Here is a 121,896-nt window from a genome sequence, read left to right as displayed (position 1 = left end):
GGGGCCATCAAGGGGTCCTGCCCCAGGCTGCTCACCTCCTCTGCTCTCAGTACCCTGTTCTTTCTTAAGCACAGGTTCCAAGGGCGAGACTCAAAAACAGCGTGTCCTTTACCCTGTAGGTTCTGGGAACCCCATTGGCCTGTGGTCCCGTGGAGTCAGGAAATGACAGGGCAACCTGGTAGACACGTGTCATAGGAAGATCAGTCACAGATGACAGCCAAGTTGCCATTGTGGCCTGTGGACTTCACATAGTGTGGCCAGCATGACCCTCCCATGCCCTGTTCTGGCTGCTTCTGGAAGGTGCTGTCAGGTCTGGCCTTGGGGGTCTTGGTACATGCTTTCCTTCCTGTCTAGGCTGCCTTCTAGGAGGTCATCCTCCTGCCTTTACAGTCCATGGACTTCCTGCCTTCACAAACCATGGACCTCGTCTATGTTATTGACGCTCTCAATCCCTCTGTGGTTAGAGGTGCTTGCCTACATACTCTGTATGCAATTGGCTTCTGTGTGTATCACCAGGCCCAGGTTGGTCTAGAGTTGTCTGGGGAGCTGGCTGAGGGCTAGAGGAAGAAGGGTGTTGGCCTTGTGGTGCTGTCTCTTTAAGGGTATCGACATCACAAGGCTGTGGAACCAGGCAGCGTGGAACTCCGTGGTCTTAGGTTGTTTCTGTGGGGTCGGTGGGCTCTGTATTTCCATCTCCATGGGGCCACAGGCCCACATGTGAGCACTTTAGGACACTATGGCAGAGGGTAGTGAGCTGATGAACAGGCTCATGAGTGAGAACGCGGACCTAAAGAAGCAGGTGCGCCTCCTGAAGGAGAACCAGATGCTGAAGAGGCTGCTCAATGAGAGTTGCCAGGACAGCTGTGGCCGAGGGAGCCGGGACTTGCTCTTTCCTAAGGCCCCTACCTACCCTGAGGCCTGCTCCCCCGGGAATGGAGGTGAGGTGCAGGCCTTGCCTGGACAGAGCAGCTCCCCCTACGAAGAGAGGCCCGCTAATGGGGCAACTTCCAACTTCTTAGGCCAAGTAGCCTGTTGTGCAGAATATCCTAGGGAAAGCCTTTCTCTCAGAGACTCAGTCCACACCTGAATGGTGGAGTGGGCATGTCAGCTGGTGGATATGCCAGCTGGTAATGTCTCGAAGTACTGCCACCTGGATTAAGACAGGCAGGGTGTGATCACAGGACTCCAGGCCTGCTGAAGTCATTTCCTTTCTGTTGGACTTGGCTGGGCAGTTTTATCCTGCTCTCTGTGTCTTTCTCTGCTTTGTCGCAGCTGGTCCCATATTCTTGTCTTGTAGTGGGGCAGGCGTGCCTATTGATCGAGCTGAGCTGGGCCTCAGCCATTCATTTGCACTGGGTTGAAAGAGTCACTTGATGGAACCTGGCTCCAGGAGGGAGGTGCAGCTCCCACCCCAGAGGGAGATCACGCTATCAATTCTTGGATGTGAGTGGGTGGCAAAGACTGTGGGGCTACCACCATCTGTTCACCACATAGTATCAGCGCAAACATGTGGATCTTTTTTACAGAGAGAGGGGGAAAAGCATGTGTGGGGCTGGTGATCAATTTCTGCAAAAAGAAGTTGGTTGTGTTTTAAAAGGTTTGGTTAAAGAAATTCTCCTTTCATACACAGTAGTGAGGTTTAGGGTGTGTTTGGCAGATGTGACCTGGGACTTGGTTGGAATGGTGGGCAGTGGACAGAGGCCCCTCCCATCACTGATGTCTGAGAACTCTAGTGATCCAGTAGGCTCAGCTTCCTGAAGGAAGTGATTGCCATTTATACCACCTGGCCAGAGCAGGGTGTGTGTGTGTGTGCTAGAGATATGCTCCAACCCACCTCGTCCTTAAGGATACAAACAGCCTGATGGCAAACTGTGGAGCTGGCCAGGCTGTAGCCCACTCCTAGGAGGTGTCTTGAGGTTAGCTATGAACGTGTCGAAAGGGAGACTTTGAGGACATATGTTTGGTCTAGTGACTTCTTAGAGTCCACTTTGGATGTCTGCCTCTGTCCTCTGAGCCCAGCCATTACTGAAAAGGCATCTTGAAGCCCACTGGGGTCTGGCAGGCACGAAACCTAGAGGATTAGAGGAGTCCTTCACCACATCCCCCTCACTGAGTCCCAAGAGGGAACTTGGATATACAGGGGATCCTCACAGGGAGCTAGAGTAGGGGATGGAGACAGTGTTGCTGCCAAGTGTCCAGGAAAACAGACCATTTGTTGGAGGGACTGTGCTCATGCAGCTGGGTCACGTGTGACATCCTGCAGCAAATGTGTGAAATTTGCGACACTGTGTTGTAGTGGCTGTGGAGATACTAGCCCCTCACTAGTGTCTCATTTTGCTGACCACCATCCGAGACTGACAAACTTCATGCTACCTGATGGGGTCCCAAAGGTGTGGAGAGAGGGATCTAGTTTTGTACTTTCACACGTGAAACACAGTTTTCCAAAACTATGTGTTGAAGAGACCCTTTTCTAAGAATTTGTAGTTTTGCTTGTTGGCCCGCTTTTGGTTTTCTGCTTTTTACTGAGCCATATTTATATCAATTTCCAAGAGACGCTCTCCTGTCAACATTTCTAGTTGGACAGCTGTACATAAGGCTTGTTGGTGCTTTGAAGAGTGTCTGGGTCTGTAAGACCAATGGGTCTTACAGGGGCAGGCAGGAGGTGTAGCATCTTGCCGGCAAGTTGTTGTTGTTTTAACTTTTTTTTCTTAGAAAATGCTTTAGGGGCAAAGTAGTTGGTTCCCGCATGTGTACATTTTAAGATAAAGCTTTTGATAGGCTCTTAAAAACACTTCCTCAAGTACACTTGCTTGCTTGCTTGCTAAGAGAACAAGCCCTGGGTAGATAAGAACTTCCCAAGCCAAAGAACAGATTGATGAGACCTGTGGCAAACAAGGGCAGTCAAAATGCACACACCTGAGCTCAGGAGGGACGGTAGAAGGACTCACTGAGCAAGGAGGCACATCCAGAGAGGCTGACCACAGCTTGGCTATTTGTTATTTGTTTTTTTTCAAGTACTAAGCTTTGAACCCAGAGCCTAGCCCAGCTAAGCAAGTGTCCTACCACGAGCCACCACCCAAACCACACCTTTGCCTTTATGATGAAAAGTCACATGGGCAAGGAAACAGAGGAGCCAGGTGCTTGACAAGTGGCTGGATATGGATAAATGTGAACATTTTATGTTGCAGAAAGACTTACAGGATGATACCATTTGTGATGAGTTTAAAAAAGCACGTTTTTAGGCATCACTCCAGTGAATGTGGTTGTGAGCACATCAAGGCCCACGTGCTTACTGTCGAGTTAACAGACAGGGGCTCCCTCCATCACCAGAAGTGCTAGGAAGAGGGGCCAGAGCTCTGGGTCGGGAGCGATAGCTTTCATCCACATCTCTCTGTGCTTCCAAGCCTGTCTGAGTACCTCCAGTCTGACTTGCTGCCCTTTTCTTCTCCACCCCAGGTCCAGATTTTGGAAGGTTTGCCAGTGTCCCTGATACAGCCTCTCAGCTACAGACATCGTCCCTAGAGGACCTGCTATGCTCACACGCCCCACTCTCCAGTGAGGACGAGGCCTCCCCAGGTTGTGCATCCACCTCCCAGGTGCCTTTCAAGGCCTTCCTCAATCCACCAGAACTACAGACACGACTGGTCGACCGGAAGCTGTCCCCACTCCTGAGCCCCTTGCAGGATTCCCTGGCGGACAAAACCCTGCTCGAGACCAGGGAAATGGTGCGGCCTAAGAAGGTGTGCTTCTCGGAGAGTAACCTGCCCACTGGGGATAGGAGCAGGCGGACCTATTACCTCAATGGTATGGTACACACAGGCGGCCCTGGGTGGGGAAACCCATGTGTAGGAGACTTGGTTGTGGCTACCTTCTCCAGTGGTGAAGGGTAGGGAGGAGGGCCAGGGAGGGCCAGAGTCCAAGGTTATTTCTGTCCTGGCCTTTTGGAAAAAAATGGAGTCTCTCGTCTTCATATTTAGTTGCAAAATCTGTTCATGTGATTCTGGATATAAATCTTTTTTGGGTTTATGTTTCTTAGATATCGCCTCCCAGTCTGCATGCTTTCCACTGTTTACTGTTTCTTGGGAGAAGGATGAAACAATTGAACATAGTCAAATTGCACTTCCTGGTATTTTTTTTATTTTTATTTTTTTGTAGTTTGTACTTTCTGTGTCTGATTTATGAAGTATTTGTTAAACCCAAGGTTATAGATTCTCTTTATTCTTTTGGATGTTTTATATTATAGCTTTAGGTTTTGGATTTAGGTCTCTCACTAGTTAAAAGGTTTTTGTTTTTGTTTTTTGGGTTTTTTTTTTAAGGTTGTCTGTGGTATGAGGTTTGCATGTAGAAGCTACACCTAACACCAACACTTGAAAAGATGGCTCTTCCCCACAGAACTCCCCTAGCATCTTGTCAAAATCTGATCCTCTTCCTGCATGTGAGTCTGTTTTTGGACTCTTATGTGGCTTAGTACATCCATTTGTGTAGATTCCCTTAGACTAGATGTTTATGGCTTTGTATAAAACCATTAATCAAGTTGTCCTGGCTATTCTAGCTCCTTCATGGCTCTGTATTCACTTTACAATCAGATTGACCATTTTTACAAAAGAAAGTCTGATGCCATCTTGACTGGAATGATCTTGGATCTCTAGGCCAATTACATTGATTTTTTGACAAATGGCACCTTTGAGAAATTGACATATTTTAGTTTTTATTTCTTTATTTTAGTAAGTTTTTAAATTAAAATGTACTTGTATGACTTTTCCTTTCTCTTTCTTCTCTCCAACCCTTCCCAAGTACCCCTTCTCTCAAATTCATGATGGCTTCTTTTTAAGTTATTGCTACATATGTGTATGTGTGCCTGTGTGTATTCCTAAATATATAAGCACAACCTGCTCATTCTGTATAATTTTACTTGTATCTATATGATTTCAGGGTTGGCCACTTGAATTTTTAAATGAACACTGTATATTTATATTTGTTGAGGTATGTAAATGCTATTTATTTATTTGTTTATTTTTGAGACAATATGTATTTGAGAGAAGGGGTACTTGGGAAGGGTTGGAGAGAATATGTAGCTTCAGCTGTCCTGGACCTCACTATATACACCAGCTGACCTTACAGAGATCTACCTACCTCTGTATCCCAAGTGCTGGGATTAAGGGCGTGCACCTTCGTGTTCTGGCCACAAATTTTACTAACAACATTTTATATTTCTTACACATGAAAATATCTCTATATATTCCTATATACAGTCACTATATACCTGTGTGTTGATCTCTGTGATAGTTAACTCATGTGTCATAGGTCAGCCTCTCTGGGCTAGGGCACCTAGTCATTTAGTCATCCATTATTCCTTGTATGCTAGTAAAGATTTTTTTAATGAGATTAATATTTAAATTGGTAGCCTGGAAAAAAACGAATCTCCATCCTCAATGTGGGTAGTCTTTGAATAAGTTGAAGGTCTGAAAACATCCCCCCGAGAATTCTGCTTTCAGGTCTGGACTGTAAATATTGGTTCTTTCTGGTCTCTATGACACTAGCCTTTGGACGAGAATTTTGTCTACATCATCAGTTCTTCTGGCTTTGTGATTTGCCAACTGCAGCTCTCAAGATCTGTGGGATTTCATAATCATTCAAATCCCTTATAACACACACACACACACACACACACACACACACACACACACACACACACACTCCTGATGGTTCTATTGCTCTGGACAACACTGATGAATACAGTTTGTGCTCTAAAAGCTTACCAAACTAGTAACTGTTTTGATAGATTCCTTCTGGTGTTTTGTTTTGTTTTGTTTTGTTTTGTTTTGTTTTGTTTTTTTGCAGTACAGCTCTGAACCCAGGGCCCCCAGCCTGCTAGGCAAGCATCCTATTTACTGCTGAACTATATATCTCTGCCCAATTATGTCATTTGTGAAAGAAGACAAGCTCACTGTTCTATTTCTATCTTATGTCTTTAATTTCTTTTTCTTATCCTATTACACCGGCTAGGTCTCTAAACCAGTGTGGAGTGGGATTGATGACAGTGACATCTTTGTTCTTTTTCTAGTTAGGGGAAACTTTCATGTGTTAACTGTGAAGCTTGACACTAGTTAAGGTTTTTGTAAATGCCTCTTACCAGGCTGAAAAAATTCCCTTTGGTTTCTAGTTTGCTGATTTATCACAGACAGAAATTAAAATTTTGTTAAATAATTTTTCTTTTCTTTTCTTGGTTTTTTGAGACAGGGTTTCTCTGTGTAGCTTTGCGCCTTTCCTGGAACTCACTCTGTAGACCAAGCTGGCCTTAAACTCACAGAGATCCATCTGCCTCTGCCTCCCGAGTGCTGGGATTAAAGGCGTGCGCCGCCGCCGCCGCCGCCGCCGCCGCCGCCGCCGCCGCCGCCGCCGCCGCCGCCGCTGCCGCCGCCACCACCACCACTTGGCTCTGTTAAATACTTTTTCAACTTCTATTGAGATGGATATTTTTGTGATATGTTAAGAAGATACTTTAACTTTTCATCACTGTGATGAAACACTAGAAACAAGCTACTTAGGAAGTAAAGGGAGGTTTGTTTTGGTTCATGGATTGGGAGACTCAAGTTTAAGAAGATCAAGTCGTCTCCTGGATTGTGATTCTGGTGAGGGAGGCACAGGCAAGAAGTAGAGAGAAGAGGTAGAGGGCTTAAGTCCCACCGGGCCGTGTGAGGGCACACTCTCAGTGAGCTAAGGACCTACCACCAGCTCCACTTCTTGAAGGGCCCATAGTACTGCTACCCTGAAGCCAAACTTTACATATGGACCTTTGGAGATCCCATTCATATCAACCTATGGCAAATCATACTGACTAATTTTTTAATGTTAAACTAACCTTGCATTCCTAAGATAAACCTCACTTGATGATGATATATTTTACTTTTTCACCTAGTTGAATTCTGCTTGCTAAAATTTTTGTTAAGAATGTGTGCTATTCATGTGAGATGCCATTCTTCAGTTTTCTTGTAATGCATTTTCTGATTTGGTGTAAATTGTTGGCCCTAAAGAATGAGATAGACAGTGTGACAGTCTTCTTATTTAGCTGGAGGAATTTATGTCATGTTTGTCTTCTTTCTTTCTTTTCTTTTTTTCCCCTTGGTTTTTTCAAGACAGGGTTTCTCTATATAGTCTTGGCTGTCCTGGAACTCACTCTGTAGACCAGGCTGGCCTCCAACTCAGAGACCCACCTGCCTCTGCCTCTGGAGTACTAGGATTAAAGGCGTGTATCACCATTGCCCAGCTCTCATTTATTTCTTACATGTTTATCGGAATTCACCACTAAAACCAACTTGGCCTTGAAATTTGCAAGAATCTTTTTAAAAAAGTTTTGTTTAATTTTGTTTTATGTGTATTCATGTTTTGCCTGCATGTATCTGTGTGTACCATGTACATGTACAGTGCCTGTGCAGCCAGAAGAGGGAACAGGATGCCCTGGATCTAGAGTTAAGGATCACAACCAAACTACCCCGTGGGTGCTGGGAACCGAACCCACGTCCCTCTGCAAGAGGAACAAGTGCGAAGAATGGCTGTGCCACCTCTCCAGCTCCTGTAAGAATGCATTGTGACTACAAATCCCATTGTTGAACAAGTATATTCCATAGGTATCTGGTTTTGCATGAGATTTGGTAGCTTGTATATTTCTAATAGAGTGTTCTGTTTCATCTAGGTTGCCATTTTTTTTGTGTGTATAAAGCTACTCCTAATATTTTCCTATTATCTCCCTAAGTGTCATTAGAATGGTGCCATTTCTAATTTTTGATCCTAGCTATTTTTGTATTTTATTCTTCCCTGATAACTCTACCTAGAGATACGTCAATTGTATTGACTTTTTTTCTTCGACGTACAGGCGGATCTTGGAAATTCTAGGTTGGTCTAGGAATGAGTCCTAGAACTTCTTGGGCGGAATGTTTCATCTGCCTAATTAATGCTTGGGGGCGGGGTGCAGAGGAGAGAGAGACCCCACAGGAGAAATGCAGGGGCTGGGAACATGGCTCCGCTGGTAAAGTGCCCGCTGTGTGAGAATGAAGTCCTGAGTTTGCGCTTCTGTCATCTACATAAAGACTGAGCACTGGAGGTGGAGACAGGCAAATCTCGGAAGCTTGCTGGCTGGCCATTTTAGCCAATTGGCGAGCTTCACGTTCAGTGAGAGACCCTGCTTCAAAAAATAAGGAAGAGAGTGATAGATGAGACTGGCGTCCAACTCATCTGACCTCCACATGCATACACATATGTGAACATGTATCTGCAGGTGCACATGCATACAAACACACACACACACACACACACACACACACACACACACACACACACACAGAGAGAGAGAGAGAGAGAGAGAGAGAGAGAGAGAGAGAGAGAGGAGATATGCATTAATATGGAAGGGTATGTATGCACTCTGCCTCTCCATGTGCCCATCCACCCTACGTATGTATGTTTGTATGTTTACTTGTTTGAGACAGGTTTTCATTGGATAGCCTCAAATTTACATTAGTCCTCCTGCCTCTACTTCTTAAATGTTGACATTACATGTACCGCCCGACTGGACCTGGGTACTTTTTTGTCTTGTCAGTTTTAATTCCTGGATTAAAAAAAAATATGTTCTTGGACAATTTTACAATATATTAATGTATTTTGATAATATCCACATCTTTTTTTAACCCCTTCCCACTCCCTCTGGATCCTGTCTTTTCCCTAATAGGGTCTCCTCTTACTTCTGTGTCTTTTCTTTGGCTGACCCACTGAGTTTAATGATGGTTGCTTGCATGAAGATGAGTAGGGTTAGTTACTGGAGCACGGGTAACTTACAAGTGGCTACACCACCGAGAAAAGATAATTCCCCTTCTCCAGCTGCCAACAACTGTCAACAGCTCCTCAGCTAGGGCCCCTTCCCCATCCATTTTAGAATGTTGATGTTCTCAGTATTATGCAGGTCTTGGGCAAGCAGCAAGGTTAGCTGTTGTGAATTCTCGAGTGCATGGCCATATCTTGTTCAGAAGACAGCATTTCATGGCACTCTTACATCCTCTGGTTTATAGATTCTTTCCTCCTTTTCCTTGGCAATGTTCCCTGAGCTTTGGGGCTGGGGAGTGATAAAGATATGCATTTAGGGTTGAGCATGCAACAGTTAACTTTTTCTCAGCACTTTGACCAGTTATGAGTCTCTTCATTAAGTACTGCCCATTGCAGAGGGAAGCTTCTCTACCAACATGGAAAGCAGCACTAGTCCCTGGGTATAAACATAAATGTTTAGTAGGAAGTTTGACAACACATCCACTTAGGGACGCAGCGATAGTCAGTTCCTTTCTAGGGCTGATGACTTCTCCAGTCATGGGCTGTTGACCAGGCTTACAGCACCAGGCATGAATTCCCACCTGTGGAGCGGGCCTCAAATCCAATTAGAAAGTGGTTGGTTACTCCTATAGAAATCACACCACTGTTGCATCAGTGGACACAGCCTGCTTGTCAAGTCAAGTTGGCAATGTAGAATTGTCACTGCCGGGTAAGAGAGTTGATGAGTTTTCTTCCCCGGCAACCTGCATGTCACCTTCTAGCGCTGTAAAAGCTAGCCAGCAGGGAGGAAGTTTCCAGCTCAGTCCCCAATTCCTGGTTGGTTTGTTTTTTTTAAACTTCTGTAACTGTACAAAGTGACTAAGAAAGAAACACACTGAAAGGCACACAACTTTAAATAACTAAAAACAGTTGCATTCGTGGATTAGAAGACTTAATATTGTTTAGTAGCCAATATCAGTAATAACCAATAGATCATTGCAACTCTTATCAATTCTAGTTTCTTTATGAAAAGATAAGCAGAACCTTATACTTATATTGCAATATAAGGGATCCAGGAAAGGTAAAACAACTTTTAAAAAACGAATAAAGTAGAGGATTCACACTTTCTAATTTCAACTTTACTATAAAGCTACAGTAATCAAGACTTATTGTAAGGACAGACATACCTACCAATGGGAAAGAATGGTGAGCCCAGTGACAAGGTCATGCATTTCAAGTTTGATGATATAACATTGATAAGACATTTCAGTGGAGAAAGGATGGTCTTCAACACATGGGAGTGTACATGCAAAATGTGAAGCTTGGCTGTACCTCACATCATATGCAAAAACCAGCTCAAAGCATATGAAAATACCTAAGAGATCTAAGAATTCTAAAACCCACAAAACTTAGACACAGTCTTCTTTACCTTAGATTTGACAATGTATTTTTAGGTATGCCACCAAAAACTTATGCAACCATGAAAAATATATAAATTGAACTCTTTTTCTGAATGAAAATCTCTTGTGCTTTAAGGAACATGAAAAAAATGAAAAGTCACTGTAGAAAATATTAGTAAATAATGTATTGGTATGGATATAGTTCTGGAATACATAAGATCCCTTGCAGGATGAGGTGGCTCACTTTTATAATCCCAAGTCATAGGCTGGAGGATTGTCTTGAGTTCCAAGGTAACCTGGGCTACATAGTGATTTCTAGGCCAGTCTGGGCTACAGAGTAAGACCTTGTCTACAAAAATACCCTAAAAACCAAAATGAAACCCCCTTGCATTCAATAGTAAGAAGCCAAATAATCCAGTTAAAAATGGGCAAGGCTATAGGTGTGGTGGCACACTCCTGTACTGTTATCACTTAGGATGGTGGTTCTCAACCTTTCTAATGCTGTGACCCTTTAATACAGTTCCTCATGTCATGGTGACCCCCAACCATGAAATTATCTCATTACTATTTCATAACTTTAATTTTGCTATTGTTATGAATCGTAGTATAAATATCTGATATTCAGGGTATCTGATATATGACCTTTGTAAAAGGGCAGTTCAACCCCAAAGGGGTTGTGACCCACAGGTTGAGAACCACTGGCTTAGGAAATGGAGACATAAGAATCTCTAGCTTTAGCTCAGCTCGGGCTGCACAGCAAGACTCTGTTTTTAAAAAAATGTACAAAGGACTTGGGCTGATAATTCTCCAAAGAAGGTCTCTAACTGGCCAATATGCATCATTAGCCGTGCTCACAATGAGAGCCACAAGGAGATCCGAATTCTGTCCCCATCTGCAGTAACACCAATGGGCAACAATGATATAAGATGCAAAGGGGTAGGGGGAGAGGTTCTTTGAGCGCTGATGGAAATGCAAAACAGGGCTGTCACCAAGGTCCTCAAGAGGTCATAAACCCTAAGACCCAGGAATCCCATTCCCAGGTATTTACTCAGAGAACTGGAACATCTGTTCACATTGACACTTTCACACAAGTGTCCATAGCAGCTTCAGTCACAATAGCCCAAAGGGAAACAACATAAACACCCATCAACTGAGAAGCAGGTGAATAAGATGTAGCTTATTTATATGATGGGATATTATCCAATCACCAAAAGGAATACAAAGCACTGGGGGGCTACAACAATGGACCGTGAAAACATCATGCCAAGTGGATGATGTCGGACACGAAAGGATGCCCACTGTGTCGCGCCAGCTGTGTGACACACCCGTCTTAGACAAATCCATAAGTCTGAGTGGTACTTGCAGGGGCTGGAGAAGGAAAAGTGATTGTTAATGGTACAGGGGTGGTTTGCTTTGGGAGGTCGTGTAAACTTCTGAAAGAGGTAGTGGCGATGGCTGTATGGCTCTCTGGGTGATAGTGACCACAGAATTGGTGGCTTTAAAGAGGTAAGGCTTATAGTATGTGAATTGCGTTCTGATAAAGGATTTTTAATCTGCTAGGGAACCATGTGACCCCAGCCTCGGTTGTACTGGATTCTGAGGTTCCCTCAAAGGATTCTCACATGGATCAATCAACTATTCCAGAGTTAAGAAATAAAAACAGGGTGTGCTGTTGGCCTGGCTCCTTGCTGGTCTGCCATGCTTGGAAGGAAGGACATTCTCTATCATGAGTGTCACTCTGTTCCTCTGACTAGGCCGAGCCAGGGTCACAGAGAATGGCAAAGTTCACTCTCTTTACTGCCCTATGTACCCTCTGGCTGTTTTCATAACTAGAACAGGTTGGGGAGAATATCGTTCTGCAGGTACCATGAACCCAAAGTTGTTGACTCCTGCTGCCTGGGAGTCTGTGCAGGAGGCCAGGCTGTGTGTGCATCCTTGGTCTCTCTGCAGTGACAGTGTTTCATACGTAGGAAAACACATAGAGTATCTGATTTGGGGAGAGGCTGGTCTTGCAAGGGAGGTACTAGCTGAACCTACTTCCAAGTACCCTGCAATATAGGGCAGTGGGCGGGCTTCTCATCTCCCCTGTCCCCTATTCCGTGAGCCCAGGGTGGGGTTCCCGTTTTCCCTGTCTAGCTAAGCTTCTTCTTGGTTGTTTGATTTAACCAGAGTAACTGGTATTCACAGGAGTACATGCTTTTCAGCACAGTGTTGTCCAGGTCAATCTGTATCACAGACCCTGGCTTAGGGCCTGAGACCTGATGGAAAACTGCTTGGCCAAGGTCATAGGCAGAGCTAGCTCTGGGCCTGTCCCTTCATTCCGTCATGGCTGTAAGGATGACAGCACATCATTCTGGGTCTCAGGCTGATGTGGACATACAAATAATGCTCAAGGTCACAAGGCCCCAGCAGCAGGGTCCAGGGCCCACTTCTCTGCATGGTTATCAGAGTCTTGAGTATGGAGGTAGAGGTACTGCAGTGTGCACAGGGCCTGGGCTTCCTCAGCCATGCATTCATGTACTGTTGCAGCCTTTGGGTCAGACCCCCAGGACCTCACCAAACTGACATCCTGTCAGGGTCCGTATCACAGGTCTTGTCTGGAAGGTGCCTGGGTGTGAGCATGCTGTCCTGTGTCTTCTGTCGGGATGGATGTGCGCAGCTCAGGAGAGCAGCATATGGGATGTGGGGTGGGACGTTCCCTAGGGGAAGTTACCTGTTCTGCCATCTTGTGCTCTGTAATGTAGGGGTTGGACTGAGAGGGCTTACCCCCTCAGAGAGACAGGTCAACATGTGCCCTGTAGATAACCAGAGTGTTTTCCCCGTGAACAACAGGTCTTTGCTCTCAAATTCAGAAAAGGTTCATTTTTCAAAGAGCATAAAGTTTTGAAAGGATGTTGATATATACTGCATTATTTAATAATGATTTCTATGACACAGGCTGCTGTAGGCAGAGGGGTTATTTGGGGGCTGTTTTTTTTTTTTGAGGGGCGATGCCAGGGTGAGGAAGGATTCAAGTGTCCCGAGAAGAGAATCTTCTATCAGCACATTATCCTCTCCACAGACATGGGCAAGGTCAGGTTGATACTGAACTTTAGACATCAGCCAGTCTTTGAGGGCAGTGCTGGGGACCGGAAGGAGCTGGCCTTTTCCAGAGCCAGGTTGTGACGCTCCTGCAGTCCCCAGAGAAGGCTGAGTGGGTGGGGTGGCAGTATCTGAGAACAACAGTAGAGAGCCCCACTCCACCTGGGTAGACCTGGGTGCTATCCTCCCCAGGGGCCCCACTGTCTTCTTCGGGTTCATGTGCCTCTTGGCATCTCTGACAGAGAATGGAACAGTGTGCCCAGGTCCCAGGGAAAGCATGCTGAGAGGAGAGAGAGAGAGAGAGAGAGAGAGAGACCCCTCTCCAGCTCCAAACATCTTAGCTTTTTAAAGACTTTTATTTACTCTGGCCATGGGGGAACAAAGGTACCTTGGTACCTTGAAATGGTCAGGATGGCACCTATCTCATCCAGAAATCCAGAGTTTTGCGGGTGCGGAGAAGGATGGTCGCATCGTCGGGGAGATCGCGTTCCAGCTTGACCGGCGTATCCTGGCCTATGTGTTTCCGGGGGTGACTCGCCTCTACGGCTTCACAGTATCCAACATCCCTGAGAAGATCAAGCAGGTACACTGTCTTTGTTGCCCCAGGCCAGGGCTGGTACTGGGAGTACATCCTAGTGCTGGCAGGTTCTAGAAGACCCCTGACTCTTCTTGGGTCCAAGTGAAGACCCCGAAGGGCTCATCTTTCTGAAGTGCTGAAAGGGGCCCAGGGCCTCCATTTCCCCGCTAAGCCTCCAAGTCTGCCCTGCCCCACCTACCTCCACTAGGGTCAGAGGCTTTTCTGACCCAGTGCCTTGTCTCCACTCCTCTGTGTCTTCAGACATCTATCAAGTCCCTGGACGGCTCCGTGGATGAGAAGAAGCTGCGTGAGCTGACACATCGCTATCTGACCCTGACGGCGCGCCTGGAGAAGCTGGGCTACAGCCGCGAAGTGCACCCGGTGTTCAGCGAGTTTCTCATCAATACCTACGGCATCCTGAAGCAGCGTCCGGACCTGCGGGCCAACCCACTGCACAGCAGCCCCGCTGCGCTGCGCAAGCTGGTCATTGACATTGTGCCGCCCAAGTTCCTGGGCGACTCCCTGCTGCTGCTGAACTGCCTGTGTGAACTCTCCAAGGAAGACAGCAAGCCGCTCTTCGCCTGGTGAGCCGCTCGCCTCACCCTTCCTGCAATAAACGTGTTTGTTCCAAACCCGGGGGCCACCCGCGTCCTCCCGCATGGAAAGCTGTCTGCCCAGCTACAGTGGGGAGAAGCCTCCTCCACGCCTGCGCTTGCCCTGGGCACCCAGCTACTCGGGCCGCTCACAGTTGCCGGGCACCCGTTGCCTTATTAAAAGCTTATTTATTTGTTTGCCTTACCTTTGGCTCTTTGAGGGCGTGGTGAGATGTCTTGGTCTCTGCTGGCCTGCAAGAGCTGTGGATCAGTGTTGATGAATAGAACCCCGGACTTGGCTCATGCCAGGACCCTTAACTCAAGGACTGTGGCCCCCCTGCCTTCCCTCAGAGGTAGCACAGCATCCTTGAAGGCTTCAGTCTCTCCCTTGAAAGGACCAGCAAGTCCTCTTCTATTTTGGGTTTCCCCCCAAAATGCAGAACTGGAGGCGAAATGGTCGTGGAACCTGCAGAGCCTATCAGAATGGAAGGCTCTGCAATCGAAGTTAGGGACTTTGGTCTATGACAACAGCGTGTGTTAAGTCTGTGTTTGGCCTGTGTGACTGAGCACAGACTGGACCTAGGATAAGCTCCGTGATACAGGAATTAAGAAAGGAGCAGCAGCACAGGGAAGGAATCCCTGAGTGCTGGTGGGGTTTACTTAGTACTTAGTACTTGGGACTGAGGAGGCCTACGATGTTCTTGGCCGGAGTGGCAAGGCTGCTGTGACTTCACATCAGTTCCCACCCCACGGGTACCCCCCACGTGCACATACACGGCCCTACAGTCAGCAGAGACAGTCCTGCAGCAAACAGACGGACCCCCAGTGAATCAGTGGTGCTGGGGCTAAGGATCCAGACACAAAGCCCTGGAGTGGTTGGTGTGCCTCTTGGCAGGTTGGAGAGCAGAGCTGGCTCAGACAGTGCAGGCAGCCACCCCCAGCTGCTCCCCCTGCTCGCCTCTGCGTTTTGAGGGTAGGGCTTCTGTCTTGCTCACTAAATTGTTGGAGCCAGAACACTGAGTGACACCCTCGAGGGACCCCCCCCCCCACTCTGCTCGGTATATGTGTTCAGTTCTGAGATGCCTGTCGGTTGAAGGGAGTGCTGGGTCTTGGTGAAGGAAGAGGTCAAACCTGATACCAGGGGAGGGTCTAGCCACCTGGAGCTGCCTAGGCCCTTGGCTCTGGCTCAGTGGTGGTGTCACCAGCTTGCCCCTTTTGGAGTTAACCTTTAGGGTGATTAAAGCAAGGCGGTGAGCGTGACCACATCCAAAAAGACTGCGCCAGGAGCCGTCAGAGCACAGGCCTGTAGCCATGTCTGCTGTCTTAGCCAGACAGGCCCCAGCCACTTCCCCTCGAAGTCAGCAACTGGATGCTTCCGGCAAACCTGAGGTAAGGAGTAAAGGTGAGTATACCTGGGCTTGTTTCATTTGATACAGCAGGCTTGGCAGACATGGAGAGAGAGTTGCGTGTGCCGCGCACAATCCCAATAGGAAGTATATCCTGCTGTTGTGTGCAGGGCTAGGGAGGGGATGGTCAGGATGCTTCCAAGGAATGAGGGCCCGTGGTGGCCTCTTTGAGAAGGAATGGGTGAGGCAGGGCAGGTGAGTAGGAACAAGTATGGGGGTATAGAGTTCAACTTCCTTAGGCTAGGATAGAGGAGGGTGTCTGAACTGACCAAGTGCCTTGCCCTGTGGGGTTTGGGGGTCAGGGACCCTTGGCTTGGGGAGAGTTTTATGAAGAAGTGGGCTTTGAGCTGCTGTCTTATATAACTAAGTCATGCTTATACACTTATATACATGCTATAATTAGCTCACAGTGGAAAGATTGATATTTCCAAATAGTAAGGAACCCGAGATGTCATGGTTTTATAAAAGAGTAAATAGAAAATAGGAGCAAGGGCTCAAAAGTAACCCTGGGAAGTGGGAGGACTGAGTAGCAGGACTCTGGGCTTCAGGCTTGGAAGAATTGGGCTCTTGGACTTGACTATGAGTCTTTGTGTTAGTCAGCTTCCCATCACTGTGCTAAGACACCTGAGAAAGTCACTTTAGTGAGGGGAGATTTCTTTAGCTCACATTTCAGAGGTTTCGGGCCATGCTTGGCCGGCTCCCTTGTTTCCGGGTCTGTGATGGAGCAAAATATCAGGGCAGCGGGTGCATGGTGGAACAGAGCTGCTCACTTCAGTGTCTGAGAAGCAAAGAGAGAGCACGGATATGGGACAAGTTACACCCTCCTCAGGGGCAAACTCCCAGGAATCTACCTCTTCCAGCCAGGCCCCCACCTCCTACAGTTTCTACCACTCCCAGTAGTCCATTCAATATGAACTCGTCAATGACTTAATCCGTCTAAGAGATCAGAGACCTCATGATCCAATCATGCCCCCAAAGCTCTTTCTTTCTCTTAACACTGCTGTTGTCAGGACCAAGCTTTCAACAAGGAAACTTTTGGAGGACATTCCAAACCCAAACCCAGAGGATCATGGTGTCCCCAAGCTCTTGAGCTCACCTCTGAGTGGTCCCAGGCTGTTGTGTGTCTGCAACATGGTGTACATGGTGGGCCCAGCCTTGGGAGGGCACCAAAAGATTAGGGCTCAGTACCTCAACAGAGCCTCTCCCAGATTGCAGTATCTGGTGTGCTGTTTAGAAGGCTTGAAGATGTTCCTGTGGGAGAGGAGATGGGACAGCGGTGAAGGTGTGTGTGTGTGTGTGTGTGTGTGTGTGTTTGTGTGTGTGTTTCAGGCAAGTTTTAACAGTGGTATAATTTGACTGAATCCCCTGGAGATGGATACAGGTTGGGACTGGTTTCCTGTGGCCAGAGCCCACATTGGAAGGGTGGAGTCCTGCTCTACCTGCCCAGGGCCAATGCCTGCATGAATGACTTGGGATACTTCTGCATGGGCAATTGGTCAGCATCTGTGTCTGGGCCCAGCACCTCACTTCTGGTTGTTCCAGCTTTGGGGTCCCTTCAGTAGTTTTTCAGTCTCTCCATATGGCCACAGGGGAGGTGGAGTCTCCAAGTCCAAATGCATCACTTCATCCAGGCCCAGCAATGCTGTGAGGTGATGTAACAGCACTCTGCTACCCTCAAAGGCTTTGTGGAGCATGCGGGCATCTTTGTGAGATTTATGGGTACAAAAGACATCTAGGACGGGGATGTTCATGTGTGTCCAGGACTGTAATAAGATCTGTGGACCCCATATAGGAGGGATATATCAGCCTCTACCTATAATTAAGAATTGTAAAGAAGGAATCTGGGAGTTGGAGCCATGAGCCAGATCTTACCAAAGTTGGGGCTGTAAACTTTAAGAAGTTTTGACTCCAGAATCAGTGGTGAGGAAAACCTGTGTTTTCTTCACCTGCCTGCCCCTGGGAACACATACCACATAGCAAATCATAAGCAACAGCATCACCCACTATTCTCACACCAATTTACCAGGTGTAACACTCACACCTACACCTGCCCCAACAGCCACATGTACACGCAACATCAACATGCACACATGTATGCTCATATCTGTACATATACCAACACACACACACACACACACACCATTTATACATGCTCATACCAACATTCACTCATATCTGTACACACACACACACACACACACACACACACACACACACAATCTATACATGCTCATACCAACATTCACTCATATACAAATACTTGAATATATAGATACACAACACCTGCGTAAATGCAACATTAACATCTGTACAGGAACACTCATCCCAGTACCCACACATTCATGCTTGCACATTAACACTGCACACATACTAACACAACATATACATTGTGCTGATTAGTTTTTATTATTGACCTGATGCAACCTAGAGTCTCCTGGGAACAGAGAACCTCAATTGAGTGATTATCCAGGTCCGACTGGTGTGGGAGCCCGTTTTCAGGTTCCTTGTGGCTTTACCCAGCAGGTCCTCAGAGAGGATGATTAGGACCACGGGCCTGAGTGCAGGAGTCTGAGATGGTCTGCACTTGGCTGTGCTGGGGGGAGGTCTTTTGCTCCACCTCCTTGGTGTTTCTATAAATACCCTGGGACAGAGACAATCAGGGCCTGTTGGAAAAGGTTCCAGGCCCTCTCGGGGCTATCCTTTATTTTCTGTCTGTTTATCTCCACAATATAAATCCTTCTATCTAATATTTCCTGCTGCTTGCACTCAAGAAAACTTTGGGGGAACTGTGGGGTTGGTGGGTAAACGCCCCACAGACTGGTCTATGGCCGTGTCTGTGGGGAATTATTTTTTAGATTTATTTTAGTGTATGGATATTTTGCCTGCATGTACGTTTGTGGACCATATGTGTGCCTGGTGCCCACGCAGGTCAGAAGAGGGAGTCAGATCCCCTGGAACTGGAGTTACAGATGGTTGTGAGCTGCCATGTGGGTGCTGGGAACTGAACCCCCCTGGTCCTCTGCAAGAACGACAAGTACTCTTAACTACTGAACCATTTCTCTAGCTCCAGGAATTGGCTTGTTTTTGTTTGTTTGTTTTTGTTTTTCAAGACAGGGTTTCTTTGTGTAGCCATGGCTGTCCTGGAACTCATTCTGTAGCCCAGGCTGGCCTCAAACTCACAGAGATCTGCCTGCCTCTGCCTCCTGAGCGCTGGGATTAAAGGTGTGCACCACCAGCTGGCTGACTTGGTTCTTGATCGCTGTAGGAGGGCACAGCCTGCTATGGGCAGGACTATTCCTTGGGCAGGTGGTCCTGGGCTTAGGAGTGAGCCAGGAACCAGCAAGCACTGTTCTCCATGGCTTCTGCTTCATCGCTGGCTTGAGTTCCTTCCTTGACTTCCCTCAATGATGGACTGGGACCTGGAAGTGTAGGCTGAAAGAAACCCCCAAGTTACTTTTGGTTTTAGAGTGTTTCATCAGAGCAGTAGAAAAGCTAACTAGGATACATACGCACCATGGTTTGTTCACATCAGTACCTACATACAGTACCAGTATCCATCTTTCCTGCATCATGGTTGACACACACGTTAACATCCACCCACTTGCAAACACCAACATCCACATACATGCCGTCATCCACGTAGAGCATGTATTCTAAAATCTACCTGCATAGGCACACTAACACCCATGTGCACACTCGCACCAACTCCTACATATTCCCATATGTCCTTATATACACCCCCCCACACCCATATCCACTCAATTCACCCATGTGTACACCGATTGTGCAATTCCCATGGCTACACACGTTCTTGCTCTCACCCTGATACTCTCTCCCGCCTCTCTGAGCTAAGATGACTTCTGCGGGGGACCAGGCTTTACACTAGGCCTCACACAAGGCCTCCTCCACCCCATCCCCGAGGACCAGGTCCTCTTTGAAAAGAAAAGATACCAATCCAGAAGTCCCATGGGGCCTCCTCTGGAAAGGCCACATTCTGAGAGCAAAACTGCGTCATCTGGGCAGTCAACAGGCAGCCCTGGACCAAGCTGGGCCTTGAGCCCAAGTTGGCCTGATGCCCTAGCTTGAACTTTGCCCCTCTAGGCCTCCAAGAGTCCTCAGCATGTGCCCCTCTGACCCTGATCATGTGCTTTTTGCAAAGCTCATCCTGGAGAGCACATACTCAATTTGGGAGTTACCCCTACACTCTCTGGCTCCCTTCACACTGTCCCTGGTTAATAAGAAACTAGCTGTGAGGCGGTATAAAAACCCCGGGGCCATCAGCTGCCACCCCACCTCCCTCCACTGCCTCTTGAGAAGAGCGTCTGGACTCAGGTGCTGACCATGTCCCAGCTGGTGGAATGCGTCCCCAATTTCTCAGAGGGGAACAACCAGGAGGTGAGGCTCCATCAGGGCTGGCAGAATATGTGGGTGCTCTAGTCTCAAAGAAGGGAATGAGTTTGGTGTGGGCGGAGGTTGCCTTCCCAGGACGGGCAGAGCCATAGCCTATTGGCTCCCTCAAAGCCATCTCTGTCAGCTCTGGAACATTCCATGGATGTGGGGGACTCTGGAGAACTGGCAGCTGGCCTGGGGATTTTGGAGTGTTCCTGGTAGAAGTTGTGAGTCCCTTGACTTCAGTGTTCCTAACTAAAAATGAAGCACCTTGAATATAGATGCAGAGTAGAGAGCTATTTGAGGTCACAGGAAAGGTCATCCCCACATGTATTAACTCCTTCCTCACCCATAAAGCCTTGTGAGGCATGCACTATTATCAGGCCCCCCTTATGGGGAAACTGAGGCAAGAAGGGTCCTCAGGATGGGGTTTGAGCTCTGAGCCCAGCTCCTGACCTGGAAGGTTGTGCGCTGATCAGGCCCCACCCCCATTAGCTAATGGTTCCTACCCTGCTGTTCCCACTGGAAGGCTGTCACTCTGTCCACCCCTTCTGAATGTCTAGGTGTTGGGAGCAGGCCCATTATTTATTTTTCTGGGCCAACTTGAGCCTGGGGTGGCCATGGCCACTGCCACAGTGGCCTTCCTTGTTGTGCCATGTGGGTTCTTAGGCTGAAGTTTAGCTTTTTGGGGGGATCCCCCCAAACCTCCTTCTTGAGATCACACTTGGGTGTGAGACTACAGCTTCTCCAAATAGGGACTGAGGCATGGTGTTGGGCTCTATCTCCAGGTAATTGATGCCATTTCTCAAGCCATCTCCCAGACCCCAGGCTGCGTGCTACTGGATGTTGATGCTGGACCCTCCACCAACCGCACTGTCTACACTTTCGTGGGGCAGCCAGAGTGTGTGGTCGAGGGAGCCCTCAACGCGGCCCGCACAGCCTCACAACTCATCGACATGAGCAAGCACAAGGGTGAGGCAGCTCAGGACTTGAATTGGGTCAGGCCTCCCATGCCTCAGTTTCCGGGCTGAGCTTATGTCATGGTGCCCTAGGAGGAGCCCAGGGCATGGACATGGGGTGTAAGTTCAACAGGGCTGTGGGCAGGCTTCCCCAGGGTCAGGGCCACATGGTAGGCCCTAGTGTGGCTTTGGTGCCTATCCCCAGGAGTGGATTGAGAGAAAGGCAGGGAGATGGCCCTAGGACACAGGCTATGGTGATCAGCAACCTCCTGGAGTGGGCACCTCTCTTTTGGGGTTCAGTGATTCTATGATAATCTACAGGGGTTCACTCATCCCAAGGTCTTGACTAGACTGAGGCCTTGGGGAGACAGAAGAGGACACCTCACTAGGAAGCAAACTTGTCAACTGCCTCAAAACCAAACACAATGGCAGGGGTGGGCAGGGTCAAAGGTTGGTGGACACACAGAACTGGGCAGAAGGCCAAGGCCTCTGTCCGTTCTCGGGGAGAGGTTTTCAGAGGTCATGGTAAGGAATAGATAACAGGATTGCCAAGGTTAGGAGAGGCTGGGCACTGTATTCTGGATGTGGTGTGGATTCTCTCCTGCCAGGGCAGGCAGGGCTGACCCATAACCAGATACTTTCAGCCTGGCAAGGTCTTACTGAAGGCCTTGGTTTTATGGGTTTTTATTTTTTAGGAAAAAAGTATTATAAATGGCCAGCTTATGCAATCCCTACCCATTACCCAAGTCTATAAAGTCCTTCTCTTGCCAGCCATAGCAACAAAAATACTCCTCATGTTCTGTGGCATCCCTACTAGTCCAGCCTGGGAAGAATTGCTGCTGCCAACCACTTTCCATGGTCAGTGTGTAAGGCTGTAAGGGTGATGGCCTGCCCCTCTTCCTGCAGGAGAGCACCCACGAATGGGCGCTCTAGATGTTTGTCCCTTCATCCCCGTGAGGGGCGTCAGCATGGATGAGTGTGTGCTCTGTGCTAAGGTCTTTGGCCAGCGGCTGGCAGAGGAGCTGAATGTACCAGGTGAGTGTCCTGGGAGGATAGGCTTTGGGGCATCTCTGGATTCCAGACTCTGACACATGCTCTGGTTCTCTGCTCTTGACACCTTTTAAGGATGCAAATCTTGCCTAGCATGGAGGCACATACCTTTAATCCCAGTGCTCAGGAGGCAGAGACAGGCAGATCTCTATGAGTTCAAGGCCAGCTTGCTCTACATAGAGAGTTTTAGGACAGCCTGGACTACATAGACCCTATCTCAAAACAACAACAACAACAAAACAAACAAACAAAAAACAAAAACAAAAACCACCCAAACAAAAAGAATGCAGATCACTACCAAAAAAGAAAGAGTACTGTGAGAAACCCACCAGCCTCAGCTTCTTAGACAATGAAACAAATGCAAGCAGAAATCACAGCCACAGCAGAGTGCAGCTGCCTGTCCCATCCTGCTTACTGGGCAGTGGACATTTGTAGGCAGACTTTTCTGTGTCCCGCCAGTCAGCTCTGTCCTACTAGCTGCTCCCAAATAACCACACAGAGACTTCTTATTAATTATAAATGCTCGGCTGATAGCTTAGGCTTATTACTATTTAGCTTTTTCAACTTAAATTAACTCATATTTCTTATCTATGCTCTAGCATGTGGCGGTACCTTTTTTTTAGCATGGCATGTTCATCTCCTGCTTCCTCCATGTTTCACTGGCAACTCCTCATCACTCTGCCCTTCTTCCTAGCACCCTCTCAGTTTGGCTTTCCCACCTAACCTCTTCGTGCTTAACTATTTTCAGTCATCCTTTCACCTTAAACCAGTCAGAAGGCACCTTGACAAAGACACATCTTCACAGTGTACAAAAAGATCATTCCAGAACAGCCATTGTTTAGCCACGTGGTAAAGCAGTTTAGTTTGCTGAGCCTGGAGACTAAAAAGCCTATGCCTTGTAAGTAGAATTTGGGGCTGGGGAGATGGCTCACTGGTTTAAGCACTTGCCTGTCAAGCATGAGGACCAGAGTTCAGATTTCCAGGAACCTCCATAAATGCAGATGGCCGTGGTGAGCCACCTGTAATTCCAGCTTTGTAAAGCAGAGACAGAACAAGCTAGTTTGCAAGACTTGCCATGCCAGGGAGTTCTGGGTCTGACTGAGAGACCCACCTCCATGAACGAAGTTAAAGAGTGATTAAGGATGATTCCTGATATCAACCCTAAACCTCCCCATGCATATGCACACATGTAATGAGCCCATGCAAAGGCATAAACACGCATACACAAATGCATACCATACACACATGAAAAATGCGGGGAAAAAGATTTCATTGGGGGAAACTAACTAGATCAAGAAAATGATATGAGACAAACTAGAAACAGGATGCACAATATAGTGTTGGGGGGATACACCAGGATAGACAGTCCATAAAGCAGCACAGGGTGGGACCCAGCCAGGACCTGTTGCTGCCATAAACACAAGCTGACATCTGAGGCTAAGGCCCGTGTGCACAGCAAGTTCTGTTTTTGTTTTTTTTCTCTTATGAAGACAGGTTCACCACACAGTAAAAATACATTTTTTTCTTTAAGTTTTTCGAGATGGGGTTTCTCTGTGTAGTCCTGGCTGTCCTGGATCTCACTCTGTAGACCAGGCTGGCCTCAAACTCACAGAGATCTGCCTGGCTCTGTCTCCCAAGGCCTGGGATTAAAGGTGTGTGCCTTTAATTTGCCTCTATTGCCACCTGGCTGTAAACATACATTTTAAAAAAGAGTATTCCATCAGCGTCCCCCACATATCCTACCCTGACTCCTATAAACATGTCCTCGTCGATGGCACTGGTTTGGGGTGGGTGGAAGGCATATGCTAATGCCATCTGCATCGCAATACCCACTCCAAGAGTATGGAGAAGGCGGGGCTCCCCAGAGAGAGTAAACCAAGGAAGATCTACCCCCAGCTGCAGTTGGAGGAGCTACCCTGCCTGGGCCCCTGTGGGAGTGAGGATACTGGATTCTACCCAGACAAGCCCCTGACCAGCTGGGTTCCTTTGCAGTATACCTCTATGGTGAGGCAGCGCAGACACCCAGTCGCCAGACCCTGCCGGCGATCCGGGCTGGAGAGTATGAGGCCCTGCCTGAGAAGGTGCCGCCCCGTAGGTGGCTGGGTGTCCGAGGGTGGCCTCCCGGCCATTTTTTTTTTCCCCTGGGGAGAATGGGATGGTCTGGGCCCCTCCACCTCATCTCACGTGAATGTTCCTGCAGCTCAAGCAGGCCGAGTGGGCGCCTGACTTCGGCCCCAGCTCCTTTGTCCCCAGTTGGGGCGCCACCGTCACAGGTGCCCGGAAGTTCCTCATTGCCTTCAACATCAACCTGCTCAGCACCAAGGAACAGGCCCATCGGATTGCTCTCAACCTGCGGGAGCAGGGCCGCGGGAAAGACCAGGTGGGTAGCTTCTGGCTGGCTGTCCCGTGCCCCAGGGATCTTCCTTGGAACCCCCAGAGGAGACTGTTCACCTTGGTGTCACAGCCCTGTGGGGTCTCAGGGTGAATCCAGTGTTTGAAACTGAGGGTCCCCTTCAAAAATCATATGTGTTTTGCCTGCATGTGTGCCAGAAGAGGGTGCTGGGTCCCTTGGGACTGAAGTTACATATAATGATGAACTATCATGTGGGTGCTGGGAATTGAACCCAGGTCCTCTGGAAAAGCAACAAGCACTCTTAACCACCAAGCCATCTCTCTGGCAACCCCAGTTGCCTTTATTTTATTTATTTATTTATTTATTTATTTATTTATTTATTTATTTATTTATTTATTTAATTTATTCTTTTCCACAGAAGCAGACAGGGTCAGGTTTCTGTGTAGACAGCTGCCTAGCAGTCCCAGATGTCTTCACATCCTTCCAGATGCTCTAAATATGTACCCCCGCCTCCCCCCCCCCACAATGCCTCTGGAACTCTTCAGGTGTTCTGAGGAAGCTTCCTCGCCAGGTCTGCATAGAAGCTGTCGGCTAGCTTCCTTAGAGTCCATCTCAGAGACAGGTGACAGACATACATGGTGACCGGAAGTCATCTTCCCATCTGTCCCAACCTCACATCTTACCAGGCAGTGAGGCCCCAGGAGCCTAGCTTCCTGCAGAATCAGCTGTCTGTAGGCACAACACAGAGAGAGCCCTTCCAAAGTGAGGTCACAGCTCCTGCCTCACTCAGGTCATCAAAGAGAGGATCAGAGTGACTGAGGTGGCCAAGCGGGTGGGAGACGGATGACAAGGGGAGCTGGGACTTCCCCTGGCTTCCCACATCAGTGTCCCTAGGTCTCTAGAACATGGTATGGCCAGAGACTGGCACCAAACCTGGACTTCAGGGCCTCAGTTTTCATGTGGTAGGTGAGGTTTTGCCTGTCTCTCTAGCCAGACCAAGGAAGATAGAAAGAGCAAGGAGAGCCACAGTGACAATCTCGCTATCAGGGGCCACCTTGCCTGACTCCTCTGGCTAGGGAACACAAGTATAGGAGGGTCTCAGAGCCAGGCATTATGAAGTCTGGGCAGGGGCCAGCCAGAGACCAGATTCTTAGCCCAGGCTGGGGAATGCATCTCTTTGTAGCCAGGACGTCTGAAAAAGGTTCAGGGCATCGGCTGGTACCTGGACGAGAAGAACCTGGCTCAGGTCTCCACAAACCTCCTGGACTTTGAGGTCACAGCTCTGCACACAGTCTATGAGGAGGCCTGCAGAGATGCTCAGGTGGGTAGGGCAGGCGGCCACAGCCTCCTCACGCTCGGAGACCCCCAGACGCTGACCTCGCCTCTGTCTCACAGGAGCTGAATCTCCCAGTGGTGGGCTCGCAGCTGGTGGGCCTGGTGCCTCTGAAGGCCTTACTGGATGCCGCAGCCTTCTACTGTGAGAAGGAGAAGCTGTTTGTTCTGGAGGAGGAGCACCGGATACGGCTGGTGGGCTGCGCTCATTTTGGGAGATGTCAAGGGAGGCGTGGAGGCTGTAGGCCTTCGGCTGCTCCAGAAGCAAGCTGATCTTTCCAGAAGGGCCCACCCAAAATCCAAAACCTTCTTCCTTCAAGTCCTTTGTTTTATTGACTGGAGTGTGTGTGCATGTGCATGTGCATGTGCATGTGCGTGCGTGCGTGCGTGCGTGCGACAGAAGACAATTTCAGGTGCCACATTTTCTTTCTTTTCTTCTTCTTCTTCTTCTTCTTCTTCTTCTTCTTCTTCTTCTTCTTCTTCTCCTTCCTCTTCCTCTTCTTCTTCTTCTCCTGGTTGCTCTGTGTTAACAGCCCTGGCTGTCCTGGAACTCACTCTGTAGACCAGGCTGGCCTCGAACTAACAGAGATTCACCTGCCTCTGAGCGTGTGCCACCACCACCACCACAGGGCTCAGGTGTCACATTTTTGAGGTGCTTCCATTTTTTTTTTTTTTGAACCAGGGTCTCTCACTGACCTGGAACTCACCAGTGAGGCAGGCTGGTCGTCCTGTCTCCACTTCCTCAGCAAATTACAAGTAGTGTGCTTGCCACCATGCCAGGATTTTCAATTAATTAGTTTTGACATGGGTCCAGGGTTTTTAATTAATTCATTGGTTTTGACATGGGTCCTGAGGCTCTAACTCAAGGCTTTGTGCTTGCCTGGCAAGCACTTTACTAACCTAGCTCTGTGGCCAGCTCTTGACTTGTAGTTAGAAGATTTTCTATTTTCATCATCGTTTAGAACATTAGGAAGTTTTCCTGTGTGACATGTACTACACAAACTGTATGTTCTCTGCCTTCTTAACTCCTGGGCTGTCCGGCTCTGTGAAGAACTGTGTCTGCTGCCAGCCCCCTCCATCAGGTCCCTTACACCCCTGTAACCCACTGTTTATGGATTTGGGTACACATGTCCCTGGCTATACCTCCCCTGGTTCCATCTACACATGACTCTCTTCTAAAGCAGTCCTGCTTGTCCACGGCACCTTTGCTCAATTGCTCCAGGCCCCAGGATCTGCTCTGGAGGTGGCTGCATCTCCAGAGGAATTCTTTTCTTTTCCCACCCTCTCATGGGAAGTATTCCTCAGTGCTTGCTGATTCTGTGACCTAACTCTTAGGCGGCATCCTTTACCCATCTCCGTAACCACCTTTGGAGTGCACCTGCCTTGTGTCCTTCAAGTGTGTGGGTCCCTTTCTGCTTTTAGAAAGGGAGACCTGTTGTTACCGCTGCATAGCTTCATAACGGGTCAAATGGTTTTTTTGTTAAGATGAATTCTAGTCTTACATGGGACTCTTTTAACTGTATCCTGGATTTGGGTGAATCTCAGTTTTCTTGACATTTATGTTCAGGTGAATCAAGGTTGCCCCTGATTGTAAGACTCCATCCTTTAGATTCTGAATTAGAATCCAATCCCAAGAAGAGGGTTTAGTTGCCCCCTGCCCCCATGGCCATCGAGGCTCCGTTGTGAGGGAAGAGGTTGGCAACCTTTTCTTTGTCGTGTTTTCGCTGGGAGCGTGGAGTGTTTCGCGTGTGTCTCAACCTGTCGGGAAGCGAACTGGTAGGGTTCCTGGGAAGGGAGTGTGAGCAAAACTTGTCAAGGTGAAAGCTGAGCTCAGCTTGGCTAAGGTGAGATGTCCACTCTCCAGGTGGTGAACCGGCTGGGCCTGGATTCCCTGGCACCCTTCGACCCAAAGGAGAGGATCATCGAGTGAGGCCTCACATCCCTGGCCCGACTCTGCCCACTTCCTGCTCCTCCTTTCCTTGCTTTACCCCTCCCCCCCCCCACTTCCACTTCCTCCTCATCTTCACATCTCTGGTCCCCAAATCAAGCCTGGTGCCTGATCCTCCAACTTCTTTGCAAGCTTCGGCCCCGCCCCCTCCCGGCCTGCCTCCTGGCTTGCGGGCTTCCCTTCTCTCCAGGCTCTCAGTTTGGGACTAGGATTAAGGGGGTGTGTCTCCCCTTCTTTAAGCCCCTCCCACTGGTAGGTACCTGGTTCCGGCTAGTGGACCTGAAAAGGGCCTGATGGACAAGTCGCTGCTCAATTTTGTTCGGGAGGTGGGCGCCCGCTCTGCTGCCCCTGGCGGCGGCTCTGTAGCAGCAGCTGTCGCAGCCTTGGTGAGCACCTGAGGTGACCCCCTGAGGGCGGAGCCATGGATGGCAAGACCCAGGCGCGGGGCGTGGCATAGTGGGGGATTCTGGAGGATGGGACTCAGGGGTCAGGGATTCCCTAGTGGGGGACCCTGCAGGATGAGATTCGTCAGTTCATCTCCCTGCACTTGGGGTTCCCTGCTGGGCTCTGGCCTGGGGTAGCCAGGACCCCGGGTGGCCCCCACAGCTTGCTCCTTACCAGGGTGCAGCCCTGGCCTCCATGGTGGGCCAGATGACCTACGGGCGGCGCCAGTTTGATCACCTGGACTCCACCATGCGGCGCCTGATCCCACCCTTCCATGCGGCCTCCGCCCAGCTGATCCCATTGGTGGATGCTGATGCCCAGGCTTTTGCTGCCTGTTTGGTAAGAGTGCAGAATTGCCAGGCCTAGGCTTGCTAGCCATAGCAGCCTGCAAATTTGGAGCCAGGGGCAGAGCACTGGGAAGGTGGCATGATTTGCCAAAATTCTAGGAACCCTTACTTTCAGCAACCCTGAGGGTCTAGGCGTGGAGAGCATGGACCTTGCCCCAGAGAAGGGAATTAGGAGGGCAGGACTCCAGAATGGGGAACCCTGGAGTTGGGGATCCTGGAGGGATACTGCCTGGCAACACTGAACGTAATAGTAGACACTTATCACAGATTGGCCAGCCAAGATCTTGGCTTCCAGGTCAGAGATGTGTGAGAGCTGGACCCCAGATTCTACAGACCTGCAGGAAGGAAGCCTATTGCCTGTAGGTCATCTAGCCTACCATGGAGGCCAGCCCTGTGCTCTGGTGAGGGGCAAACTGCAGGGGCAGCCCCCTGTCCTGACCCCTCCAGCAGGCCAGAACTCCAAGGAAGTCATAGAAACCTTAACAGAACAGATGTGGAGATTAGGGGCTTCGACTGGAAAGCCCTCCTCAGCCACAAGATAGCAGGAACCACGAGGAGTGTTTGGAGGTGGAAAATCATCTTGAAAAGTAATTAGAGGTTGTGGGCAGATGGGAGGACATGGCAAGAGTGCAGGGCCAGCCTCTGAAAAGATGAAAGAAATGGTTAGAGAGGTGGAGGTAGAGACAGAGAGGTAAGAGCAGAGTGACAGAGACGAAGAGTGATGAGACACGTGAACACACACAGGCAGAGAAAGACACACAGACAGACAGACACACAGCCCCAGGCAGAGATATAAAGACAGAGAGAGATGAGAGGCATTTAAAGGGAAATGTTAGTTTAGATATAAATGTTAGAAATTCAGAGGCAACCCTAACATGAGAGATTAGAAGTAACAAATAAGATGAAGGCTCAAAAAAAAAAACAAAAAAACCCAACTGTGAGAGAAAGTCAGATAAATGAAAATTAACTGAGGGCAGCAGAGAAAACGGACAATAAGCATCAAAAGCACACAAGGAGATCTAAAATAAATGAACTGAAGTTTGTGTAAGCGTGGGGTTGATTAATGTCCTTCACGTGCAGCAAGAAGATGAATGGGAATAAATGAACAAACAAACAAACAAGGAAAGAGCCACTAAGTACTTAGGAAATTTCTAGAAGCAAAATGCTAGATGCGTACTTTTCTCATTGAGACAATAAAAAACAATAAAACAACAAAAATAATAAAACAAAAAACCATAAAAACAATAAAAAAATGAAAGCATGATAAAACGTGCACTAAATTAGGAAACAGAACTGATGAGGTGGGCTGTAGCAGGGAGGTCACAGCAAAGACAAGAGGCTAAACCGAGGGCCACGTTCCCCATGCAGGAGGAGAGGCACCTGTTACGACACAGTGACATTGAGTGTCTGCTCAGCCTCTGCTGTCCCTCATGGCTGATAGAAGGGCCACTGACAAGGACTTTCGGGCAGCCATCTGGGTGGATATACCCACCAACAGTGTGTGCACCCCCTAGCCAGCTTCCCCCCATCCTGTCTCATCCTGCAAGACTGAAGGGTGCTGTGGGAGACTGGGACTTGCATCGCTTATCACACACAGAGTCCCTTCCTGTGAAATCACAAACCTCTGCTGGAGCCGTTCAGGGAAAGGGCCCGGTCTACAGACAGCCAGGGACAAGGGATGTGGCACCATGGCAGAGAAGGCCTTAGAGCTCCCAGCACCACCGCCACTCTTGTGTGTTTAGACTGGGCATGGTGAAGTGGTTTGCATTATTCTAAGTTGGAGTTGGCACTAGGAGAGCCTGGTACTGTGCGGAGGAGGATGGGAAGAATTCAGGGCCTTAAAAGGCTCTTGGTGTCCTTTTCTAGAAGCAAGGTCCCCAGAGAATGCCACTTACATGTCTTCTCCAGGTGGCCATGGGGGCCTATGATACCCAGACCCAGGTGCCAAGGCTTGTAGACCACAGACACCAATAGAAACATCGTCTCCAAAGAAGGTGTCCTGACCTGTGGCCTGTAGCATACGATGCACTTAGGTGGGAAATGCCCATGCTGGAGGCCATGGATAAACGCTGCCCATGCTGCCATGTCCCAGGACACGGTCCTCCTCACTGCCATTGCAGCATGGCCAGGGGACACATGAGCCAGCCCCTCATGGCCCCTCACCATGTGTGTTTTGGTCTTTTTTTTTTTTCCTCTATAGGAGGCAATAAAGCTGCCCAAGAACACACCTGAAGAGAGGGACAGGTGAGCACGGTATTGGCCAGGTGACCCTGCTGGACCCTCTGGGCCATGGGTTTCAGTGTCTGGGGAGTTGGCACAGGTGCATCCTGGGCAGTGAGCCATGATCTTTTTGTCCCTCCTGTGTCTGTGTGCTCAGCCTATGGGAAGGGACTGTGCTGGTTGGGATCCGACTGCACTCTGCCCCCAACTCACATTTCGCCGCCTGGGTTCTAGGCGTGCATGTGCTTTGCAGGAGGGGCTGAGACAGGCCGTTTCTGTGCCCCTGAAACTGGCAGAGACTGTGTCCCAGCTATGGCCGGTGCTGAAGGAGCTGGCCCTATGTGGGAACCTGGCCTGCTTGTCTGACCTGCAGGTATGAGGGTGCCAGGGAGTCACAGCAGCTCAGGGTGGTATCTTGACATTCTTGTTCAGTGTTGTACCACAGTCAACAGCACCATGGGTGTCTTCAGAGCCTCCAGTTACAGATATACCACCCTATATATGGGGAAATACCTGAGGCAGCCTGTGGAAGTAGACATCATTCATCTGCGTCCTGTGTGGGGGATGGGTCAAAACAGAGTCATGGCCTATGGCCCCTACAACTAAGCCAGGAACCCTACAGTATGCAGTGCATTTCAGCGTATGGTCCAGAGGCCCCAGAGAAGTGATCCTCTATACTGGGAGTGGCCCTAGTTTGCAGGCAGATAGCTGATGAGGGCAGGTTCAGAGGGGCTGACGGCCTCTAGGACATACCCATACCTGTATAGCCTCCTCAGGCCTCCAGGAGCCACGTCTTCAAATTAGGAGTGGATTCCTTTTCCAGGTTCAGGTCTCAGACCAAAATGACCCTGGTAGCCTGATCTCTGCAGGTAGGGCCAGGCTTAATGGTATGAAGAATGCAGGTAGCCGGGCCATGGTGGCACACGCCTTTAATCCCAGCATGCAGGAGGCAAAGACAGGCGGATCTCTGTGAGTCTGAGGTCAGCCTGGGCTATAGCTGAGTTCCAGGAAAGGCACCAAAACTACATAGAGAAACCCTGTCTCAAAAAACAAGCAAGCAAGCAAGCAAACAAGCAAACAAACAAAAAAGAGTACAGGTCCCTTGCCTGTCAGCCCATAGGATGGATCAGCTTGCTCAGTCATGACAAGAGGGTTGAGATTTTCAAGAGGCACAGTGGTACTGTGGGTCCAGAACCAGCCCCTTTCACTGGCGTCTCTGCAGGTGGCAGCCAAGGCCTTGGAGACGGGTGTGTTTGGTGCATACTTCAATGTGCTCATCAACTTGAAGGACATGACTGATGATGCATTTAAACAGAAGGTAGGCAGGGGGAAGACTTGATGCCAGGCCCCACCCAGGGACCTGCCATGTCTACTGTGGGCAGAGATGATTCTTGCTGCCATCTGAAGGAACAGGCCCTTGCTATCTCTCCAGGAGCCATGGGTACAGAGAGGCCAGGTGTCTGTAGGCACACTTTGACATTCCCCCTCCCATGGGTCCAGACCTGGCTAGGAGATGAAAAGTTGCTAAATAGCACTGCTGTATCCTTACCATCTTCCTGGCTCTCACAGTAGAACTGAAGGCTTAGCCACTCCAGGCTGGGGACCCCCAAGCACCAACACGCCAGAGACTGGGAAAACAATGGCTATAAGAAATGTCAGGCGGTGGTGGCGCACACCTTTAATCCCAGCACTCGGGAGGCAGAGGCAGGCGGATCTCTGTGAGTTCGAGGCCAGCCTGGTCTACAAAGTGAGTTCCAGGAAAGGCACAAAGCTACACAGAGAAACCCTGTCTTGAAAAACCAAGAAAAAAAAAAAAAACCAAACCTCAGCATTCCTGACAACTGCATGGCAATTTTATTGCATTATTGAGGTAAAAATCAAGAACATACAAATTGCTATCTTAAAATATAGAATTCAGTACTTCACATTCACAGTGTTGTATAGCCATCGCTCTAGCAAGTTCCAGGACATTTTTGTTGCTTTGAAGGATCCCTCTGTCAATCGGCACACACACTGTCACTGTTCCCTACCCTAGCTCTGGCAAGCCATTCTTAAGCATCTGTCTCTTAGATGTTTGTGACAATTTTGAAAAGACCTTTTTAAGGGCTCGGTTCTTACATAGAATGCTAGCAATTGGGCATCTTTGGGGGTCGAGCCCCTCCCTGATCAACTTTAGACAGCATGAACCATGTGAGCTCTGCCCCTGGGTCTTATGGACACGGTTCTACCCTCAGCAGTCTGGTGAGAAGTAGCAGAAATGGGATGGGAGTCTGGGGAGGGTCAGTGGCCCCTGTCCACACTGAGAAATCCAGGAGTGGTTGTTCAAGATGACCCTAGTCACTGTGAGGTGGGTATACCATGGGGAGGTGGCAGGAGGAGCCTGGGATTTTTCTGTTAGGAGCAGCAGGTCACAGCAAGCGTGGAGGTGGTAGAGTGACGTATCCCTCTGTCTGTCAGATACGCCATCGAATCTCCAGCCTTCTGCAGGAAGCCAAGACGCAGGCTGCACTGGTGCTGGATAGCCTAGAAGCAAGGAAGGAGTGAAGAGGACCCCACCCCCACCCTGCACCCTCTTCCTGCCCACGCCATGGGTGGTCCAACTTCCACCTGCCCACGCCATGGGTGGTCCAACTTCCAGTGATCCTTACCTATCTTAAGTGACCCTTGCTTTGGGGGAAGACTCAGGCGTGACATCAGCAGGGTCTGGATGGAGCTCTACACACAGCTGTCTATGTAGGATCAGAAGAGGCAACAGATGTGGTTGGGGTAGGGGGTAGGGCCTGATTGGGGGCAGTCTCCTGCAGGCATGCAGCCGGACACCCTCTGTTAACCTGTGGCTTCTAGTAAATCCTGAACACAAACCTGCCTGGTGTGCTTTGGTTTGGGGGCAAGGCCAAGGGCTAAGCCTGGGATTGGGAGAACAGCTGGGGGTGTGCCCCTTGGACTGTGGGTAATGAAGTGAGAGTCCCAGCCCCAGGTCTCCCAGAGCTCTAGGATGCTCTGAGCACTGGATTCATTGCCTTGTCTTAGTTAGGATTGCCATGGCTGTGACAAAACACCACGCTCAAAAAGCAAGTTGGGGAGGAAAGGGTTTATTTGGCTCACACTTCCATACTGCTGCTGTTCAAACAATATGGAACTCAAACAGGGCAGGAACCTGGAGGCAGGAGCTGATGCAGAAGCCATGGGAGGGTGATATTTACTGGCTTGCTTCCCTTGGCTTGCTCAGACTCCTTTTTTATAGAACTCAGGACCACCAGCCCAGAGACAGCACCACCCACAATGGGCTGGGCCCTCCCCCACGACCACTAATTAAGAAAATGCCCCACAGCTGGTTCTTATGGAAGCCTTTTCTCAACTGAGGCTCCCTCCTCTCAGATGACTCCAGTGTGTGTCACGTTGACATGAGAGCAGCCAGCACAGCCATGCTGCAAGGAACAGAGACCATAGTGCTCAAAGCCCTCACACTGGGGAATGTCTGGCTCCTGAGGACTGTAAGGACATTCTCTCCCTTCACTAGAAGGTCTACTCCTAGCTCCCCCGACGCCTTCACGGGGCTCACCCCATCCTCCATCCTCAGATGTTCTGTTCTTCGCTTCTTGTCTCTATTCTCTATTACTAATAAAAAACCACCCCAATGACTTTCAGATGCTCCATTCCATGAAAAAAATCTCCCAAGTATGGTTGTACTTATTAACACAGGATATAAAAAGAAAACAGCTTGTGGTATGTTCTTCCCAAGTGAGGCAGAAAATCTAAATGCCTTTTAGGGTAGATTTGCTATCTGAAAATTTCAGTCATTTGTCAACCAGGGGAAGCAACGTGAACGGAGATTTCAAATGTGTTACAGGCAAAGGGGTGGAATCCTTCAATGCAGGAAGTTCCTACAAATTAGAACGAACCTAACAAGGTGCTTAGGAGGGCCAGCCCAGGTCCGGGGAGGGGCCCTGGCCAATTCGTGTGTAACAAATGCCTGTGCTCGTGCCAGAGACAGAACAAGGAGGACTCTGGGGTGTTGCCCCTTGCTGGCCCGGAAGAGCATTTGCTTAAGCATCTCTCAGGGTTGATTCTGTTTATCCTTTACAACAGCAACCTGGGTCCCAGAGGACTGGTGTGTGTGTGTGTGTGTGTGTGTGTGTGTGTGTGTGTCTGTCTGTCTGTCTGTCTGTCTGTCTGTCCCTGAACTCACACCTATGTACCACCAGTAGGATGGAGCCTGCATAACCCTAGCTTTGGAAGAGCTAGGCTGAAAAAGCTGGTGTGGCACCAGTGCAGGGGAATTACTCCCTTCCGAGGCTCAGGGTTCCATAGGACTTCAGTGGTGAAGGTCATTGGCTCAGAGCTCTGTCAGCATGCGGGAGCATGCAAGGGCTGTGGTTGCAGGTGGGGTGGGAGCATGGAGGTGGTAGGTATACTGCTCTGTCCCATGGGATCTTTCATAGCTGTCTGAGCTGCTAGTCTCAAATGTGAGTCCCACCCAGGACTGGGGCTGTCTTGGAGAGGAGGCAGACGTGTAAGGATTCTGTATTCTTTCCCTGATACCCAAGGGCATTGAGAACAGAGGTTAGTACCCAATCCCATCCAGTTCCCTAGCCCATGCTTCATACTGAGGAGACACACAAAAGTGGCCCAGACGACTTATTTCTCCAGCGTACAGCTTCCTTTGGCCCTTCTGCAGACAGAGAGGAGATTCTGCTAGGCCACCTGGACTTAGGTCCCTAACCCTAGCCACATCCCCAGCACTGTCACCCAGAAATGGAGTAGTAACCCAGAGAGGCTGCAGGGCAGCAGAGAAGGTTGGATTGAAACTCTTCCGTCCAGTATGTGTATCACAGGGGTGTGAAGGAGGAGTAGTTGGGTGTGTTATCATTTTCTTGAAGAGGTATCGTTCTTAGTGTGTACAACCAAGAGTCACCTGGGAAGTCTTAGCTGAAGAATGCTGAGATCTGATTGACCTGTGGCCATATCTGTGAGGAAATGCCTTCATTGTTGGTTGATGTGAGAAGATCCTGACCACTGTGGGCGGTACCACCCCTATGCAGGTGGTCCTGGGTTGTATAAGGAAGCTGGCTGAGCATGAGCCAGAGGGAGTGAGCCAGTAAACATCATTCCTCTATGGGTTCTGCTTGAGCTCCTGCTCCAACCTCCCTCAATGATGGATTGTAACATTGAAATGTAAGCTAAAATCCTTCTTTTCTTCCCAAATTGCTTTTTGGTGGTGGCTCATCATAGGAAAGAAAACTAGAACACTAGCTATGATGAGCCCAAAGCAGGGTAGGAGATGGGCTGTTCCCACCATGGTGGAGAGAAGCCTAGCATGGTACAGCCTAGTATTACAGGATTCTGAGAACATCTGAACATGCTCCTGTATGCATTTTGGGTATGACTGTGTGTATGCATGTGTGTGTGTGGGGGGGGTAGGGACTGGCTACTACCTATTCTGTTGCTGTGCAGATTCTTGGACACGTAGACGTCTAAAGGCACATAAGCAAAGGGACATTGGAAGGACCACGACAGTGAGACAATTGTGGTTTGGTCATATTTGTGAGGGGCTTTCTTGGGGGGAATATCAGAGAGGAGATGTTGGTGAGGGGAAGGTAGTGGTGGGGAAGGTGGTGGGGAGAAGATGAGGAGAGGGTCCTGATGTGGGGTAAGTAGTGAGAGGATTCTGATGAGGGGAAGGGGGTGAGGGGAACTTAGTAAGAAGACAGTGCTGAGGGAAGATAGTGGGGAGGATGGGCATGATTGGAAGGCAGTGAGGAGATGGTGTTGAAGGAGGGTAATTGTAAGCGGAAGGCGGCGAAAGGAAATTGGTAGAAGGGGGGTAAGAAAATGTTGATGTGGGGAAATGTGAGGAGGGGGCAGTGGTAGGGGATGCTAACGCACAGAAAGTAGATAGCTTTTGTCCAGAGGGAGTGGTATCACAGGGCTTGTGAAGGTGTGTTTTTGGTGAGGATGTTGTGGGTGCTATAGCGAGGGGATCTGGTGACAGGGACGGTTGTGAGAGGTCATTAGTGGAGCACAATGGTGAGGGAACTTTGGTTTGGAGCTGTTTGTAGCAGATATTATTGAGGTTATAGGGGTATGAGTGTTGGTAGGATATTGGTGTAGTGATGTTTAGTAGGTTGGAGATGGGATGTTGATGAGTGCATGGCTGTCATGGAGTGTTTACAGGAGAATATTGGTAAGGAGATGTAAGTGAGGGGACACTGCAGTGGGAATGTTGGTAAGGGTGTGATGTTATGTGGGTAAAGGGATCATTGCAAGGGGACTGTGGTATGGGCGCATTGGGTAGGGGATGTTGGTGAGGCGGCTCTGGTGCATTCACGAGTGTGGGATGGCTGTTGAAAGGACACCAGTAGCCGGGCGGTGGTGGCACACGCCTTTAATCCCAGCACTCGGGAGGCAGAGGCAGGCGAATCTCTGTGAGTTCTAGACCAGCCTGGTCTACAAAGTGAGATCCAGGAAAGGTGCAAAGCTACACAGAGAAACCCCATCTCGAAAAACCAAAAAAAAAAAAAAAAAAAAAAAAGGAAGGAAGAAAGGAAGGAAGAAAGGACACCAGTGAATGGAATCTGTGATGGTCTCAAAGAAAATGGGAGTGGGTGCCAAAGGAGTGGCACTATTAGGAGGTGTGGCTTTGTTGGAGTAGGTGTGGCCTTGTTGGAGGAAGTGTATGGCTGTGGAGGCGGGCTTTGAGGTCTCATATATGCTCAAGCCACGCCCAGTGTCTTAGTTCACTTCCTATTACCTGCCATTCAAGATGGAGGACTCTCAGCTCCAGCCATGCCTGCCCGCATGCCACCATGTCACACCAGGATGATAATGGACTAAACCTCTAAAACTGTAAGTCACCACCTCAATTAAATGTTTTCCTTTAACACAAGAGTTGTTGTGGTCATGGTGTCTCTTCACAGCAATAGAAGCCCTAACTAAGACAGAACCCTTTCCCATATCACTGATGTGTAGAAGTCCCTTCTGTGAGACTGGTTTTCATACCACCCTGGGTCTGAAGCTGCAGAAACTGGTGTCACAGCGAAGGGCGTCCATTTCCTCTGAGAGGTCCCAGTTATAGTCCTGTGGTCTATACTCTGGGGAGTGGAGGGTACCCTCCATGTCATCCCACATTCCCAGCTTGTGGAATGTCTAATTCAATGTAATACTTTTGGGTTAACTCTCTGATTGGGGGGACTTAGGGGAGCAGGTGGGCTTATTGCTAGTACTTTGTGTGTGTGTGTGTGTGTGTGTGTGTGTGTGTGTGTGTGTGTGTTTTGTAGGGAGACAGAGTTAGGGTTAGGGCCTTTCTGCTGCAGGCTGTGTGGCCAGATGGAGGGGTGGAATGTCAATGAGTAGATCATGATGTCAGAGTTACAGCAGGGATGCTTATCCTTAAACACATGGGTTGACTTCCAAAGCCCCGTCCTTCAGAGTATGGCCCGACATGGAAAGAAGGTCTTTGCAAATGTCACTCATTGCAAAGAGGTTTGTTTTACTGGACTATGGAGGGCCTCAGCCCAACAAGATTAGTATTCTTTTTAAAAGGGCAACCTGGAGTAGAGCAGACAGCCAGGAGACAGCAGCAATTCTTCAGTGGTTGTAGGCTGTGGAGCAGCTGCCTGAGAAGGACATTGCCAAGTTTCGCAGTACCAAAACTGAGATCCATTTCTTGCAAAGAGTAAGTTATTAGGAATCACTACAATGTAGCCAAGAACACTAGTAAGAGCCATGTGATTGCAGCCTATAAACAATTTTCTAAAGTAAGCGTTTTAAGTATACACAAAGCGTTAGTGTTCAGCAAATGAAAAATAAGGTGCTTGATGAAGATAAACCAAAAGAAAAAGGAAGGGTCCATCAGATGCATAAAATATCTGAAAAAGGGAGATAAAACCGACCGTCCCCCAGAGGGAAATGTTCACTGCTCATATACAGGAACGCGGCAGGATATGGCGCTTTTGATACCAATGTCCAAACAAGTTCAAAGACACCAAGTCCCTGTCCTTAGGTTGGAGCAGGCAAACTTATCAGAGGACACGAGACGTCAGCATGGCTGTGAGCAGGGAAAAAGCTGCAACGTGAGCCAGATGGGCTTTGGAGAGAGGGAGAGGATGGCTTGATGCCAAGATTCCACCAGTGCAACCTCCTCTGAAGTGGAATTAGTGACTGCTGATGGACACAGCAGGGCTTCAGCTCTACAGTACCAGAAGTAGTGGTAAAATTAGCCCCGAGACCTCATAACTAATTAGAGCTTGTTGTTGTTATGAGGGAAGAGCCCGTGGAAAACCCAAGGAGTCAATACCGGTTTACTTGCTCCAACTTTCGGGAAAGAAATCCTTCTAAGTCCCCGGAGCTGGAAGCACTTCCCTACATCTGTGTAAAATACTGCAAAGATTAAAAACCGTCTTTCCTACCCCCTCATGTTGTAAACTAAGAGGCACAGTAAAAATTTGTCCAGGTTTGAAAAGAAATGGAAAAGGGGGGAATTTGGACAGACGAACACAGGAAGAACGTCTCACGAGGACTGCTGTGATTCTGCCAGCTTGGAGTCAGGCCTGAGGCCTAGGACGGATCCTCTGTGGTACGGGCAGAGGGCCCCAGCCCTACCCACTTCACACCTGGACTTCCAGCCTCCATGTCTGTGAAGCCATGAGCTTTCCCCCCATCTAGTTCTTTTATCTTTCTCCTTTCTTCCTGTGCTAGGTTTGAACCCAGGGCCTCGTGGACACCAGGTAAGTCCCCCTCCCTGAAGCATACCATAACCCAAGACAGTACATTCTAGGCCACTCGGGTCCCATGCCTAGGTATGTAGGTGTGACATAGCACAGCACCCAGCTGTCTTGGACAACCCACAGTTCTCTGTGGAGCCTCCAGGAGTGTTAGTGTGGAAGGCCCCAGGGTATGAGCAAGCCGAAATCACCCACACTGAAGCAAGACTGATGGTCATTTGTCTTGTCTACCCACAATCCACTAATTATATATGAGTATCTCATTCAAGCTGTGGGGTAGTCTGGGAGTACCTTGCCCTGACAATTTTAGCCGAGCACTCACTGGCTAGGGTGGAGTCCATGTTGGGGCCATGCTGAATATTCATTAGCGACAGTGTAGACAGTCGGCACCTTTTGGAAGTCCCTGCCCCTGAGGATAGGGCAACTGAGGCTGGGAGTGATAGATTCTGGTGGGCATGTAGTCAGCCTAAGTGTCCTCTTAATGTTAGGAGGAGGCCCAGTGTGGTTCAGTTGGGCACAGACACTGGGGAATCTGGCAGCAGCAGGGGGGTTCAAAACCTTTATTGGGCCATTGGGTGTGTGACCTGGGACTCTCAGGTCTGAGCTGATATAGGAAATAATGGTCAGAGAAGGACAGGGCCCTGGGCAAGACTGGTGCAGGCCAGCAGACAGCCTTCGGAAGGGACTGTGGGATGCACGGAGAGAGGGAAGTGGAGGGGCAGAGGCCGTGGGAAACAGGCAGTGGGAAGGCTCCGGGGTCCTCCAATGCTTGAGGGCAAGGTATAGGTAGGATGGAGAAGAGGAGATCACCAAGGGAGCTGAAGATGGCAAGGGGTCTTGGGTCCAGAGTCCTCCTTTCCGGACCTTGGGAGAAGGGCTTTGACTCTCCAGGAAGACCCAAGTGTACAGTCCAGCAGGGACTGGCGGGGCTAGGGTCCAATTAGCACCACGGAGGGGAGATGGATGAGGGCTGAGTGGGCATGGTGGGCATGTGCTAACAGATCCAGCGGATGAACCTGTCGAAGAAGCTGGGCTGGGCCAGACTGTCAAAGTCTTTCTCCCGGAAGATGGCCGCCCTGTCACCCAGGCTGATCTTGGTAAGCACCTCCATGTCCACATCACTGCCCACGGCGACCACGGTGGGCACCACATTCTGCTTGCGCATGGAGTGCACCGACTCCTCCAGGCTTTCGTTGCCCGTGACACCATCCGTGAGGAAGACAAAGGAGAGCTCGGCGTGACGCCGCGCCCCGCCCCGTGCCCCCCGCACCACATTGTTGATGGCATGCACGATGCCTGCACCCACGTGAGAAAAGGAATTGAGGTAGGCAGTTCTCTCCAGCGCCTCATGGATGGTGGTCAAGTTGTAGGTCAGCGGGAAGGCCACCTGCTGCTGGTTCTGGCTGCCATACTGCAGCAGGGCCATGCGCGCATTGAGTGGGTCGTCATCCCTTCGCGCCAGAGTCAGGCGCCGTGACACCTCCTCCACGAAGCGCCGTGCCTTGTGGAAGTTCTGCTCGCCCAACCGCTCCGAGCCATCCAGCAGGAAGACAATGTCCACGGGCCTCTGTGTGCACTGGGCCACGTAGAGCTCTGCAGGGAAGACGTAAGGTGGGCCCAGGCATGCAGGGGTGGCCAGCTCGAGACTCGCCCCATCTCTGCATACACCCTGCCCCCTGGATCCCAGATCATGGGACTTTGGGGCTTCACCCACAGCCACCAATGGAGGCCTCAGTAGAGCAGTCCCAGGTGATGTCCTTGACTCAGGTTCCTTTGGGAGTATGTCTAGGGTTCCCTGGGACTGTCCCTTCAATGGCCCCATACTAGTGGACCAGAGATCTGCCTAGAGGCCAGAAGATCCATCTTTTGTCGCCAGGCATGGTCTCAGCCTCAACCAGCCACCTCTGGGACCCTCAATAGCCCCAAAGTCCTCACTCAGTCTAAGATATAGCTACTCACATAAAGGTCGTTCTTTGGTGGGGGCAAGACAGGGCCTCTGGATCTGACGCCCTCTCCCAGGGGTCACTTACTTCTGAGTCACCTGGTCTGTCTGAGCCATAGGATATGGCTAAAAGAATCCAGGTGGGCCCTTGGTGGTCTCACTGCCACCAAGAGATGCCTTCCTCAGAGGGTGGATGGTCACCAGCCCTGACACACCATGGAAGCCAAAGCCACACTTCACACCACCACACAGGTATCAGAGACCACAGGCTAGGGCCTGGGTACCTATTCACCAGACATCCATCTAGGCTTTCCTTAGATGAAGATGAGTTCAGCTCGCCCATGTGTGCTGTCATGGCCCAATTATTTGGGACGCCGGGGAATCATATTAAGAACAGCCTGACTCCAGTCATGTATGACCAAGAATGCCGAGGCAGGACCCAGCTGCCAGAGTGCTTACCCCCATCCCACCCAACCCCAGTTGTATGTGAGGGCCCATCCCAGTGTATACTAGCCCAACTTGGCATTTGACCACAGCAATGCATTAAGTTACAGGTTTCGTCTTTTTATAAAATGTTTAACCTGGCTCACTCCCTCTGAGGCTGAGCCCTGGGCCAGGGAGTGCCTGTGGATAGGCAGGGTCTTTCTTACAGAGCTTACTAGCTACATACCTTACTTATTGTCCACCATTCCTGGAATCTTCTCAGAATGTCTAGAAAGTTTTTTTTTTTTTTGCGGGGGAGGGGGGAGCAACTGGACTTCCTAGCTCCTCATAATTGACAGGCACCCTCACAATTATTACCACAAACCCAGAGGCAGACATACAGTAGGGGTTGTTGGCTTGGGCACATTTCCTTAACATCAACATCTACAGGGCCTGGGGGAGACCGGGAAAGGCTGGTGAAGATCCATATGTAATTGGGAGTTTGGGGTCTCAGGGAGGTCTCTGTGCTTCATTTCTGTGGGGGTCCCTTCTTCTACTTGTGACCTCACAGCAGGGAGCGGGTGTCACCTTCCCAGGAGGATAGGTCTTACCCTGGGCTAGCGAGGCATAGATAGAAGAAAGGACATCAGTCCAGCCTGATGAGGTGCCTTGAGACCAGTGAGAAAATCCCAGGTTCACGAGCTTGCCTTGATGGCTCGTGACTTTGCAGTGGGTCCCTTGCTATTCCCCACACTGGGGAGAGGATGCCTTTACGGTTCTCAGTCACGTGACCGAGGGTATCAAAAGCCCTGCCTGTTGGCTACTCTCATGATGCCTTCGTGTATCCAGAGACCTGGCTGAGCATACAGGTGTTTGGGGCTCACTGACAGACAGCTCTGGCACTTGGATCTCCTGCTGTGACAGTAGCTGAGGGGTATTAAGGCCATTGTCACATCCGTGTGGTTTCTGCGGGTTATAAACACATACCTGACACCAAACATGAAGCCCAAACAGAAGCAGGAAAGGGGGGGACCTCCTCAAGCATTCAGATAGCACCCCACCCCAATCTGTGTTCTGAAACACAGGACTCAGCTGAAAGATTCCCAGAGGCCTGCATCTCAAGAACCTCAATATAATGCCCTCTGTACAGTCCTTTGCCAGATGTGAGCTTCTGGGGTTTAAGGTGGGCCTTCAATCCAATCACTGATGTCCTTGTAAAAAAGAGGAGGGGGGAAAGAGGAGGGGACACAGACACAAAGTGAAAAGGCTCTGGGAAGGTAGAAGTGATACTGGGGTAGTGTGCCCACAAGCCAAGGATGGCAGCTCTACCAGAGGCTGGAGGAAGTAGGAGGGACCCTCTAGAGAGTATAACACTAAAGACATAAGATTCTGGACTTTGTCCTCAGGACTAGGAGGGCAGGTCCCTGCTGCCTAAGTTTGTGGTGGTAGCCCTGGGAAGCTAGAAGCGAGGGGTTATCTCTGGCTAGAACCCGAGGCTTTAGCAGAGTGCGAGTGCAGACTCTGGGTCCCCTGTGATATCCCTGTGCACCAGTTTAAAGGTGTCAATAAACAGCTGCATCCAGTCCTGCCGCTCGACCCCCGTGGAGAACTTGGCCCTCTCCGCGGTGTAGACCATCACAGCCACCAGTTGGGAGTAGGCAGCTGGGTTCTGTGTGAACTCCGTGGCGTTTAGCAACTGCTGGATCAGGGGGATGGTCTTGGGGAAGGTGGGGTCCGGACCCTCTTCCGTGCGGAGGAAGGTGACCGGGGGCTTGGTGCCAGGCCATGGTTCATCTGCAAGGGAGTGTCCAGAGAAGACTTTAGGGCTCCAGTGGGTGTGGCTGGCCTCCAGGCCTCCTTAGGCCTCTGACCACAGACAGTAGTTGGGACCAAAGAGACGGAGCCAGGGGGACAAGTAGGAGGTGGAGCAGGTGGTGGTGTCTGGTCTGGGCGGGAGGCCTGCTGGGGTGGAGAAGCTGAGAGCAAGCAACACAGCCAAGGAGGCAGCCTAGCAGCAGCTTTGGGGTATCCACAGAGCTCCAGGGAAGCCCAGCATGGAGCATTAGTGCCCAAGGCCAACCGAGAGATGTGCACAAATGCCGGAAACGCCCCCAGTTCAGTGCTACATCCCTACGTCCCCGGGAAGAGGCAGCTCCAGAGAGTGCCCACAGACAAAACCACACCGCTAACATCTGTCCCGCACATGATCTGCTATCCCAGGACCTGTCCTCGAGGGGCTGAGATAGTGGTACAGACACCAAGGAAGAGCGAGATCCTCTCTTCCTCTTTCCCTTCCTCCCTCGTCACCTCCTCTCTCTTCCCCTCCTTTCTCCCCTCCCTTTCTTCTTCTCTCTTTTTGTGTCCCAGTCTGTTTCTTTCTTTCCTCCCTTCTCTTCATGCCCCTATTCCTCTTCTCTGTTCCTTTGTTTCTTTATCCCCTTCCTCTCTCCTTCTTTGTATCTTTCTCTCTCTGCCCCTTTACCCCCCCCCCACCCTCCTCCCTCTTTACCCCCCCCCCCACTCCTCCCTCTTTCTGGCTTCCAGTGCCTGCTGGAGTGGAAGGGTATGACTCAATGGGTGTCATGGTCAGAGTCACTCCCTTTTCTCTGGTAACCACGGAGGCATGAGGAAACCCAGATGTGTCCAGCCCAGGACCAGAAGGACCTTGGGCCTCCCTGGGGACACTTCCTTCTCTAGAGGCTCCCGTCTCTTTTCTCCACAGTCAGTGCTCAGGTCTCGCTGCAGTCTTTAATACCATGGTCATTACTGGTTTTCTTCCTACAGTTTTGAGCTTCTCAGGCACTCTCAGTAGGTCCCTCATGATTGACACCATCCCTGGCTCGAGGCAGGCTTCTGGGTGGACAGGGCCGGCTATTTGGCTCAGAGGGTCAGGGCTAGGTCAGAGTTGGAAGTGTTCTTAACACCGTATCCACACCAGAAACGCTCACAAGGATGCTGTCATCTAGGACCTTGGTCGTAAAGACACTGTCTAAGGTCACCATGTCCCCAGACAACACACCTAATTTACCTTGAAATTTCCTATAGCAGTAAATACAAATGTGCTTTATAAGGCCAGTGGAAGGGGGTTAGGGAGCTGGGAAATGTGGAGGGGATCTTGTAAGGAGCACTGTGCTTTGTGGGGTCCTAAGACCTCAGTGTAGGCTGAGGTCCCTATTTCCTCCTGATCTTGCTACCCTCCAGAGCTGGTGTGCCCACAGGTGGAAACTGGCCCTGGCCCCCATCCTGGAGCCACTGCACCCTATCATCCGGCATCACCCTATACAAGCCAGACACAGATGTCACCAGAAAGGAAGATGCAGAGACAGTTCTTTGAACACAGAGGTGAACTCTCCTCCCTAAGACATGAGCTGATCAAATTCAGCAGAAAAAACAGGTAGACCAAAAGCAAGGGCTGTGCCTCAGGGACCCAAGGCTCATTCAACAATAGAAAACCAACATAGCTGACCATTGCTTTCATAGCTGAAGAAGCCGCACGAGGTGTCACCAACAGAGCAAGCATGTGACAAGATTCAATACCTTTCTTTCCTGACGACAAAGCTCAACAACTTAAGTGGGGGGACTTGCTACACCATAAAGACAGCCACAGAGACCCATCGCCGGGCTCACACTTTGGAGCAGAAACTTGAACACTTCCCACTGTGATCAGGAGCAAGCCTCGGGGATCAAGGTCTGGCTTCTGTGTTGGAGGGATGGAGCCGTCTGGGGCAACAGCCTCCCCTATACAAACCTCACTTAAGGTTTACATCCTGTACAACACCGTGCTACAGTCTGATACCAAAAGTACAGCTCACCTGGGAACTCAGTCAGGGGCCAGGAGCAGGGTTGGGGGGGTCTCACTGCAGACATGGCCCCTAGCCTTTGACAGATACGAGAACTGGCAACTTGAGGCCGGTGCTCTGAGCCTCACACGATCAAACCCCAGGTAACTTCACTGGGTGGCTGAGGCCAAGGCATGCCCTGAGAGTGTTTTCTTGGTAATGATCTCTGTTTGAATAGTGTGAGACCCTGACTCCTGGTCCACACGGTCCCTTCTGTTGGGTGGTCTCAGAGCCTGTGCACATGTTCAGAGGGCCACCTTGTCTTTGGGGGGGGACGGACGGACCAAAGAACAGACTTTGCAGGGAGATGCAGCTGCATAGTCTCCACAGCAGCCCTACCATGCCAAACTGGCCCACCCCCTACTCGATGCTCCTTGAGGCCCAGGGCATCTTCCTGAGGCTCTTGCCCAGTCACAGCAGTGTCTGGGTGGGGGGCAATGACAGAGACTCTCAGCACAGCAGGGACACCTCCTACCCTCCCTTAGGAATAGCAGCTCTGGTTCCAGCCTCCTACCACGAAGGCCACAAAGGCAGCCTGAAGGGTTAGAAGCAAAGCCAAACCACTGCTGGTGGGTATCAGCATGCTTGCCTCCCAGATATCTTACACTAGCCAATCTGCCCATCAGCTTCAGGGCTTTACCTTTGGACAAGAGCTTGCCAGGCCCCGGTAAGTGGACGGCCCTAACTATGTCTGCCCAGGGCCTGGCCCCTGCGGACCAAAAGGAGAGCCCCCAGTGGTAGGGAGACTTTAGACTCTGGGATGAGACTTCCTTTGTGTTGAAATGCCTTTTTGATCAGTGGCCAAGAGGCAAGCACAGCCAGGCCAGCAGTCTCTGCCCAGATGGTACCCCGCAGGGGCTCAGGATGACATGACCTCACCCTGAGCCCCCGACTGTACCATGCCAGGGGTGAACTTCAAGGGTTTCTCCCTAAGGAAGCACCTCCACAGTGGGACACCCTTGAGGCTGCACAATTCCTTGCGGCATCTCTGGCTATTAGAACAGGAAGGATGCTGGGGCTGCTCTGCCTGTCTGGGGTTAGGGTTTTAGGCACCCGTGTTACCTGTTTGGCAGGGAAGTTCTGGACACACGATCTGGGGGTCTAGAAGAGAGAAAAGAGACAAGGTCTCTGTGAGCTCCTGCTGGGCCCTCCGTGGTCACCTACTAGCTCGATGGGGGTAAAGGTCCTGGTCTCACCACTCACCTGGGCAAAGGACATCTTCCATGTCATCGATGAACTTCTCAGCCACCAGGTCAGAGAAGAGTGTCATGTTACGCACTTGCTGCGGCTTGTCACAGGCAATGGAGTAGAGGTTCTCGCTCTCGTGTGTCTCATGGAACATGTCACCGATGCCGATGGCTGTCACAGTGACGTCTCGGTCACACAGTGCCCGAAGGTTGAGGTCATCATCTCGGGGGTCATGGCGCCCATCTGTGATGACCACTGCGAACACCCGGGTCTTCTGGCGCCGGCTCTCCTTGATGAGCTGATTGTAGGCAAACTTGAGGGCAGAGGGCGTCCACGTGCCACCAGCAATCCACTCAAGGTTTTTGACGGCCTCCTTGAAGCTGGACAGGGAGTTGACTCGCTCGTCGTCCAGCCGGATGGCCTCGAAAGTGCCTTCGTGGCTGTACTGCACCACACCCACACGCGTGCCTATGAGGGGACAACCGTGTGAACAGTGTTTACCGGCCTGCTTTGTCACCTCGGTGACTGGCTCAGCCACCTTGAGTGAAATCATGGGCAAAGGCATGATCCTGGCTAGAGGTAGGGGTATGGCTTCTGCCTCAGGGCCCTTCATGGCCTCCACTGACCTGTCTCAGACTTGGGGTCCTTGGCAATGGCACCCAGCCTGTTGACCACATTGATGACGAAGTTCTTCTCCAGGGTGAAGTTGGTGTAGCCAATACTCTCAGAGCTGTCGATGACGAAGACCACATCCAGAGCACCACAACGCTTCTCACAGTCTGGAAGTGTGTATGGGATGACAGGGTGAGTGGGTAGAGAGTGTGAAGGGGTACAGGGCCAGGGATAGCGTGGGTGATCCTGCCCCCATACACCCCATCCCTCCCAAAGCTGTGCACACATCCTAATGCACTGGGCCAACTCACCGCAGCACCCACAGGTCTCTCTCACATAGGTCATGACGTCACATTCCTGCAACACAGCCCCAGTTGGGTGCATTTAGACAGGGAACACCTACTGTTGCCTGAGGGCTTCCATTAGAGTCCTTAACCCCATGTCTGCTGGGGTCCATGCCCACATGTGGAGTAGAGCTACACATATTCCAACTTTGCCCTCTGACCTTACCCATGCCAACTCCACCCAGTGACCCCTATCCTATGGACTTGTCCTTGCAAGCCTGACCACTGCTGATTTTGCCCTCTAAACTTACTCCTGTCAACCTTCATTCATCTTCTGACTTGGTCTCTGCCAACTTCAAACCTGTTGACTTTGACCTCTGACCCTATGCTTGCTAACTTTGCCCTCTGAGTTCCTTCCCTGGCTTCGCTCGTCAACCCCATACCGGATGCTCCCGGTTCTCGCTCTTTAGAAGAGAGAAGGACACTTATAAACAAGGATACCGATTCCATACTGGGTGACACCTACCGTGAGACCAGGGTCTCCTGGTGGGCCGGGTTCTCCCTGGAGGCAAAAGATAACAGTGAGAGGTGAGACTGTTGGGTCCAAGTTGCTTCTGGTGCCACCACCCAGTGTTTACTGACCCATGGGCCCACTAAGGGCAGAACCAGGATGCTCTGTGTACATCAGCCTGGCTGGCTCAGGAGCTACGGGCCAAAGGGATAGAGGTGGCTTACCTCAGGTCCTGGGACTCCTCTTGGCCCCCGAGGGCCAGGTTCACCAGGGGGACCAGGATCAGCCTGAGGAGGAACAGGGAAGTAGGCTCAGTGTAGCCCTGGGATGTCTCTGCCCCATAGGAGTACTGATCCCCCTGTCAATGGCCTCTGCTGGGAGTACAGTAGGCATGAAGGACTGCATCACCCACTTCACCCTGAGTCTGACACCACCATAACAATGTCCTGAACAGCCACTACCAGAGCTTGGTAGGCAAGAGAGAGTAGAAGGCCACTGAGGAACTCAAGGGTAGTCATGGGATAACTCACTCTGATACTAGTCACTCTATGTGCCCCAATCTACCTACCCACCTGTCCATTACCTGTCCACCCACCGACCATCCCTCCACTGAACTGCCAACCCCACCCATCTGCCCACCCACCATCATCTGCCATCCGTCCTTATGTGCGCTGTCTTGCCCTTACTGTTCTTCATGCACCCACATGATGCTGGATACCCAGTGCTTCTAGGGGCACGGAAGTGAAGGTGATATGGTCCAGGCCAGTGAACCAATAGGAGGTGCTGGCTGAGGACGGGGTGAAGAACAGAGGAGGCCTCAGAGCCTGACCATTCCCTTCAAGGGCTGGGTGCCAGGCAGGCTGGGTGTTTTCTCAGGAATCTTAAGCCCTCCTCATGCGCTAGCCAGCTGCCCTGGGCATAGGACGGTGACACTCACTGGCTCGCCCTTGTCTCCCTTCCTTCCGGGTGCGCCTTTCAGACCAAAGTCTCCTCGGCCTCCCTGTAACACAGAGCACATGCTAGTTGTGGGCACTGGGCGGCATACACACTCCCACTGCACACTACAAGACCTTCCACAGACTTCCAGGAACTCAGAGGTGGCACAGGAGCCGTGTGCATAGTTCAGCGTCTGTTAAGGATGCTGGGCATTTTCAGGGAAGCCCCGGGCTTTGTTTGGAAAAGGACATGACGCAGGAGCTACCACCAGTTAAAGCCCAGCCAGGGCCTATGTGGCCTGTCCCAGGGCAAGGGCATGACCAAAAGATGGTTCTTATAGCAGATGTGGCATGCAGGACTTCCACAAACCCACCAGGAAAAGGCTAATTGGGACAAGACCCCCAAGTACCTCAGGGCCTGGTGGGCCGGCCTCTCCTTTTTCACCCTGTGAAGAAAACAAAGGTCTGACAGGTCGCTCAGCCACAGACTCCAAGTCTAACTACAGAAAGAGAAGCTCACCATCCCTTGGAGCTGAGATCACCCCTTATGATTTCTTGGATATCAGAATCCAATCCACATCTAAGGTAAAGGCCACACATGCTGAGCCATGCTGACCCAACCCTGGGCTATGTCTGACCACTGGTGTCTCCTGGTGCTGGCTGGATCTGCCTTTGCACCAAGTGGCAGGTGGCCTCCGTTCCCTCCCTCTTCCTAGTCCCACGCTGAGGGAACCACAGAAGCCTTGGGGCCCAGCCCACAGGGTTTTCCTGGGAGTTCTTGTTCCATGCCATGACTCACGGGTGTCCCTCGGGGTCCTGGGTAGCTGAATCCAGGCCTTCCAGGATCTCCCTGAAGGGGAAGGTTGAGTTAGTTGGAATGACTGGTGAGGAGGCCGTGTCCAAATAGTGCAGATGAGGACCAGGATATCTTGCGTTGGATGGGAAGAGAGGCTGTGAGCCTAGTCTTGCTTGTCCACCTCTGGACTGGAGTGTGTGCAGTTGATGTGCCAGATAACTCAGGGGCCGTGGCACACACTAGAGAGGCCACTGAGACCATGCAGTACCCATATGGCTGTCCATCCCTCAGGACGCTGCCATCTTTCCAGGCAGTTCATTACGGGGTAGGGCAGAAGACAGGCTGCATGGTCTCCTAGTGCTCTCCATGCCTTGGCCAGTCTCACTAGGAGCTGGGAATAGGAGGCTCAATGGAGGCCACTCTCCTGCTCCAGGGCTCCAAGCTTCTCTTGCAACTTTCTTGTTGGGTATCTCCATAGCACAACTGCTTTGGACCCCATCCCATATTGCCAGGAGGAAGGGACGTACCTTGGGACCTGGCTGTCCTGAATCTCCACGAGGTCCAGCATCACCGGGGTCTCCCCGAGATCCCTGAGGGCAGGAGAGGAGTCAGAGGTGGCCTTGTCACCTGAAGTGGTGATGACCTAACCTGCTTTGACCAGCTCAGAGAAGATGGCGGGTCTTGGCTGCCACCTGGCCTGGGGCCAGGGGTTGGGATGGTGGTGAGTAGGTAAGGGAGGGTTTGTAGAGTAGGAGGGGGGTAAGTAGGGGGCCTGGGGCAGAGTGGGGGTTTACAGAACAGGGTTGGGAGTGGGAAGGACTTTGGGGGTGGGTGGGGAGTGGGTGGAGTGTTGGAGAAAGGATGGGGTGGGGAGAACAAGGGGCAGGGTGGGGAGTGGATGGGGGTAAGGGGCAGGGTGGGGAGTGGATGGGGGTAAGGGGCAGGGTGGGGAGTGGATGGGGGTTAGGGGCAGGGTGGGGAGTGGATGAAGGGTTAGGGGAAGGGTGGGGAGTTGATGAAGGGTTAGGGGAAGGATAGGGAGTAGGGAGTCCTGGGACAAGATGGGGAGCAGGGGGAGGGTTGGTGAGCAGGGTGGAGAACAGTTAGGGATCGAGAACAGGGTTAGGAGTGGGTGGGAGTCTGGGAGCAGGATGCTGTCACGGTCTCTGGGCTTCGAGTGCCCTGCTACCAACCTGCTTTCCTGGCTCCCCAAGAGCCCCCTGGGGGCCTCTGGGTCCAGGCAAACCTCTGTCTCCCTGTAAAGAAGTGAGATGAGTTTCAGATGGTGAGGTACTGTGGTCTAACGGTACACCCGCAGAGTCCTGACGTCAGCCCTGTTACGTTACGCTTCAGGGTGAGGTCAAGCTGCACTGGACCCACTGCCCAGGAGTGGTCTTGCCTTGGCTGGGTCCATGAGAAGGTTAAGTGAGGCAGGAAGGTTATTGGGCACAGTCTCCTCCAGCCTGGCCGCTGTCACCTCCTGTCCTGGGGATAGTTAGTCTCCTCCACCCTGGCCGCTGTCACCTCCTGTCCTGGGGATAGTTAGTCTCCTCCACCCTGGCTGCTGTCACCTCCTGTCCTGGGGATAGTTAGTCTCCTCCACCCTGGCCGCTGTCACCTCCTGTCCTGGGGATAGTTAGTCTCCTCCACCCTGGCCGCTGTCACCTCCTGTCCTGGGGATAGTTAGTCTCCTCCACCCTGGCTGCTGTCACCTCCTGTCCTGGGGATAGCCCCCTTCAGTCTGGTATCTGCCACCCCCTGCCTCGCATACCTTGGCTCCTTTGCTGCCAACTTCTCCAGCCAGGCCTCGGGGCCCCTCAGGACCAGGGTCACCCTGTGAGAAGACAGGTCCGGGTCAGGTTTTAGCCAAGGAACAATTCCGATGCCTCGACTCCAGAGGCAGTATTGGGGGAATGTGAGGGTGGGGTTAGGGGAACAAGTTATTCAACCCGCCGGGACAAAGACACCGCTGTGTGAAGGGCGATCTCGGAATGGCAGTGTCCTTCCTCTTGAAGCCCTCTCATCCCCACAGACCGACAGCCTCAGTCCTGCTGAGGCCACTCTGGGGGTGAAGGGGCTCTAAGCAGCTCAGAGGAAAGCTCCTTCCCCGCCATCCTTGAGAGCTGTGGCAATGGGAAGCTGCAGGAACGTGTATGTCTGTCTGCAGTGGGGAGATGCCGCATGGAGCAGTATGCACCCTATGCAGCTATGCATGGCACACAGAGGATGGTGGTGCCCTTCCAGAAGCCTCAGGGACGGCTGGGAGCGGGAACTCGCCTGTCTGGTTCCTACTTTCTCAGACAGTGCAGAGACCAATCCCCCCTCAGCGGCTAGACCTCAGAGTTTTGTTCTCCTGGGGGATGAGGATGGGGTGAGCCGCTCAGCTTTATGGTGAGATTCCAGAGCAGACCCCTTGGCTCCTTACAGAGCAACTCACCTTCTCCCCCTTTGGACCGTCGCTGCCCGGGCCGCCCTTGGTTCCAGGATCTCCCCTGCGCCCCTGCAGAGAATGGGCGTGAGGACGAAGGAGGAATGAGGCAGCCACTTGTAGCCCTGCTCTCCCTAGGACACTGGGGAGCCTGGGCCTGGTATTCCCTCCGGGTGATATCTGCCTGGGGCTGGGGCTCTGTCTCCATACTGCTGCTGTGCCGGTTTTACCCCAAAGACTCAGGACTCGGTGTGTGGGTGCTCATGGTCAGGCTGTATCCTGGCCAATGATTGGGATGTGGCTTGGACGGTCAGCATGATCATTTCTGATCACTCCCTGAGTGGGCCTCTTCACATTGTCTCTTCTCAGGGTCAGCCTTGGGATAGGATCCCTACCCCAAGGGCATCCCGGGGGGAGCTTTGAAGGGATGGTAGTGAAAAGGCTGATTAGGAACAGAGGGTTCTGCCTACCCCCGTGCCATTTGTCAATGGCCCTTCTCCAGCCTTGCTTGCCCAAAGTGGTGCCACAGAAGAGCCCAAAGCAGGGGCCTGGTTCTGGCCGAGAGGCTTATGGTCTGTAGGTGCAGTCTAAACTCACCGGCTCTCCTTTTGGTCCACGGGGGCCAGGCCCTCCCTTGCCTCCTTTCACTCCCGGGCTTCCAGGAGCTCCGTTGTTGCCTTGATATCCCTGTGTGGGGCAGGGACAATTCAGCATGGTTGGGAGCATGGCGGAGGAATGCACGGGGCTAGTGCATGAGGCTCCCTTAGCCGTTCCTTACCATCCCTCCCAACATGTGTGAGGGCATAGAACAGAGTGGACAGTACCCTGGGCAAGGATAAGCAGGCCAGCAACTCACCTTGCTTCCCTTGTCTCCAGGGTCTCCTGGTGGTCCCCTGCGTCCCGGGCGGCCAGAGTCCCCCTGGAAGGGTTGGGGGTGACATCAGCTTTGTTCATGGACAGGTACTGGGCAGTGGGACAGGACCATCTAAATCCCCCATGTTCTTCAAGCACACAGGATGCCCGGCGTAAGAGGGGAAGACCTTGCCAAGATGCCCCAAAGACCAACCTAGGAGCCCAGTGTAAAGTCTGCTGAGCCTCTGGGGAAGGCGCCCCATGTGAGGCCCTGGGGACAGCGGGATTGCTAGGTAGGGACTCAAGGGAGGAAACAGCAGAAGAGGCATGGACTGGCCTCCTAGGACAAGGCTGTCAATCCTGTGACTAAAGGTCTAGGGCTACCAAGGGCAAGGGGTCCCCAGGGCCTCAGGGTGTAGGAACTGCAGTGACTAGAGCTCCCTTCATGGTCTCTGCCAGCTTGGAAGGGGAGGTGGGCAAGCTGTGCTACACGGGATCCTGCTCTGAAATAGTGAACTTAAGGACGGGACCTCCCTGCTAGGCTTCACAGCCTGGGCGGTCCCCTCACCCTGATCTGAGCTGGGCATAGGGAGCCCCAAGGCAGGGATTTATGAGAGTGGTGATAGCCTGTTCTAGAACTGTATCTGGCCAAGTCCTTACCTTGGCACCTTGGTCTCCTTGCTCGCCTGGGCTTCCGGCTTCTCCAGGGTATCCATCAGGGCCCTGAGGGAGGCGAGAAAGGTTCCTGCTGAGTGCTGCCATGGGTGGACTGTGTTTCTCATGAGTCAAGAACACTGACACAGAGCGGGGACCCCAGGCTGCTGCTCACTCAGGCTATGAGGTCCCAGCTCAAGAGCCATCCCTAAGACTGCCCTCGATGGTCATCAAAGTTTCAGAACTTCCCAGCCTAGGACCACGAGCGCCACCTGGCCTGGAAACCATAGATGTCCAAGGGTTGGCTCATGGGCTCCTGAGGGGGTGGGCTGTAACCCCAGGACCAGCAGAGCTCCAGACTGGGGTGAAGGTCAAGCAGGGAGAAGCTGGGCAGAAGAGAGAATCCGAAGACTTGCTTCCAGCCCAGCCTGGCAGCCATGTTCCATGAATGATGGACAGCAAGGATGGAGAAGTTACTCACCCGGCTTCCTGGGTCTCCCTTGCAGCCAGGAGGTCCAATTCGGCCCAGTTTGCCCTGAAAGAAGAAGAAGGAATATCAGAGTATAAATCTGGGGTCTATGCACAATCAGTAACCGCACCACTCAGGCCCTTGTGTGACAGGCCAGCTGCACCCTAGTCAGAGCACAGGAAGGTGAGGTGATTCCCATTTTGCTTCATTCTGTCTCCATGGAGACAGAATCCCAGGACCAGGCCAGGCGCATGGGTGTGGAATGTCCTCACCCCATGCACGTGTGTGTGTGTGTGTGTGTGTGTGTGTGTGTGTGTGTGTTGTTTATACATAGGTATCTGTGTGAATAGATTTAGGTGCATGTGGGGGGAGGCAGTGGCTGGCAGTCATGGTGGGCTGGTAACTCTACCTTCTGTCCATCAGTTCCATTCTTGCCAGCTAGGCCGGGGGCTCCCTGGAGAAGATAGAAAAGGGACTGGTTAGTCCCACTCCTTGTTCCCTCTGAGCAGCATGGCAGGGCACACCCATCCCTTCAGGCTTACCTTCCGGCCATCTGATCCAAATTCACCCTGTGCAAGGAGGCAAGCAAAGTGTTAGCTGAGTTTCCAAGCTTCACAGACACTGTGGTCTTTGGCGTGCAAATGAAGACCCTCACAGCCCCAAACATGAGACCAGAAACCTAGGGCTGCCTCCAGGAGCCGCCAGGCTGCTATGCAGTCAGGAGGTACATCACAACTGTCCTGGGCAACATCACAACTTACCTTCTCTCCCTTGAAGCCGGGCACACCCTAAGGGCAGAAGGAAAAGACAGTGTATTACCAAGGGCATATCAGAAGATGCAATAGAGCCCTGGAGAGACAGATGTGAAGGACAGCCAAGACCCAGCCTCGAGGGTGTGCACAGTGGCTGTGCCACGCCTGGAAGTCATATGTGGGTCCTGAACACACGCTTGATGGAGGAGGGGTCAGGCTGGATATGTAGTTTTGGAGTGACCCTCAAACTATAGAGGCATTTCTCTCCTTTGGCAACAAGGGCTGGGCTCTGGACATCCCCAAGGGTAGGGTGGGAAACTGCCCCAAAATGACCTTCCTCCACTTCCCTTCCCCCATCCTAGCCCTAGGTAGGGAACTTGCCTTGGGTCCTGGGAATCCAATGGGGCCTTCGATGCCAGGGTCTCCCTGTGAAGAAAGAACAAAGAAGCTTGGGTGTGATCCCAGCCAGCCCGGGTGCAGGGAGAGTGGTCGGGGGTCGAGTCAGGGGTCAGGGGCCAGAGGCCATGTGGGGACCTTACCTGTCTCCCCTTCTGTCCAGGCTCTCCTGGCTCACCCATGTTGCCCTTGGCACCCTAAAAGTAGAGGACAGGGAAAGGGGTAAATTGAGGCCAAGGAAACCCTGTTATCTGCTGGGAGAGGTGGTATGGCAAAAGCTGTTGGTCCCTCCCCAGGTGGGAACATCTTGGAATAGGGTCAGCTGCCCCTCCCCCGCAGAGCCCCAGTGGCCCCCACCAGGCTCTTGCTGACTCTCTTCTCTGAGTCTTGATAGACCATTCTCCATGAAGCCACACTGCAAATGGATCAGAGCAGCTTCTCAGCTGGGATGCTGGGGCTTGGGACCTCTGTACTATAGCCCAGACCACAGTTGGCCCTGGGTGCTCCATAGGCCAGCCTGGCACTCTTGGGAGCCAGCCTGGCACTCATGGGAGTTCCTCTTGAATGGGATGGGCATGGGTAAGGCATGGATTGAAAGAACTAGAAAGATTGGGGCTTCAGAAAACCACATAAGATCAGACTTCTAGGGAGCTAAAGTTTTAACTTTAGATATATATTAAATGCTCCAACTTTTTAATATCCTTCTACTTTAAATGCAAAGGGAGAGAGAAGAAGGAAAAAAATCAAGGGGCAGAGGAGAAAGGAGGAAGAGATCAAGTAAAGCAAGTGGTCAGATATCCTTCAGGTCTCAGCTGTGCTGTGCTCTGAAGTCCCTGCGGCCTGGGGACCTCCCGGGGCCTCCACTCCGATGTGTGAGTGGTCAGATAGCCCGGGTGGCAAATTCATTCCCAGCTGTAGCAGGGTGGGCACGGCTCATGGCCAGGACTGGAAGAAGCCAGGTCAGGGAGTGACTGGCACAGAAGACATCTCACTCAGCTACCCACTGCTGTAGAAGCTCTCACGGGACTTGCAAAGAACATGAGGATGCTTCCTAACTTCCTTTCTAAGCCACTTCATATGACTGGCATCATCTCAACTCCTTCCTACCGTCCTGCTTTCTGACACACGGATTGTTAGCTTCAGACACTGTGGTAGTGGAAGGGATTTGTGTTATACAGCTCTATTGTTAGGGAAAGGCCTGATAACCATTCAGAGCAGAGTCCTCCAAGCCTAGAATTAAATAAACCTCCAAGTGGATGCCTCATATCAATCAGCAATCACACCATTGACAGAATGGTACCGTGTGTGTGTGTGTGTGTGTGTGTGTGTGTGTGTGTGTGTGTGTGTATTTCCCCACATGAGCATGCTTGCTTACTTCATAAATCTATTTTAAGTGGCATATCTTAAATTTTTTTAAATATTTCCTACTTTCCTCAAAATACCATTTAAAAGGAAATGGATAAAATCTGAAGTTTAGGTTTTCCAAGTTTGGAGGCCCTGAGGCCATCCATCCACAGCCAGCTGGCCTTCAGTGTGGAATTCCCACAGGTCAGGGGATTGCTGGAGCATGAGCTGTGCGGTCTCCAGGCATCTTACCTTCTGTCCGCGGTAGCCCTTGGGTCCATGGGGCCCAGGAATCTCCAGGCAGCTCACTTTGTAGCACTGAAATGAGGTGGACAGACAGCAGGTCAGGTTGGTAGGACAAGTCCCCGGTTGGGTATGGCCTGGGGATAGGCAAAACCTTGGACTCTCAGAGGAAGTCCCCCAAAACCCATAGAGACAAACAGAATGGAATGAAGGACCAGACACACAGGGTACCAGACAGGTGGGGGCCAGTGCTTAGTCAAATCATCCAGCCAGGCTTTGGGTAAGCGAGGCTGTGATAAACAATGACAGACAGCAACAAGGACCAAAGAGCTCTGGTCACAGGTAGGCACCACCTGTATATGGGGACCAATTTGCCATTCTTGAAAGTAGCTGCTCTAGAATGGCATGTTTCTGCAGAAGGAGCAGGGCTGGACTTTGGGTGCCCAAGGCTGTAGGACCCCTAAAACAGGTACATGGCTTGCAGTCTGGGTTGGATTAAAGCCTCCCCCAGTTTGGGACATGACGCAGCTTCTACAGAAGTCATGTATTTGGTAGATAATCCTAGTTCCAGCTCCCAGGGGACTAAACGGCCTGGGTTTGACTGGGGATGGACTAGGACTTCATGCAAGCTCAAGAGTGTCAGCCCCCACAGAGCAGGTGGACCTCGGTCCTTCTGCTGCTCTGGTCTGCTCGAGGCCCTGGGAAACCAGGAGTGAGGCGTTGGTCCTCTGCTGGGTCAGCCGTCTTGGTTGCCAACAGGTAGCAAAGGCTGGGCTGTAGTGACAGAGCAACTCACCTCTCCGTAGGCTTCATGTTTCTGCAGAAAAGACAGAGACCAGATTAGCCTGAGCCTGGGGACGTGTGTGACACTTCCTGAGTCTGGGTGGGGATCGTGGGGATGAGAGGACTTGATCCTAATCTCCCTCAACTGCCTTACTCACAGGGGGGAAACACTGAACTCTGACTGTTGCCCCACTGGTGAGTGGACCACACCCCTAATCTCTGCCCTGGCCACAGCTGCTCACCATGACCTTGATGATGCGGTTGATGGTGTCCTGGTCAATCTCGGTAGAGTCGGGCCTCATGGTGGCATAGTTGTTGCGGTAGAGCTCATGTGGGGTGTTAGCGATGTCCCTCAGGCCTTGTTCATTTAGGTTCCTGTTAGGGGCCACGGCAAAGAGCCGGATGCCCTCCTCGCGGGCGCGCTCAGCCTGCATTTTAATGCCTCCACACGGATTGCCCGTGACGTGGCCGTCGGTGATGACCACAGCAAAGTTGACCACACCTCGGCCGACATGCTGCCGGATCTGCTGGGTCATGTTGGCCAGGGCACAGTCAGTAAAGGTGCCTCTGCGGAAGGAGCGGATGCCTTGGAGGCTCTTTGTGAAGGAGGCCCGGTCGCTGCTTGGGGGGCTGAATACCTCCACCTGGTCCGAGAAGTGCAGGCCACCGTAACGCCAGCTCAGCGCCACCTGGTCCAGGTAAAATTCGTTCTGCAGCTGGCTGATGAACTGAGGTACGAACTGCTGCATGTGATAAAGCAGGCTGTCTGTGGGGGACTGCATGGCCACGCTCTCCGAGGTGTCCAACACGAAGTACACATTGACTGGGCAGTCAGCCTTCTCTGGGGTGGGGCGACAACATTGAACCCGTCAAGGCTTGCCAAGTGGGGGCTATAATGTGAGTCCACCCTCACCCTATGAATACCACTTCTCTCCCAGGACTCCAGAGCCCCACCCAGGTACCTGGACAGTTGTTGTTCCTGTCAACGATGGAGGGGTCAGGTGAGATGACTTCCTGCTGCTGAGCATGGAGGACTCCTAAGAGGCCCCCAAGCAGGAACACAGAAAAAGAACCCTGGAACATCTTGATAGTAGTCATGTGCCCTGATGTCCTGCAATAAAAGCAGGGACCATTACAGACACCCCCACAAATATATTGCTGCCCTCCCAGGGTGGGATGCACGTAGCTGGTAATTCCTTGAGGAAACAGGGGCCTCCGTGACCCATGTTGTTGCCCCCACCCACAGGGAAGTTGTGCCTCTCCAATTCTCTGTTGGCTGCAGGGCTCGGTTCTAGGCTGGACTCAGACATTCTTCCCTGATCTCTGGGGCCAGAGTACACACAGAAGGGCCCATTTGAATGGGTTGGAAACACCAGGGAGCAGTGTCTCTTTACACACTCCACTCCAGGGCCTGCAGTGGGAACAGGACAAGGGGGAAACAGGCCCACTTCACTCAGTGGGAAGGTCCTAGCCTCAGTGTGGGACCCTGGGCATATCCCTCTCCCTATAGCCCGATCCCCCTTCACATGGGGCATTGGCATGGACTGAATCACACACTGATTTTTAGTATGACTTTCCACCAGGTGCCAGCAGGCTGAGGGCATCTTGTTCCCCTCTGTGGGTGCAGCAAGACCACTGGAGAAGAAGCAACACAGACTCTCTGGAGCAGGGGTGGCTGTGCTCCTGGAGAGACTCTGTCCCAACTTGTTATCTGGGAAATCTTCTTCAATCAGAGAAGTACTCCAGATTTCAGATGTTATAGTGTTTTAGTTGGAAAATAAGTAGAACCATTGAACAGCATACTTGATACTAAGGATGGGAGGTATCAGGTATTACACACACTTGTAATCCCAGCATTTGGGAGTCCAAGACAGAAGCCACGAGCTCAAGACCAGCTGGGCTACATAACATGATCCTATCTCAGAAAGAAATGAAATAGACTACACACAAGTGTGGTAGTTTGAATGTAACTGGCACCCATAAGCTCATAGGAAGTGGCATTAGTAGGAAGTGTGGCTTTGTTGGAGTAGTTATGACCTTGTTGGAGGAAGTGTGTCACTGTGGGGGTGGGCCTTGAGGTCTTCTATGCTCAAGCTACACCCAGTGCCACAGTCCACTTTCTGTTGTCTGCAGATCAGGATGTAGAACTTAAGCTCCTTCTCCAGCACCAAGTCTGCTTGCACACCGCCATGTCCCACCATGATGATAATGGACTGAACCTCTGAAACTGTGAGGCACCCCAATTAACTGTTTTCCTTTATAAGAGTTGCTATGGTCATGGTGTCTCTTCACAGCAATAGAAACCCTGACTAAGACAATGAGCAGTTGTTGATAGAGAAGCTAAGAATAAACAAGGGACAGAGAATGGATAGTGAAAGTGAAAGTGAGCATCATTGGAACTAAAAAGGCAGGTGGCCTTATAAGAAACAAAGAGATGACAGAGGGACCTTGTGTTGGAGATCATGAAAGCCCATCATTACCAGGAATACAGAATTAATTAGGCACACCCATGTGAAGTGGACCAGTTGGGAAATCTACCTTGTAGTGAGAATTTTAAAATAACCCACTTAAGAAAAAAAAAAGGGGGGGGTAACAACAAACTTCAGGAAACATCTAAAGGAAAAATTCATTGGCAGTTATATAGACTATTTTTTTCTCTTTAGATCGAAAGTGAGACTCTTGTAGAGAACACGGGACTATTTTGTTTTTTCTAAGTCCATTTTGCCAATCTCTGTTTCTTAATTTCGGATCTTAATCCAATTTTACTGAAAGTAATTACTGACAAAGGTGACCTCTGTTTTGGCATCCCTTGTCTCTATACCTTGCACATTTGAAGTCCCTATCTTTTTGTATCTTTTCTGTCCCAAGACAACCTCTAATTTCCACCTCCTGGTGTTTCTATGCTTACAAGGTCTTCTCACATCAAATCACTGCTGGACAATGGAATGATGGTGCAGCTTCTAAGATGAGGTATGTGCTTGTGATCTCAGCACATGGGAGATGGAGGGAAAAGGACTGAGAGTTTGAGGCAAGCCCGAGAAATATAAAAAGCCTCCATCTCATAAACCAAAACTCTAACCACAAACACTCTGATGGACGGTTACCAGGTGGGCATGACCTTAGGCCTGTCATGTCTTCTGATGAAACGAGCCTCCCCATCAATATGCAATGCCCTTCTTCGTCTCTTCCATGTGTTTAAAATAGGGTCTGCTTTGTCCTATGTTAACATAGCTAGCCCTTCTTTTTCTGGCTGTTTGTATTGAACATCATTTTCTGTTCCATCGCTATTTTTTTCTCTTTAGATCTAAAGTGAGACTCTTGTAGAGAACATGGGACTATTTTGGTTTTTTTTTAAAGTCCATTCTGCCAATCTCTGTTTCTTTCTTTCTTTCTTTTTTTTTTTTTTTTTTTTTTTTTTTTGATTTTTTGAGACAGGGTCTCTCTGTGTAGCTTTGCGCCTTTCCAGAACTCACTTGGCAGCCCAGGCTGGCCTCGAACTCACAGAGATCCTCCTGGCTCTGCCTCCCGAGTGCTGGAATTATAGGCGTGCGCCACCACAGCCCGGCTTTTTTTTTTTTTTTTCAATCTCTGTTTCTTAATTGTGGATTTTAATCCAATTTCACTGAAAGTAATTACTGACAAAGGGTGACCCCTATTTTGGCATCCCTTGTCTCTATACCTTGCACATTTGTAGTCTCTATCTTTTTGTATGACTGTCTACATTTGTGTTTAGTTGATTTTTAGTTGTAAAATGTTTAAATACTCCTCTCGTTTCTTTGGTATTTGTTTATTCTTTCCTGGTAGTTACCCAGGAAACTGTATTTTGCTTCCTAAAATTGAAACTGTTTGAATCCGTACTACGTTAATGACATAAACATTCTCTGCCTTTAATATCTCTGAGACCATTCCTTTCAGTTATCAGTGTCACGAAACTCCATCCTGGGGCTGGAGAGTTGGCTCAGTGTTAGGAAGGTATACTGCTCTTGCAAGAAGACCCAAGGTTAGTTCCCAGCATCCATGTTGGGCAGCTCACAACTTCCTGTATGGAACTCCAGCTGCTGCAGGGGCCTGATGCTCTTTTCTGGCCTCTGTGGGCACCTACACTCACATGAACTCACATGCACTCACATGTGCTTGCGCACACACACACAAACACACACACACACACACACACACACACACACTCACACACACCCCATATAGACAAATAATTTTTAAAACTCCATTCGCTTACAACTGTTCCTTGGTATCTTAACAGTCGGCTCCAGGACCTGTAGTAGATACAAAAATCTGATGCTCAACTCCCTTATATAAAAAGCTATAGTGTTTGTATATAATGTATATATATCCTCCTATATGATGAAATCATCTCTAGGTGGCTGTTAATGCCAAGCACAACAGAAATTCTATATAAATACTTGTTATACAACATTTTAAAGACACAGACAGGGAGTAAAAGGTCTGCAAATATTCAGTACAGACACAATTTTATTTTCAATCTGTGATTGATTGAATTTATAGATGTGAAAAAGTGAATACAGAAGGCTGACCATATATAATTTTAAAACATAACTAATATATATTAAAATTTTCATTTTATTTTTATTTTATGTGGATGGGTATTTTGCAAGTATGTATGTAAGTATGTGCACTACATGTGTGCCTGATGCCTGAGGAGGCCAGAAGAGGGTTTCAATCCCCTGAAACTGGAGTTACAGACTGTGATAAGATGCTATATGAGTGTTGGAATCAAATCTGGGTCCTCTGGAAGAGCAGCCAGTGCTCTTAACCACTGAGCCATCTTTCCATCCCTATAACTAACATTTTAATATACTAGTTTCTTAAATTATATAGCAAAGAAACTTTGAAATTACAAATAAAAATTGTAATACTAGCTCTTAAAGTAATAATTGTTCTCTGTAAAATGCATTAGCTTTTCCAAATCATGTAGAAAACAAAAACTGGAGCTGCCCTCCATTGTTACAATAGCACTGGCTTTTAGCAGTTGCCCATATATTTTCCTTTTCTGAGATATTTATGTTTTCTTATGGCTTTTAGTGATTGTCTATCATCCTTCATATTAACCTTCAGGATCTCCCTTAGCATTCTTCTCTGGGCAAAAAGAGTGCTGATGAACTTCCTCAGCTTTTGTTGATCTAGTAATGTCTGTTTCCCCCTTATCTATCAAAACAACAGTTTTGCTAGATACAGGCTTCTTGGTTGGTAGTATTTTACTTCCAGCACTTTGACTATATTCACCCTTCACCTCTGGACTCAAACTTTGTTAAGAATTCTACCAGTAAACTTATCAAGGCTCCTCTGTGTTGGACAAGTCATTGTTTTTTACTGCCTTCAAGGTAAGATCTCCATGAGTAAACTGGGGATGAGGGGGTGCAATGGAGGGTAGGGGGTAGAGGGTAGGGGATGAGAACATAAGGGAAGTGGGAACAGAGAAAAATAAAGTGGGGGATAAAGTTTCAGTCCTTTAAGTACTTGGGAAGTCACTGCATCCAGAGAGGAAGAAGATTGCAGCCAAGGGAGACACAATAATGCTCAGGCAATAGCTTTGCCAAGATGGGCACCTTAAAACACATCCTCTTAGATCCCAGGGAAGTGAGGTTAGATATTAGTAACAACGGGAAACTGGGAAACATCACAAAATTGTGGAAATTCAAATTCATGCTCTTAAAACAACCCACAAATAAAAAAATGCAAGGGTGTTGTGGAATGTTAGTTTGGGATGTGTTACACTCATTTATGCTGTGGAATATTTGTTTAATGATGCAAAGATGTGTTGCATTCTTTTGTGTTACATTTCCTTAACTCTGTGAAGCTGTGTTACTTTGCCTGCCTAAAACACCCGATTGGTCTAATAAAGAGCTGAATGACCAATAGTGAGGCAGGAGGGGGACAGGTGAGTCTGCAAGGCAGAGAGAATAATAGTAGGAGAAGAGGGAGGAGTGAGAGAAGGAGGAGGAGAGAGGACTCCAGGGGCCAACCACCCAGCCACCCAGCCACCCAGTCACCCAGTCACCCAGCTACCCAGCCACCCAGCCACCCAGCCACACAGACACCTAGTCACCCAGCCACCCAGCCACCCAGCCACACAGACACCCAGTCACCCAGCCACCCAGCCACCCAGCCACACAGACACCCAGCCACACAGACACCCAGCCACCCAGCCACACAGACACATAGACACCCAGCCACACAGACACACAGACACCCAGCCACACAGACACCCAGTCACCCAGCCACACAGACACCCAGCCACACAGACACCCAGTCACCCAGCCACCCAGTCACCCAGCCACCCAGCCACCCAGCCACCCAGCCACCCAGTCACCCAGCCACCCAGCCACCCAGCCACCCAGCCACCCAGCCACCCAGCCACACAGCCACCCAGTCACACAGCCACACAGCCACATAGCCACACAGCCACACAGCCACCTAGGCACCCAGCCACCCAGCCACCCAGCCACCCAGCCACCCAGCCACACAGTCACACAGTCACACAGTCACACAGCCACACAGCCACACAGACACCCAGCCACACAGACACCCAGTCACACAGACACCCAGTCACCCAGCCACAGAGACACCCAGCCACACAGACACCCAGCCACCCAGCCACACAGACACCCAGCCACCCAGCCACACAGACACCCAGCCACACAGACACCCAGCCACCCAGACACCCAGCCACCCAGCCACCCAGCCACCTAGCCACACAGCCACCCAGCCACCCAGCCACCCAGCCACCCAGCCACCCAGCCACCCAGTCACACAGCCACACAGCCACACAGCCACACAGCCACACAGCCACACAGCCAGCTATGGAGTAAGAAGGAAAGAAAGGAACAGAGAATAGATAAAGGTAAAAGCTCAGAGGCAAAAGGTAGACACAGTTAAAGAAAAGCTGGCTAGAAATAAGCCAAGCGAAGGCTGGACATTCATAAGAAAGAATAAATCTCTGTGTACTTATTTGGGAGCTGGGTGGCAGGCCCCCAAAGACCAAAGAGTAAAAAAATCTAACTACACAAGGGAAGCAAGAAAACACTTAAAAATGAATAAAAAACAATGAAAATGTTCTGAAACGTACACAGGAGAAGCAATGCTGAAGGGGAGGCACGGGGCTGTGAAAGCTTACACCAAGGCCGAGGAAGGGCCCACAGCAATCACCCATCTTACGATGTAAGGAACTGGAAAAAGCACAACAAAGTAAACCCATGACTTTTAGCAGAGAATAATAAAGATGAGTAGAGGAAAAACAAGATACATAGTGGGGAAAAAATGGAGAAAGTCAATGAAACTAAACCTGATTCTCAGAAAACACCAACAAATTTGACAAATATTTAGCTAGATCAAAAACTTTTTAAAGAAAATTCCAATTAATCATAGATGAAAGTAGAAACACATTAACCAGTTCTACCCACCTATTTAATATTAAAAGCAACTACAGAGCAGGATTGGGAGTGTGGCTCAGTGGTAGAGCACTTGCTTAGCATGCACAAGGTCCTAGGTTTGAGCCCTAGTGTGTGCCCCCCCCTCAATGAAACCAACCAATCAGGAAATGACAAGTGGCGAGGCTCTGAAGCAATAAGAAGCACAAGGTGAGGACCTTGTGCACTAGTGATGAAAATGGAAGCTGGCAAAGCTGGTGTCAAAACCTTGGTGGCGTCTCAAAAAATGATAAACAGAACTGCCAAATGATACGGCTCTTCTACTTCTGGGTATGTCTTCATGTGGACAGAGTATATACACAAAGATCTAATCCTTCCCCTCCCTCTCCAAGGTCTCACCACATAGCCAAGTAGTTAAAAAAAAAGAAAAGAAAAGAACATCTATTAGGAGCATGGGGAAATAGTTCCCAGGCAAATCACAATGAAGTGGGCCAGCGATCAGATAACGTTGCACAATTGAGGCAGAGCAAACCCACAGCAAGGCATTGCACACCAAGATGGGCAGATCGGCAGAGACCACAGGATACATGTTCTGGCCCACTTCTGTGGGTATCTGAAAACAAGTGGATCTAGGGGCCCCTAGAACTGAGCTCCCCACTCCCCTGATCAGTTCACTGTCTGCCACACGGACAAGGAAGCTACCCCATGTCTAGCTAGTGCTTGTGTCTTGAATCTCTAGTGGGTCTGTGTGCATCCATGGGGATGCTGTCCACAGTATGGTCCATCACAGTGTTGAGGGCAGAGGCTGGGCTTCCAGGTCTGCTCATGTGCAGTACCCCACAATCCCTGTCTATTTGTGGGGGCTCCCTGGATTCTTGAATGGGCAAAAAGAGATGCAGCAAAGATTGAAGTGTGGGACCATGTAAAAGGAAAGAAAAAAAAAAAAACCCACCAAACAAGAAAAACTACACTATCTCTGTTCTAGAAATCATGCTATCCCCACACCTTAACCCAGTGCTTTGGGCTGTGAACAGTCTGTCTACATTGTGCATCCAGAAACCTCAGAATCCCTGTTAGCTGGGACTGGTAAGTGCTTCTAAGTCAGATCTTATTCTGAGACCAGAAAGCAGAACCGCCTCCAGGAGGGCGGGTGTGGCTGGTGTCCCATGCCAGGGTCTGTGAAAAACCCCAAGTCCCTTCTCATCCTGGATTCTGAGAGTTGCACCAGAAAGCTTCCCAAGCCCTGCTGAGAGGTCCTTCCAAAGCAGAGCTGCCTGGATTTGCTCTGGATATCACTGCTGTACAGGAAGGAACCCACCCTCCGGCAGACAAACTGCCCAAGTGGCAGCAGCCTCCTCTGCTTCTTCCAAGGTCTGTGCTGGCTCCCCGACCGACACCATTTCATTAGACAGAGAATTTCACTGTTCCCAAGACTGATGCACAGCTCTCAGAATGGATGCTCTACACCCTGTACTCAGCTCTTCCGATTTGGTGTGGGGTACTTGATATCACCTGTTCCCTGGAACCCTAGGTCCAAGCCCAGTCCCTTCCAGTATTTGTGAGATGAAGTCTCAAATGCCCCTTTCCTTTTTTTTTTTTTTCTTGCTAAGTGTGTGCTGGCCTCAAAGCCAGAACTATTTAATTGGAAAAAAACCAAAACAAAACAGTAAGTTAATCTTGACCTTAAATATCCCTTTTAGGTACCTGGTCCCTCTACGCCACTGGCTCCATGTTCTCAGGTGAGCATAGGGATAGTCCCTGAACACCCAGGCTTCATGAGGGCTGTTCTGTGTTGTTCTGTCTATAGACTGTCTAGAGGGGAGATGTCTCTCCTCTGTGCTCTGGGTGTGCCCTGGGAGTCCCAGGGGTAGGATGGAGCTGAGAGTGACCTGGGTCCACTCTCATCTTAGGGTCCCTCCACTCCCCGCTTCTCTCTCTAAGCACAGAGGACATTCAACAAGAGGGTTGGCGTCTCCTTGCGAGCACCTGGCCTGCCCACCCATAGGACCTGGGACTCTCTTCTCTGTTGCCCACAGAGCACTCCGAAGTCCACCTGAGGAGCTCATTCAAATGACTGCCACTTTCCCCATGAGGAATACCCTTCCCTGGGGCCCGCAGAGGGGCCAACAACAGGACCTGTGTCCAAGTCCAACTCACACCACATCTTCCCATTGAGGCCATTTAGGTTCCTTAACCCTTTGGAGATGTCCTCCAGGCCAGGGATAACTCAGACCCGCTAGAAATGGTCATGGGTCTGACCAGATGCCAGGCACTCGGTGGACTGGGGAAGTAGGGGGAGTCTGGGCCATCAGTGGTCCGCAGTGGAAAGCTGCGGAGTTCACAGCAAGAGGAAGCCTGCACCCAACTAGGCTATGTCTGACAAAGACTTAGGGCCCGGCCGCATACTAGAACCTAGGGCTGGACAGTCAGTTTGGGTAGATCTGTGACCACTGAGAACTCCGTCCCCACCATAGACCCCTGAGGTGCAGCCTCTGAACCCTGTTCCTCCTCTCCCCCAGGCTAGGCTGCACCCCACAGTGAGCTTACCTGGTTTGGCCCTTCCAAGGAGAGGCCGTCTGGGCACTTCCGAGGAGAGGCCCGGGTCCTGACGGCCCGAGATGCGGGCGCCGAGTGGGGAGGAGGGAGGGGACCCAGGGGCGGCCCGGGACTGAGCGGGAGGGGACGAAGCCCAGAGGCCTCCCACTTTAACCCTGCCCCGGGCGGGCGGATGCCTGGAAAGCTCGACCACCGGGAGGCGCTGCGGCCCCGCGGATGGGCGGGGTCAGCGGGTGGGGATGCGGGAGCGACTAATGGGGAGCAGGAGAAGGAGCGGGAGGAGGGGAGGAAAGGGAGGCGAGGAGATGGAAACATCCAGGACACGCAGCCGCAGCGCTGGGGCTGGACCCTGTCTGCACTGTAGTACCTGATAACGTTTTCCTAGCAAGTCTTTGGGCTACCAGGTCTCCCGTACCTGCTCAAGTTCCTTCCTCACTAACCCAAAGGAAGGGAGCCCAGGACTGGCACCGGTGGGAGCTACTCCCACCCTGGTGGGCCGGGGTTCTCCCCTCCTCCCCCCACTCTATCCGAGTATTCTCACTGAAGCTTGGCGGCGGTATGTGGGGTTCAGCTCCCAAGCGCAGTGAAAGGATCCAAACAACGTATGTTTTTAGGGTCCCGTGGGCACCGGGTTGTTCTCTTGGGAGTTGAAAGGGCCCCTGAAAAGGCAAGAAGATCTGTCATAGAGTTAGGGGAGGGGGTGAGCGGGCCCTGACATTGGTGTATCACCCCCTTCTCCGAGAATCCCAAAGGTGAGCTTTGAGTGGGTCCTGCTCTCGTCCCTGGCAGGCAGGGTGCATGAGCAAGCAGGCTGTGGCTAGGATCCAAGCTTTCCAGTCTGGAGTAGGTGTGGCTCTGAGAAGTAGAGGCAGGGCTAGGGAAGGGGTTCAATTCAGGGTAGTTCTCGAGGTGGCATGGTGAGGCTTGCTTCCCATGAGCGCCTAGCAAATCTGTGATCTAGCGCCCCTGTTCCCCGCCCCGTGTCCCGTCCCGGGGGGGGGGCTACTTTTGGTAAGCCCACCCTGGAGGTGACTTCCTTATGGATGCTCTGTCTTCAGAGCCTTCCTCCCTCTGCCCACTAAAGCTCGGTCATCTTTTTCTTTTGATTTCTCACATCTGAGGAGTTGGCTGGGGGCACCTTCCACAGTGTCCTGTGTTCTGTGCCTGGCAGTGGCAGAGGAACAGTGTCTCTCCTAAGGAAGAGGAAAATGCCACTAAGGCGACCTCTTGAGAGCTGCCCCTACAGGTCCCAGCCTTAGATACCTGCCCCTGTCACTTCTCATTTGCACCTCCTAGAACCTGGAGCCCTGGTTAGACTATTAGCAGCACAGCATTAGTACTTATCCTTTTGTGGGCAGCCCCAGCTTTCACTGGTCTCTGCTCTAGAGGCCTTTTGAGTGGGTAGGGGTGACCAGAGCCAAGAGGTGTGAGCATTCACATGAGTGTCTTCTATGTGGCATTTGCATATGCTCTGTGTGTGTGTGTGTGTGTGTGTGTGTGTGTGTGTGTGTTAATGAGTTGTGGCATGCATGCACCAGAGATCGAGCATCTGTCTGGGTCAGGTTGTGCCTGAGTGTGACAGCTGCATGCTGGTCATGAGCAAGAGGCTCAGGCTTGGGCTCTGGCCATGCCAGACTGCAGCTGATCTGGGCTGCCTCAGCCTTTGTTTACTTCCTGCCTTGGCTGCTCTCCAGGGAAAGGATGCTGGCAGATCCCAAGATCTGGATCCTTCTAGGGATTAGTCCTCCAAGATAATCTAGGAGTGATACAGGCTGGTTTCCCCCACTAACCCCTCACAGGGGCTCATCTCACCCAAGGCCCCAGTGCCTGTGTCTTTCCCAAGCATTACCAAGGAAGTCTCTGGTCACACCTGAGCCTTACTTCTCAGGGGATCCCATTAGCATCCGGGAGGGCAGCAGGGACCTGAAGGAGGAGCAGCAAGGTGACCATTCACTAGCAGAAGAGGACGCTGTCTTGATTGTCTTTAGCACAAAGTAGAGGACCAATTGTTGGAGGTTTTACCCTGATGTAGACCAGGGGACACTCAAAATGTGGCAATTTGGGAATTTGAAGGGTGTGGAGAACAATGGGATCAGATGGCTATTTCTGGGGTACACTGATGCCCTGTAAAGGGACAACAGGAGACCAAGGCACTTAGCCAGCAGGGAGGGGCTCCTTCTGATACCAGAGGACCTCTTAGGGTCTCTCTAGTAGCTAAAAGGAAATTGTACCCCTTTCTAGAATGGCAGTGAGGACCACTTGGGCTTCAGACACATTTGAGTGACATGTGGGTTGGGTATCCATGGAAGTTGAATATGTGGCTTTGTGTATTCCTGGCTCTCGGAGCCTGCAGATAAGGTGATCCTTTCTTCCTATGCCAGCCTTCCCCCTGTGATGGACAATGCTGCTGGGTCTTTCCATAGCATGATCAGAGGCTGCCCGATGACTGAGAAGAAAGCTCAGTGTAAGCTAGTTAGCGATGTGCAAGGACTGATCAGAGGAAACAGATTCTGTGTTGGAGGAGTTGGAAGAGCTAGCTGGCACATTCTCACAGGAGCAGTGAGGACAGCCCTGGGGATTAGACTTTGATGGTCACAATGAATAGACAGAATGGACAAGCAAGCTACTGACTCCTGTTCAGTTGGGTGTTTGAACATTAGGGAAAGGGACAGTTAAGACAGCTTGAGGATGATTAGACCTTGGATCTGAGTAGATACTGTTTTCTGATGTCACAGGATGGCCTCAGGATTCCATTTCAGAGAAAGAATTTGTGCTCTTATGTAATACAAGGGATCCTGGCTGAAAGGGTGGTCATAACAGGATGGGGAGGGGGAGGAGGGGCACAATACACCCCCTTGTTCTCATTCTTCTGCTCCTTGAATGTGTTGTAATTCACGTAGTTGATCCATAGGGTCTTAAGCAGTATCTGACTTCACACAATAGCCAGGCTCCTAGACACCCCATTTTTTCCATGAAAATCTGCTTGTATGGATGAGGGCTCTGGAGGGATGTCCCTTTGGCCTTCACTGCCTGCAGAGGAGAAGAGATCTCCTCCAGCTCACATTCCAAAGCCACAGGAGGGTTAAGCAGCCTTCCTCCTCCTCAGCTCCATTTCCAGGCTGCTCATCATTCTAGTGTCTGCAGTGGCACTACTGAGCTGCCATGAGGTAACCCAGGCAACAGTACCTTCCAGATAACAGTACCTTCTGGGTGCCAACCATGATGGGTCCTGTGAGGCTGGCCACCTGCTCAAGGATGACCCTCAGTTAGGTGTCATTCCCAGCCATCAGGGAGAATTCAGATACCAAAGCCACATGACTTTTTTTTCCTGGGGGGATGTCAGGACTGAGCAACACAGATATACTTTGTCGTCTGGTAGACCAAAGAATGACTGAAACAAGACATGCATGCCCTGTGAGGACTAACCGGCTGTGTTTGCCTGTTGAGCACACTGTCATGGCTGAAGGACAAGTAAGCAATTCTACCTCTCCCTCTGCCCACACGTTCTCAGGCCTGTGGAGGACTGCAGTAGGTCTGTGTGGAGAACCCTCTGTGGCTCCCTTCTGCTAGGGATATCTGTGGGAGCACTTGAGGTTCAGGGGTATTGTTTTGGCCTTGGAAATGTTGAGTACGTTTCAAAGAAGGGTCAGTTTCTTTTGCTCAGGGACAGAGTCAATATACCAGTAACCTCCCCAACTCCCAGAGCTCCACTTTCTCCAAAGACACAGCTTCGAAAACAAACGAACAAAAAGAACAAAGTCTCCTGCTGTAGGTGACATCACATCCGCTGCCCCATGGTACCACATGACTATTCAGAGTTGGAGGTAGAGTTGCAAGGTTCACCTTCTCAAGTTGTTGACACCCCAGTGTCCTCAAGAAGCTCGCCAGGTCTTGGGTTGCTGGGCCCTTGTGTTTTTCACAGCGGCACAGAGGGCAGACAGATGCTTTCATTTTCAGGAGCCGAGGACAGGTTCTCAGGACCCAGGTGGGATGAGGATGTCGGGTGACAGGAAGATTGGGGGACAAATGCCTGAGGGGGGTGTCTCAGGAGCATTCTGGGAGAACCCAGTCACAGCTGTGGTTAGGCGGTCTTTAATTGCCTCTGTGTGTGTTGGACACAGCAGTCGTTCGTCAGGGAGTGAAGCCAGGCTGACAATGGAGTGCCCCCGCAGATCTCTACTCACATCCAGACTAGACCCTGTGCCATAAAGGGCAGGCAGCAGAGGCCCCTCTCCTCACAGAGGGAAAAATAAGGCTCCCTGAAGAGACTGGGGTGGGGAAGAATGTTCTGACTGTTTTAACTTCTGGTCCAATAGTATTGATTTCCCCGCCTCAATCACTCTGAGTATATCTAAACTACATGGAGTTAGATTACAAAATACTTCAAAATATTTATATTTTGACAAAAGCTTCCTCTTCACCAGATGTGCTGTGCTGAATGAAGGGGTCACTTGAATATTGCGTAATTCAGCTGTGTGCTGGCATCTGGAGGCTGTACCAAAAAAACCCTATGCTGCCCGGCCTGATTGGGGTGTAAGAATGCACAGGGCTCCCCTGGAGGGCAACAAACCCCCCAAGTCTGAGAAAAACTTTGCCTATGAGTATTTTTCTGAGATAGGAATCCATGGATTTAATTAAATTCTCAAATACACACTATGGTGGTTTGAATAAAAATGCCCCCAATAAGGCACACAAGGAGTGGCACTATTAGAAAGTATGGCCTTGTTAGAGTAGGTGTGGCTTGTTGGAGGAAGTGTGTCACTGGGGGCAGGCTTTGAGGTTTCAGAAACTCAAGCCAGGCCTGGAGGCTCACTGTCTCTTCCTGCTGTCGGCCAGTCCCGATGTAGAACTCTCAGCTGCCTCTCCAGCACCATGTCTGTCTGCTTCCTGCCATGGTGACGATGAACTAAACCTCTGAGCTGTAAGCTAGCTCCAATTAAATGCTTTCCATTATAAGAGTTGCTGTGGTCACTGTGTCTTCCATAGCAATAGGAACCCTAAGACACCACACACACACACACACACACACACACACACACACACACACACCTCCAAAGATACTGAATATCCTCAGAGAACCAGAATAACAAAACTATGTTGAACAAAGACCAAATTTTTATGATGACTCAGGGGTCCAGAGTCACCACCGCTGCCGGTACCATGATCATCTTCACTGACCATGTCCACTTCTGCCTCCACATTCACCATGGGCGGTCCTATGTCAGTACCATCCGACATCCTCACCATCATTACTGTCGCCTCCATCACTATCATGACACCATCCTCGTGACTCACTGTCACCCACATCGTCTCCTCCACCACCGTTGCTGTCATTATCACCTTCATCAGTTTCACCACGATGACCATCGTGGTGGTTTAAAGGAGAATTATCCCCCGGAAGCTCAGGCATTTGAACACTGGGTCCCCACTTGGTGGCGCCATTTGGGGAGGCTATGGGACGATGTATGCACCCTGGCTGGAGTGAAGTACCTCACTGGGGGCAGCTTTAGAGGATGTATGGTCATACCTGTTTCTAGTTTGCTCTCGACTTCCTGTTTATGGTTAAAGATGTGATCTCTCGGCTTCTTCCTCTGGCTGCCTGGACTCCCTCTCTCTGGAACCACATGCCCAAATAAACTCGTTCTTCTGAAGTTGCCTTTGGCCATGGCATTGCATCACAGAAACAGAACCACCACGATGGCCATGACCATCCTTACCCCATCCCCATCATCTTCCATCCAAGTACTAACCAGGCCTGACCCTGCTTAGCTTCCGAGATCAGACGAGATCGGGCGTGTTCAGGGTGGTATGGCCGTAGACCATCCCCACCATCTTCATCGCCGTCGCTTCCCCCACAACTGGCATCGTTGCCATGGCAACACCATCATCACCAGTCTGGTCACCCTCACCACTTGGATCACTGCTCTATTTCTCCAGAGTAAAACCCTTCTAACGTTTACTAACAACCATTTTGCTTTCTCTTTGGTTCACGTGATGAGTCATGTGATAACTGCCGCTGAGCTTATTACAGGGCAGCTGTCAGACAAAAGATGCAGAGGAGGCTGGATGGCCAGAAATGGCATTCCTGCTAAGCACAGTGCTGCACACCTCTAATCCCAGCATGCAGGAGGCAGAAGCAGGCAGGTCTCTGTGAGTCGAGGCCACACCAGTATATAGACACTCTCAGGACAGCCTGGGCTCCATAATCAGACCCCATCTCACTCTTCTATCTACAAAAATTGTAGCTAGAGTTTTCCTGCCTGGCCCACAGTCAGGACAAATCTCTGTCACCTGCCAGTCCCACAGCCGCTCAGACCCAACCAAGTAAACACAGAGACTTATATTGCATATAAACTGTATGGCCATGGCAGGCTTCTTGCTAACTGTTCTTATAGCTTAAATTAATCCATTTCCATAAATCTATACCTTGCCACGTGGCTTGTGGCTTACTGGCATCTTCACATGCTGCTTGTCATGGTGGCAGCTGGCAGTGTCTCCTCCCACCTTCCTGTTCTCTCAATTCTCCTCTCTGTTAGTCCCGCCTATACTTCCTGCCTGGCCACTGTCCAATTAGTGTTTTATTTATTGACCAATCAGAGCAATTGGACATACAGACCATCCCACAGCACTTTCCCTTTTCTTTCTTTCTTTCTTTCTTTTTTTTTTTTTTTTTTTAAGAGTTTCCACCTAAAATCTGAGTAAAAAGATTCTAAAACGGAGCTAAAAACAGTTCCTACTTGTCTCTTTCAAGTTAGAGGAAGCCTGCGTGTTTGAGCTACTATGGCGGGTTCCTGGCATGTATGCTCGACCAGAAATGGCATTCTTCATGGGTCTTGTAGGGTTACAGGGCAGGCTGTTGGCCAGGAAGCCTAAGCTCCTTTGTGTGGCCTCTCCAGAAGGCCAACTCTGACTTGTTCACATTGTGACAGTAAACAAAGTGAGAACAAAAGCTGCTAAGATCCTTGAAATCTGGGCCTAGAAACGTATCATTTTGTCACATTTTGTCTGTCAAAGGAATCACAGGCCAAGCAGAACTCAGGGGATGGAGAACTAGATCTCAGCTCTGGTTGGGAAGTGTTACAAAGATCCCACTGCTACCACCACCCTTCTTTCCTGGTTGTCCTCTCTCGGCAGAAGCACACAGTCTCCATTCTCAAAGGCCCTGTTGTGGGTCCACATTTGATGAGTGCAGCAGTGTGGATGCCGTCACATCAAGCTCCTCCTCTACTCTCATCAGCTCTCTTGAGGACAAAGAGGGTAGGAAGTCCCAGGTGACAGGGATGGCTGTATCGTAGAGTGGAAGAGGTGAGTGTGTGTGTGTGAGTGTGTGTGTGTGAGTGTGCATGTGTACATACACATGTGCATGTGTGCGTGTGTGCGTGTGTGTGTGTGTGTGTGTGTGTGTGTGTGTGTGTGTGTCTGTTTGTCTGATATAGGAGTGAAATGTACCACCTTTTGGTTATCCTTTTTGTCAGATGTGCCTATAGTTGCCTTCTTTTGCCTTTTGAGTGTGTGTGTGTGTGTGTGTGTGTGTGTGTGTGTGTGTGTGTGTGTGTGTTTTGTGTTTTTTTTCTAATTACAAATTTTTTACTACTGGCTGATATTAAAGTTATATTATTACTTATTATTTCTGTATAGACAGTGCATGCTCCTTGTACAAAGGTAAAAAGACACAATGTGATGAGACCATAAAGAGTGGGTCCCCCAGCCCTCCCTCCAATTATCTCAGGCTCCCCACGTGCCTGCAGTAAGCCACAGCCTCTGTGGGCCCCAAATCCCAGTTTCTTACCACAGCCAGGGCCTTACGTCCTACATGGAAGCTTCATCTCCTCAGAGTTGGGGAAACAACTCAGGGAATGAGACACAGAGAGACAGGCAGTGTCGGCAAGGAAGGGCGGGAGAAGGGATGGAGGAGCAGCAGAGAGAAGCCAGCGCTCCTGTGAGCTCATCTCAACAACCTGTGACAACAAGTGACAACCCGTGGCTTTTGCCATCATCTACTTGCTAGAGGAGAGTCATTAGGTATGGTCACACTCAAGGGGAGGTTCTGTGCAAATGGTGAATGCCCAGAGGTGGCACCTTTGGGGGCCACTTTAGACACTGCCTGCCACCATCCCTTCTACTGTGTGTTGTAGCGTGGGTCTGTTGGACACGAGGTTTCTCAATTTCCATTTGTCTAAACAACTTTTCATTTAACTTCCAGTTCTGAAGGATGTTTCCCTAGGTAGGAATTCCAACTTAGTAGTTTGTTTCCTTTCGATGGCATTCCATTGTCTTCTGGCTTCCAGATGTGTGGGGAAGCTTGTCTTTGAAGAAAATGAGCTTTCTTGCTCTGGCTTCTTTGAAGATGTTCTTGTTGGTTTGGAGCAGCCTTGTCCCTGAGGCTGCTTCTCGAGCTTAGCCTCCTTGCCATGTGCAAGTTTATTTTTTAAATCGATGGTAAAACATCTTTTTTTTTTTTATTGCTTTTAGCAATTAACTTCTAAAATATCACCTCTACTCCATTATGTCTTTATTCTCTTCTGGACCTCAATTTCCACATCTCCCTGTTCTTCCTGTCTGTTTTTATTGTTTTTCCTTTGTCTGCTCTTCCAATTCATTTATTCTCTTTTCTGTCACATCTAACCTGTTGTTAACCCTATCAGCTGATCTCTTAATATTAGCTATTGCTTTATTTTTTTAATTCTTTCTCTTACTGTGTATACGTGTGTGTGTGTGTGTGTGTGTGTGTGTGTGTGTGTGTGTGTGCATGAGCGTGTGCATGTGTGGAGTGGCCAAGGGTCAATGTCTTCTTTAGTTACTCCACCTTTTAAAAAACAATTCTGTTATTTGATGTGCATGAGGGTTTTGCCTGTAGGTCTGTCTGTGCACCACATTCATGTCTGGTGCCCACAGAGGCCAGAAGAGGGTGTTGGATCCTCTGGAACTGGAGTTACAGTGGTGAGCCACTATGTGGTGCTGTCAACTGAACGTGGGTCCTCTGGAAGAGCCCACTGGTTTGGCTAACCTGGCTGATTATCGAGTGCCTGGCTTCTGCATGGGTTCTGGAGAGTCAAACTCAGATCCCATATTTGTACAGCAAGTCCTTCATAGACTAAACTATCTCTTCCCCCGCGTTCTTTACTTTTAGAATGTCTGTTTTTTCTTTAGGGTAGTTTACTGGTTCCTTATACAGTCTTTTATCTCGCTTTCAAATGTGAGGTGCTCATCATATATATTTCAGGGTTCTTGTCTGATAATTCCAAAATCAGAGCTCCACATGGGTAGTTTTTATTTGTCTATTTTTTTTTCTACACGGTCTTGTGATCCTATCTCTTGAGTTGTCCGGTAGGTAATTTTTTTTATTAAATGCCAGATAGCATGTGTGAATTACCATAGGAGTTCTGTTTAATGTAACCCTCCTTGTCATAGGATTCTGCATGGTCAGGTCAGCTTGCAGTCTCAGACTGAAGTGACTCAAATCTAGTCACAAGTCTCCTCTTACTCTTTTAGTGTGACTCTCAAGGGTCCCACTGAGAGCTGGGATGTTTGATGAGGGCCCTCGATTCAGTATTGCCTCTCTGGCCTGAAGAGCCTGTCAAAGGCTGTGATCAGCTTTTTACGGCCTAATGAGATGTATTTAACATATCAAATTCACCTTGTTCACACATGCAATTCAATAATTTTTGGTGTGTAACCATCGTTTTCAGAACATGTTCATGACCAGGTAAGGCCTCCACCCCACAGAAACCGCAGATCTATTTTCTGTTCTGGGATTTTGTCTTTGGGGCATTTCATACGAGTGGGATCACATGCCTTGTGTGTCTGGCTTCTTCCCCTTAGTGTTACATTCTGAAGCCTCATTCGTGACAGAGAGATGCCATGGGTCGTCAGCAAGGTGTAGCTTTACTTTCTTGAATAAATGCTCTTTAAATTGTTATATTTTTGGCTAATTCCCTGAACTTTGAAAATAGTAGGGTTTGACTGTTTCGTCAGTAATCACACTGATTTTTGGAAGGGAAGGGTTGATGGCGACTCTTGTTCTGCTATTGTGCAATCCTGCCTTGTATTTTTGTGTATTTATACCATGGCTCGCTAATTCACTCACTGGTTATAATAGTTTAAGGAAAATAGATCCTGGTATTGAGAATATGGCTCAGTATGTACAAGCACAACAACTTGAGTTCAGATCCCTATCACCCATGTAAAAAGGTGGTATGGTACACCTGGGAGCTCTCAGTGTGCTTTAGGTTCAGTGAGAGTCTATTGGTGGAGGTCTTAAGGCCACTCCACGTCGTTAAACAGGGGAGGGGGAGTGTTTATTTTGTGTGGTAACTTACAAGTGAAGGGATAGGTTACAGGGTCAGGGGGAGGTGAGATGAAGCCCGGCGGCAGCGGCGGCGGTGGTATTCTCTGAAGAACTCTGTTGGGTCTACCTCCAGCGTCCAGGATCCAGGAACCAAGAGAGCCAGCGCATCCGGATCTCCGGTCTTAAGGGCTCCTGTCTCGGCCCTGCCTTGTAGGCGTGACAGTTACTGGAAGCCTCAGTGGGGGTAGTACTTCCAGGTCAAAGCTGTAACAGACACCCACTACAAGAGACTTTATTTCAAAAATAGGATGGGGGAGAGAGAGAGAGAGAGAAAGAGAGAGAGAGAGAGAGAGAGAAAGAGAGAGAGAGAGAGAGAGAAAGAGAGAGAGAGAGAGAGAGAGAGAGAGAGAGAGATGCCTGACATTGACGATTGGTTTGTGCATTCATGTGCATGTTTTCTCTTTCTCTCTCTTCCTAACACACACACACACACACACACACACACACACACACACACACACACCATTATACATACAAAATGAGTTCTGTAGAACTTCTTAGGATACAGTCATATCATCTTCAAATGAAGACAGTTTTTGTTTCTTCCTTCCAATACCCATCACATGTATTTCTTTTTCTCAACATACGCATACTATTTAAATTCTCTATTAAGCCACCGAATAATAGTGATGGTAATGGACCTCTTCATAGTCTGGTAAGAGAACAGCTTCTGGATTTTGCATTATGATATCAGTCATTGGAGTGATGCTCTTCATTATGTTAGGAGAGTTGCCTTCAGTTCCTGAAAGAATTTGTGCAGGGTTGAAAGTCACTTCTTTCTCATATGTTTGGTGGAATTCCTTTCAGATAATGAATTCAATATTCTTGGCTAACACAACGCTGCATTTTCTTGGGCTAGTTTAGATAATTTGTGTTTCTCAAGGACTTTGTTTCTTTCATATGAGTTGTCTAAATTTATTGTTATAAAGCTGATCACCACATCTATTTATTGTCTTTATGTCTGTCAGATCTGTAGTGATGACCCCTTTGTTGTTTTGTTTTTTTTTTTTTTTCAAGACAGGATTTCTCTGTGTAGCCCTGGCTATTCTGGAACTCTCTCTGTAGACCAGACTTCGAACTTAGAGATCCACCTACTTCTGCCTCCTGGGTGCTGGGATCAAAGGTGTGCACCATCACCTCCCAGCTCCGATGACTCTTTTTAAATGTCTTTTACTTTTTTTTCTCTTTTTAAAATTTTATTTGCTTATTTATTTAGAGACAGGGTTTCACTCTATGGACCAGGGTCATTTTTTAACTTACAACCACCCTGCTTCAGCCTCCTAATTGCTAGAATATTAATAATTAATAATCAACTACTTCTTTACCTTTTAAAAAGATAGATTTATATATGGTGTGTGTGTGTGTGTGTGTGTGTGAAAATAGTATGAATTGGTTCCCTCTTCCCCCAATAAGGCCCCCAAGGATTGAATGCTATGTAATAATCCTTCTGTACACTGTGAAAATACTGTCATTGTTAATTAAAAAGCTGATTGGCCAATAGCTAGGCAGGATTTGGGGGGCAGAGAGACTGCTGGGAAGAAGAAGTGCAGAGTTGGAAGAGTCTTGAGCCAGATGTAGAAGAAGCAATGTGGGAAGTTCATAGATCAGATAAACGAGCCTCAGGGTAGCATATAGACTAATAGAAATCAGTTAATTTAAGTTGTAAGGGCTGGCTGGAGACAAGCCTAAGCTATTGGCTGAGCATTTATACTTAATAATAAGTCTCTGAGTGGTAATTTGGGAGTGGCTGCCAGGACACAGAGAAACTCTGTCTACAGTTGAACTCAGGTCACCAGGCTTGGCAGCAATCACTTTACCCACCTCACCATCCTCAGACTCCTTTTTTAAAAAATTCAGCATAGGTAAAGTTTTTAAAGTTTTCTTCAGAGTTCTTTTTTTTTTTTTTTTTTTTTTTTTAAACCAAGTTTGTCAGTCTTTTCATTTTGTTGAGTTTCGCTATTGTTTGCCTGTTTTTATTTCAGGTTCCTACTTTCCTGGAGTGTCAGGACCTTTTTTCCTTCTTGGATTATAAACTCCTTTGGAGGCCACACTTCAGTTCAGGCCAGCCTGTCTTAGGAGAACAATACTGTTAGCCAGGCTATGTGACGGGGTGGTGAGGCATGGATACATCAGTGCCTTGGGCAGGACTCTGTCAGAGGGGCCATTCACAGACACAAACCATGTAAGAAACGTCACGTGTGCAGGGGCTTTGATGTTGGAACCCCTAAGCAGGTTTCCCTAGCACCAGACTCCTGGCATGACTGTGTTTAAATCACATGTAGCCGAGCCCAGGAAGCATGCCTAAATCCTATGGCTGATAGAAGACAGGCCACAGAGAGAAGCATGGAGTTCAGTCAGCCAACACATGTAAATGGATGGCCTCGGGAAATTAGGAATGTTGCTCACAAGCGGTCCTAGAACCCTCCTTGAAGTAGAGGGGTGCTGCTAGGTCTTCCTGTGAGGCTTAGGACTCTAGGACCATCCTATGCCTCCCCTGCCTCTGTGGCACTAAAGTCAGAAAAAGCAGAAAGGACAGGGTGGGATCTCATTTCCTACTGGGCTCCTCCAGGTTGTGGGTCTCCTGATGGTTGCACAGCATCCTGACTTGCACCCATGCTTCCTTCCAGCCTGTACTCTCCATGGGCTGATTCTGGAGGATGCTTAGCCGCAGAGAAGGGCCATTTCCTTTGGGGAGCAGCCTTTTTGGCAGGAAGAAAATGTTAAATTGTCTCAAAAATTCCAGCCCTAAGCTGAACCAGCTTGTTTGAGGTCTACCCGCTTCGAGGCTCAGAGCAAGCGAGTGGCATTGAAGCTCCTCTGGACCTGCGCTGGAGGGTGTGTGATGCTGAGGGCGGGAGACCAAGGATTTGAGAACTGAAAGTGACTTCAAAGGACTCTGGCTCCAGGCCTCGGGCACTCATGGGGTTTGGGTTTTCTGGAGTGAGCTGAACTTCCACAGACCCGCTTGGACTCAGGGACTCTAAGGGCTGCCACTAGTCTTCCGTGCTCTGCTCTCCCTGGAGATGTCCAGCTATAGTGATGCAAATGCTCTTTACCATAGACAGCGGTCTCCATGGATACCACCAAAGGAAAGGAGAGCAGCAAGGGACCACTTCCCACCCTCAGTGTGCACAGTTGTGGAACAGTTTACGGTCCAGGCATCCAATGGTAGTTGTTAATGTCTGTCCCCGTTCTGCCTGGTCTCTAGCTATACACATCTCCTGCACCTTGGCATTGGCCTTGCTGGACTTTCATAGCCAGCCTTCCAGGGCCAAAGAGCTACAGCATGACTAGAAACAGCTTCTCTTGGACCATAGCCTTAGCACCGGCACAGGAGATGGAGTTCACTGTCTATTTTGCAGAGATCCTCAGAATCCATTCAGTGCCTATGACCATGTACTTGTAAGGAACTGAGAGTCAGAGGCCCCAACTCATTAGCTGTTCTGCCTGAGGCAAGTCACATGCTCCCTCTGTGCCCTGGCCCTCTCCTGGTTATGAGATGGACTTATGTGTTATGTGAGTTTGTCCACGGCGTGGACATGGCTATCAGCGATTCTCTTTGGCCTGTCTGAGAAGTCTGTGTGTGCGGTGCAGACATCACGAGCTGCGGGATTACTGCTGTTTGGTCAGTTCTGACAAAGCTGGTCCAGTTAAAACCATCAGCCCTTGAGGTTGGGATATATGATCTTCCAACCCTGGTGTACATCCATGCGCATGTGCACGTGTGTGTGTGTGTGTGTGTGTGTGTGTGTGTGTGTGTGTGTGCACATACACATTGGACTCTACAGAATATTCTAAGTAGGGGTCCCTCTCTCCTTTCTGACTTTCTGATGTGGCTCATCGGATGCTGCTTGCTATCTTGGGCTCCCCTGCTACTTGGGGTCCTGAGTAAGGAATGCCAGGTGCCCCTAGCAACACAGATAGGGGTACCTGTCAGTCCCAAGACCCCTTCTCCCATAGCAGAGATTCCAAATGAGAAGAAACCATCCTCCTTTCATTTAATGTCTGCCCTTCATTCCTTGGCCTGGGTATGGAGGCCCTGCAGAGCTGGGGGAGCTTTTCAATCCAGCCCTTACCCTACTATGGGCATCTAGAAACCCAGCTGGCCCTCAGGAGCTCATAAATGGCATGGATTTATTACTCAGACAGAATGTTCCAGAGGTGACTAGTCCAGGTACATGAGTCACAGCACACATTTCAGGAAGGACTCTGGGCTTCTAGTGAGTAACTGTAGTAACGGTTAAACACAGGTTTTCTCCACAGCGGACTTCTGTGTCTGAGCTCAGAGGGAGCAGGGTTTGAATCATGGTGGAGACAAAGAAACTCCACAGGCATCTAGAGTGTCCAGCCCCTTGGGTTGCTAGGGATTATTAGCACTTTTCCCAAGCAGCCTGGGGAGTTCTCTGGTTTCTGTTGACTCACACCGTCTCAAGGTCTGCTCTGGGCCAGAATTCAGTTCCCTCCTATAGAAAAAGAAGTCTACTTAGCGTCTGCACTTTACACCCCCCAATTCTCCTCTGCCCCCATGCCTTGTAGAATAGTACTAAGGTTGCCAAGTAGCTCATCTTAAGATAGGGAGCCATATCATGGTCACAGGCACCCCACAGCATCTCTGGTGGGGATGTCTGAAACATCAGGAGGACCTGATGTGGGGGCTGGGGTCTTTGGCTGCTAAGATGGTACCGGGGCCATGTGGATGGAGCGGAGTGGTGCCGTAGCTCATAGCCAGCCGGAAGACATAGCTCCACAGCTGTGAGTGTGCTTGAGAAGCCTCCGAGCCCGTGAACAGCCCCCAGTGAACACAGCCCGGGACCCTGGGCAGGGGGACAGTGGCAGAGGAGTGGAAGTTGCTGAAGCTGCTCTCTGCGGCCATCTGTTCTACTAAAGCTAAAGCGCCTGTCACTCAAGGCCCCCACCAGGCCCCTCTAGCCCTCTCTAGGTTCCAGGAGTAATAGCCTCAATACCACTCTGTGGGCCAGTTACTATTTTAAGATCTGGCTGGATGTGCCCCAGGACTTTACCCACGTGCAAGTCAGCTCTCCCTGATGCCACTGCCTGGGCTTCTCAGTCAAGATGAGAAGCCCCTGTGACTCTGAGCTAGGAAGCTGGAAGTCGTGTAGGCAGGACAATGTCTGCACCAATGTCCAGGGAACAGAGGGGATAGGGACAAGATGCTGCTGGGCAAACTGGAAGCAGGCTGCCCAGCTCAACATTGGTGGTGTCCTCAAAAACATCCCAGTGAGCAGCATGGGACAGCCATAGCAGGAGATCAGAGGGGACCCCCTGCCCAGACGTTCTGCAGGGTGCGGGGTGAAGAGCACCTTCCCAAGGCTGGGACAGCAGGCACACCCCAACCACAGGCACTGATGGCTTTAACGAGACCAGGTTTGATTGACAACACTAATCTTGGGACTAAAGACATCCTCACTGGCTGGGCGGTGGTGGCGCACGCCTTTAATCCCAGCCCTCGGGAGGCAGAGCCAGGCGGATCTCTGGGAGTTCGAGGCCAGCCTGGGCTACCAAGTGAGTTCCAGGAAAGGCGCAAAGCTACACAGAGAAACCCTGTCTCGGAAAAAAAAAAGACATCCTCACTGCCAAAGTAGGGGTGCTTTGCAATGGGAGTGGTACAGAATATCTTCACCTGCTGTGTTGTCCCCAAAGCTCCTAGGAAGAGTCCGGGACAAGATGTTGGGGTCCCTGAGTAGTCATGTGTAGGATTCTGGGATCCTGTGTCCAGGGAGGCCATGAATAATTACAGGAAGCATCCTATGTGTGTGGCTATGCATGTACAAATATATCTTGCATATGTGTATATGCACACACACATACCTCTGCACATATGTATACACACATGTAAGTGGAGCACATAACTGCATTCTAATACATGTGTGAATGTGTGTACATATATGTGAATGTGTGTACATGTAGGCTTACATGTATGCATGTATATGCAATCATGTGCATACACATTCATACATATGCCCATGTATATATATATACATATATGCATGTGTGTATACACATATATAAATGTGTATTTAAATGTATCCAGGTGCTCTTGACTTGGACAAGTCATCCCAGAATTGAGCTGGATGTGTGTGGGAAAAAGACTTTCTAGAACACAGCAGCTAGCTGAGATCAGCTGTGCAGCCAACACATGTCAGCCAGGCGGAGCTGGGGGCTCACAGGAAGCTAACCCCCTTCTTAGAAGTCCTCAAGGAGGGAACAGGATGTGCTGTGTGAGCGGGTGGGGTGGTGCTGGCTTTCTCTGAGTCACACACTCAGGCTGTTTCCAATTATGTGTCCAGTCAGCACAGAAACTGTCATGTAGGGGCCTCATGGCCTGCAAGAATGTGCTTAGAGTTTTACCTACTCCTCAGACCCCCAATCCACATGGTACCACAGAAAGCCCAGGGCTCAGCCAGGCTATGGTGTGGCTGCTGTTCCCAGAGCCAATGGCCTCCTGGTTCTGACGCCACATTTAGGACTGTCTTCCCGAATCTTGTGATGAGTTGGTGTCTTGGTGGCTGCCCCCACCATGGTGAGCATGAGGTTATGAGTTCTGGGGGTGTCTTCTCTATCCCCCCACGGCCTACTCCATTCTGTGTGGTGTCAGGTAATGTTCTTCCTCATGCCCCTACAACTCAGTTAGTGGTAGTTATGTTTCCATCTTTGGGTCAAGGGTGGCTTGAGCTGCATCCCGAGGATCCTTCCAACTGTCCCCAGAGCACCCAGGAGGTCTTGTCACCCAGGCATGGAGATATTAAAGTCTCCGTCTAGGCAAATCCTCAGCTTCCTAGAATCACTTTAGTACTGCTTCTGGGGTCCTTCAGGGGGTGCAGGGGATGCTCCCCACTGTTAGGACACAGTCCCTGCTCATCTTTGAGGCCACTTGTCCTATATTTTTACTATGTCATCTCCCAAAGTTGCCATCTCAGGCTCAGTCCGTGACATAGGTCTTTCTAGAATCTTTTGTTCCTGCCTAAGGACCTTCTATTTTCTTCCTAAGACTTAACATCATGAAAGTTGACCCAGGTCCATTTCTTTTTTCTTTAAACTAGCTAGACCCAGAACATGGGAGGTAGGGTGCCATTGAGGGGGCCAGATGCAGAAAGACTCCAGAGGATACTGACGGGATACTGAAGGAAAGGCAACAATGTATATCATGGAGCCATAGACTCCAGTTCCTCCTGTACAGAGTGGGCACTACCCATGCAGTTTGTGTTGCTAATTGCGGCATTGACTCCCCACACATCCCTGACAATGCTCCCTCCATTTCATCTTTCCTCTGAGTACCATGTGGTTCATGCTTCTCGCTCTGCAGGAGTCCCTGCGGAGGGTATGCTGGTGGCTAAGGCACAGGGCTTGTCAGTCTATAATACCAATGAATCTCGACCTGTGGGTCATGACCCCATCGGGGGTTGCATATCAGATATTTACATTATGATTCATAACAGTAACAAAATTACAGTTATAAAGTAGCAATGAAATAATTTTGTGGTTGGGGGTTACAATGTGAGGAACTGTATTAAAGGGTCACAGCATTAGGAAGGTTGAGAACAATTGGTCTACAATGTCATTCTCAAACGAGATCCTCTGGCTGGAGGGCTCTGACTGGTTAATCAACACACTATGGGTTAATCCTCTGCCTTAGGCCCCGTGGTTTGAGGCATTCACAGTCAGGCAGGTGCCATTCTTGGTGAATAATCTGTGTTAGGCATTCTGCAGGTTGAGGGTGATGTCTGTGGAGAATTAATAACTGGACTATTCACTTGCAATCTTAATTTGACTTACCCTGAATTGGTTAGGCTTATGTCAACTCGATACAGGCTAGAGTCATTTTGGAAGAGGGAATCTCAATTGAGAAAATGTCTCCACCAGACTGGCTGGTGGTGCACTTATTTGATTGATGATTGATGGGGGGGGGGGCCCAGCTCACTGTGGGTGGTGCCACCCTTGGGCAGGTGGTCCTGGGGGCTGTAAGAAAGCAGGCCGAGCAAGCCTGTAAGCAGCACTTCCTTGGATGATGGATTATAAGGTGTAAGATGAAACAACCCCTTTCCTCCCACGTTGCTTTTTGGTCATGGTGTCTAATCACAACAACAGAAAACCCAACCTAGACAGAAATTAGTACCTGGTCATGGGGCATTGCCGTGACAGACCTGTGGAAGGACTTTAGAACTTTGGGCTGGAGAAAACATTGGGTGTTCAGAGCTTAAGGAGTTGTTGTAGGTACTTAGAAAATAATACTGAGGCCGGGCAGTGGTGGTACATGCATTTAATCCCAGCACTTGGGAAGCAGAGGCAGGTGGATCTCTGTGAGTTCGATGCTGACTTGGTCTGCAGAGCGAGATCCAGGATAGCCAGAGCTACACAGAGAAACCCTGTCTTGAAAAAAGCAGAAAAAAGAAAGAAAGAAAGAGAGGGAGGGAGGGAAGGAGAGAGGAGAGGACAATATCGGGATCCTGGAAGAGAAGAATGCTGAGAGAAACGCTAATGGTGGGCGCCTGACCTGTGAAGTGCCAGGGAGAAGTCTGGAGAATCCCTCAAAGAATCTATTGGGGGTGGTTTGATATTGTGAGTTAAGAATGTGTGGGTGCTGCCCAGCCGAAGATGGAGGATCAGCTAGAATTAAGAAGTTGTTGGGGCAGGATCTTCTAGGAAGTGCTTCTGCAGGGTTAACACACAGAGGCTGTGGTCCAGAGGTGGCCAAGGCCGTTCCTTACGCTAGCAGCTGAACTTGGTAGTGTGTGAGAGTCAGCTTACCGGGTGATACTGGTTTTGGAGGGCGTGAGGAGGTCGTGGAGAGCAGCAGAGGCATGGCACTGTGTGGCAGGGCTGGAGTCCCCGAAGAGGTCAGAAGATGCCGTTAGTGTAGGTACAGCCCATGCTGCAGTCAAAGCCCCAGGTCTGGAGAAGGGTAGAGAAAGTTGAGCCTTGTCCCCATGTGGCAGGACCAGCGTCCCTGAAGAGTGCTTAGGAAAGGCTACTGGGTGAAAGTGCAACCCCCATTACAGAAGAAGACCCCAACGTTTTGGAAATACCAGTACCATGGGACAATCACCCAGGACAGCAGAAGTCATGGAACAGAGTGGGCCTGAGCCTATGAGACACACTAAGTAAGCTGTGGAGAACCCTCTGGATCTAGAAGACCGTGAGTCCCAGACGCTGGACACTGAGCTGTTTAACAGTGTTGGAGTTTGGTTTGCTACAGCACGAGATCCAGGACAGGCACCAAAACTACACAGAGAAACCCTGTCTCTGGGAGCGGGGGTGGGAGGGTGGGGGGTGGGGAGATGGCCTGTAGGCAAGTCTGTGGGAAATTTTCTTAATTAGTGATTGGTGTGGGAGGATCCAGCACATTGTGGATGGTGACACCCCCTGGGCCGTGTATAAGAAAGCAGACTGAGCAAGCCATGAGGAGCAAGGAAGTAAGCAGCACCCCTCCATGGCCTCTGCATCAGCTCCTGCCTCCAGGTTCCTGCCTTGATTTCCCTCAGTGATGGACTTCGCTGTGAAACTGTAAGGTGAAATAGACCCTTTTCTCCCAAGTTTGTTTATGGCCATGGTGTTTCACCACGACAATAGAAACCCTAACTAAGACATACCCTTTTGATTTTTTTCAGAAAAAGAAAGTCATAAAATTTCTTCAGGTATCCTTACAGAAATTCAGACTTTGGTCAATGATTTTTACCTTCACTTTATCTGGGTTTATAATTTCTAGTCATTAATGCATTTTAAAAGTATTTTTTTAATTCATCATTTTTAGTTGTATTCACAGTCTTTCAGGGGAATTGACTTACTTACCTTGACAAAATAAAAGTCCTTGACTGATCTTTTTAAAATATAAAACCTATAAATGCATACTTTACATCCTTAAATTGTACTAATTTTAAGCTGCTGAGTTTGACAAACATGTAGACCTTTGCAAACGGCACCAAGTTAAGACCTGGACACTGAACAGGGAATGTGGTGCCAACCGATAACCTTAGCACATGGGGGATCGAGGCAGCTCTCCTCCGTCTGAGGGTTCAGCCTGCAGCCCCAGGAGTCCTGGACCCCACTGTACTCAGGAAGAGGACAGGCATTTTGTCCAGAGAGGACCAGAAGACCCTCCCTGAGAGCAGTGAACCCGATACCTGCCCAGGGCATCTGTATCTGCAGGAAGCAGCCCTGTAACCTGGAAAGCACATGGCTTGAGGGAGCTTGGGGAACCTGGATGTTGGGCCCCCTGGGTTATGAGCATCCTGTCATCCTGCCTGGAGCTTGTCCAAATCAGTGCTTAGAGAAGCAGCTTGCGCCCATCTCTGCTGCCTGTGCTCACATTAATTTCCAGTCACTCTCAAAAGAAAGGCTGGCCACAGCAGCATCACTCACAGAGGCAAACAGTGGACCTAACTGGATTGGATGGAATTCTATTTAGCCATGAAAAGGAAGAAGCAGCTAAATATACCATCACAGGAGTGAACCAGAGAGCTATACTTAAAAAAAGGCTAAACACTGGAAGCTACGGGTCACAGGACTCCACTTTGTGACTTGTCCAACGCAGGTGGGTCCAGAAACAGCGTGGATCCATGGGTAGACACACTGAAAAAGCTGGGATCTGGTAGTCTGGGCTCTCAGGTGGAGAAGTCACAGCAACACAAAAGCTCAGTATGCTTATTGTATACAGTTGAACAGGGAGGTGGGTCATTCCATACAGTTGAACAGGGAGGTGGGTCATTGCATACAGTTGAACAGGGAGGTGGGTCATTGCATACAGTTAAACAGGGAGGTGGGTCATTGCACACAGCTGAACTGGGAGGTGGGTCATTGCATACAGTTGAACAGGGAGGTGGGTCATTGCATACAGTTAAACAGGGAGGTGGGTCATTGCACACAGCTGAACTGGGAGGTGGGGTCATTGCATACAGTTGAACAGGGAGGTGGGGGTCACTGCATACAGCTGAACTGGGAGGTGGGTTATTGCACACAGCTGAACTGGGAGGTGGGGTCATTGCATACAGTTGAACTGGGAGGTGGGTCATTGCATACAGTTGAACAGGGAGGTGGGGGTCACTGCATACAGCTGAACTGGGAGGTGGGTTATTGCACACAGCTGAACTGGGAGGTGGGGTCATTGCATACAGCTGAACTGGGAGGTGGGGTCATTGCATACAGCTGAACTGGGAGGTGGGTCATTGCATACAGCTGAACTGGGAGGTGGGTCATTGCATACAGTTGAACTGGGAGGTGGGTTATTGAACACAGCTGAAGAGGGAGGCAGGTTTAGCTAATCTCAGCAGGAGCAGTCTTTGTAGGGGAGCTGTGTTCAGGCAGTGAACATCCCGTGGGCAAAAAGCTACGGTGGATGTCTCTTCACACACGATTAGCATCCACAGGTGGGCAATAGGGAGGCATTATCATCCCTCTGATCCTTACACCGAGAAGCTTTGCGACTGTCATGGGTCTGAGGCATTGGGGTCGTGGACATGGCCACGCCCATGTTAAACAGTACACAGTCACTTGCTTATTTCACTCACTGCAGCCAAATGGGCACAGGGAGAAGGGCACTGTCATGCAAATTGGCTTTGAGCCAGGCAGTGGTGGTACACACTTTAATCCCACCACTCTGAGGCAGAGTTAGGGGGATCTTTGTGAGTTCAAGGCCAGCCTAGTCTATGGAGTGAGCGCCAGGACAGCCAAGGCTACACAGAGAAAACCCTGTCCTCTAAAATGAAACAAACAAACAAACAAACAAACAAAAAGCTGGTGGTGTTCTTCCTGGCAGCTTCGCTAGACCACATTTTCCCCGACCATGATGGTCAGCTTGCCCTGAGGACCACAGCCAAGCAACCAGGAACCGAAACCATTGACACCATGAGCCCAAAGAAAATGCCTATCTTCCTTTCCGCCTGCTGATTTTCTCAGTATTTTGTCACAGCGGCAGACACTGACTAACGGAGTGGTCAAGAGCCGAGCCGTTTCCCAGGGTAACCAGCTGGCAGCAGAGCAGAGTCCACTCCTGGCACTTCCTGGCCCCTGTGTAGACTGCCATTTCCAGAACCTGGTTAAACAGTCCAGCCTGCCCCTACTCTGCCAGGGAGAGTGTTCCCAAAGTGCCTGGATTTGCAAAAGGGCCAGTGTTAGAGTCTCTGGAAAGGACTAGAGCCCTAGTTGGCATTGGTGTCTGGCCCTCTGCCTTGTCTTTAGATTGATAGACTCCTCCCTTCCGGTCCCTAATTCCCGATGTTTAAAGTATTAGTAAGGACCCCTCCCTCCTATTTATAACCCTGAGTAAGGCAGTGTGTCTTCTGCGGTTGGTTTTGTTTAATCTACTCCTGATCTGATGCTGACAGTTAGCGCAGTATGTCCCCCATCTGGGCTGGGTGTGACCTCAGAGGTGGCACAGCTCCTGGCCCTGAGACACACGGGCAGCGCCTTCCCACATGGAAAAAACCTCCTGGCTTTCCCGTCTCCCGCATGGGGAGTGGGGTGGGTGTTTTCAGGTGGGTGACATGTGCCAGGCAGAACGGAGCCAATGTTTCTTCTTTCTCCATGCACACAGACACTTCTGAAGTCGGTTTGGATTTTTTGTGGAAACTTCATTTCTTATTTTCCCCCTTGTTTCTCTGGTAACACCAAAACAAAGCCACTTAGCCATGTCACCTGGCTCCCAGCTGCATTTCCCAGCAGACACCTAGGGCTGGAAAACTCAGTAGGGCTGTGGGCGCCAGAAACCTGAGCAAGTGCTGCTGCCTTAACCCTTAAGAGAACTCCAGGATGGGTTTCTGAGCTCTGGGCCGGTCTCAGGCCCCTCCTGGGAAGGTCATCTGCAGGCCCAGGATGGGCCAGGGCTGCTTTTCCCACCATGCAAACGAGCGTCTTCTTGCTGTAAAATTAGAAAGCTGAGACGCTGTAAGACAGACCACACATTGAAGAGTAGAACGAGAGGCCTCCGCCCAGCTTCCCCCCCTTATGTGGCCCCATGGGGGTGGGGAGGTGCTGGGGGAGGCAGCTGCGTGTGCTGACTGTTCCACAGGCCTGGGATCTGGCAGCCCCAATCCTTTCTGCTGACTTGTTCTATTTTTTTTTCCTCCTCTTTTTATCTAAACAAAGAATTCCCTATGTCTGTCCAGTTTTTAAACCCTTGTGTGTACTCTGACAGCACAGGGACTTTTCAAACACGCCTAGCGTACCATGCCTCCCAGCGCCCCTCGTCAGGCTTCCCAGTCAGAGGGCAAGGCCCTGAGTGACACAGCTGGGCGTGCATGCAAGTGACATGGACGGTGTGGCTGCAGGGGACACACTCCCCTCCGCAGCACTTGACAGGGAGAATACCTGCAGCTTTGGCTTCTCAGCAAACCTGTCTTCTTCCTAACCTAAAGTAGCAGCATACTAGACAATCGTGAAAATCTCTGAGATCGCAGTGTCCTGGGTTCCTGGGGTCACTGTCCCATTGGCTCCGCTGTGTGGCTTTTGCCAAATGGCCAAGTGCTCTAGCCTCTGTTGGAAAGATCACAGAGACCAGAATTATCGTATTATTGTCTAAACAATCTCATCACAATGTGTGCTATGCTATACTTAGAGCATACAAAATTAATTTACAGTGCTTTGTGGCTTATAATTAAGTATGGGGGAAGAGAATTTCAGACAAAATAGTTATTTGAAAAGCAGTTCCTAACTCTCCCATCCCGGAACCCTTTCAAATGCATCTGGGCTAGAAATTCCCCACCCTCTTTAAAAATGTACTCAGGCCAGAAGCCAGGGAAAGCTGGGCCCTGGCCCAGAGCGTCCAGCTTTTGTACAAATGATACACCGGGCAGGGCCAGCGGGGGGCTGTCTGCCCCTGAGAGTGACCCTGGCCCAGGAGACAGAGCCAGGGTCTGGGTGGTGGTAAAACCCCAGATCCTTGCTGCTGCAGAGAGGTGGTAACTCTGGGAGAGCCCCAGGACTCTTGCTGGGTCAGCAAGCTCTGCTCGCAGTTCCTGCTCCTTCCAGGCTTCTGGGCTCCACTCCTGTGGCAGCTGTCACTCGACACACACCTTAGGGTAAATCTCCTCATCAGCCTGTGAAGGGATACAGATGGGCGAGCCCTCTAGTCCGAGACAGAACTGCCTCAGTTCTAAATTGAGCATAGGTGCAAGCCACTGGGACAGAGTCCTCCTTCGAAAGGAGAAGGGGAATCATGGGACTTGAATTTTAAAAACGATGCTGCCCAGTAGAGAGATGAAGCTTTGCATCAGCTCCTGGAGGAGCAGGTGTTGAGCTGGATTAGATGTTCAGGACATGTCTGGGAAAGTTAGGCGACAAGTTAGGAGCCACAGTGGCCCAAGGTTGGGGATTCGCTCAGGAGCAGAAATGGTCCGGCCAGACAGACAGGAGTTCTTGAGCCAAATCACCCCTCTGTGGAGCCCTGTGACCCGTGAGAGTGGACCTATGTGTGTCATGAGGAGACAGTTGTGACCTGAGAGCTGAGAACTGCTGACTGGTCTTGCTGACACTCATTGAACCAGCGATGGAGTTCATGTCTCCTCCAGGGTCCTGGAATTAGACTCCCATGATTCTCACATGGTCCTGAGAAGGGCGTTGTGGGTGAGCTACTGCCCTGGCTCAAAGGACGTGGTTCTCTGATGGGAATTCAACACTGCTCATCCTGCCTGACCAGGATGAGGTCAGTGATGTGGCCACTTGGTGTGTTCAGGATCTACAGCTCTCTGGACAGGGGTCAGAGAAATTTCAGAACCTAACAGACACACACACACACACAAAGATGAGTGTTTTATCTTCTCCGAGATGGCAGACCACCTCTGAGAGTCATTCCAGTCAGAACAGGAAGGAGGGCTTTTGCCAAGTCAGTGGCCAAACATTCTGGGCCTGGGCTCTTATTGATCGATGCCAGAATGTTATGGTCACACCCTAGGTCTGTACAGTTGCCTTGAGTACAAGAGGGAGCCAATGCTTCCACGTTGTAGGAGGCAGCCATGATGGGGTTGAGTAGTGGAATCCTCTATGTGTCCAGTAGACTTCAAGTGTGTAAGCCTTTCCCTCCTAGTATGCAGGCCCCAGATGCAGGCTGGTGTGATTTTCTTCCTGCCTCTCAGTCTGCTCATGTGACATGAATGTGGGTGCAGGCAGTGTGCTTTCGTACTAATGTTTATGGCTCTAATTCAGCTCCATGGACTTCACGGCCATCTCCTTTCCATGTATAAGCAATAATTTCTTCAAGCCACAAGACCCCCTGTATCCTATCCTCTTGTTTGTTGGGCGCTGATTTTCAGGGGGACAGGTTCAGAACGTACCAGAAAATCGATTACCCAGAGCCTTATGGTCCTAGAGAAACCCAGAGGACACACCCTCAGAAAGCCATCCCTGTGCCCCGAGGAGAGGGGGCAGGTGCTGGCATCACCACAGTGGTACCTTCTGTGGGCCAAGGCAGGAGAGAGTCTCGGGATTCAAAACATGTTGAGGGCCCCAACAAGGAGACATAATGGAGGCTTTATGTAACACTTAGGTGCCAGGGCCAGGCTGTGGCTGTTTTTGTGGCCAGTGAGTCCACAGCACAGCCCAAGACACCCATTCCCAGGGAATAACAAGATGATTCATAAAACATAGCCTTCCTAAGAGACTCATGGGATACAGAGCCAGACAAGTTATAGGATAGCAGAGAGGGCAGGACCTGGCAAGAGAAGGTCTTAGTGATTGTCCTATGAATAATAATTGAGGGAACAAAGTAACTATTGGAAAGTTCAAAGGGCCTGTAGCTGCCTGTGTAGGGAGATGGTTGTGTGTTGCGAGAGTTATCTCCAGTCCCGCCTGGGCCTACAGCCACTCAGACCCAAATAAACACACAGACATTTATTTAAACTGTTTGGCCTAATGGCTCAGGCTTCTTGCTATCCAGTTCTTATATCTTAAATTAACCCATTTCTATTAATCTATAAGTTGCCACGTGGCTTGTGGCTTCCTCTGTGTCTCACTGGTGACTCCTGACTCAGCCTTCCCTTTCCCAGAATTCTCCTCTCTGCTTATCCTGCCTATACTATACTTCCTGCCTGGCTACTGGCCAATTTTTATTTACTTATTAATAAGGCACAGGTACTTGAGCTCTGGGTCCCTACCAGCGTTTTATTTACCAATCAATCAGAGCAACACATTCACAGCATACAGAAAGATATCCCCAGCAGTTGTGACTTGGGCTATAGGTTTAAACATTAAAAATGGCACGTTAAATTGAATCGTCATGCCAAGACTGGCTTAGTGATGTTGAGGAACACTTTTTGAAAAAATTAATAGGGATTCCCTCAAAGTCCAGCTCTACTCACACAAGTTTTTAGTATGCCTAGAATTCCAGCACTTCTGATCCAGAAGCACATTTCTTCACTAATCCCAAAGGCTGAAACACAGTTGGTGTAACAATGCTAATACTCTGAAGGTAAAGCAAGCTTGTACTTCATTTGGGGGTGCAGGTGTGGGTGCAACTAGGTACCAGGGCTGCCAAGGCAGACCAGTCATGTGATTCAATAGAAGACCAAATACCTTTTCTGTTGGACATGTGCTTGGATCCTTCATCCCCTCTGAATCCTTCATTCCCACTGGATCCTTTATTTCAGCTGTGAGTGCTTTAACCCCTCTGGATTCTTCATCTCCACTAGCTTCTTTATCTCAGTTGTGAATCCTTCATCTCCACTGGATCCTTCATCCCAACTGTGAATCCTTCATCCCCATTGGCTCTTCCATCCCTATTATATCCTCCATCCCAGCTTCATTGGATCTTTCATCTCACTGTGAATTATTCATCCTCCCGGGATCCTCCGCCCTCTGGATCTCCACCCCCCCATCCCCTCTGATTCATGTCTCCTGTGAATCCTTCATCCTCACTGTGAATTCTTGGGACCCAGAGCTCGAGTGCCTGTGCCTTTGTGTTCACGCTGATGAGGGAATCCTGTGGGCCTGGGCCCAGGACTACAGCCTGGATCCGAGGTTGCGGCTCACGTTAGGTCAAGATGGCTAAGGGACAGGATATGGGAGGGACAGTGGAGGGCAGTAGCTGGCACTCTCAGGCTAGTAAGCAGGGAACTCCAGATAAAGGAGTATAAATGAGGCCACCCAGGGAACCAGCCCTTTAACACATTAAAGCGCCTTGGGAAACAGTTAGTCAAACCATAGTAGAAACAAAGCTGGTTAATAACTAGAAGTAAATCAAACGTATCATGTGCTGCCCATTGGCATCCCATTCCCCAGCAGGCCACACAGGCAGAAGTGGTCCTGTGGGATGTGATGTCTTTCCTCTGCAAGCTTGCTGAACGAACCCATCTAATGGCACATTTCTGAGACTGTCATTTAATGTAAGAGTATAGCTAAGTGTTCATTTTCTCCTCCTCTTCCTTCTCTTCTTTGGTACTTTTGAGATAGGGTCTCATGTAGCCCTTTGAACTCATAGAGATCAGCCTGCTTCTGCAGCACTGATGCTAGGATTGAAGATGTGTGCTACCACACCTGGTACAAGAGTGACTTTTTATGGTTTGTTTGCAGACTTACCCCCCTTCTGTTTTACTGTCTTCAAAGGAAGAAAATGGCGGTCATCCTTAACTAACACAATCTGAAGGCCTGCTGAAGTTAAGTCACAGTGAGCGCTCAAACATCAGCACTGTGTACTTATAATCATTAAACATTTAAACATTTTAATTATTAAATTTATTTTTTTTGTATGTATAGGGTGGGGTGGTTGCATGCCAGCACACATGTGGAGGCCAGAGGGTAACATGCAAGAGTGGGTTCTCTCCTAGCATGTAGGTCCTGGGGATTAAACCCAGGTCCACATTCAAAGCATTTTAAAGACTTACTTTATGTGTATAAATGCTTTGCTTGAATGTATGTGTGTGCACTGTGTGCTTGCAAAGGCCAGGAGAGGATGTCTGATGCTTTGGAACTGAAGTCACAGGCAGTTGTGAGCCACTGTGTGGGTGGTGGGAACTGAACTTGGGTTCACTCCAGTTAGTGTTTTTACCCACTGTCTCTCTGGCCCCTTCAACACAGTTTTTTTTTTTTTTTTTTTTTTTTTTTTGGTTTTTTTTTGTTTTTGTTTTTTTTCGAGACAGGGTTTCTCTGTGTAGCTTTGCGCCTTTCCTGGAGCTCACTTGGTAGCCCAGGCTGGCCTCGAACTCACAAAGATCCGCCTGCCTCTGCCTCCCAAGTGCTGGGATTAAAGGCGTGCGCCACCACGCCCGGCTATCAACACAGTTTTGATATGCTTACAGTGTGGATGTGGGAAGGTGCACATGAGCGTGGCATGAGGCTAGGTGGAGAGATGCTCTGCTTACAAGGCCCTGAGATGCAGTGGTGCAGCCTGGGCTGAACATTTGCTGCCAGTGGGTCTTCCCAGCTCCACCCACACTCCCAGGTTCTATGTCTGAAGAGTACCTTCCGCCACCCTTACCATCCCTGACTCAGGACCTGGAGTGGACTTCCTCTAAGGTCCCTTCTCAACCCTGGGATGCTGTACAGTGTCTGGAAGTGATTCACACAAGCTTGATGAACATTCAAATGGATCGGGCTGCACCAGCTTCCCACATTCCTTCCCACTCTCTGAGTCAGAAGACAGCTTTCCACAGAAAGTTCCCGCAGGACCCAGGCTGTCCAGCATGACTCACTGTGGTCACCCTGTGACCTACTTTCCACTGTGAGCTTTGGCACAGTGGACTCCCACGACACTCCTCTGTCACCACCGCCACCTCCTCCAGAGAATCGGGGCTCAGTGAAGCAAGCTGGTGCGGGCAATGCTGAATTTGGCAACTATGGTTTTGGGTGTGGATAGAGGGCTTGGGGGAAAGGCGGGCCCCTCAGCTCCCCAGGGCTCCCTGGATTGCTCCCAGCCAGGCTAAGGTTGCTTCTGCAAGTTGAGCATCTGGGAAGAGGGGAGCTTAGGAACGGGCTACTCTTCTAAGTCTGGGAATGCATAGGGATGGGTCTAGAGTCAGATCCAAAATGCCTGCTTCTGAACTGGTGTCTTGCCACCAGGAAAGTTAAACATTTTCCTCTGATCATTTGAAAATCTTTAAATGCAAAGTGCTTTTTAGTAGTATTTTTGCATGTGACCCCTTTAACCTTTAGGGGTTAGGTGAGTTGCTCTGGCTGTTTACAGATCGTCTTCACCATGCTGGTAAAGTCGATGGCACTCCCAGAATTAGAGGGTTTGACTTTACAGTTGAACACAATTAGAGTGCTCTCTCTAAGTAGATTTACACAGTATCCGTGTGTCCAAATGGAGAAAGTACTGGACATGAGGCTCTGCTAAGCAAGGGACATGGGTGATAGCATTCTGGTTATTGTGAGATGGGGTTGCCTGAACAAAGACACTGAACAAAACCAAGAGAAAAAAAACAAAACACAGCTGTCTGTCCATGCAGACACGAGGGTGGATGCCTGATTGAGCATGACATCCTGTATCCTTGCTTGCAACTTTCTGTTATTAAACACCACAACAATGAGGCAGAGAGGTGAGGGATGTGTCCTTTCTACATAGCTCTGGTATAGATGACTCTGGGATGTGCCCCCACTCGAGAGATTAGATTCTCTGCCATGTGTCCATCCTGTTTGGACCGAAAGCACCATTTTTTAACTTTCTGAAAATTTTCCTTGGATGCTGATGGCGAGCCTTTAGGGCCATCCATGGACACAGCAAGGCTGTGCACCTCGTGCACCGGAGAACCTCAAAACTAGCCTGCAGCAGAGGTGAGCCTGGAAGCGTTTGAGTGGTGTCCCCAGGCCCTGAACACCTGCCAGGCTGTGGTGGTGACTCTGGCTTGCTCCTGGCTCCAGCAGAAACACTTGAAGTCTGCCTCCCCCACCTCCCCCACCTCCCACACAGATGTGTACTTCTTAAAGGGAGTTTTGAAGGCAGCCAACAGCATTATTTAGCTTCCCCACTGTGTGGCAGGTGGTGAGACATGATCTCCTGGAGACCAGTATTGACATCTAACCCCAAGAGACCAGGGAAGAATGTGCTCCTCTTTAAGCCATCTTTAAAGGACACGGCCTTGTTTCGTGATTTAGCCACACTTTAGCTGAGAATGAAGGAGGGTCATTTTTGGTGGGAGAGAGATCCACTCTTTATTTGGAATCCTCTTTTTGTCTCCTCAAGTCATAAAAGTCAAGCTCCTATACTGCTTCCTGGGGGGATGATTGGGTGTGACATGGAGAAAGAGCCCAAGACAGTGTCTTGAGGACAGACTTCCAGACACAGTGGTGTAGATGTAACCAACCATCTTATTAAATAAGAAACACAGAACCAATGCAAAGAAGAAAGCCAAGAGGTCAGAGCTAAGAGCTAAAGCCTTACCCTTCCTCATGCGGTGGTCCTACCTCTCCGAACAAGTGCTACTTGCTGTGTTAAAGTCTTTATATAGAGTTTCTGTTCTGCCTTCTCATTGGTTGTAAACCCAATCACATGACCACCTCGTCACGGCCTGTCTGTATAGACCTCCAGGTTTTCTATGGTTGGTATTGAGATTAAAGGCATGTGTATCCAATACTGGCTGTATCCCTGAACACACAGAGACTTACCTAGCTCTGCCTACCAAGTGCTGGGATTACAAGCGTACGCCACCACCGCCCTGCTTTCCTATGGCTTGCTAATAGCTCTGACCCCCAGGCAACTTTATTTATTAACACATTGGGGCTCAGGGTGCCACTAGTGGAATGTGCTCCGTGGAGTGTATACATGGGGGTAGAGCTGAGCTGCATCCGGAAGAGACCAGGTTGTACCTGCTCACTGGCCTCCAGTTGGCAAGACCATCTGGGCCTCACATGATGTACTCTTGGGCAGAGTTCATTTGGTTAAAGCGGTGACCAGATCCCCTCCAGTCTCTACCATGGGCAGGTGGACCCTGCCCCACAAAGACTCAGCCTCTCTGGGCCTCATCAATCAGTAAGCAAAACTAAGTAGTAACTGGACCTATCAGTGTGGCTTCCCCAAGGGCCCCAGCATGTTCTCTGCACAACCCAAAATAGTTTCTATGATCCTGGCAAGGGTGCAGCAGAAGCTGAGCATGGACCCCACCTGAGTACCCGCGGGGGATACATCTATTACGGTCAGCTGCAGCACAGCCCCCCCTCACCCACTTCCCTCAGCCCCCTCTGACTTTGGCTGCCTTTGAGAGAACCCGGAACGCTCTGATCGGTTAAGTGTTCCCATCTGTGCGGCCAACCCGGGGATGAATTCTAACCATAAATGGCAACGTTCAGAAGGGGCCATAGGCAGCACCAAATGATAAACAGAGGGTAGGAGCTCAGCCAGCAGGCACTCTCTGGGCTGTCAGAAGAGGCAGGGGAGCAGATTAGGAAACCACGGTCCCAGCCCCAGCCAGTGACTCCCCGCTGGCTTCTCAGCCCGTGCTCTCTAGCCAAGGTGGGCTGTAAAGATTCTCAACCGCTTAAAGGAAGTCTCCATTTTAGCCTCCTCAAAGTCCGTTAAATGTTAACGGAAAAGGATTTTCTTTTCAGTCCTGGGACTGACGAATGCTGGCAGGAAGCCGTTCCCAGGCCGACGCAGACACGACATGCTGGACATGCAGCGCATACCGCAGACCCACCAGCACCCACAGACTCGGTCAGCTTAATAAAAACCAGGCCCGAGAGATAAGTATTTAGAGTTTTTAGAAAGGTTTTAAATCTATTGCCAGTGAGCTCCGTTGTGAGTTTAAGATGGTTTGCTTTCTTCTCTGTGCCACGGCGGCTCTGAGCAGTTTCTGAGTTGTCATAAAAGTTGTCAGCCAACAAGAAGAGTCCCAAGGGAAAAAAAAAATCACCAGACATAGAAGGAACACTAGGATTTTATGGGAAGGACGTACCTGACTCCTGGTGGGATTACAGGTTTCTGACATCTGTAGTTAGATACATGTGGAGTGGGTGGTTAGGCATGGCCATCAGGCACACCAGCGGTCCCAGCCTGTCTTTCCTGACAGTGGGCTGTCACATCCCCTTGACCTCCATCCCTGAGGACCCTCAGGCATCAGGCCTTTCTGAGAATCAACATGGAGCCATCCGTACCCCCACACCCACAAACAGGAGATTCCAACATCTGGAATCATGTGCGGAGTCCCAGCCCCAGCTGTGACTCTCTCCCGGTTGTGTGAACCGCAGTGAGAAGCCATCCCACACTCAAGAGTATCCAAAATCAAAGACCCATAATGTACCAATGGGGGTCATGGAGCGGCAGAAACATATACTTCGGCAGTAGGAGTTCAAATGATACAGGAGCTTGGAGAAGTGGCCACTGTATAGTTATGTTTCCTCCTACCTGCTAACCCATCCCCTCTACTTCCGAGTGTTTCCTTAAGACAATGGGAATGGTCACTGGCAGTCGATGTAAGGACATTTGCAGCCTCATTCATTACCTTCAAGCAGTGGATATGACCATACGTCCTGTGTGTGAGCGACAGGAACCTGCTCAGTGGACACAGGCTTTCCTCATGCAGCAATACGGAGGGAAGCCAGATGGAATAGATGTGCAGGGGTCCAGTTCTGGTAGCATCTGGAGTAGGCAAGAGCAGTCTCACAGGCTGGGAGCTGGTGAGTGTTGCTAGGCGTGAATGGGGTGACCCTCTGGTGCAGAATGTCGCCCAAGAGACAGCTTGAGGGTGCTGTGCTCACACTGGTGTGCATTTGTGCAAAGTCGTTAAAGTGCACAATCAAAATGCACACTTTTCCCTTTTATTAGAGTAGGTGCGGTGTTGAAACAATGGGTTTCATGATGACATTTCGTTCAAGTACATCAGGTGCTTGGCTATTTCGTATTACCATCTCCTGGCCCCCATCCCCCATTTCTGTTTACGTCGTATGTGTGTGCCGTGTACATATATACCCGCCTCAAGAAAACTGATTATAAAAGTTTATAAAAGGCACCAGCCATGCGGACCCTGAAAGGCCCTGTGTTAGCCAGAAATGAAATGCCTCAGATGGGGAGCTCTGTGTCCTTCACGGCAACGAAGGCCAGGCTGCCCTAGAATTCATGATCCGCCTGCCTCAGACTCTTAAGTGTCGGGCCTCACAGGTGTATGCTCTCATGTCTGGCTGTCTCCTCAAAGTTGTAGTGTCAAAAACTCCAGATCAAGATGTGGTGGGGCTGGTTTCTGGTGAGGCACCCTTCCCTGGCTCATAGTTGGTTCTCCTTTCTCTTCCTCCTCCTCTTTTCCTCCTCCTCTTCCTTCTCATCCTCCACACCCCCACCTTCTCCTCCTCTGCCTTCTCTTCTTCCTCCTCCTCTTCCTCCTCCTCTTCCTTCTCACCCTCCACACCCTACCTTCTCCTCTTCTTCCTTTTCCTCCTCCTCTTCCTTCTCATCCCCCACACCCCACCTCTTCTTCCTCCTCCTCATTTCCCCCCTTTGTGGTGCCAAGGAGGCTCGAACAGGGTCCTGCACATTCTAGTCAAGCCCTGTGCCACTGAGCTGCACTCTAGTCATCCAAGGGGCATGTCTTGCTTATCCTCACAGAGACAGAGATAAGGGGAGCACACTCTAGGTTCTCTCCCTCTTTTCTTAGGGCTCAGTCCTCTGGGATCAGGCCCACCTCTGAAACCCCACTGTACCCACCTAACCCACTAAATCCACCCTTTCCAAACACAGTCAGCTTGAGGCCAGGGTTGCCACAGTGACCGTGGGGAACACAGTCCGTTGGCACTGGGCAGGGTGAGGTGAGTCACCAGGGCCTTGCTCCTTTTTTCCATAGGGGGCTGTGAAACTGCCAGGGGGGAGAAGTCAGCAGTGGGAGGGGTGGCAAGCCCTGAGGGATGTGGGGGAAGCAGGCCAAGAACATGGCTGGGTGGTCCCACTGTTTGGGAGGGAAGCTCGGGTCCTCTCCCAGCTCCCAGAGGAAAAAATGCTGAGAAAACCCCAGATGCATCTGCCCAGGACTCAACCCTGTCCCTCACTGGCACCAACTCTAGACACAGGAGCCTCAAGCTGAGGGGCTGCCAGGGGACCCAGGGACCCCGCCTCCACCAGGTAGGCAGCTGTCTCCCTTGTGGCTCTCAGCTTCTTTCCACCGTTCCAGATGGTGGAAATTTGGAAGGGCTTTGTGCACGCAACCGTTTATCAATCAGTGTTCATTGAATCAGAAATTAAAAGAGGACTACAAATAATATAGTTCTAGATTCAAAATTACCCAAACCAACCCATTACATATTAAAAGAATTTGTTTTAATGAAAAACATGATATTTTTCCAAAACTGCAAAGACTCAAGAAGAGCAGCCCTGCTGTACGTACATTCTTATAAATTTCACCGCTGGCTTAATGGGAGACAGCTGTGCTGTCAGATCTGCTCTATTCCAGCTGTGGTAAAAGGCTGTGGGGGAGGGATCTTGAGTCAGAGGAGGGAAGGGGACCCAGGACGGCCTTAGAGTCCATGGATGTTCTTCAGTGGGACCCTGAATCCCTGGGAAAGGCCACCTGAAGCTGAGCAGGGAGCTTTTGTATTTGGTGCATTACTGAGAGAAGAATAAAGACGGCTAAACCATTTTGGCCTCCCAGACTCTGAAACATCTCAGGAACCTCCCAAGGCCTCGAGACAAACCCACAAGAACTGGGGCACTAACTCCCCAGAGGGCGGGGAGTCTGTGAAGGCTGGTGGGAAGAGCCTCACAGAGTCATTGTCCTGTGGTTTAGAGACCTAGGACTCAGAAGGAGGGGACAGAGAGTTGAGGGGCATCAGCAGGGCAGAGTAAACGGGAAGAGACGTCTGACACCAGAAGAGACCCCGGAACTGTCACACCTCATATTCCTACATATTCATCTTCTGGGCCTGTAATTGATTTCAGTGTGATTCCTGTGAAACTAGACCATGCTATTGGTATTCTGTTCAGAAAGTCTTTTCCTGTGCCAATGGGTTCAAGGCTATTCCCCACTTTCTTTTTTCTCAGATCAGGGTATCTGATCTCATGTTGAGGTCCTTGATCCATTTAGAGTTGAGTTTTTATAGGGTGATAAATATGGATGAATTTGTATTGTTTAATGTACAGTATGACCAGTATCATTTGTCAAATAGACTGTATTTTTCCAGTGTGTATTTCTTGCTTCTTTGAAAATAGTCAGGTGCCCATATATGTGTGGACTTTTGTCTGAATCTTTAATTTTATTCCACCGATCAATGTGTCTGTTTTTAATGCCAATACCATGATATTTTTATTACTATAGTTCTGTACAACTTGAGATTGGGGATGGTGATACCTCCAGCAGTTCTTTTATTATTCAGGATTGTTTTAGCTACCCTGTTTGTGTGTGTGTGTGTGTGTGTGTGTGTGTGTGTGTGTGTGTGTGTGTGTGTGTGTGTATTTAGTTGTTTCCTTGATGTCTTTCTCAGTCTGTCATATGTATGGAGGAAGGCTTCAAGGTTTGTGTTAAGTTTGTATCCTGCTACTTTGCTGAAAGCGTTTATCAGCTGTAGAAGTTTGCTGGGGGAGTTTTTAGGGTCAGTTATATATAAAATCATATCTTCAGATAAGGTCCTTTGACCTCTTTCCTATTTGTATCCCCTTGATATCAGTTGTCTTATTGCTCTAACTAAGATTTTAAGAGCTATATTGAATAGTATGGAGAGAGTGGGCATCCTTGTCTTTTTCCTGATTTTAATGGAAATGCCTTGAGTTTCTGCCTGCTCTGATGTTGGCTGTGGGCTTGCTGTAAATTGCCTTTATTATGTTTTGATATGTCCCTTGAATCCTCAGTCTTTCCAGAATTTTTATCATGAAGGGGTGTTGGACTTTGTCAAAGGTCTTTCCTGTATCTAATGAGATGACCTTGTGGTTTTGTCTTTCAGTCCATGTAGCAGATTATGTTTACTGATTTACATATGTTGAACCAACCTTGCATCTCAAAAGAAAGCATTTAATTGGGGGTTGGCTTGTAGTTTCAGAGGATTAGTCCATTATCATCATTCACCATGTGTGAAAAAGACAGGCATGGCGCTGGAGTAGTGGCCGAGAGCTTTATATCCTGATCTACAGTCAGGAGAGAGAGAGAGAGAGAGAGAGAGAGAGAGAGAGAGAGAGAGAGAGAGAGAGAGCGCTGGAATGGGCTTTTGAAACCTCAAAACCCACTCCTGTGATACACCTCCTGCAACAAGGACACACCTACACCAAGAAGGCCACACCTCCTAATCCTTTACAAACAGTTCACCCATTGGGGACTAAACATTTGAATATATAAGCCAATGGGGTCATTGTCACTCAAATCACCTTAAAGGGAAACTGGTCTGTTTGTTGTGTCTTTATGTGGTTTAGGTATCAGGGTAATAGGGTCTTGTCAAAAGAATTAGGCAATATTTCTTCTCTTTCAATTTTGTGGCATAATTTGAGGAATATTGGCATTAATTATTCCTTGAAAGTCTGATAGAATTCTGCTCTGAATCTGGCCCTGGGTTTTTGTTGTTGTTGTGAGACTTTTCACTAAAGCTTCTTGTGGTGATATTTTGTTTGTGCTCTCACAAATAAAGCTTGCCTAGAGATCAGAGTGTGGAGCTAGCCGCTAGAGGCCAGGCAGTGGTGGCACACACCTTTAATTCCAGCACTTGGGAGGAGGAAACAGGAAGTGATATGGCTGGGCAGAGAGAGGAAGAGATAAGGCGGGGTGGACACAGGAGCTCAGCCCTTTTCAAGTGGGTGTGGGGGGGATTAAGTAGAGGTAAGAAGTCTCTCTAGTGCCTGGCTCCTTTACTGATCTTTCAGCATTAATTCTGGCTCCAGGTTTTTATTATCAAGAGCAATTAGGATTCGTGCTACAGCTTTTGTTTTACTAGGGGTTATGTGATGTTTAAGTTGCTTATCTGATCTTAATATAACTTTGGTAGGTTGTGTATTTCAAGAAATTTACTCATTTCTATTAGGTTTCCAGGTTGGTGGAGTACAGATTTTTAAAGCATGTCCTTATGATTCTCTGGATTTCCTCGGTGCCTGTCCCTCTTTGTCCCTTGTAGTATCTCCCTTTTTGTCTCTACTTTTATTAATTTTGATATTTACTCTCTGTCTTTTAGTTAATTTAGATAAGGGTCTGTCAATCTTACTGATTTTCTCAAAGAACCAATTCTTGATTAAGTTGATCCTTTGTATTATTTTTTGTTTGTTTCTGTGTTATTGACTTCATCCCTGAGTTTGATTATTTCCTGTCAGTTACTCCTTTGGGGGTGTTACTTCTTTTCACTCTAGATCTTTCAGGTGATGACATTAAGTTGTTAATATGGGATCACTCCAGTTTCTTTAAATGTAGGCTCTTCTTGTGAACTTCTCTCTGAGAAGTCCCTTTATTGTACCACGGTAGGTTTGGGTATGCTCTGTTTTCATTTTCCTTCAATTCTAAAAAGTTTAAATTTCCTTCTTAATTTCTGTCTTTACTCACTTTTCATTCAGTAATGAGTTGTTCAGTTTCCATGAGTTTGTAAGCTTTCTGTTGTTTCTGATATCCAACTTTAATTCATGGTCGACAGGCACTCTTAAAGCCTCATTAGCTGCACCCATAAACCCCACCAACATGACTGCCTAAACACAAGCTGAACATGAACAATAAGATGCTAACATGGATAGGAGAAAGCCCAGCAGGCCTCAACCCTACACAAAGAACTACAGGCAACTAAGGAATGTTGAGAGCTGAAGAAGTCTTCTCCAGGGAAAAACACACCAACTGCTTACCCAATACCAAATGGTCATCCCTGAAAACATATGCAAGAAACACTATACAGACTGAGCAGAACGTGCGTGTGTGTGTGTGTGTGTGTGTGTGTGTGTGTGTGTGCGTGTGCGTGTGCGTGTGCGTGTGCGTGTGTGTGTGTGTGTGTGTGTGTGTGTGTGTGTAGAGGAAAATATATATGTAACAATTAATGAAAAAGGAGGCCATGAATTTGAAAAAGAGTAAGGAGGCGTATATTGGAGGGTTTAGAGGGAGGAAATGGAAGAAAGAAATGATGTAATTATATTATAATCTCAAAAAATAAAAGGGATAATAAAAAAAATCAGCGTGGTAATCTTGCTGACTTTACTGGAGTGATTTATATATTGCAGATGTCTCCTAATTGAATTGGACATGTGTCTTAGGGTTTGTTTCTATTGCTGTGAAGAGACACCGTGACCACGGCAACTCTTGTAAAACATTTAATGGGGCCTGGCTTACTCAGTCCATCATCATCTTGGTGAGAAGCATGGCGGCCTGCAGGCAGACGTGGTGCTGGAGAAGGAGCGGAGGGTTCTGCATCTTGATCTGCAAACAGTAGAAAGAGACTCTGTCCCACACTGGGCACAGCTTGAGCATAGGAGACCTCAAAGCCCACCCCCACAGTGGCACACTTCCTCTAACGAAGCCACACCTCCTAATAGTGCCACTCCCTGTGGACCAAGCATCCAAACACACGAGTCAATGGGGCCATCCCTATTCCAACCACCACAACATGCAGAATCATTTTTAATTTCATGGTAACTGACAGTCCTTGTTGTTTCAACTTGTGTTGAAAGTAACAGCTTTGCTGTGCAAAAGGAAGTAATCGTGTTGTGTTTAGTAAATAGTGGGAAAAAAGAAAATAAAAAGACTTGGGAGCCTGGGGGGGGGGAGGACCCCCTGTAGCTCAGAGCTTTGCCCAGGGCCTCAAGTGCTGCTCCCTGGCCCAGACCCCGAGCAAAGCCAAGGGTTGCTTTGGGCTTCCACCTGCATGGGGGTCTCTTCGGCTTCTGCTCCCCCTATAGCATTGTTGGCCTGGGATAACACTCTGGCTCCCTAATACACTGCAGCTGGACATGGTGGGGGGGCAGGAACCCCACCCCACTTCAGCCTGAGGGCTCTGTTCCATGTGAAGGACCACTGTTGATCCCCAGGTATGTCTTCTGAGAAGAGGACTCTGTAAGAAGGGCACCATATTCTTTCTACTTACTCGCCAGCCTCAGCATACTCTACATCCTGCACTCTGTCTCCATGTTGAGTCTTTAGTGGCTTCCTGTTGCTGCTGGGGTCAAGCAGAACCAGGGGAGCATTGCAGACCCTGTACCTTGCTCCCTACTTTCAGCCGGCCTGCCTGTAACCCTACCTGTCCCTGGTCCTTGTCTTTGCTCTCCCTCCACACCCTTCACTGGGCTCCCCAACTTCACAAATACCCATTTTTTTTTGTTGTTGTTTGTTTGTTTTTTGTTTTGTTTTGTTTTTGATGGGGAAATAGGACGGTGCTTTTACCTTATTCTTTCAGCTGAGTGTTCCTAGCCTGCTCCATTTTATGTTCAAGTCACAGGGGCCTGATTTAGGTGTAGTAGACTTAACCCTCAGCTATGATTCTTCACAAGCTGCCCCAATTATTATGGCCTATGCCAGTTAAAGATGACGGGATCCCGGGCCAGTCTTCTCCCTGGATCTGCTCAGGTCCCTCCAGGTGTGATGTCACCAGTGGGGAAAGGTTTTGGCTGCTGACTCCATGGGCAATTGGCTGTGCTGTTGATAGAAGGGCAAGCTCTTCTCTGCTTGCTGAGACTCTAAGGAGGGGTGGGGGAGGGGCTCCACTTCCAGCTGCCCTATCAAGTCATTGCTCATTTAACCCAATAAAAACCTCTGTGTTCCCAACAAGCATTTCAGCTACTGGGACAGCTCATCTCCAAGGATGCAACTTGAGTTAGATATTTTTTAGCCTGAGAACACACACAGACACACACGCACACGCATGTACCGACACAGATGCACACACACACACACACACACACACACACACACACTCTTAAATCTCTGAGAACAAGTATAGAATACCTTTGAAGACCAGAGCAATTTTGAGAAGGAAGATAACATTAATATCCCCCCTCTCCGCTGGGAGGATGTGATGGATGATTGTGCAAAGCATGGATCTGACAAAATGTTCTTGGGAAAGACAGTTAAAGTCTGTAATAAACTGTGAACCTAGTCTTCTGGCTCCCTGACAGCTTTCTCTGGAAGTCCCAGAGGAAGGGCTACACTCTGTCAGGTCAGAGGGAAAGAGGCCACTGAGCCTGGCTTGGCTTTCTTCGGAGCCGCTCCCTACTGCCGAAGCGTTGGCGGAGACATCTCTGGATTTGGACTCCATTGTCCTCTGGTTATGCAAGATTCTTTCCAGCCTTCGCCAAGAGGGGGTGGGAGCAGGCCTGGGAAGGAGCTGTGTATGATGTGGCTGGTGTATCCTGGCTCCTGGGCCCAGGTCAGAGACACGTTTCCTGGGAATTTCCCTGAAAGTTTGGAAGCCTTTAGCGTCCCCAGAGATCACTTTCATCACCGATTCTGGGCTGTCTTCCATCTGTCTCTTAAGGTGAGCAAGAGGGAGAAAGCAGATAGGGAGTTCATTTAAGTTGCTCACACAGTAGTTGGGGTGTGGGGTCGGTGACAGCCACAGGCCTCTTAGCATGGATCGGGAGTGTTAGGACTGGAGATTCCATAAAAACCCATTTCATCAGCCGGGCCTGGTGGTGCATACCTTTAATCTAAGCACTTGGAAGGTGGATCTCTGTGAGTTCAAGGCCAGCCTGGTGTACACAGTGAGTTCCCGGACAGCCAACTATATAGTTAGTGAGACTCTGTTCTGAAACAAAACAAAACAAACAAAACCAACCCAAAACCAACAAGCCACTTCACAAGATCCCATTCACCCACTAGAAGAGACACATGTTAGGGATATTGTCTGGGGTGGTTTTGTAAGTTTTTGTTTGCAGGCAATAGAGAACATATCCACTGCCCTAGAATCCTCATACTCCCAGCCCCAACTCACTGACTTGTAGTTTGAAACTGTAGATTCACTTTGCTATCTGCTCATTTCAGGTAGACAATGCATGCCCCACTGGGTTCTGGGTAATGCCTTTGCCTACATCCAAATCTAATTGCATCGCAGTCTGTGGGTTCATCCATTTGTTAATGGCCTTTCTGGCCCAGGAGTTGGCTGTTTCCATTTTGGAGCGTCTTGTAATGAAAGCTACTGTGCGTCCATTCAAGACTTTGGGAGGATGTTTTTTCCCTTTCTTTTGAGTAACTACATACGGTGGAATGGTGCATTGTAAGCAAGCTCATGTTTAACTCCCTAACAGTCCTCATTTTCTAAAGGTGTTCGTACCATTTCCTGTTCTCCCAGTTGTTTGTTTCAGTTCCTCCTCACTCTCTGCAGACACCTGTGATTGTCGGTTCCTTTTAGCTGTCCCTGTGGGTGTGCAGTGACATCCAGTCATTTTAATGTCACTTTCTCTAATCACTAATGGAGTCCAGTGCTGTTTTCTGAACCTTCCTGAATTTGCAGACCTTTTGTGGAACATTTGCTCTAACCATTTGCCTTTTATTTTTTTTTTAACATATTTATTTATTTATTTATTTATTTATTTATTTATTTATTTAGTGTGCATTGGTGTTTTGCCTGCATGTATGCCTATGTGGTAGTGTCAGATCCTCTGGAACTGGAGTTACAGACAGTTGTGAGCTGCCATGTGGGTTCTGGGAATTGAACCCATGTCCTCTGGAAGATCAGTCAGTGCTCTTAACCACTGAGCCCTGCTTCCTTTTTTTTTTTTTTTTTTTTTAACTTTTAAAACTTTACAAAGAACTTTCAATGGAAGGCATAGCATTCCCACGGACTCTGCCCTAAGAGCCCCCAATGAGATTATCTTACAAATAAAAAAGTAAAACAAAACAAAAACATGTCTGAACACAGAGACTGACCTTGGTAACAAGGTGACCCTCACATTTTGCTCAGGTCACATCAGCTTACAGGCTGTTTGACTTTGTATAGGTCACAAGTTTACAGCTTTGCAGCTGAGATCTCAGTCAGGAATGCTATCCTCATGGCCACCCAGAAACTCCTTATTTTGCCCTCTCAAACCTTGCAACCACAAATCTCTCCATCTCTGTAATTTCAAGAAAATCTAAACACAACTTTGACTTGGCCTTTTTCACTCAGCCCTTGCTTGTCAGGAGATTCCTCCCCTGACCCTTGGATATTAACAGTGAGCTCCTTGCTGGGTCAGAGCACTCTCCTGGTGTGTGGACATGTTGTGGCTTATTTACCTCTCATCCATTGAGGAGTATTGGAATTCCAACCAGGACTTCGCTCATTGTGTTTTCTGGTCTGGTGTGTTTGATTTGCCCACATTCTATTGACCGGTTTTGTATTTGTTCATGGGGAACACTGGCGTGAAGTCTTCTTTTGTGCTCTTCTTGCAGGTTTAATTGTCAACTGGCCTTGGTCTCCCAGGATCACTTAGGAGTGACCTTTCTATTTTCAGGAAGATGGCAGCCACAGCAGGTATTCTCTCCTCTTTAGCATTTGGTGGAATTTACCAGTAAGACCAGCTGTATTTCTGGATATTTCTTTTTTGGGGGGCGAGATTTCCCTTCCCTTTCTTTAAGAGGCCTGGCCTTGTTCAGACTGTTTGCCCCTGCTGTGGTTCAGTGTTTACAGTTTCTGAGGAATGGCTCACCCCACTTTAGTTGTTGAGTCTGTGGAAGGTCTGTTCATAGACCTCTGTTCTTCTCTTGATGTAAACGAGGCCTATAATTTTTCTTTCTTTTGTTCTGGACATTGGTAGCTTTCCCCCCTTCTACTTTGTGGTTAGCTTTGCTAATATTTATTGATTGCTAGCTTTGCCTTCCATTGCTCTTGTCTGTCACATTTAAGTTCATGGATTGCTGCTCTTTTTCTTCCCTTTCTACTTGCTCTAGATTTCTTCCTTTCTTTTAGGCTAGGTTTTTGAGATGGAAGTTTACATAATTCTTTTGAGATCTCTCTCTCTCTCTCTTTCTCTGTCTCTTAAACATAAATAGCATTATAAGTTCTCTTCTCTTTCACTGCATACCACAGATTTGATTTTTTTTTTCATTTTAGTTCAATTGAATAATATTTACAAGGCCCCTTGAGGTTTTGTTGTTGTGGGTTATATTGAAGTATGTGACATCAAATGTATGCATTTAGAGATGATCATGTCATCTCTGTTGGTGTCGCACACTCTGTATGATTTAATTCATTTAACGTGTTTGTGACTTTGTAGTGGCCTTGGGTATTGCTTGTTTCTGTGTGCACTTAGGAAGTGTTGAGGGTAGGTGGTGTGATCTATAAAAACTGGTCAGATCCAGCTGGCTGAAGGTGAAACTCGGCTGTTTTGTGTCCTTGTAGGCTTCTATTTGTTCCAGCCAGACAAATGAAGTTTCCAGTCAGAATTCTGATGCACGTTTCTCCCCCCAGCTCTGACATCATGGATTTGTGTCACGTTGGGAACTGTCTTTCAGCTGAATGTGTTCATTGGGTTGGTCAGCCTTTTTGGTTAATCGATTCTTTTAATGAAATGTAGTTTCCCCTTTTACTTCTGACAATTTTCTATGAATTCTGTTTCTATATTAATATGGTTACACTTAACTATTTTGTTCATATTTCCATAGCATATTTATTTCCATCCTTTTTATACATTTCTACTGATGACTTTGAAGTTAGTTTCTTGAAGGCAGCATATAGGTGGGTCATTTAAAAATTGTGACACATTTTTAAATAATTTAGACTAATTATATTTAATGTGGTTATTGATATACTTGAATCCAAGCTCACTGTTTTGCTATCTTTCTTTATGTTCCCTATTTTTCAGTTTTCTGTTGTTTTCTCATTTCTGTCTTTATTATTATTAACTGAACATGTTTAAGTATTCTGTTGCTGTATCTGTTTTGTTGTTGATTATACAGCCCTTTTAAACACCCAGTGGCTTTACTGGGTGTCTAGTATACACATTTACTTCTCACTGTCTGCCTAGGATTGTTTAACCTGTCAGGTGTTTGAACGCATCCCACCATGCTGGAGCTGCCTGCAGCCATGCTGTGTGTTGCTCATGTCCTATACATCACTCTAACTGGTTGCTCGATCCCCCTGTGTAGTCAAGAATGTCACTGAACTCCTGATCCTACCTCCATCTCCCAAGTCTTGGATGACAGGTGTGTGCCATCATGCCTAGTTCCTCCATTGCCCTCGTTGAAGGTGTTTGTCTTTACTTTTCATAGATTTGGTTGTGATGTGCCTGTGTGTGGATATAGGTGGGTCTTTCCTATTAAGGGAGGACCCCCTCAGTTTTGTGAACTTTAGGACAAGAAGTCAATGCCTGCCTATGACATTGGCAGGACACCAGCCCAGACCTACGGATGGTGTCTCATGGGAGACATCATTGGGTTTGTAGTAAATAGACACAAGAGTCCACTGAGCTAGTTTTTATTTGTGCATTTTCAATGTGTCTCTTAGCTGTGTAAATGGGGGCAGAAGAACCCCCAGGGCCTGGTGCTGCTGTAGCTCAGGTTGGGACTAGCTCTTGGTCTCTCTGTTTTCTGGCCAGTGAAATCAACCACACACGGGGTCGAGGAGGACCAACTTTTAACAGCGGAAGCTGGTGGATCATGTGGCTGACTTCCCCTGTACTCCTGCAAGCTTATGAGAGAGGTTCATATCATTTGACGGTTTGTAGATGAGATAGGTTGGAAGAGTGAGTTGGAGCTGGGGGACTTCAGAAATTGAGAAAGAGGACATAGAGGCTTCATGCTCCAGGAGCAGCTGGGATGGCTCACTGGTGATGGAAGGGACAGCTTGGGGCCGTCTTGCTTGCTGGAAACTAACCTCCTGCGAACCCCGGGAAGAGACACAAGAGTGGCCTGTGGTGAGAAGACACACACACAGCTACATACTGTCTCACTCAGCAGTCAGAGGAGTCCCCCCCTACCCCAGACAGAGTTTCTCTGTGTAATAGTCCTGGTTGTCCTGGAACTCGCTTTGTAGACGAGGCTAGCCTCGAACTCACAGAGATCCGCCTGCTTCTGCCTCCCAAGTGCTGGGATTAAAGGCGTGCGCCGCCACCGCTGGGCCCCATTAATTTTCCTAAGGATCTTGACTCAGGCCAGATCAGGATTCATGGCTGTGAGGCAGAAAAGAATTTCAGGACCAGGCAAATATAAAGCAGAGTGGGAGGTGGTCTTAGTTTGGTTTCTCACTGCTGTGACAAATACCCTGATGAAAGCAACTTAAGGGAAAGAGGGTTTATTTCAGCTCACAGTTCAAGGCACAGCCCACCATGGCAGGCTCATCAAGGCAGCAGGCTCTTGAAGCAGCCGGTCACACCATATCTGCAATCTGGAGTGGTGAGCAATGCATGCTGCTCCTGGGTTCCCCTTCTTCACGTGTTCAGTCCAGGATCCCAGCTGAGGAATGGTGGGTGGGTCTTCCTGCTCAAGGAACACAATCAAGATAATCTCTCACAAGCATGCCCAGGTCCCCTTTCCTCACGTAGTTCTAGATTCTGTCAAGTTGACCATCAGTGCTAACCAGCACAGAGATTCCATTAAAGGCATTGATAAAGGTGACCCAAAAGAGAATAAAGCATGTACAGGACACAGATCTGGGCTTCAGTAAAAGAAAAAGTAAGATACTCCCAAGTGTGGGTTCAAGTTCCTCCAGGAATCGTAACAATAAATTGTCTTGGCAGTAGGCACACAGCCTGTTTTGATTGCCCTCACCCTCAAGACACATCTCAAAAGACTTCTAAGAAACCCTTTCTCTCTCTCTCTTGATAAGTGAGATTATAGAGTGACTCTGGAGTGCCTTGAATGCATTTAGTCTGATAAGGTAAATCTAGGAACTCATGGGTTTGTACAGAGGTTTAACGTATGTTCTTTCCCTGGTGAGATTCATAGAAAATTGCAGGTTTATAACTGGAAATGGGGAAAGACCTTAAACAATTGTTAATTGTGGAAGACTTCTTGATTCCCAGCTGGGAAGAGGCTTCAGCTAGATTTGTGGGTGAAAGGCTACTTTTCTTCTCACATCTTTATAATTTCCCCTGTCTCTGTCTTTTATTTTTGAGTGAAAGTGAGTCTGCCCAAGCTTTGCTCCCTGGGCATGGAACCAATGTCCCCTACATCCCAGCTGTGGAGGCCCAAATTACTCAGGATCAGAGACTCTGAGCTTGCTTTACCCAGCAGGGCTGCATAAGGGGATGATTTGACCATGGGTATGGTTACCAGGTGTTTGGAAGGGGCTACACTTGGCTGTATCTAGCAAGGGGGAGGTCTTTGGCCTCACCCCTGGGCATTGTTATATAAAACCCTTTTGAATAAAGTTCTGGGTTGTTGGGTATTGACCCAGGTCCTCCCGAAGATATCCTGTGTTTCTATCTTTCTTGCCCTCTAGGTCCATTTTTTTCTATCTGATATTTTTCTTATCCCTGTTGCCTCAAGAGTACCCTGGGAAAGGTGAGGGCAGGTTCCCTACACCCAGCTAAGCCTGATCTTCCTCCTGTGAGGATTGAGGCTCAGATCCTGACTCTGCTGGGCTTGAGGGGGCCATGTTTCCAGAGGGAGCTGTCCCAGCAATGAAAGAATGGTCACTAAGCATCCCTGTTTTCGGATGGTAGTGGTGGTGGTGGTGGTGGTGGTGGTGGTGGTGGTGGTGCATTCAGAGAGGACACACCCAAGTAAAGGCTTAAGGGAGAACCACTCTAGGAGACAGCGGATGTGAGATGGAGACTTCATGAGCAAGTGTCTAAGGAAGGCCAAGGATGTATAGGAACACCAGGGGCAGCAGGATAGCCACCTATGTGGGCCCTAGAGGATGAGGTCATGTGGGGATATCAGGGGCTAGAGTGAATCATCCTGTGGTTTTCCTGCATCGGGGCTGCAGGCATGTTAGGGGTCAGGATGAGGGCTATTATTGGGCCCCCATGGAGGAGTGTATGGAGTAGCACCACGCAGTGGCTTCTGACTGGGGGATCCTGTCAGGGCAGTGCTACAGGGACTTGGAAAGCCATGCTGGAGATGTCCATGACTGACTGTGAGGAGGAGCCAGCCCCTGTGTGCTCTAGGCATAGTAGTGAGTAGGCGACCCCCTGGGAGCACAGCTCTCGGCAAACGGTAGAGACAGGGCGGGGTGTGGGGAGCTCTTGGTGTCGGTGATATTTGTTATATTAATTCCCTTGACTAGCAAGCAGGTTTACATTCTTTGTAAACGATGACTGTACTTAGCGACCGACTCTCAAACGGTTTGAAAAGGGAAGATCTTTGTGCAAGCTTGGGGTGCTGGGTGCATTGGGTGGGCTGGGCCTACATCTGCTCTGTCTGAGTCACGGGTTCCCCCGTCTCCGTCCTGACTCACAGGTTGGCAGCCGCCCTACCAGATGGTTTGACATCCAAGAGATGCAATTGAGGGCTGCTTGCCCCAATCCCCAGAGCATCCTTTCTATCAACAATGCCACAAACCACAGGTCTGTATGGGAGCCGTCTCTGAGGAGGATTCTGTGGCATGCTTGTTTGGGAACAGCTCCCTGTGGTCTCCTGGGAGGTTAGCAAGGCCTGGGAGGCAGAGCCAGGGAGTTTTCCAGCTGGGATCTGGAGGAGGAAAGGACAATAGGCAAGATATGGCTCCCAAGGGCTGGTTCTCAAAGGCCCCTCTCTGGAAGTAGGCTCAGCCTCTTCAGTCTCTATGACCTCCCAATATTCCCTTAGATTCTGGGCACATGAATGGACCAAGCCATGGGTAAGGTCAGAACCTTGCTATCCACTCCCCAAAGCCCCATCTCTGAATATTGCTGCCTTAGGGACCAAACCTTTAACACATGAGCTTTTGTGGGGCAGGGGGTGTGGTTCAGATTCAAGTTTAGGTCCATCCCATCAAGCAAGATGATCTCAGACTATCACCAAGGACCCCATAGTCTCAACAGCTCAAGCATTATGCAGAAGCTCAAGTCTTGCAAAGTCTCTTCTGACACTCAAGGCAACTTTTGGGAGTGAGACTCTGGAAAAAAAAAAGTCACATAATCCCAGTGCACTCACTGTTCCCAGACTCAGGAGAGGCTCAGTCCTTAAAAAAAAAAAAAAAAAAAAAAAAAAAAAAAAAAAAAAAAAAAAAAAAAAAAAAAGGCAACATCTCAGATAGCAATGCTGAGGTGAAGGAAGGCTTCATCTGGTGATCAGAATGAGGAAACCCCTTTGCCCCTAAGCCAGGATCTCTACCCCAGGGGGCTGAGGGCCTGCAGATTCAGGATAGAGATAATGAGAGAGAGGGAGATGCTGAGGGCGAAGATGGGAGTCTTGTGCTTTCTGGGAACAGGCAGAGATCTCCTGGGAACTCATCAGAGACTGACTTCAAGGACAGATAACATGAAGACAGGGTACCAGCCTTCCCACCTGTTCTAGCAGCCTGGGCAGGATGCCAGCCTCCTCACCTGCTCTCGCCACGCATCAGACACCTGTAGCCATGTAAAGAGCCAACGTTGCCAGCCAAAGTGGCCCTGAACAGTAACCCAGGTAACTGTTATCACAAACAGCAGCAGATACGTCATCTGTAGCCAGGCCGGTCGGGAACTAATGAGAATCACGCAGGTCTGTGATCTCATAGTCTGTGATCTCACTGTCAGTGGTCTCTAAGTCCATAAGTGAGCAGGGCTAGAAGATTTATTCCGGTTTCTCCTTACTCATTAGGATAGCACTGTTACCCTCATCGAGTGTATTTCGTAGGACGAGGTTTTTCCCATGTAACTCCATTTCAAGGAGAAATGATGAGGGGTGGGTCTGGGCCTAAGCAGCCTTTGCGGCGGTTGTGAGTCCTTCTTTGCTCCTCCCTGGGGAACAAGGCGCTCTAGCTGGAGGAAGCCCTCAGCAGGTCTGCTGACTCCAGGAGCCCTGGGCCCTCACGCTGACAGTCCTCTTGGTTAACTGGTTGATGTCAGCTTCTCCATGACTGTACACTTCTCATACTTACATTGTCAACTTGAAGTAGCTTCGGGTCCTCTGAGAGGAAAGCCTCAACCGAAGAATTGCCAAGAGCAGACTGGGGGCACTGACTTTATTATTGATTGATATAGGAGGGCCCCGCCCACTGTTGGTAGTACTATGCCTAGGCAGATGGTCTTGGATTGTACACACACACACACACACACACACACACACACACACACACACACACACAAGTTAGCTAAGTGTGAGCCTGTGTGTGAGCCAGCGAACTAGCCAGTGGACAGTGCTGCTCACTGGTTCCTGCATTAAATTTCTGCCCTGATTTTCCTTAATGAGGGTTTCCAACCTGAAAGTGTAAACCAAATAACCCTACTCCTCCTCCTCCTCCTCCTCCTCCTCCTCCTCCTCCTCCTCCTCCATGCACTGTTTCGGCCAGAGGTTTTATCATGGCAACACAAGGAAAACCAGAGCAGCACTCCCAGAAGGCAGGCTATGGCCTTGGCTCATCAGGGCCATGCTTCCTCTTTTCAGCCCTGTGAAGTCCCTGCCTCGCTTCTTAGCTTTATTCCTGGGTCGTGGTCCTATTTAACCCTCTCTGTTCCCTCCCTCATCTTATATTTCTGTCCGTGATATTCTCTTTGTGTCTCCGTAGTCTGCCTCCATCAGATTCTCAAAAGATCACCAGGCACAGAGCTGAAACACCCTCAATCCTTTCGGCCTGAGGAGGGACAGATGTCATCTGGAGCTACATCCAGGCCCAAACACCAGCTTTCTGTGGCTGAGACGCTGGCTTCCTGTGAAGATCAAAGGCTCTGTGGGGTGGACCTGGACGCTAGCTCACAGCACCTGTCCTCGGGGCTGTTGAGCATTGAGTCCAAGCTGTGCTAACTCTAGAGGCTGGACATATCTCTCCAAAATCCCTGCGTTGTCGCCCAAATACACCGTGTCCTTAGACCTCATTGAAGATTGTGCTCATCTGTGCACAGAGCTTCTTCTGAGATCCTTGCCAGGTCAACCTTACCACAGGACCTTCAAGGTCTTTCCTAACAGCGTTTGCTGGACATCGTCACTAGCCCTTGAGTGTAAGTTTGAGTTCAGTCTGGGCTGAGCTGGCACGCACAGACTCAAACCCCCTCCTTTCCTGCAGCTGGACACTGTTTCTGTGCCATGCAGAGAAACATCTGGACAGTTTTCCAGTGGGGCTCCTTTTAAAAATTGTGTTTAAAATTATTTTTAAACTTCTACAGAATCAGTAAGTGCATCAAGCTGTGAGATTCCCACCATAGCAGCCAGGCACACAAAGGCTTTCTGAATCCCAAGAGTCTCTCAGACTGTGCCACTATGGTCAGGCACAGCCACCTAGCCCCCGGGAAACCCAAACCCCCGGCCCCTTCCCCATGGCCACATCCTCCTAAGCATCACACTCTGGCTTTTGTACTTGGCTCGGTGCTCTGTCAGGTTGCCATGGCATCCACAGCTCCCTCTTCTTCCCTGTTCTATAGTTTTCCAGCACGTGCTATGCAGAGTCAACGCTGGTCCCTTCCACAGTGAGCGATGGTGGTCATGCTGCACAGTCACTCATGTATGTGAATTTGTTCTCATCCCTCCAGGGCCAAGACCTAGGAGTGAAATGGCCGGGTCATCTGGCAGGCACATGCTCGGCTTGATATCAAACAGGCTCTTTCTAGAGGGAAACAATTCTCCACCGACCACGTGGGGCCGTTCAGTGCTCCGTGTCCTCATCAGCACTTGTATGTTAGTTATTTGTCTTGCTGCTGTGGGAAAAACATGATGAAAATAAAAATAAGGAAGGCTCATGGGTTTGGGGTACAATACATCATGGCAGGTAAAGCATGGCAGAGTTTGAGGCGGCTGGTCACATGGTACCCACACTCAGGGAGCAGAGGGAACTGGCTGACACACAGCATCTTTTCTCCTCTCTGTGTACATCAGGACCCTAGCCCATGAAAGGATGCTGCCTACAGTTAAGGGGTGTCCTCCTGCCTCAGTGAGCCTGACCGAGATAATCCTTCACGAGTGTGCCTGGACACTTGCCACCTCTGTGAGTCTAGATCCTGTCAAGTTGATAACATAAATCAACACAGCTCCACCCTCTGTCGATTTGAAACCCAACCACACTGCTTCTAAAACATAATCTTCCTTTCCTTGCTCCCACGGGTCCGTGGCCATCTCATCATGCAAATGAGTTCAGTCCACGCTAAAAAGTCCTCATAGTCTTTGACAATTCCAGCACTGTTTAAAAATACAATGTTCTAGGGCTGGCAAGATGGCTCCGTGGATAAAGGCACTTGTTGTCAAGCCTGACAACCTAAGTTTGATCTGCAGAATCCCTACGGTGGAAGGAGAGAACTCACTCCTGAAAGTTGAAATGCTGACTCTTGCAGATTTTTCTCTGACCTTCACATGCATGCACTACCCCATCCACAAAATTAACTAACAAACATAAAAAAAAAAGCTCCATGACCCTTCTGAGACTTAAGACAATCTCTTAATGGTAAGCCTCTGTACCATTGGTTCTCAATCTGTGGGTCACAAACCCCCTTGGAGGGTCAACCAACCCTTTCACAAGGGTGTAGAAGTAACCAACAGTCTTATTAAATAAGAAACACAGAACCAATGTAAAAGAGAAAGCCGAGAGGTCAGAGCTCAGAGCTAAAATCTCACCCTTCCTCCTGCGGTGTCCCAGCTTCCCAAAAAGAGAGCTATATCCTGTCTGTCCGTCTTTTTATAGTATTTTGTTCTGCCTTCTCATTGGTTGTAAACCCAAACACGTGACTGCCTCGTCACTGTCTGTATGTACAGCCCCCCAGGTCTTAAAGGCATATGTCTCCAATGCTGGTTGTATCCCTGAACACACAGAGATCTATGGGATTAAAGGTGTGTGCCACTACCGCCACACTCTTGCTATGGCTCTAATAGCTATGACCCCCGGGTAACTTTATTAACATACAATCAAAAATCACATTTCAGTACAATTAGAATACCACCACACAAGGGGTCGCCTAAGACCATTGGAAAACACAGATATTTATGTTGTGATTCATTGACAGTAGCAAAATTACGGTTATGAAGTAGCAATGAGATCGTTTTGATGTTTGGGAGAGAGTCACCACCACATGAGGAACTGTATTAAAGGGTCACGGCATTAGGAGGGCTGAGAACCACTGCTCTAGACCATCAAAAAACGAGTTACATACTTCCAATGTACAATGGAACACAGTAAACAGAATAGGACATAGTACGGAATTACTAGAAAAAAGGAAGCCCCGAGCCAAGCACGGAAAACACACAATCCCACAGCTCTCTGTCTGGCATCTGGGACTCCATATGAAGTCATCTGGGCTCCAAAGGGCTTGGGTAGGCCCTCCCCTCTCTCCCTGCCACTTGCTCCAGCTCCACCTCTTACAGCTCACATAGCCTCAGTCTTGGGCCGGCTTGACTAAGTGCTGGAAGCTTCCCTTGACAGATGTTCATGGTTCGGCATCTGCAACCTCCTGGTTGTTCGTTGCAACTTAGGCTTTCCCTTCACAGCTACATGCAGGGCTGCACCCTGCTATCCTTGCTAAATTCACGTTGTTTTCTTAGACTTTGTCTTTTCTTAGAGTGTATCTGAATAAGAGTAGTGAGCATTAGCCATTCCATCGTCTGAATGCTATGTTGTCTTGAAATTCTCTTCATCGAAGAAATTAGTTCATTCCTTTTCAACTTAGTCTCACCCAAGTTCTCAGGACATGAGCAGAATGCACTGCCACCATATCAAACGAATGTCCCCCAGCCTCGTTCATGAGCTGGGCCTCCACTGCCTGGGTTTCTATCAGCATTCTTATCTTCCAATGCCCAGCAATGTGGCTCATTATGTTCTGCTTATAGTATTCTAGGGCTTTTCTAGCTCAAATTTCTAAACTCCTTCACATTCCCCTTGCAAGTCAGTCCCAAAAGCCTAAGAACCACATGGTCAGGTTTATTCACAGCAGCCAAATTCCTGGTATCTTTTCTTAGTTACTTTTTTTGCTGTGACTAAATACCCTGACATAAGAAACTTGGAAGGAAGGATTTGTTTTGGCTTCCTAGTTCAAGGGTCCAGCTCCACATGGCAGGGAGGCATGGCAGTGGGGGCTTGAGGCAGCTGCTCACATTGCATCCGTAGTCAGGAAGTAGAGAAGGACGAATGCTGGAGTTCATCTCCCTTTCTCCTTCTTATTCAGTCCAGGATCCCAGCCCATTAAATGGTGCCACCCACAGTTATGGTGGGTCTTCCTGTCCCAGTTAACCTAACCTAGCTAACCCTTCAATGTCATGCACAAAGGCTCACTGCATTTATTTATTTGTGGGGTGTGTGTGTGTGTGTGTGTGTGTGTGTGTGTGTGTGTGTGTGTGTGTATTTATGTGGGAGTACACTTGCCATGGTGCATGTGTGGACAGAGGACAACTTACAGGAGTTGGTTCTACCATTTGGGTCTCAGTTAGGAGGGTTATTGGCAAGTGCTTTCATCTGATGAACTGTTTATCTGACCTTCATGTGTGCTCTTATTTTTAAAAATTATTTATTTTGTTTCATGCATGTGAATGTTTTGCCTGCATGTATGTTTATACACCATGTGTCACAAGAAGGTCAGAGGAAGGTGAGGATATTAGATTCCCTACAACTGGAGCTGTTCTGGTTGTGAGCCATCATGAGGATGCTGGGCCTTGAACCTGGGTCCTCTGCAAGAACAACAAGGTCTCTTAACTGCTGAGCCATCTCTCCAGCCCCTAGTGTGTGCTCTTTAATTTGCAACTCTATAAAAATGGATGACGTTGAGTAACTCA

The 121,896-nt window shown here is 49.4% G+C and overlaps 3 protein-coding genes and 1 long non-coding RNA gene across 6 annotated transcripts; 3 read left to right on the top strand and 1 right to left on the bottom strand.

The window, feature by feature from the left end:
• Nucleotides 1-642: 642 nt before the first annotated feature.
• On the top strand, nucleotides 643-14,649 carry Spatc1l (spermatogenesis and centriole associated 1 like). 2 transcript variants are annotated; one of them, XR_005090166.1, is made up of 4 exons: nucleotides 643-938; nucleotides 3,457-3,740; nucleotides 13,706-13,857; nucleotides 14,113-14,440. XR_005090166.1 is itself a non-coding variant. In XM_028874156.2 (4 exons), exons 1-4 carry the CDS (start codon nucleotides 737-739, stop codon nucleotides 14,437-14,439), a joined length of 1,029 nt encoding a protein of 342 aa, XP_028729989.1. In that variant the 5' UTR covers nucleotides 643-736; the 3' UTR covers nucleotides 14,440-14,649. The 2 variants fall into 2 exon arrangements, 1 of the variants encoding a protein (XP_028729989.1); XM_028874156.2 differs by having other exon boundaries at nucleotides 3,457-3,804; nucleotides 14,113-14,649.
• Nucleotides 14,650-20,134: 5,485 nt separating this feature from the next.
• On the top strand, nucleotides 20,135-33,754 carry Ftcd (formimidoyltransferase cyclodeaminase). Its single transcript, XM_028874285.2, has 14 exons — nucleotides 20,135-20,245; nucleotides 21,028-21,211; nucleotides 22,105-22,233; nucleotides 24,241-24,329; nucleotides 24,449-24,628; nucleotides 25,785-25,922; nucleotides 25,997-26,128; nucleotides 27,798-27,859; nucleotides 28,138-28,267; nucleotides 28,503-28,664; nucleotides 30,873-30,916; nucleotides 31,127-31,265; nucleotides 32,115-32,210; nucleotides 33,350-33,754. Exons 1-14 carry the CDS (start codon nucleotides 20,192-20,194, stop codon nucleotides 33,434-33,436), a joined length of 1,626 nt encoding a protein of 541 aa, XP_028730118.1. The 5' UTR covers nucleotides 20,135-20,191; the 3' UTR covers nucleotides 33,437-33,754.
• A 6,405-nt stretch (nucleotides 33,755-40,159) lies between these two features.
• Nucleotides 40,160-68,187, bottom strand: Col6a2 (collagen type VI alpha 2 chain). Of its 2 annotated transcripts, none has more exons than XM_028874286.2 (28): nucleotides 68,017-68,182; nucleotides 59,029-59,177; nucleotides 58,309-58,907; nucleotides 58,080-58,100; nucleotides 57,293-57,358; nucleotides 55,840-55,893; nucleotides 55,682-55,726; nucleotides 55,310-55,336; nucleotides 55,091-55,117; nucleotides 54,958-55,002; nucleotides 54,561-54,614; nucleotides 54,086-54,148; nucleotides 53,430-53,492; nucleotides 53,171-53,260; nucleotides 52,583-52,645; nucleotides 51,917-51,979; nucleotides 51,339-51,401; nucleotides 50,673-50,735; nucleotides 50,149-50,199; nucleotides 49,760-49,795; nucleotides 49,352-49,414; nucleotides 48,639-48,701; nucleotides 48,430-48,465; nucleotides 47,931-47,976; nucleotides 47,634-47,786; nucleotides 47,023-47,475; nucleotides 46,882-46,920; nucleotides 40,160-41,208 (listed from the first exon to the last, which is right to left on the bottom strand). In XM_028874286.2, exons 2-28 carry the CDS (start codon nucleotides 59,162-59,164, stop codon nucleotides 40,610-40,612), a joined length of 3,081 nt encoding a protein of 1,026 aa, XP_028730119.1. In that variant the 5' UTR covers nucleotides 59,165-59,177; nucleotides 68,017-68,182; the 3' UTR covers nucleotides 40,160-40,609. The 2 variants fall into 2 exon arrangements, with proteins under 2 accessions (XP_028730119.1, XP_028730120.1); XM_028874287.2 differs by lacking the exon at nucleotides 40,160-41,208 and adding an exon at nucleotides 42,246-43,774 and having other exon boundaries at nucleotides 68,017-68,187.
• A 47,126-nt stretch (nucleotides 68,188-115,313) lies between these two features.
• LOC119086758 lies at nucleotides 115,314-119,313 on the top strand. Its single transcript, XR_005090117.1, has 3 exons — nucleotides 115,314-115,595; nucleotides 116,441-116,637; nucleotides 117,719-119,313. It is a non-coding gene; the product is annotated as an uncharacterized LOC119086758 (long non-coding RNA).
• The last annotated feature ends 2,583 nt before the right edge of the window (nucleotides 119,314-121,896 follow it).

Source organism: Peromyscus leucopus, chromosome 16_21 (assembly GCF_004664715.2).
Source record: "Peromyscus leucopus breed LL Stock chromosome 16_21, UCI_PerLeu_2.1, whole genome shotgun sequence".
Lineage (NCBI taxonomy): Eukaryota > Metazoa > Chordata > Mammalia > Rodentia > Cricetidae > Peromyscus > Peromyscus leucopus.
This window is presented reverse-complemented; position numbering and strand designations above follow the sequence as displayed.

Excerpts from the sequence above, each read along its gene's own strand:
- Spatc1l (XM_028874156.2), top strand. The coding sequence starts at position 737 with ATGGCAGAGGGTAGTGAGCTGATGAACAGGCTCATGAGTGAGAACGCG. Across the intron at positions 939-3,456 it reads CTGCTCCCCCGGGAATGGAG|GTCCAGATTTTGGAAGGTTT; the intron begins GTGAGGTGCAGG and ends TCTCCACCCCAG. Across the intron at positions 13,858-14,112 it reads TCCCTGAGAAGATCAAGCAG|ACATCTATCAAGTCCCTGGA; the intron begins GTACACTGTCTT and ends CTGTGTCTTCAG.
- Ftcd (XM_028874285.2), top strand. The coding sequence starts at position 20,192 with ATGTCCCAGCTGGTGGAATGCGTCCCCAATTTCTCAGAGGGGAACAAC. Across the intron at positions 20,246-21,027 it reads CAGAGGGGAACAACCAGGAG|GTAATTGATGCCATTTCTCA; the intron begins GTGAGGCTCCAT and ends CTCTATCTCCAG. Across the intron at positions 24,629-25,784 it reads AGGGCCGCGGGAAAGACCAG|CCAGGACGTCTGAAAAAGGT; the intron begins GTGGGTAGCTTC and ends ATCTCTTTGTAG.
- Col6a2 (XM_028874286.2), bottom strand. The coding sequence starts at position 59,164 with ATGACTACTATCAAGATGTTCCAGGGTTCTTTTTCTGTGTTCCTGCTT. Across the intron at positions 53,493-54,085 it reads AAGGAGACCAAGGTGCCAAG|GGGGACTCTGGCCGCCCGGG; the intron begins GTAAGGACTTGG and ends CAACCCTTCCAG. Across the intron at positions 47,476-47,633 it reads GGACCCCAAGTCTGAGACAG|GCACGCGTGTGGGTGTGGTG; the intron begins GTCAGTGGAGGC and ends GTCCCCTCATAG.